Source organism: Magallana gigas, chromosome 10 (assembly GCF_963853765.1).
Source record: "Magallana gigas chromosome 10, xbMagGiga1.1, whole genome shotgun sequence".
NCBI lineage: Eukaryota > Metazoa > Mollusca > Bivalvia > Ostreida > Ostreidae > Magallana > Magallana gigas.
Genome location: NC_088862.1, coordinates 7,566,961 through 7,711,139, shown reverse-complemented (window position 1 = coordinate 7,711,139; position 144,179 = coordinate 7,566,961). Strand labels below are relative to the sequence as shown.

The window sequence follows — 144,179 nt, the reverse complement described above, 5'->3', positions numbered from 1 at the left end:
CAGACAGTTTCAATTGTTGCGATTTTAAATCTACAAAGATAATAAGGCAATTAATATCTTAGGCATATCAATTACATGTAATATCAATTATAACACAAGACTATTTTTCAGGGGGTATAAAAATGGTGGATATAAACAACTTTATTACAGCCCTTAAATGTTCATGGATAAAAAGGTTAACAAAATCATATAAACCTTGGATGGATATTTTTTACACCATCAATGGACATGATTTTTTACAGAAATTATATGATTTTGGAGACACTTTTGTATTGGAATGTCTACATAAAGAAAACAATGCTTTTTGGAAAGATGTTCTCTATTCTTGGTCATGTTATATAAAAACTATTAATAACCACCCAACCATTAAAGACAACCAGTATGGTATAATTCCAATATAAAAGTAGCCAACAAAACAATCTTTTATAAATCCTGGTATAAAAGTGGGGTAAAGGAAGTGCAAGATTTTCTTGATGAGGATTGTAATGTTTTAGCTTTTGATGTATTTAAACGCATATATAACCTCAATGACATATGTATTATGCAATATAATAGCTTTACAACATCAATTTTTAAATATTTGAAACTATTATCTATTGACAGGAGTTCTGTAAAAAGAATTCCTAATCCATGTATGCCAGTTTTTTTGCAACCTGTTTTAATATCAGAAAAATGTACCAAAATTATTTACAACTATTTGAATGAGAAAGATGATGTACCAACTGCTATAAATAAATGGAGGACAGAACTAACTCCATATGGTGTTGATGATATTTCAGTAAATGATGTTTTTAAGATTTGTTTTAAACAACTCATGATTCTTCTGTTCAGTGGTTACAGTTTAGAATTTTACACAGAATTCTTCCAGTTGGGTATTACCTTAAAAAAATAATATCAAGTCTTTAGACAGCTGTGTATTTTTTGTAAGAAAAATGTAGAAACCATAGTCCATGTTTTTTTTTCTTGTGATATTATACATACTCTGTGGAGTGAACTGAGTCTTCATATTTACAGAAAGACTTCTGAAAGGATTGGGTTTAATGTATTAAATATCATGTTCGGTGAAGCTCCATTAACATGTCATAACAAAGTTATTAATTATATTATTCTATCTTTGAAACAATACTTATTTTCTTGTCTGATGTTGAACAAGGTGCCAACACTAATTGGTTTTCTTGGTCTTTTAAAGATAAAATATAATGTTGAAAGATATGCTGCAATTCAAAGTTCTAAAGTGCATAAATTTGAAAAACAGTGGGATAGTTGGAAAGAAATATTTGACGAATAACTTTTCCCTCTGTCTCTTATTTGTTTTATGTTTTGTTTTTTCTTTCTTGTGTATTATGAACTTTACAACATTTTTTTTCCTTTTCCTTACTTTTTTGTTTTTTGTTGTTATTTGTTACTACTTTTTTTTTCAAGCAAGTAACCACTGCTTAGCGCAATTTGAAAAAGTATATTATTTAAAATATGATGGCGAGTGTGTGAGTTGGTGTGTTTGTGTGTGGTTTTTTAGGGTGTAATTGTGTGTATGTTTGTATTTCAAAAAATAAATAAATTATTAAAAAAAAAATATATCTTAGGCATAGTTTTAGTGGCTCACAAAAATATTTGAGCACATTCAATCATCCAAGTTAGATATAGTAAATGAAAAGGAATGATAACTTTATTTCATTCATTTTGTTTTTGAACAAAGCAGATACCAACAAAATCTGGTTTATATAATCTAATATGTTTCATTAGAAAAGGATGAAGCAATCTGACATGAATCATTTGTCACAGATTTTATGGTCCACATGATTCATATAGTGAATACTATAATGTAGTGTCTTTTATTCGTTGAATATTTAGTAGAAGATTGTTTACGATTTTCGGTGAAAATTATTTTTTTAGGATTTACATTGCTTCAATAGGCATTTCTAGCAGGTAACCAATATTCGAGTTAAGAGTAGGGTAGGGTGGGGCCACAATAAGAATTTTTACATAAGAATATATAAAGTAAACACTTAAAAATATTCTTCTTAGAAACCAATCAGCCAGGAAAGCTTACACTTGTGTGAAGACATCCTTAGGTAGTGTAAATTCAAAGATGTGAAAAACATGACTCCCAGGGGTAGGGCGGGCCCACAATGGGGGGGGGGGTCGTATTTTACAAAGGAATATTTAGAGTAAATCTTCAAAAAATCTTCTTCTCATGAACCATTTGGCCAGGAGGCTGAAACTTATGTGGAAGCATCCTCAGGTAGTGTAGATTCAAAGTGGTGAAAAATCATGACTCCCGGGGGAAGGGCGGGGCCACAATGGGGGTCGAATTTTTGCATAGGAGTTTATAGTGAACAGTCTGTTAAAATCTTCTTCTCAGAAACTAATCAACCAGAAAAGCTGATACTTGTGTGAAAGCAGGTTGTGTAGATTCAAGTTTGTTCGAATCATGATCCCCGGGGGTAGGATGGGGTCATAACAGGGGGAGGGCAAATTTTAACGTAGGAATTTATATCAAAAAATCTTAATTTGTTCTAGAAAACCATTTGCCTAGAATAGCTGTAACTTAGGTGAAAGCAACTTCAGATAGTGGGGATTCAAATTCGTTGAAATCAAAATCTTAAGGAGTAGGGTGGGGCTACATTGGGGATCTTGTTGAACAAAGGAAAACATTTTAATTATTCACAAGAACTGAAATCTTATCATGTATGGTTTTACTAATATGCAAACATTTTGACATATTGCCGAATCTTTAAAATTGTTTTGACTTTAGCCCCTGGACGATTTTTGGGCCTCACAAGGGGTTCAGAGTGTGAAGTAGGTTTATATCCCGTTTATAAACAAATGTTTAGGATCTTTTTTAGATCTGCAATGCTCAACATATGATATGACTATAAAATCATCTTGAACTGGATCGTAAACACAAGAATACCAGGGGAGGGGTATGAACATTTATTTATACAGTATTTACATGTTGCCCACATAATATTTATTATGACTCTACTAAGCTGATTTTATCATGCCTATTGTTGCTCAGGTGAGCGGTATGGCCCATGGGCCTCTTGTTTTGTTGTTAAATTAATATTATTTACGCTTTTTCCAGTAAGATATCCAAATATGAAACAGAGGTTTTAGAACATGTGGTATGTTTTATTTTAAGCTCACTGGTATACTTAGTATATTGAGTAAACATAACAGTAAAAGTGCTGTTGTTAATGGATTTAACATCATCAATACATCAAAATGGGGAGTTAAAGGCCACAGCAAGTGTTTTATTATTTTCTTCCACAAGCTTCTGAATTTCATTTATAATGTAGAAACAACTGTCAATGAAAAAAAGTCTGGATTTAAATCAGTTGAGAGAAATTGTTAAGTAAAACGTTGAAAAATTCTACGCTTTGATGTTATTGATTTTAGTAATATTTTGGGACCTTAAATTTTCTGATAATTCTTCAGAGTTTTAAGTATCTGCATTTAATCCACACCGCTTATTTTATTTGTTTGAATGTTTGGTTTTACAGTACTCTTATAGATATTCCTTCACGGCTGTAAGAAATTAAGTAACTAGTAAAGTGGCTTGGTAAAACATTTACTGGAACCTGCTATATATCTTTGTTTTCAAAGATTTCTGTGAAGCTTTGGAATTTAGTATAAACTAGACTTTGACCCGTACGTGCACGGGTTGACATTACAAATTATATCCGACATTTACGAAATAGATACATCGACACATCGTTGTATTGACACTTACATAACCAAGCTTAAAGCCTACAAAAATGGTGTTAATTTCACTACACTCTGCTTAGTAAGATAGTCTAACTGGGCCGTGTCTCGGGACAGGCCTTCATGCCTCCCATATTCCCGTAATGTAGCAACAAATTGCAGAATCGTTCCAAAACGATTTAGGAAATAATTAATGAGGCTGCATTGAAAAAAACAGTAAAAATATTCATAACAATCATTTTGAGGCTGTAAATACCTTTAATCTAAAAATTTAATTCATGTTAATGAAGAATTCAACACTTTTTCTCCAACGTTTTTACTCGCTTCGAATTTACACACCATGTTGACATTCTGAGCTCCCGGGATGCACTGAGTTAAAGTTATCTCCCGTATTCCTTTGATGAACAGAACATGAGACAAATTTTCAACGTATTTGAAATATCGTTTCTGAGTTTATCCATGCAAATGTGATACTGTGGAAACATAAACCAAAGAGCCTACTGTGATTTAGCATGAATGTAATGCGCATGTGCAAGATTGTAAAATCCAAAAAATCCAGATGATTTCCGGATTTTCAATAGGAATTTTCGCTGATTATTAATTAGCGAAGCTTGATTGAGAAAAAATAAAAACAAATTGGTAATCTATAAGTACCATTGCTGTTTAAAATATATAAAACAAAAGACAGTACTCTTCCGATTTCTCGGTATTAAAGGCCAAAAATTCGAGCCTACTATTTTAATATAGTAGTATACATACGGTAAATGTGACGATTGTCAGTTTTTGATGATTTTTTATGTAGATTAGTTCTTCAATATTTGCTTAAAAATCTTTGCCAAAAACTCCGGGTGCACTACTATTTGTATATTCTGTTTTTGGAATTAGAGTATTTTGACTTTTTCTTTAAATTACAAACAAAATGCAATTGAATGCTTTTTAATAAAGTTATACTATACATTTTAAATGAAAACTATGTATCCAATTAGAAAAATGTCATATAACATGAAAAATAATTTTGGAATCATGCAGAGGAAATTTCCCCATTGCAAAGAAAGGAAGCAAATCAATAAAAAAAAAATAATGGATGATAGGTCGCGTCTGACCTAAAACAGATAAATACATGCTTTGATATCGTAAACTTAATCTTCCTTTGTGTTTTTGTCATTTTGACTTTTAAAATTGCGTTGAACCTATATTGACCACTGTGATCACTGTGTAGTCATATGTTTAGATTAATTGTGGCTTTTCTTTGAGAGTACCTCACTACACTTGAACTAAACTTTTCAAAACACTCCGCCACAAGATGGCAATTAAAACGTTTTGTTAAATTGTTTGAATATTATTCTATTTGGTTGAATATCGTCAAAGCTTGTGAGCCGCACATTATGAGTTCGAATCCACCTTAGGCTTTTGTTTACATTTTAAGGAATTGAATTTTTGAAAGTTTAATTTTTATCCAAATTTGCACATTTTATCGCTTATTTGACATGTATACTTCTTACTTATCATGCTATCTTTAATAATCAAGTAATGTTAATGTAAAGGTGACTTACTACCTCTTGAAAAAGTTTCTCCAACCAGGAGAAGAAACTTGATAATTTTTGACAACATGATGCACAAGAAGTACATTAGTCAAATAGGCGGAAAACTATGCAATTGTGAATTTTAAAAAGTATCAATTTCAAAACATTGTTTTATTGTATATGAAAAAAAGCCCTAGGCGGATTGGAACTAAGGAACTGCGGTTCACATCTAAGGGCATCATTTTTAATTATATAAATTCTGACTTTTTCAATCAGGATGACTTTGCATATTTTCTGTGTTTTTTATCTTACTTTTTTTTTTAAGAAATAGTAACACATGCGATGCCAAAAAAGAGATAAAAAATGCTTTACAAATTAAAAAAGCATCTTATTATTTTGATCTATGGCCTTATATGAAATTTAAACCGACAGAATAAGGTCAATAACAGTTGTTATAAATGTTTTAGTGTTATCATCATAAGAATATATTTAGTTTGAAATTATATATAAATAGAGAAAAATCATATATACCGGAATATGTTTCAAAAACCATGTTTAAACATATTTTTCAGATTTTGTTTTTTGCTGAAATATTTTTGGTAGTACTGTAATATTTTAAATTAAGATTTTACATGTTAGTCAACATAATTTTGCATACCTCTGTTGGTTTTATCTAACTTTTTTGTCCCCTACCGGTTTTCACCGGAGGGGACTATAGCTTTCCTCTGCGTCCGTCAGTCCATCCGTCCGTCCGTCCGTCCGTCCGTCTGTCTGTCCGTCTGTCCGTCCGTCCGTCCGTCTGTCTGTCCCACTTCAGTTTTCCACACTTTTTTTCTTTATGCGTTTGAGGAATAGTATGACATTTGCTGAACAGCTTCAAAATGTCAAACTACAGATCAAGTTTACACTTTTGTAGCGTCTTGTTGACATATTTTCGAGAAAATTAATTTTTTATATTCCATTTTTTTAATGTTCCGGTTCGATATTCTGCATAACAGTGCATTGTTTTCACAATTTCCACAAACCGGTAGGGGACGTGTATTGCTTATGCAATACTCTTAGAATGCTTGTTCATTTAGATAATCGTATGGCACACAATACAAAAATATTGAAAATGCTAAAACAGGATAAAAGACACCATATCTCAAAATTTTGATCATTGACCTCATGTGAATTTGATACCAGAAAAGTAAGGTCAATGTACTTAGTTGAATACTATAAATATTTTATTACTATCAACGTTCAGTTTTTTGTTTAATTGAATAAAAAATGGGTAGAAATTTGAAAACTGATCAAGGAAATTTGGACTGGAATATTTATACAAATTGTGATTGAGAACTTGATGCTTTGTATCTTTTTCGTATCACTGCCATTCATAAGCTGTATTTCATTTTTAAAAGAGTGCAGTTAAGAAAATTTCAAACATTGTTCAAAATTTTTAGGGATTTTTTTTAATTTTTCCAAAAAAACCTCAATGGCCATTAACTCAACAAGAGGCCCTGGGGCCACATCGCTCACCTGAGCAACAATTGGTGTTCAAAAGATATTGTGCCATATGGCCCTCGGTAGAATAACAAAAAAATAAATATTGTAAAGTATTCGAATTTTACACTTATTTTTGCATACACGTAATCTTTGACATTATACCTTCATAAAATACTGTTTTTACACAGAATAAGAAAATCCTACGCAAGAACTAAATATTTGGTATATACACTGTTTTATAACTTCTAATTCCCTGTATTTTCGTTCTGCCCCGTCCCCCACTTAATAAAGTGATCAAAATATATGAGAGCATAAAGGTACATTTTCTTCCTCAACAACTTACTAGTTATTGTATGTTTTTAAATATAATAGTTATTGTATTGTATTTTATCAAATAAATCCTACATGTATATATGTGAAGAAGAAAATTGCACCTCAATGCGCTCAATTTCTCAAATTAAAAATATTCAACAATTTAATTTGTCTTCTCCATTATAATTAAATGACTGTTGTTTACCTCGCGTAAACTCATGACTTTTATAACTTTACTCATGATTGATTGATGAAAACACTGGAATGAAAAATGGTGTCACGTGACATGTTAAAGAGCTATAAAAATCAATGTTACCGTATTGACAGGCACATCACTCTAATTTACTATGGCCCACCAATTATTTTCATTTTATTCAAAAATAACAAATGGCTACGAACCAGGATAATTTTCCGCTGTAATATTTTCTTAGGAATAGCGATAATTCTTTTATCCCCACAACAGAAATGTGTCAGAACTATGGAAACTGTTTTAACGATGTCGTTTTTATTTACTCACATTTCACATTATTCATTGTATAAAGAGGGGGCCCTGAGAGTAGTTATATACAGCATAGCATTCTTTATTTTTTTTTGTACAAGTATTTAACATACTCTAATTCATATAGAATTTCCAATAATCAATTAAAATTTCAGCGTCAAACGTAGAATTATAAGCAAGATGAGCTCAAAATTTAACTAGTTTTGAGTCATTTACATTCAGCTGAGGATTTTTAACTTTGTATTACCTATTCAGCATTTAAAATGGAAAAAAATGAAAGGCCTCTGATCTGTGTACAAACATAGTATTGTGAGCAAATCTCTGTATATTGCTTATAATTCGCAGCTTAACACTCAAATATGGCAAGTATATAGAAATTGTAAAGAATTAAACACAAGAAACATGCACTATAACAAATAAAGAACACAATTTATTTTTCAAAATGAATCAAATACATGTATATACCTACATATTTCCGTCAGCGATATTAAACTCTATTTAAACTGAATAAACTCGAGAAAATGCCGAGCATCTCAACAAAACATAATGCATTATTCTACCATTACGCAAAAGATGATACCGAATTACCGATAGCCTGATTGAATTTGTACTTTATTTCTTTCTTAATACATCAGATGTTGCTTAATTTGCGCAGGTAAACAGTTAAATGTTTGATTTACCGAAGTGTCTGTTTGAATTGATGCGTAAAAATCAGGAAATACAAACGACAGTTCCCAGGTTAACGCAAAGCATAAATGAAAACGAAACGAAAATCACAACAAGCTCACACCACCGTCATATGTGAAAACTGTCAACGCATTGAACTATTTAGCCTCAATTTACTTCACAAAATCGGCACCAATGTATTTTGCATGTTTCAAAGATTCCCTTCGTACACGAACTGTTGCACAACAAACAAATTCATTATTGTCAGATCGACCCGTTTATCATATAGTGTCATGGCTGCTTTAAACAAAGAACCTCGTTTTAGAATTATGGAATACGAGTCTTGGTAAAATGGGTAAACAAACCCGGGCCGGGGCAAAAAAAAAAGCCGGGACAGATCGGCAATCGTTAATTCCAATTACGCATTATTTTGCAGCAATATTTACAGCGAATACAAATATACTGATCAGTATATATCTTGAAATTTTAATGAGATTGACAGATTAATAACTGTCAATCTTTTGTTTTGCCCTGGCCCGGACATGCCTACCTGTGGCGGAATTGTTATTCCGGAATTTTTCTACTTTGTTTACCCTCCGTTATTGGTTTTGTTTTATAGAAGGTAGTGCTACAATGCCGCCGAAAATGTTTACGTTATTATTTTTGTCCTCCAAGCCTTTGTGAGCCAAAGAGTAAGTTTAGTTTATATGCATTTTGTTAACAATACTACAGATGCCGTGCGTAAACGTTCTTTTACGTATTTTGCATCATATTTCTTGCATAGATACCTTATCTTTAAAAACCTCGTGTTGCAAGTGTGTATAGGATAGTGTAAAACATGGCTTGGTCATCTATAATTTTGTTATATTTGCCAGATTTATCATTTAGACAGTACAAGTTTCTATGAAAAGCTTTTATCAGTTAAAGTGTGCTTGACAAATGTGCAACTAATGATTTTACAGTGTAAAACTTCCATATTCATGGTTTTTCTAATTTTGGCATAGTGTAAAATGTGGATCTGCTACATGTATTTTTAACTGCTCATTACATTTGTCATCTGTATAATAATGTTGATGCGAGTATGTACTTATGTTATTTGTTGTTGTTTTTTCAGTATTTTCACCCTCTCACGAGGAGGCAACAATAAACTAAAGAACAAGACAGATTGTTCAGTCTTATAACTGCACAGTGCAAATATCTGGCTTTCATCGTCGGTCAAGATGAGCCTGAAACTGGAGACAGAATCGAAGAGAGAGATGACTCGTGTGCGGCCTTTGTCAACATATGGACAAGAACTATATGAGTCAACAGTTAACAGACACCTGTTTAAGATTCGTGAAATCAAACGTGAGATTGATGGATGCATAGATGACATTAAGCTGCTCGACTTAGGATCTATCAGCGGACCAAATGCAGACACTTATGAGAATCTTTTAAAGTCTTGCTATGAAGCATACCGTAAGTGTTCGGAAGATTTCGTTGCATACTTGCAATCAATGCGTACCAATGAAAGTATTAATGAAATGGCAGCCCAACGGTTGATAATGGACTCAGTGACAGCAAAAGTCGGAGCAGCACTCTTCAGATTAGATGAGCTCACTCAAGAAACAGACTTGAAATCTTTGGTGCAACCGAGTGGAAGTTCCACGACACACGCAAACAACCCAAGGTCATCTCGAGTTCCGAGTAGAAAAGGAAGCCCCAAGAGAGCCCCCTCAAAATATTCAAGTCACAACCTTCCATCTCTCGGAGAGGACAGTTTTAGTTCAAGTGGGACATCCCGGAGGTCTAGCTCCTATCTTCAACGGGCTGAAGCAAAGCTTAATGCATCTCGTGTGAAGTTGAAATACATCGCCGAAGAAGTGATGATTCTGAAGGAGAAAGCAGTGTTAGATGCACGACTGAAGCTATCGAAAGCTGCGTGTGAAGTCGAGATGAATGAAAAGAAGATAGAAGTCATGCGGGATGTTTACACACCCAATAAGGAAGACTCAAGGAGTTCTCGGACAAGTCGCTCGCGCACTGAAGAGTACATAAGAACTCTTCCAAATCAATATACTGACAATCAATACATCGTCAATCCCTCACATGATGACCTGGACAATCCATGTCCCAGATATACGGTGTTAAGACCAGATGCAGTGCCATTTACCCCAAATCGTCCATCGCTACATGAAGATCATGGGATTATTCCATCCTATGTGAACCCTCAGAACTCAAATAATGTGAATAACAATCACCCTGTGAACCCACAGAACTCAAATAATGTAAATATAAATTCCGCAGCACGCCAAGAACCTGCCTTATCACCACCCAGTGTGCCAGACCAAATGGCGGAGTTTACCAAGTTCTTGGTAAAAAAGGACCTACTTATGTCAATACTAACTAAGTATGATGACAATCCAATGCTCTATGTATCTTGGAAGTTGAACTTCAAAGGGATAATGAGAGAGCTAGGCACTACTGCAACTGAAGAGCTCGACTTGATTGTCAGATGGCTCGGCCCTGCATCTTCCAAACAAGCAAATAGCATTCGTGTGTGCAATGCCGACAACCCGACCCTGGCTGTGAAGAAGATCTGGGAAAGACTTGAAGAGCGATTCGGGTCACCAGAGATGGTCGAAAGGAGTCTGAAAGAGCGTATTTCATCATTCCCGAGGATTGCTGACAACGATAACAAACGCTAGTTTGACCTGGCTGATTTAGTAAGCGAAATAGCCGCTGTGAAGGAACAACCACAGTACTCTATCCTTTTTGGCTATTTTGACTCCTCTACAGGAATCAACCCTATTGCCTCAAAGTTGCCATGGAACTTGCAAGACAAGTGGGTCACGGAAGCCAGTAGATTCAAACGTCAAAACGGGAGCACTTTTCCTTCATTTTCCGTATTTGTCAAATTCATACATGACACAGCATGAACACGCAATGACCCAAGCTTTCAGTTTGACCGTTCTGAGAAGGTGAACACAAGCTCAAGTGACCGCAGTTCATCAAGGAAACTGCCTACCGTGGTCATCAAGAAAACGGAAACTACTACAGGAGCAACAGGCTCAGAAGGCGCACTACTGTGTCCATTACATGGAACCAGCCATTTGTTAAATCAGTGTTCAGCATTCCGCAAGAAACCACTTGAGGAACGCAAGAAATTCATCCTCACAAACGGCATTTGTTTCAAATGCTGTGGACCCAAGAGACACAGAGCAGCCAACTGCAGAGTAAATGTGCAGTGTGATATCTGTAGAGAAGCATCCCACCCCAGCGCGCTTCATGTGGATGCAAACCCCAATGTAGGGGAGCATTTAGCAGGAAAGACAGTGAAAAGCGCCTGTACCCAGATCTGCGGCAGACCAAGTGGCACCAGTAGATCTTGTGCAAAGATCATACCAGTGAGAGTGTACCTTAAAGAAATTCCAGACAAGTCACGCATTGTGTACGCTCTCGTAGACGATCAGAGTAGTCATTCATTAGCGACAACTCCATTCTTTGACTTCTTTTCACCTGGAAGTATGGAACACCAATATGTACTTTCTTCTTGTGCAGGAAGATTCACTGCTTCGGGAAGGAAGAGTCACAGTTATGTCATTGAGTCATTGGATTCCACATGCAAGTTGGATTTACCTAGCATCATCGAGTGCAATGACATACCAAAGAACAGAGATGAGATTCCATTTCCCGCCATCGCACGCCAGTATTCTCATCTTCAAGAGATTGCTCAATTCATACCTACCGTAATGGAAGACGTTGAAATCGAACTTCTCATCGGCAGAGATGTAGTCACCGCTCATCATGTCTTGGACCAGAGGCTCGGTGAGGGAGACCTTCCAATTGGTCAGAGACTTCCACTCGGATGGGTCATTATTGGGCAAGTGTGTATGACAAATCTACACCACACCAATGTGATAAACGTAAACAAGACATTTGTGCTACAGAATGGGAGACCCTCTCTGTTCAAACCGTGTGACAGTAAATTTCAAATTACTGACAATACATTTGTGAAGACAGAACATGATGAGAAATCAGGACTCTCTATCGAAGATAAAGCATTCCTTCAGTTAATGGAAAACGGCTTTAAGAAGGAAGATGACGGGCACTGGTCAGCTCCGCTTCCGTTTCGTCAATCAAGACCGGTTCTACCTAACAATAAGGCAGAAGCTCTGAAACGTGCAAAAGCATTTGATCTTAGTCTTCAACGTGATCAATTGAAAAGGCAACACGTCCTTGAGTTTATGGAGAAAATCTTCACACACGAGCATGCAGAGAAGGCACCACCGATGCCTCTAGGCCAAGAGTGTTGGTACCTCCCAATGTTTGGGGTATACCACCCCAAGAAGCCGAGTTCCATTCGAGTTGTGTTCGATTCATCAGCCCGATATGGTGGAGTGTCATTGAACAACGTACTTATGAAAGGACCGTACCTCTCAAATAGTCTGCAGGGTATCCTCCTTCGCTTTCGTCAGAACACCGTTGCTATAACTGCAGATGTTGAGCAAATGTTCCACAACTTCAGAGTTGACGAGCCTGACCGTAATTATTTACGTTTCCTGTGGCATCCAGAAAACGACTTTGAAAAGCCCCTAGACGAATTCAGGATGAGGGTCCACGTCTTTGGAAACTCCCCATCACCTACAGTAGCCACATATGGCTTACACCGATCTGTTATTGATGCCGACTCAGACGTCCAGGATTTTGTCTTCCACAATTTCTATGTTGATGACGGACTTGTAAGCTGCGAGTCTGAAGATCAAGCTGTGAGCCTCATGAAAAGAACTCAAAGGGCACTTCATAAGATTGCATCTAACTCGAAGTCAGCTCTCAAACAATTCGACCAGAATGACCTTGCTAAAGACCTAAAGAGCATGGACCTGGGATCCGATGTTTTGCCAACACAGAGGACTCTTGGTGTGGTATGGGACATTGAATCTGACGAGATCAACTTTCAAGTATCCAAGGTGATGAAACCTTACACCCGTAGAGGGGTGCTTTCAATGATAAATAGTCTATTTGACCCTCTAGGCTTTGTCTCGCCTGTTACACTCAGAGGAAAAGTTCTACTACGTGAGATGATGCAGCCTTCTAGTTCAACTAATTGGGATGATCCACTGCCTGAATCACTTCGAGAGCAATGGGAGAATTGGCTGGAATCACTGCATTATTTAAAAGACATTAAAATCCCGAGGATGTACGGTAGATTCTCATTAGTTCAAGCATCCGGCGTCCAAGTACATGTGTTCTGTGATGCCTCCAAAGATGCCATTGCTGCTGTGGCATACATCAAGACTATGAATGAAGGTTCATCCGATATTGGATTTCTCCTAGGAAAAGCCAAAGTAGCACCTAGTCATGGCCATACCATACCACGATTGGAGTTGTGTTCCGCTGTGGTAGCTGTTGAGTTCGCTGAGGTAGCCAAAGAACAACTTAATCTCATAGAAAAAGATTTCCACTTCTACTCCGACAGTCGGGTGGTGCTTGGATATATATCGGCAGAAACTAGAAGATTTCATGTATATGTAGCCAACAGAGTCAGTCGTATCAGAGCGTTCTGTGGACCAGAACAATGGAACCACGTGCCAACAGATGAAAATCCTGCGGACATTGCCACTCGCAAGTTTACAACTTCAGACCTTTCCACAAGTATCTGGCTAAGGGGACCTGACTTTCTACACACCATCAAGCTTGATGATTCGAACGAATACTATCCCCTCATTGATGCTGAAAGTGACCAAGAGTTAAAGAAAGAGGTAGTGACAGTAAAGACAATCGTGAATTATGTGTTAGGTGCAAAGCGTTTTTCTCGTTTTTCAACATGGAAAAGTCTTGTGAGAGCCCTCGTCACATTGAAAACATTGGTTAGAAGGACCAAAACCTCAGCAGTACCTAAGGATCCTACTTTATATGAGTCTGTAGAGAAACTCATCGTAAAAGAAGCTCAGTCTGAAATGTACCATGAAGAAATCCAGGCCATTAGAAATGGACGTGAACCACCTAAAAACAGCCCCCTCCTGCCCTTGAATCCGATACTAGATAGCGATGGTCTTCTACGGGTCGGCGGACGTATCCATCGCAGACAGACCCAGAGTGAGGATAACCACTCGGTGCATCCCATTATAGTTCCAAAGGGTCACCACATTGCAGTCCTTCTGATACGTCATTACCACTCTGTGATACATCACCAAGGCAGGCAGATGACCGAAGGTGCCATTAGGTCTGCAGGCTATTGGGTTATTAACTGCAAGCGAATGGTTTCATCAGAAATCCACCACTGTGTCACCTGTAAGAGGCTCCGCGGGAAATTTGGGTGGGTTCAGATGGCAGACTTTCCTGAAGATCGACTGAAAGAGGCCCCACCTTTCTCCTATGTTGGACTGGATGTATTTGGACCTTGGTCGGTGGTGACAAGACGTACTAGAGGCGGCTCGGCGAACTCCAAGAGATGGGGCGTCTTATTCACTTGTTTGGTATCGCGTGCAATACATGTGGAGCTTGTCGAAGAGGTCAGTTCAGCCTCATTCATCAACTGCTTAAGACGATTCATAGCCCTGCGAGGCCCCGTGCAGCAAATTCGTTCCGATAGAGGAACAAATTTCATTGGCGCTGTCAAGGAGCTCAGCCTTGATGCGGAGTTTGTCGAATCTGGACCAGTTAAGGACTACCTAACTATGAATAAAGTCTTATGGATATTTAACCCTCCCCATGCCTCCCACTTCGGGGGCGTATGGGAACGCATGATTGGATCGGTTCGACGTATTCTGGATGCTCTTCTTTTGGAGAACAAATCATTTGACTTAACACATGAAGTCCTGTCAACCTTAATGGCGGAAGTATGTACCATTGTTAATAGCAGACCACTCGTTCCAGTTTCTTCAGATCCGGAGGCACCAGCTGTTCTTTCACCAACATTAATCCTAACGCAGAAACAACCAGATGTTACGTTCAGTGTACCGGAGTTCGGGACCAAAGATGCCTTGCGTAGTCACTGGAAACTTGTGCAGAGACTGGCAGATCAGTTCTGGTCACGTTGGAGGGCAGAGTACTTGAATGTTTTACAGAAACGCGCTAAGTGGCATAGTGGAGGTCAAGAAGTCAATAAGGGAGATGTTGTTCTGATGAGAGAAGAAGATACTCACCGTTACCAGTGGCCCTTGGGAGTCGTGGACGAAGTGTTCTACAGCAAAGACTCAAAGGTTCGAAAAGTCAAGGTTACCATAGTTCGGAACGGCTCTAAACCATCTTATGTTCGTCCCATTTGTTACCTTGTAAGACTACTCGAAGTGAATTAGGATGTATGTTCATATTGATATCTTGTAGTTCTCAATATGTAAATCTCATAAAAGTAAAATTTGCATGTATGTAACGGGTGCCTCTCATCTACTTGTACCTTTATATGTGTCAGTAAGAATGTTTTTCACAATTAAGTTTATATGTGTAGTGATTTCTGATAGAAATCAGTAGGGGGATGTGGCAGAATTGTTATTCCGGAATTTTTCTACCTTGTTTACCCTCCGTTATTGGTTTTGTTTTATAGAAGGTAGTGCTACAATGCCGCCGAAAATGTTTACGTTATTATTTTTGTCCTCCAATCCTTTGTGAGCCAAAGAGTAAGTTTAGTTTATATGCATTTTGTTAACAATACTACAGATGCCGTGCGTAAACGTTCCTTTACGTATTTTGCATCATATTTCGTGCATAGGTACCTCATCTTTAAAAACCACGTGTTGCAAGTGTGTATAGGATAGTGTAAAACATGGCTTGGTCATCTATAATTTTGTTATATATGCCAGATTTATCATTTAGACAGTACAAGTTTCTATGAAAATCTTTTATCAGTTAAAGTGTGCTTGACAAATGTGCAACTAATGATTTTACAGTGTAAAACTTCCATATTCATGGTTTTTCTAATTTTGGCATAGTGTAAAATGTGGATCTGCTACATGTATTTTTAACTGCTTATTACATTTGTCATCTGTATAATAATGTTAATGCGAGTATGTACTTATGTTATTTGTTGTTATTTTCAGTATTTTCACCCTCTCACGAGGAGGCAACAATAAACTGAAGAACAAGACAGATTTTTCAGTCTTATAACTGCACACTACCCATTTTACCAAGACTCATGGGTGCTATAAATTGCTTGAAACACGCCTTTTCTTTTTTATTATTTTCGTAATAACTCAGATTTGAAACAGAGTTAGCCCATACTTATTGCAATTTATATTTTCCTTTCCATAAGGATTACTTATGCAAAATTACATTGAATTTGACTCAGTAGGTCTTAAGAAGAAGATTTTTTAACATGCATCCCCTTTTTCTACAGTTTCGATGTTTTCTCCGCTTTAAATGAAGATCTATCTTTCATTTTTGCAATTTATATATTTGCCTTTCCACAAGAATGCTTTGAGCCAAATTGAACTTGAATAAGTGGTTTTAGAGAAAAAGTTCAAAATGTGAAAAGTTTACAGACGGACAAACAGACAGACAGACAGACACACAGACAGACGGGCGGACAGACGGACGACGGACAATATGTGATCAGAATAGCTCACTTGACCTCCTTTTTTGAAGTGAAAAATAACACTGCCATGAAAGGTCTACAACACACAATAGATGGTTTTTCATTATCATCAGTGGATTTTTATTTCATTCTGAGTAAACTTGAGCTACACTTATTTCACTCTTCAGAGTTGTTTTACTTCTTAAACTTTCACAATTACAAACTCTAAAATACATGTTAACATTAATGTTAAAAAAATAAGTTTTTTTTTATGTTTTAGAGATGATAAAGGTCACTAAATAAAAAACAGTCATTAATTCGTTTTTTTTTAAATTAAAATATAAAACCACAATCTAGGTTCTATAGCATATCATAGATCAATGAAATTTCATTCTGTTTACATCCACTACAAAGTAAGTTTTTCTTTGCATCTTACGGAAATTGATTATAATTCCAAGCACGATAGAAGCTGACCGGACTGAAGTCAACATGATGCAGTTCTAACCAGCTAATCGACTGATTAAAACCTTCAGAAACCTATAAAAAATCACGGACTGAATAATCATGATGATATTATGCTCATATTCTCTTTGAAGACGATTTGTGAATTTCTTTTATCTGTTGTATAAATGTATATTTTCATTAATTTAGTTAATTTTACTTACTTTTTACGATCTCTCAATTTTTTTTAAAAAATGTAAATATCAGCAATAAAATACTTTCTTTGATAATTTCTGCGGGTGTTTAAAACGTGAGCTATGCATTTATTCTGCAATATCACTACCTTCATACCCAGCACAAAACACAAAATAAAGTATTTCATTGTTTAAATCATCAGTGGATATGTTTTCTATTTTGATTGAAAGTTATATTCAAGTAAACACAGTTATCATACTCAGAGTCTGTATGGGAGTTTTTGCGACAATAGTTTTCATCAATTAGTTCTTAGGATAATTAAAAGTGCAAAAATTGTAAGTTTAAACTTGCCTGCGCCCATAATCGTTAATAAACCCACTACAAAGTCTACACATTTTTTTGATAAAGTTGTTGAGGTTTCGCCCGCGCTGCTCACTGCAATATGATCGCTGAGATTTTCTGCTTCAGATGTTGCAGTTTCATTTGCTGGTTGAACCTGCTGATGACTATAATTTCTAGGATGTGATGGTATTGGAGGTTCTCTTGATTGTTGTTTTATTATTGTTCTTGGTTGTGGTATTGGTGGTTTTCCTAGATGTCCTCTTAGTCTTCGTTTCTGGATTGATACTGGTTTTACTTCAGAGGTTGTTGTTATACTTGGTAGTGGTCTATGTTGCCTATGGTTGGTACTTTGTTTGAGTGCTGACATCCCTTTCATTAAATACAAATTCAAAAACATTTATATTTCCAATCCATTAAATATTAAGTCTATACAGGTAAATAATGATAAAGAGGCTGTGATACGATTTGAATAATTGAGCTTTTGCAATAATATTTATGGAAACTTAATTTTTTTTAAAAATTGTGATAATATACTGTACTGATCAGAAATAAGTAATCTTGAGAATATTCGGGTTATTATTTGAAAACGTTACCATAGAAACCCTTCGCTAAAATGGAGAAAGGTGGACTTTTCCATTTAGAGTCAAATAAATTGAACGGAATAAATCAAACTTTTTTCCATAGATAGATGATAATGATATAAATAGAAAAAAACAACTAATTTTGGCACCTTTAAATTTGAATTCCGTTTTTTTAATTGATAAGGAGATTTCCCATTATGAACAATGACTAATTGTTTCGTGTTTTGTAGCAGTAGTCGTTCAAATCTTCAACATTGAATCATGATTTTTTGAAGTATACACTCTTATAACTGCAGCGGTGTGTGCATACAAATTGAGTAACGCGCGTTAACGCGTTATGAACATTTGTATGCACACACCGCTGCAGTTATGAGAGTGTATACTTCAAAAAATCATGATTTAATGCTTATATTTACATTTTTTTAACTTCTTGCCTTGTCTGCAAATGTGATTCATACCTTAAAATTCCTATCTTATCCTAAGGGTAAGTTAATATTAATGGAAGAGCCACAGTAACAGCCACAAGCGTGAACTTTGATTTTCGCTTGTGACGTTGCAGTTTACAGCGTTCAACGTTTGTGACGTCATAATAAAACTCGTCAATTTGACCTTTGACTACTTGTTGCATTTAGAGGCATTTGAAGATCACAGAATTTAATGGAAAAACACAGTAGACTGTAAATATTATTCATTTAGATGCAGTGAAAACAAAAACATTCGGCCATCCACCAAAATAACTACATTTCACAGTTGTGTAGATGACATAAGATCATATATTTTAGCCAAATGAGTCAAACCTTCACTTGTGAATATGAACTAAATACAGCAAGAGTTGGACTTTTTAATACTGACACAACTTTATATACGATGTGTCCAAACCACCGGTTTCATCTTGTAAAAAGGTGGAAACTATTATAACACTGCAACAGTCTAAACATATTAGGAAAAAGTTTGGGATTCTTATTCCTGTCGTGGCTGGTATATATATATATATATATATATATATATATATATATATATATATATATATATATATATATATATATATATATATATATATATATATATAGGGAGAGAGAGATTTTAAATAACTTTTTTTGAATAATATTATTTGTGCAAATCATATTTAGAATTCAACCAGCTACAGATATTAACAGATGGTGAATCCCTAAACAGGATTGTAATCCCCTCATACGATGGTGTTGATTTAGCTTAGTGCAGTTATCAATTTGTATCTATGTTATTATTTATTATTCAATATTTATTTCTAGTTGACTGGTTTTTGAGAGAGAGAGAGAGATAAGGAGAGATAAGGAGAGAGAAAGAGAAGTATTGTCCTGAATGTAAGGACACTTAAGAGAATATTCTCTTCTATGTTCCAGTAACTAGCCCTGCAGGTTTAAGCATTGACATCAAACTAATGAATCTGATAATTGATGTTATATTATCAAAATATATGTAGAGAGTGAGCCAATATTTATGCAACCAGTTTGATAACAAAACACTAAATATTTGGTTAGTAAAATTATTTGCATGTCACAGATGAGCTTTCAAATTTTGATGGATTCCTACATTTTAGTTACTATGAGCTAATCGAAGGAAGATATCAAAGATCAGTAATAAAACATTTGTTATTAGGATTAAACTGCGGGTGCCATATATTTACAATGTACATCAGCCTAATCGGTCAGTACAGTGTTGGTGTGACGGCGTTATGTCTGGTTGTCAGACATTTAGTGTATCCAAATAGAACAAAATACTATAAAAAATCGCGTTATTTGTGAAATTTCACATCTGTCTTCAGGGTTTATTCTTCTAAAAAATATGCAATACGTAGTCATTAAATTTAGGTTTGTCTATTAAATCATCTACTATGATAATGTGGCCTTTTTAGCAAAACGGGCATAATGCAAAAAGGGGAGCGCACGCGAGAACACCATAATGCATATACTTCGGGGGGGGGGGGGACCACAACCCTAAAAAGACTTAGTGAATGGGCAGAGCCACAATGCAAGATGACAAGTACTTCAAGATAAACACAGGCATTGCTTTGTTAAAATGATTATTATGAAAAAGGGTAAAACGCTAGTTCTGTTTAATCTTTCCATGCTTTCGCTATCCCCCACCCCACCCCCCCCCCCCCACCCCCGGACACTTGCCAAACATGAATGCCAAATGTATCGCCTTTAATTTATATTATTTCTATGTATTTCATAAGTGAGTTCAAAATTCTATGGGAGGTCCGTTTTCAACGTGGGGGTCGTAGATCTACAGGTCTGGAATGGTTTTCTACTGTAGAAAAAGAACCCTACTTGTCATAGAATACTGACCCTGGGTCAGTTTTCTCCGTAGAAAAATAGAGAGAGAGAGAGAGAGAGAGAGAGAGAGAGAGATAATTGCCAGTACATGTTATATAATAACCATGTAAGTGTATCAGTTAATATTAATATTTGTGGTCCTGAATCTAGAGTATAAAGGCTGTTACAGATTGTCAACCAGGATCGAGCAAGGAGTAGTGTTATTGATGGTTGGACTAAAAATGAGCTTCTTTAAGAAAAAGATTGGGCCATGTAGTTTTAAACCATGATGCACATAAAATCCCAATAAAAATGGTTTGAAAAACGAGGACTTAACTGGCAAATATCAGTTGGAACCTAGAGGACAGATGAATATATTCACAGTCATACCATCATTCATGTTTCAGACAATCCTAGTCAAGACACAACAACTTCAAATGCAATTTTGAAAAACTGTGTAGATCCTTTAAAAGCCAAAAATCCAAACCTATTGAAAGCCTATGTTCAATCTGACAATGCAGGTTGCTTTCATACTGTTAAAAGAATCTTTAGAATACCATGTCTGAATGAACAGGTGACTTGAAAATTGTTTAGATTGATTTTGCAGATCCACAAAGTGGCAAAAGCATATGCAATCGAAGGGCCAACAATATAATAGTGTAGCGGATAGTGAGGAAAATATCTCGCCAGGTGAGAGAAGCACCAACTTTTGCATGATTGAACAATTGAACATTACCTGTATAAAACATATCGTTACCATTCAAGTTTGTGTCAAATTCAAAATGGCCGCCTCTTATTTCAAAATGGCGTCTTTTTTATAATGTTGTCAGATATTTTAAGTGTATCTGAGTAACATTTTAATTTCTGTGACATAATTAATAATAATGTGTTGTATAATATAATAAGTGCTTTGATTTTCTTTTCTTTAGATGTTTTACAATACAGATATTACAGATGTAACAGATATTAGAGATGTTTTACAAAACAGTATTGTGAAACATCTGAAGAAAATGAAAGCGCTTATTTTTTAACACGTTCAGTGGTTGGTGAAATATATATAAAACTTAAATAAATGAAAACACAAAAAACGAATAAAACACACACAAACACACACACATACACACACAAACACACACACACACACACACATATATATATATATATATATATATATATATATATATATATATATATATATATATATATATATATATATATATATATATATATATATATATATATATAATTTCCCAATACAACAAAAAATAAATCGGCACAGTTTTTAATAATTTAAAAATAATAAATATCCAGAATAAAATCACAAATTGATCCTATTAACCGCAAACGTTTTCGCCATTCCTGGCTCTTCAGGCAGTTATTTACAACTGACTAATATGTAACGTAGTAACGTCAATCAGCAAAAGTTCATTGTGACGTCATAATAACGTTAAAGTAGCGGGAAGTTAGAGTCACAGAGCAAAAAAGCGCTAACAAAATAATAATCGCAAATATTACAAATGATTAAATCATATCACAGGCATATAATAAATTTTTCGCTGGGTGCGATTAAGTTTTGGTTTAAATAATTTAATAAAGTGGTCTTTCTTGGCTAAGCGCAGTACCGTATCACGGGTAGTTTTTACGTGCTGCTAATTTTTACTAATTTTTACTAGTTATATAAATCCGTAAAAATTAAACGCGTAAGAAGTAAAAAAACACCACACGTAAATTTCTACATCGTACGTATGAGAGTAATGTTCATGACCTTCAGCTCAGTCCCTGACGGCTGTACATGACGTGTACATGTAGGTATATTTATGCGTTTTTGTCAGGTGGTGATAACAATTCAGATCTTTCAGTCAGTCTTGAGTATTTTTTAAAACTACGTATAAATCCACGTTAGTAGCTAGATGTCTATTTTGGTTGGGAGAGAAAAAAAGAGAGAGAAAAAAAAATTTGAAATGGAGTTGTACGTCTTTCTTTTTTTCCCGGTAAATCGAACTGAGACGAGCACATGGTGTACATCATTGATGATACCCAGATAAATAGGAATAAGTAAAGTGTATATCACATATGAATTAAAGGTAAATGTATAAAGTAAGGATGTCAACGAGTACCCGGTTAACCGGGTACTCGATCGAACGTCAGAGTACGCAGCATTGTTAAGGCGTCCCGATGCTAAAATACGGCTGGAAAACGATATTATATGAATCATGGCAAAAATAATTTTACCGGGAGTATTTCTTTAAATCTATGTTACATTTATTGACATCGATGTTAAACATTATATTTGATGCATTTTTGTGACGTCATATGTACTTCGTAATCACGTGACAGGCGAATCCTAATATTGCAAATGATCTAGTTAAAACGCATCGGCGCAGGTGATTAATGACTTTAAATCATACATATTTTTAAGAAAAATCCTTTGTTAAGTCATAAACTTTGAAGTTCTTGCTTGGGAAAGAAATAGATATTTCGTTTATAGAAGATATTGTTGAAACATTCCACAAAATCATCAAAATAATGCACATTTTTACTAATCAAAAGCGATTTGCAAAGAATTGGGGTAAATCCGTAGGTTTCCGCAGCACGATTCACATTGGTACTTATATTCTCTACCAATTTTACGTAAAATTTTCTAAAATTGTGTTGATCTTTCACCTGCGCCAAGCTGGTTTTACATGCATTAAAATTTCTTCATTCAGTTGTTTACACGTAACAGGGAGAGTCTCCAAACCACTAGTTTATAAATAGTCTTTTACTTATAACGAAGCTTTAAAACTGCCGATTATTTGATACTGGTTTTTAATATGAATGAATTCTGTACGTCTAGAATTAACTGCAGCATCTATATAAAGGAAACATGCGGTATTATACTGGTTTGATGTAATTCACTTTTAACGTTAAGATACATTCCCTGAGAACTATCGACAGGAATGCAGATCGTGACGTCAAAGTTAATTATGACGTCATATCGTATGAAGTACAGACAAGTGACTTTCTACATATCGCATCGGGAAGCCTTAACATGCCCGCGTATTGAATACTAAAATCGGTACTCAGATGTATATTTTCTAATATTTCTAAGTTTATTTAATAATGCATTAAAACATTGGTTTTAAAACTTGTACATACAGTTAATAGGATTTTCTACGCCTCTAAATATGCTAATTGACCGTTTTCGCCTGTGGCAGTGTTTATATAGTAATTATCGTGACCAAGCACCTGTTACCTAGCTTTTCTCACCTTTGGCTATCTTCGACCCTTAATTTTTGGCTTACTTTAATGACTTGTTTTCACTGAACATCGTCGTTTATATAGTCTATTATATAAATTCGATAGCACACAGTAGAGAAATTGAACAGACCTAAACTTCAAAGGTCTGGAAATATTTTAAAAGAACTGAAGATTCAAAAAACGTAAAATATCAGCTGTGCGAGTAAACTAGCTTATTCTATACGGGGGGAACGACAAACATGTAAAATCACATTTGTCTTAAACATAAGGAGGAATTTCTACAAAAGTGACCAAGTTTTTACAGTTATTAATGTACTTGTTTATATTTATTTACACTCCTACCAAGTACCCGGGTACTCAATCGGAAAAACGTCCGAGTAACCGAGTACTAAAAATTGACCAATTTGACATCCCTAGCGATAAATATAAGGAATCGTTAACAGAAAAACGATTTTCTGATTTGTATATGTATGTGTCAACTGTAACAAAGTCACGGTGAAATTTCCCCATTTTACCACAGCTGATTTTAATTTTTACGGACAAGTCCAATCCGTAAAAAAATAACGCGTAAGAATTCAAATTACCCTATTTTATGACAAATTCGTAAAAAATTACAGTAGTAAAAATTACCCGTTATACGGTATTTCATTTTCATTTGGAAGTTTATAAAATGGGAAAAGGGTAAATTTTTCCTGGCCGCATTCAGCAAAATGTTCACAGCATGGAGTATTACGAACACTCGGGTCTTAAATCTGTTGCCTGTGGAAACGAACACGCGCGTTTAGTTTCCCCGTCTTTCCCATATAAAATTCTTTGCATGTTGGGCAAATAACACAATGAATAACATTTTCCGATTTACAGTTCATCGACGAATTGGCGCGAATTTCCATCCCGGATTTTAGTAGAATTGTATTTCCTTCTTCTATGTAGGCACATGTCCAACACCTCGGGTCGCCGCATTTTTTCACGGATGGAATTTCCTCCTGCATTGTAAATCGGGCCTTGGTCAATATGTGTTTAAGATTCGGTGCTTGTCGTCGGCTATTGATTATGTCCTCGGATTGTAATAATTTTAATTGCGGAAAAACTACAAGAATTGTGGAAATCAGAAGTCTCAAGGGAAGAAGCAAAATCACAACAAATCCTGGGGACCAAAAAGGTATGGTTTGATGAATACGAAAAAAACTATGGCAATGAAATAACGAAGGCGTCAAATATTTGAAAGCCAAACAACCGTTCCTTTAAGAATAACTCCACCAGAAAGCAGACATACATCGCCCCCTGAAAAACATTTAACAGATCCAGCTCTAGATTTAGATCAAGGACATCTCAGCGACAAGAGTCATATGCAAATGCAGTAAAACATGGTAAACAACCACAACGAGGAAACTACCAACACCGACAACCTCAAAACCCCGGATCTGTCCAAAGGAGAATTAATGATTTGTCAAACAAACAAAGATTAAAAAATGCTAGACCCAGCACGCCTGAACGAAGACAAAATAGTGGACAAAATGGTGGACAAAAGCAGCATCATCATACGGATAACGAAGGGACTAGAAGAGAAAACCAAACACGTAATCCTAATTCCAGTGTGAATTTTTTAGGCCAACGCCGAGCCCAGAGAACACGAAAGAAACAGGTCACGTTCCGTTTCAAAATTTATTGATAAATGAGCCAACGGGTCCTAAAATTATAAATTTATCTGGAAGGGATTTAAATGAGACCGAAATAGGATTATTAAAACATGGCTTGAAATTTACTCCAACTCCTAAAAAGGACAATGTCGACTTAATAGCTGATACGGATGAATTTTGTCGTATATTGCGCCTAAAGGAATTCTTTCAAAACTCAGTAGATGAGGATGAATCATTTCTTCGAAATAAAAAAGGCTTTAGACCCCCTCATAACAGGGACAAATATCTGGAAGAATACATCACGTGTTTTAAATCATCTGCCATCTCAAACAATGGAGAAACAAGAATAAATAATAATTTACCCGTATCTCAACAACATGCTATCAACAACTTACAACGGGATTCAACAATAATTATAAAAGAAGCCGACAAAGGAGGCGCAGTAGTTATTATGGATAAACTCCATTATAGAGAAATGGTGTTAAACGAACTAACTAATTCAAGTTTTTATCGTAAATTATCAACAAACGAGGATCGACACACAATGCTGAGAGTGGAGAAACTTAATAAAAAAAACATGCCGAAAACCTGACTAAAAATGAAATTGATTACTTGACAAACTTTGAGGTAAAATCCAGTAACTTCTACGGATTGCCCAAAATTCACAAATCTAAGGAAATCCAAGACGCGGTAAAAAAAAATTGTGCTGATATATATATTAAAATACCTCAACCAACCAACTTGAAAATTCGTTCTATTGTCGCTGGACCAGCATCAAACACTCAAATACTAAGTGCTGGACATTATACTGAAACCTCTTTGTGAATTATTACCTAGTTATGTCAGAGATGATATGGATTTTCTGAACTATATTCCTGAAAGTGTTGATCCTAAAACAATTCTCGTCAGCGTCGATGTTATTAGTCTTTATACTAACATCCCACATTCATTAGGACTAGAGGCCATAAATTACTGGATAGACAGACGTCCGAACACTCTAAATACTCGGTTCTCAAAAGAATTCATACTTGACACATTAGTTCTGGAGAATAACCACTTTCACTTTGACCAGGAATTCTTTTTACAAACAAAAGGTACCGCTATGGGGACTAAAGTTGTGCCCACATATGCTACGTTAGTAATGGGGTATTTAGAGAATACACTTTTTGAAAGAACATCAGAAGTGTTTGATGCCGAACTTAGTACTTATATAGGATCCAATTGGTAACGCTATCTTGACGACTGTTTCATTTTCTGGACTAAAGGGGAAGACGACTTAGAGAAATTTCATTTTTAACTAAATACTTTAAATGAATCAATACAATTTACGATGGAGAAGAGTGACAAGGAACTTCCATTTTTAGATCTACGTATTATGAACAAGAGGCCCATGGGGCCACATCGCTCACCTGAGCAACAATGGGCGTTCAAAAGATATTGGGCCATATGGTCCCTCGGTAGAATAACAAAAAATAAATATTGTCAAGTATTCGAATTTTACACTTATTTTTGCATACACGTAATGTTTGACATTGTACCTTCATGAGATACTATTTTTTACCAGAATAAGAAAATTCTACGCAAGATATAAAACTAAACATTTGGTAGGTGTACACTGTTAAGTTGTTAACTTCCCATTCCCTATATATATTCGTTCTGCCCCCCCCCCCCCCCTTTGTAAAGCGATCAAAATATATGAGAGCATATAGGTACATTTTTTTCATCAACTACTTACTAGTTATTGTATTTTTAAAAAAAAAAAATAAAATAATTATTGTATTTTATTTAAAAAACACTACATGTATAGATGTGAAGAAGAAAATTTTACCTCAATGTGCTCAATTCCTCAAATTTAAAACATTCAAAAATTTAATTTGTCTTCTCCATTATAATTTAATGACGGTTATTTACCTCGCGTACAAACCAGGATAATTTTCCGCTGTGATATTTTCTTAGGAATAGCGATAATTACTTTATCCCCGCAACAGAAATGTGTCAGAACTATGGAAACTGTTTTAAAGATGTCGTTTTTATTTACTCGTGTTTGAAAAACTATCAAAATTGATGTAAATTTCACATTATTTATTGTATAAAGAGGGGGCCCCAGGGAGTAGGTATATACAGAATATCATTCTTTTATTTTGTTTTTACAAGTATTTAACATACTCTAATTCATATAGAATTTCTAATGTTCAACCAAAATTTCAGCGTCAATCGTAGAATTATAAGCAAGATACAGAGCTCACAGTTCGCCTAAGTTTTAGTCATATTTTGTTCACATGAGTTTATTACATTCAGCTTAAGATTTTTAACTTGGTATTTCCTATTCAGCATTTAAAATGGAAAAAAAGAATGGTCTAAGATTTTCAATTCTTTTATTCACTCAAGACCAGTTCACTGGTATTTGAGGTTCAAAATCAGTTTATACAAATGTACATCAACACAGTCCAGGATCACATGTACAGTAGGAGTAATAATGACGAAAAAAGGTTTAAGATCTATGTACAAACATAGAATTGTGAGCAAATCTCTGTATCTTGCTTATAATTCGAAGCTTAACACTCAAATATGGTTAGTAAATAGAAATTGTAAACAATTAAACACAAGAAACATGCACTATAACAAATAAGGAACACAATTTATTTTTTCGAAATGAATCATATATATACATGTATATACCTACATATTTCCGTCAGCGATATCAAACTCTATTTAAACTGAATAAACTCGGGAAAATGCCGAGCATCTCAACAAAACCTATTGCATTAATCTACCATTACGCAAAAAATACTGCCGAATTACCGATAGAATGAATTGTATTTCAGTACTTTTTTTATACATCAGATTTTGCTTAAGGTAAACAGTTAACTGTTTGATTTACCGAAGTTTCTGTTTGATTTGATACGTAAAAATCACGAAATACAGACGATAGTTCCCAGGTTACAAAGCATAAATAATGAAAACGGAACGAAAATCAGAACAAGCTAACACCAACGTCATGTGTGAAAACTGTCAGCGCATTGAAATATTTAGCCTCAATTTACTTCACAAAATCGGCACCAATATATTTTGCTGTTTCAAAAATTTCTCTTCATACGCAAACTGTTGCACAACAAGCAAATTCATCATAGTCAGATCGACCCTTTTTCTAGTCTCGAGACTACCCTTTTTCGTATAATGTCATGGCTGCTTTAAACAAAGAACCTCGTTTTAGAAGTATGGAATACGAGTCTTGGTAAAATGGGTATGCAAACCCGGGCCGTGGCAAAATAAAAGCCGGGGCAGATCGACAATCGTCAATTCCAAATACGCATTATTTTGCAACAATATTTACAGCGAATACAAATATACTAGTCCATCAAATATCCTGAAATTTTAATGAGATTGGCAGATTAAACTGCCAATCTTTTGTTTTGCCCAGACCAAGTCTTGCCTACCCATTTTACCGGATGCCGAACGCGAAGCTGAAACACGCCTCTCCTTTATTATTATTTTCGTAATTACTCAGATTTGAAACAGAATTAGCACTTAATTTTTGCAATTTATATTTTCCTTCCCATAAGGATAATTTATGCTAAACTACGTTGAATTTGCCTAGGTAGTTCTTGAGAAGAAGATTTTTAAAATGCACCCCCCTCTTTCTACAGTTTCAAGGTTTTCTCCGCTTTGAATAAAGATCGGACTTTTATTTCTGCAATTTATATTCGCCCTCCCATAAGGATGCTTTGTTCCACATTTGGTTGAAATTGGATTAGCGGTTTTAGAGAAGAAGTTCAAAATGTAAAAAGTTTACAGACGGACGGACGGACGGACAGACATACGGACAGACGGACGACGGACAAAATGTGATCAGAATAGCTCACTTGAGCTTTCAGCTCAGGTGAGCTAAAAATGGGTCATGTATAACAACGGATTTATACTGTAAGCCCACGGGCACACACCAATATCTGGATTTTAGATCATGCCACCCTTCCCACACAAAAAGTAATATTCCGTTTAACTTAGCACGGAGAATTTGCACAATTATCACAGACAAAACCTTACGATCTAAACGTCTGGAAGAATTAAAAATATTTCTGCAACGACAGAGATACCCAACAAATTTAATCAACGCTGGAGTAAAAAGAGCGACACAAATTCCATTACATGTTCTACAAAATCCTCGCCGGTCTTCTAATACTCGCAACAACGACGGGAAACTTGCTTTTGTTGTGACCCACAATCCAAGGAACAGAAATATTCTAACAGACGCAAAACGACTTTAGACTATTTTAGAACAGTCAGAAAATATGGAGAAATTATTACAATCCGAGGACATAATCAATAGCCGACGACAAGCACCGAATCTTAAACACATATTGACCAAGGCCCGATTTACAATGCAGGAGGAAATTCCATCCGTGAAAAAATGCGGCGACCCGAGGTGTTGGACATGTGCCTACAAAGAAGAAGGAAATACAATTCTACTAAAATCTGGGATGGAAATTCGCGCCAATTCGTCGATGAACTGTAAATCGGAAAATGTTATTTATTGTGCCAGTTGCCCAACATGCAAAGAATTTTATATTGGACAGACGGGGAAACTAAACGCGCGTGTTCGTGTCCACAAGCAACAGATTTAAGACCCGAGTGTTCGTAATACTCCATGCTGTGAACATTTTGCTGAATGCGGCCAGGAAAAATTTACCCTTTTCCCATTTTATAAACTTCCAAATGAAAATGAAATACTGCGCTTAGCCAAGGAAGACCACTTTATTAAATTATTTAAACCAAAACTTAATCGCACTCAGTGAAAATTTATTATGTGCCTGTGATATAATTGAATCATTTGTAATATTTGCGATTATTATTTTGTTAGCGCCTTTTTGCTCTGTGACTCTAACTTTCCGCTACTTTAACGTTATTATGACGTCACAATGAACTTTTGCTTATTGACCTTACTACGTTACATATTAGTCATTTGTACATAACTGCCTGAAGAGCCAGGAATAGCGAAAACGTTTGCGGTTAATAGGATCAATTTGTGATTTTATTCTGGATATATATATATATATATATATATATATATATATATATATATATATATATATATATATATATACACTTCCGAAGATCCTTACCATTATCTCCTTCGATGTTTTCACCATAAGATGGTGCTGTTTAATCCTTTAAATGATTTTAGTTTAAACTTGATTGTACAATAAACAACATTAAAAGATAAATAAAACAATAATAAAATTTTCCTTTCCGTGTAAAATGGGTGTATATTCTATTCATTACGTAACGTATATTGGGAAGTGCTGTCAAAGAGTGTTTGCAGATACATTTTAATAAACAAATTGAACAATGCACAGGACTCCTTTCCATCATTAATGCCAATGTAAAATTCTTCCTTTATTCTGTTATCATCTGATATTGCTGAAACATTTTGTGAATCACTGTGCGTTGAACCTGATTGTGGATTACAAACATTGAAAGATCATCACTGTGTTTCACAGTATTTATTTCAACCTACTAAAAGAAGGTTTTGTAGTTCTGAAGAATAATATTTTTTCTATGAATGGGTCGACACTAAACTGTGTAACCTTTTTTTCATTTAACAAAGCATATTCGAAATTAAAAAAAGAACAAATGGAGGACAGTATTCTCTTACATTAGATTTATTAACTGAAAATAATGATTTGTAAGGACTTAAATATTGCACTAATAGTACTAGTATATAACACTGTACAAAGATTTGTCAATCTTTCTTTTTATGTTGCGTTTCCCATATTAATTTGAAAAGCAATTTTTTACATAACATTTATTGTCTTGTATCAAACTAGAAAAGGATTTTTGTTTAAAAAATATGATATCCATTGCGAAGGATTGCTAAATAAGCTTAAAGAACATCGTTTATAATCATTTGTATTTAATAATCACCAAAATCAAATATACTTGTCATTATCTCATTACCGTGTATTGCCAAAAATATTCATGCATGGTTTTTGCGTTTGAATAGTCTTCTACTCCAAGAATATTTTAGTGACTTGATATTTTTAAAAAATGTTAATTGTTGGCATTTCAAAACCCCCTTTAAATGATTTTACATTCTATTTTTTTCTTTCGCTTTGTCTTACTTTAAATCCAATACAAATTTAAAAACAAAAGTATTTTTTTAAAAAGAGGCCATGTGCCACATCGCTCACCTGCAGAACAATATGTATGATAAAATCAGCTTAATTGAGTCATTATACAAACTATCTGGACAATGTACAAGAATATACGTAGACCCTGTATAAAAAAATCTTTCTCTCCCCTGGATGTTCTTATGTTTATAATCGTTAGCTTTTTTCTAACAGGATAATTTAATAGTAAAAAGATCCTAAACAATTGTTTATATATGGGATATAAACCTACATCAAACTCTGAACCCCTTGTGAGGCCAAAATATAGTCCAGGGGCCAAAGTCTTAACAATTATAAAGAATGATCTGGCGGATTAGTTTCCTATAACATTTTTAAACATATACTCTATATATATCTATTTAAATCTTCGTGCCCCCCCCCCCTTCCCCACCCCATCCCCGGGGATCAAGATTTTAACTTTGAATCTAAACTACCTGAGGATGCTTCCACACAATTGTAAGTTTCAGCTTTACTGGCTGATTAGTTTTTGTGAAGAAGAGTTTTAAAGATTTACTCTATATATTCATATGTTAAACTTCGACCCCCCATTGTGGCCCCATCCTACCCCCGGGGGTCATGATTTTCACAACTTTGTATCTACACTACCCGAGGATGCCTCCACACACGTTTCAGCTTTACTATATGATATGTTTCTGAGAAGATTTTTAAAGATTTGCTCTATAAATTCCTATGTAGAACCCCCCCCCCCCCTTTTGTCCCCCCACTCTACCCTGGAGGTCATGATTTTCACAACTTTGAATTTACACTACATGACGATGCTTCAACACAAGTTTTAGCTTCCCTGGTTCTTGAGAAGAAGATTTTTAAAAGTTTCTCAAAACAATTCAACAATTTCTTGCTATCTCTTTTTGTAAAAAAATGTGTTTCTTAATTTTCACAACTTTGAATTTCCATTGTCTGTGGGTGCATTGTGCCATGTTTGGTTGTAATTGGCCCAGTAGTTCTTGAGAAGATGTTGAAAATGGGAAAAGTTTACAGGCGGACAGACAGACAACAGACAGAATATATTCAGGTGATTTAAAAATGAAATTTAAAAATTTTATATTCGGGTTTGGGGCAGAAATAAATAGCTAAGGGAACATGTATATAGGTTGCCCGCTTGGACACGTTGGGTTTCTTCTGGCACTCCGGCTTCCTTCCTCATCAAAGACCCCTAACGCTAACATCATTTTCAACAATAAAAATATCTATATGAGTAGAAGTTGTTTCTCAATCGTTAGATATAGTTCCGTTATGGGTTTTTTTTTTCTTGTTTTCATTTAACATAATGTTATACTTGTCTTGGAAAAATGGGAGAGAAATATACTGTGTCAAGTGTAGCAAAAAGGGAATAATGTAAACCATCAATAGTCATCTTATGTCTTGACTATTAACTACACTATTTTTAATAGGATAGCTTAACTTTTTGTACTTAGAATGAATAAATATGGACCAAAAGAATATTTCTTTGGCAGTATCCCCTATTTATATTATGTTGTTCTAAAAGAAAACAACAAATAAAATGAAGCTTTTATCGGTACCTAAAACTGTATTCTTGCAATCATATTGTACCCAATAATCAAATATTCGTAAACCTCATGTATAATTCAACATCAACAGTTTTCAATAAACCTGTAAGCACAAATAAATCAGTTAGATTTCTCCATTCGAACAAAGACAGTAGAACATGAACAAATATATTTTCTAATTTTAAAAAAAACGTATATCCGGCTATCTTCGCGTATTACAGAATTTGCAAAAAAAATGATCGAGTTGTATTAACTTTTTGGTGTCAATCTTTTTTTTACATCTAACATGTCTCTTTTAGTGAATAACAGCAGATGCAATTTCATTGCGAAATAATCTTAAATAAGATCATTTCAAAATTAATGTACGGTAATTTAAACAAGATTTGATTTTTATAATGGAGACCTCCTGATTTCTTTTGGTATTGTATATATCAAGGGTAATTAGACGCCATGCAGTTTTTCTACGATTGTCTGAGTTTAACACTCTATGGCACAGTATGTAATTATTTTAAGTATTTGTCTTAAAGAAAGTTCAGAAAAAACAATCTGAAGTTTGAAATTTAAAGAAAAATCTGAATCTCTACAATGTACAATCGCCTCTTTTGGATATAAGTATTTCTGTTTCTGAGTAACTTCAAAATATGTTTTAAGACAACTACTGAAATAACAATACAATGGTTTCAACACATAATTCTTTGTAGAACTTTTAAACAAATTATTACTTGAAGTAAATTAATGTAATGTCCGATTATGTTTATGATTTTTTTTTTAGAATACATGAAAGCAAATAATTCAACAAAGCAAAATTTTGTAAGTCATCTAAAAATTTGAATCTTCGTTTGTTACAATAAATTTTCCTACTTTACAAACATCCTTTGCCTTGTATATAATGCATATGACCAGGCATGAATATAGTAATCATATCTGATTGACACTTCTATTATGGTTAGCAGCAGGACTGCAGAATATATATTTTATTTAATTAATTGCAATGCTAGTTTACTAAAAGCTGACCAAACCTTGGAACGTACGGCTGCTAGAAAACTCCATATGGCCTTCCTGCTGGCTGTATTCGCTGTATATCCTGCTACCAACCTGAAGATTCGCTACTTAAAATAAAAACTAAATATTCAGTGTAAAGTATTATTTTCAAATGTTTACATATTGCATTTTCATTTATTGTTTAAAATTACTAATCAGCTAAGGTGTGTGTGTGTGTGTGTGTGTGTGTGTGTGTGTGTGTGTGTGTGTGTGTGTGTGTGTGTGTGTGTGTGTGTGTGTGTGTGTGTGTGTAAGCCCAGTGAAGTTGGCCGAATACCAAGTTTACACACCAATCAACTTATCACCTGAAAATCAAATGAACACCCGAACTCAGGTGTTCAGTTGAAATAACGTCATTTTCGTGTTCCTCTCACTAAATTACATCAGAAAAAATAAAAAAAATATGAGTGTTACTTTGGAACCGATTTCCTGATTTTTTTTACACAGTGTGTGTGTATTTTTCTGCTGTATTTTCCATCTTTACACAGAAAAATCCGCGCATGCGTAAACGGAACACCGGATGTTATTGTGCAATGGATATACGCGGTGATTTATAAACGACCTTTAGGATACATTTCTGATGACACTGTGATGTATCAAAGAATTAAGGGTATGTTCACTGAAATATCGTATTTAATGAATGTATGAAATGCATAGTACATGTACTTGAGTTTCAAAACACATAAAACCTCATTACTGATTGACAAGTCGACACCTACTAGTATATATTAAAAAAAAAATTTGATACGCGATATTCATTTTAAAATTGTTCTTCTTATAGTAGCATGCAATTTTTTTTATAGTTAATAGCTGAGAATAGACGGACTAAAATGGACGATAATCGCTATGCATGTATATTAGGCCAATCTTTGATTTAATGTATTGACACTTATAAAGTTCGAATTTTCTCTACACTACTACATGCATGGCGCCTCAAGCTACTACTCTACACCATATCTTTTGGTATTATGATAATAAAGTCTTTGTACAGATAATATTGTATATTTAAAAAATACGTGTATTAAATAAGGACAGAATTCTATTACACGATCAGTAATACAAATGCAAGTTTGTAAGGTCGCGACCTTCTTTAGACGTGAAGCTGAGTCGGGTTAGTTAACGCGTCACTGCGACAAATAAAAGGCAAAATATGGAATCTAAGGCGAAGAGACCTGTATTAACGATCGTCCTGACGTACCGCTCGCCAAAATTTCTTAGGTTATGCTGTAATAACTTAGAGAATAAGAAGGGACCCCTTGTTTGATTATTATAATATATATATATATATTATATTTATCTTGTGTGTTTTTTTTATTATCGGTATATGGCAATTTTTTAAAACACGATAAAAAAATTTAAATAACTACATTAATCAATATAATGGGAATGTGTAAGCAGGAAATACACACCTTTTCATAAAAATACCCCGGCCAGAAAAAAACATATGATGGTAGGGGGTGTTAGCACCATCCATACTTCAGGTGCATGTAATTCAGACTAGTGAGATGAATCATTATGTAACTATGTTTACTAAAATGTCGTATGTCTGTATGTATGAATATAAAAACACATAAAAACCTCATTACCGAATGACATTGGCACATATGATTATATTTTTTATTCACAAAATGCTGGGAGGGGGGGGGGGGTGTAATATTTTACTAAAAATTTTAACATCCACTTTTTAAAGGGGGTGTTGCAAAAAGCTAGGCGGAATGATTCCCTAACGTGGAACCGACCTTTAATCAAAGTACTGAAGTACTGACGGGAGTTGCATGATTTTATCGATTATCATTTATTTTAAAAATCATTTTATCTTGCATGGCAATTAGTTTCTAGTCTGTATTTGAATTACGCACTTTTTTATAATATGGATTTTTAGACTTTTCTGACAAGAATTTCGAGAAACCCCATGCATATGAATCATGTTGTGTAATATTTAAAGATGGATTTTAAACTATGTATTAGTAATTGAAACAATTCTAAAAATAGTATAGATCCAAGCACTATTGATATCGAACTCTCGTCTCGTTCAACCAGACGGTCGGCTGTCTCCGTTAATCTTCGACAAGCAAGAGAGCCTCTTTGCTTGTCGGAGATTTACGGAGACAGCCGAGCGTTTGGTTGAACGAGACTAACTCTGGCGTAGGAATACATGAGACTACAAAAATATCTAATTTGTTCGTATTATATAAAATCTGGCTATATATTCAAAGTGTTTATAGATCAGTTTCCTTGAAAAATAATGCTTCAGCATACATTACATCGAATTTTTCTATTATTTTCAAGAACTACATGTAAGTCTTGTCAGTGGTGGTGATTTGTGCTTAGGTCCAAACACTGTTTCACTTTCAGTTTGTCAGAGTAACTGCATAGGACAGTTGATTAAAATCAACTTCCAAAAATCCGTATCGCTTGGAGAGTCAAATTTCACTGGCGTTGGAAGCAAATTGAAAGTGTGTGTGGGGGGGGGGGGGGGGCTAGACTAATATCCTCAGAAATATTGAGGAAAAAAAACTAATTCCCAAAATCATAAAAATCCTAATCCATGGGGGGGGGGGGGGGGTTATACCGATACTCTTACCTACCAAAATTTTTTTCCCCCAAATTATGGAATTCCTAATCCGTGGGGGGGGGGGGGGGGGGCTAGCATGCATATGACTCCAACTTCTCACTCTTTCAAGGTAAATTTAGGGACAATTATCTTTGCTGCGCAAAAGTAATACACATTTTATGCGAACTTCTATCGGACATGGCGGCCACCATTTAATTTTTATAAATAAAGTTAGGAAGAATTTTAGCTGACCATATATTCTGTATTTTGAATTAACATACCGACATGAATTTAGTATCTAGATAAACGTCTACATAAAAAGATGGAACAGATTTATCAGTACAAAAACATGTACATGTGTGTATTTTTTTTTTTTTTTGGCTTTTAACAACCTGTACATGTGCATGTATCTTTGAAAACGTCATACCCTGTTATTTCATTAAAAAGGGGTTATAAAAACAACTTTCTACATTGATGTGTACATTGTTTTGAAATCCCTTGTTCAGTAGAAAATGTTTATAATTCAAGTCTATAACGGGGACATCACTACTAAGTATTGTTGAAAAAATTAAACATGCATGCAAATTATGACATAAACAAGCGTTTGAAAAACTTTATTCTGTCATAATTAAATTAACCATATACAGATTCTTTTTATTGTAATTAAAAGAAATATGTAGTAAAAAAAATTCCAATATTGTTCCGGTATTCGAACCCAATCAAAGAGGTCTAACTTTTTATTTATTGTTTTGTTGTAGAAACACATATATTATAGATTTTTAGAAATACAATTGTTTTGAATATTTCTACACGTCATGATACGAAAATTTAGCAAAATTAATATTACAAATTTTTCGTTTTTTAACTTTAAATAAATCCTAAATATGTACAAGTAGGCCTAAGCTAGGTAAATCGAGCAGCGGACTGCGGAGTGCAGTGTCGCTGGTGTGGATTTGTTTTATTTTGGGGTTTTTTTTAAATTCGTTTTACATATCACACAGTTATGGAATTTATGTGAGTGTTAATCTAACATTAACAATTCTTATGGCTAAATGAGGTTGGACGAAAACACCCGTAGTGAAAATACCAGACAACGTGCTTTCAGCTTCAACGTTTTAAGTTTTGAACATGTTAAAGAAATAAGGTTTGTTATTCATTAAAAAAAATTGTTCTTCATAAAATGTCATGCAAATGTTTTAATTAATAGACAAGGTAAGACGAGTTAAAGTAAGCGAATGTCATTGTATATAGGCCTAACCTTGATTTACTCAGTTCGAAATTTCTCTACTACGTGTATGGTGCCTCAAGCAACTACTTAACAGCAGAATGCCATATATTTGGCTATGATGATATTGTTTTAAATGAGGACATAAACAGTGATACAGTCGATTACCCAAACCGACTCGTACCAAAACAGTCAAATGATCCATTGCTCCAGTGGTAAACAATGATACTTAGGTTGTAACTGTAAAAGATAACATGTTAACGTTAGGTTTCAATATGATCACAATAATTAAGAAATTATGAGATAAATGAATGTAAAATTTTTGAGATCTCCTATAAGTTTGCCATGGAGGTCACTATATCAACATTTGATAGAAAACTTCTGTTTACATGCAACCTTTTCTTATAAAACGGATTAATTAGGTTGACAAATTTATAAATTCTTCTCACTTTTTGAAGGCAGGCATAATAATATTATAATTTAAGTCATTTTTTAATCAACAATCTGATTACAAGTCTGTTTGGGTACGAGTCAGTTTGGTTACGAGTTGACTGTAATTCCAGGCAGGTGTATCAATGAGCTGAACCAACCCAAGCAATAATTTACATGCCCAAGAAACAGGATACAGAAAGTCATATATACTATAAAAGTATTTTTTATTTATTTGCAGTATGTGTATTATCACTAAATGTATTCTCTCTAGTCATATATAATATATATATTATAATCAATCTGTTTTGCAGTAGACTAGCACTGGTTCAGTCGTCTGTAGAAAGAAAAATCTTACCGTGACCATGCTACGCTCTGGTCACATTAAGAATTTGTCCTATATACTTTCAATGAAGCAGTCGTGAAGCGGATCTGTTTCGTGTCGATTTTAAGTCTGTTAAAATAATCTGCAGGGGTAAAATACATTTTTGAACATAAACCTATTTGAACATGCATTTGTAGATAAGTCTACATAATATCCATTTAATGAGTTGTACCAAGGCATTTTGTTAATATACATGTTCGAATTTGCCTGCCATTTTGCACTCTGAATGTCTCCAATTTTATCGTTAACATAGTGACCGAAAACAGCGAATTTTCAAACATGATGTTAAAAGAAGCAGTATGTGTATTATGTTTGAATTTGCCTGACATTTTTTTGGAAATCGCACTCGGAATGTCTCCAATTTTATCATCAACATGGTGACCGAAAATAGCGAATTTTCAAACAAGATGTTAAAAGTGGCAGTAAACAAGGTGTTAAAAGTGGCAGTGATTTCGTTGTAAAAACAGTTAATATGGTAAAATGGAATTATAAAAGAGCAACATTGTAGGTATTCGAGACATATCATATGAAATTTAAGGCGAGATACAGAGTGTAATATAATTTGTTATTCGCTGGGAAGCAAGTATATGGGACGAATTCTATTGTTAAAGAGACAGTACAGCTGAAAACACGTGTGAATAACTTTAGATTTACCTAGTATTATATTGTTAGGAAATAAGATATATCGTTTATTGTAATAGGTGAAATACGTAAAAATCCCTTTCACATACCTAGTTAACGTAATTATAAGCTTCTGGAAATTTAATGGACGTACAAACTGGAATAATCTTATGTCATTGATTTGCACGTGGACTTTGATTGACAGTAATTAACACATGCTGAACACTACAAGATCTTCGTCCGACTACGGTCATCATGTAAGAGGTTAAAGGGACTCTCTAAACGGAACATAATATCACTTTCTCAATAATTTATTAATGGTTTACCAATTTCGGTTCATTATAAAATGAACATACATAAATTTGTCAAATAACATCTCAAGAGGCCTCATTTACAAAAATGAATTTAGGTTGTAGCAACTTGTTTGATAAAAACGCAAAATTCTTGCTTACAAAACAATAACTGTGGTTATTTTTTACACTTTGAGCAATTATTACCTAGGAGAAGTAGAGGAGACATATTTTTATCAACAAAAATGTCCACAAGCATCTTCGCGAGCCCTGCATGTGTTTTGTTACTGTCAATACTTATTCCTAATAGTATAGAAGGCTGAACCATGTAACATATTGTGATGCAAAAATGTATGGGTTATACGTAGTTATCAATTTTGATGAATTTTTTCAAGTCGTTTTTTTTATAAGATGCGCTGTACTGTCTCTTTAAAGTGGGTTCTTAGGACATCTGTCATTTTAACAATTGAACAGTCTATCTAAGTCGGCTGTAGATAAAACAAATGCATTTAACTTGCAATGGCAAAATGAAAGACAGATGGACATTCAATCATTATGATCAATTGCAGCAAATTTGACTTGGTAACTGTTGATAAAACGATGAGACTAATTTAAGAGCTCAAAAATGTCACCATGTAAGGAAGGTGCTTTCAAATCATCTACAAATGTAATTGAGTAGTGCAATCATTTTATGATTCAAAGAATTAAATGAAAATTAAATATGAAGGTTAATTTATCAAATGGATCAATGTTGAAAAAAAAAAGGCAACAGAAGTAAGAAAAAATATATTATACAAGCGTATATTTTAAAAAAAGATAGGTGAACTAGTGTTGTAGCAATTTTTATACACGCAGAGGGAGGTTTCGTTATCAATTGAATTATTTTGTAAACTTTTCTCACTTGAAACTATGATGTTTCTTAATTAACTTGAATTTTTTTGTATGATATCCTCAAGCCAAGTTGACCAATGAGCATGATGAGAAATTATCTTTCTTAAGTTTATGCTTTGAAGCCCCTGTGACGTAAAATTTTCCCGCTTTAATATTGTGTCAGTGTTTATAACAATCAGGTTTTTCCATCAAAAAAGGAGAAAAAATTATATTTTCATACTGGTGTGGTACTCCATTATTTGTATCAATCGCTTCTAATGTCTTTCCAACATACTATGAAAAGATATCCTGGGTGGGTTTTTTTTTCATGAGCTTGCCGGAAGTATCTATGAAGGAACTGTCCCCTCCTTTAAAATTATGTATCCTCTTCTTTCTCAGAAAAAATATATTTCTGGAATTTATTAATTTATAAAAAGCTGCATTTCATCTTAGTTTTAAAGATTTATTTAATTTTTGCTTGTTACAGCTAAAATGCGAAGAAAAAGGGTAAATCCCTTTGAAGAATCCCAGCTTTGGGTAAAAACAGATCCACCAGGATTTGAAATTGATGTGTTTGAAAACAAAGGTTAGAATTATTCGATTTCTTAGAATGTGATGAAGATATATGCTGATAAAATTTAGACATATATACTGTATGTTTCATCTTGACTTTTACTTACACTAAATAGCAGTTATTTTATGATTTTGTGATTCAGATTATTGCATATTAACTCAGTTGACTATATATCTCTATGACTGAGTATTTTCTAAATGAAGCAAGAAATCAAGATGAATGTGCCCATGGAGTTTCTAGCTGTCAATCTGCTAAAACTATGCTCCATATGTTCTTGTCACGCATGATTGCAAGTGTTCTTAAATACCATGATAAAAAAAATTCTATATATGTACATGTATGTTGAGCTGTAGTAAAATGAATATTATGATAAACATTCATATAGGAAGAGGAGTTAGGAGTACTATTCCCAGACAAAGGGGAGACTTTTTACTAGTGTATTCAGGACAAATTATATCCAAAAAAGAGGGCGAGAGAAGAGAGAGAAAAAAATCATCAGGATACCGATATTTTTACAGAGATTTATGGTAAGATGTGTCAGGTAGACAGGTACTTTAGTTTTTTAAAAAGCTTAAGCCCAAGTGTTGTTTAATAATAATTATTATAATACAATTTAATCTATGATGCAACATTAATATTTATATAATTGTTTTAGCATTGATGCAACAAAAGACGATGGAAGATTATGTAGACTCATCAATCATGGGACTAAAAAAGAGATAAACTGCAAAATGAAACTCTGTGGGGATTGTCTTTGTCTTTTTGCTACAAGGTATTTGAGATAGAGAGAGGGAGAGAGAGGGGGGGGTTGCATATTTTCATGTGTAGATAATTAAATATCATTTCAATTATTTTATAGAGACATCCAGCAAGGAGAAGAACTGTTGTACGATTATGGGTTAAAATCTTACCCATGGAATTCCAATTTGACTTTGGTAAGTTTTTAAGTTTCACATACACAATTTGGCTATTTCATGTCAACATCTTTCAAAGATATATATTTCTAAAATGAACTTCTTGTATAGATGGGCAAAAGTTCTGGTAAGTAAAATAACATTTCAAATAATTGGTTTATCTTGGTTGCATAAAAGTCAATTTCAGGTTGTTAATACACATACTTCTTTTTGTTGCCATTCTTGAACTTTATCAAGATGTGTTTTTTTTTAAAAATTGTTGTTACTTTGTGTACAGTAGTTGATATTTTACCTTTAAGGTTAGAAAAAAATATTGGTAACTTCTTTCAATTGTAATGTAATCAGTATTGGTGAGTTATCAAAGATTTTTAGGCAAATTAAATTAACCCTGTAGTGCTTAAATATGTATCGATTTGTTTGTTTTAAAAGTTTTTAGTTTTCTTTCAATTTCTTGAGTCCAGAAAAAGCACATGGCAATATTCATTGAAAACATCAATTGATACATATATTTGATGGTCAAATCAACTTCTTGAAAAGAATTAGTTGTTCCCAAAGAAGCAATAAAAATTAAAACGTCCATTTAAAGTTTCTTTTCTCACTGGTTCTTATATACAATTTTTTACCATTAAGCCTCACTGCACTTGTTATAAATATAAGTAAAACAGATTCATTTTGTTTGTCTGTCTATAAACTGGAATGTCCCAAGCAAGATCAAATATATCATAACAAACTCTATGCTTAAAGAAAACTATTTTGGTTTTGATCATTGTAAAGATAAAAAGCCCAGGCATTTAGTTTATATTTTTTTTTACAACAAAAAGGTAAAGAGGATATTCAGGTGGAAGACACTTCTCGCATTGACCCACCATTCCTCAATAGCGCTTCCTGTGGAAAAGTTGCTGGTATGTACAATATCAGTTTATCAATAAAACTCTTGTGATACATGTACTTCTGTTAACCATATAAGACATTTTGTCCTTTTTTCTCATCAATAAAGCTGAAGATGATATTCAGATGGAAGACACTTCTCGAATTGACCCACCGTTCCTCAATAGCGCTTCCGGTGGACAAGTTGCTGGTATGTACGATATTAGTTTAGGCCTAGGAAAAAAATAGGTTAGTTTCCGCTTTCAGGCTGAAAAAAATTAGGGTCAGTAGGTCGGCTTTTTTTTTTCTCTCTCTCCATCTGTTCAGTTGTGCATATTAAACCATTTATTTATTAAACTGGGTAAGATAAAAAAAAAACCAAGTTTTTGTTGTCATTGTTTAATTTTGTCTGTGCAAGAAATTACAATATTTACTTTCACCCTGAATCTTACATTTCTCGAGCTCAACTGGAACAACATGTGCTGCCATTTGTAAATAACAAACATCTACACAACACTGATGACATCTAATTAAGTTCTATAAGCGTTTTTACGACTTAGATTTACAGGACACATTAAATTTTTAAATCGGATAAAAACGAAATTTTAACAAAAAACGGATATAAACGGAAATTTACGAAAAAAAATCGAGAAAAAAAATTTGGGTCGGCGGGTTTAAGGTAGGCTCGGTCGGGAAAGCGGAAACAAACTTATTTTTTTGTTAGGCCTTATTTATAAAACTCTTGTGATGCATGTATATCTGTTAACCATATAAGTCATTATGTCTTTTTTTCTCTTCAATAAAGCTGAAGATGATATTCTGATGGAAGACACTTCTCAAATCGACCCACCATTCCTCAAAAGCGCTTTCTGTGGACAAGTTGCTGGTATGTACAATATATTAATTTATTAATAAAACTCTTGTGATACATGTACTTCTGTTAACCATATAAGACATTTTGGTTTTTTTTCTCTTCAATAAAGATGAAGATGATACGTAGTAGGAAGGCACTTCTTGCATTGACCCACCATTCCTCAATAGCTCTTCCCGTGGACAAGTTGCTGGTATGTACAATACTAGTTTATCAATAAAACTCTTGTGATACATGTACTTCTGTTAACCATATAAGACACTTTGTCCTTTTTTCTCTTCAATAAAGGTGAAGATGATATTGAGATGGAAGACACTTCTCGAATTGACCCACCATTCCTCAATAGCGCTTCCTGTGGACAAGTTGCTGGTATGTACATTATCAGTTTATCGATAAAACTCTTGTGATACATGTACTTCTGTTAACCATATAAGACACTTTGTCCTTTTTTCTTTTCAATAAAGGTAAAGAGGATATTCAGGTGGAAGACACCTCTCGCATTGACCCACCATTCCTCAATAGCTCTTCCTGTGGACAAGTTGCTGGTATGTACAATATTAGTTTATTTATAAAACTCTTGTGATACATGCACTTCTGTTAACCATATAAGACATTATGTCCTTTTTTCTCTTCAATAAAGCTGAAGATGATATTGAGATGGAGGACACTTCTCGAATCGACCCATCATTCCTCAATAGCGCTTCCTGTGGACAAGTTGCTGGTATGTACAATACTAGTTTATCAATAAAACTCTTGTGCTACATGTTCTTCTGTAAACCATATTACACATTTTGTCCTTTTTTTCTCGTCAATAAAGATGGAGAGGATACTCAGTTGGAAGACACTTCTCGCATTGACCCACCGTTCCTCAATAGCACTTCCGGTGGACAAGTTGCTGGTATGTACAGTATCAGTTAATCAATAAAACTCTTGTGATACATGTATTTCAATCTGTAAACCATATAAGACACTTTGTCCTTTTTTCTCTTCAATAAAGCTGACGATGATATTCAGATGGAAGACACTTCTCGCATTGACCCACCATTCCTCAATAGCGCTTCCTGTGGACAAGTTGCTGGTATGTACAATATCAGTTTATCAATTAAACTCTTGTGATACATGTACTTCTGTTAACCATATTAGTCATTAAATTTGTCCTTTTTTCTTTTCAATAAAGGTAAAGAGGATATTCAGGTGGAAGACACTTCTTGCAATGACCCACCATTCCTCAATAGCGCTTCCTGTGGACAAGTTGCTGGTATGTACAATATATTAGTTTATTAATAAAACTCTTATGATTCATGTACATCCGTTTAATATTTAAGACATTTTGTTCTTATTTCTCTTCAATAAAGATGAAGAGGATACTCAGGTGGAAGACACTTCTCGAATCGACCCACCATTCCTCAATAGCGCTTCCTGTGGACAAGTTGCTGGTATGTACAATATATTAATTTATTAATAAAACTCTTGTGATGCATGTACTTCGGATAACCATATAAGACATTTTGTCCTTTTTTCTTTTCAATAAAGGTAAAGAGGATATTCAGGTGGAAGACACCTCTTGCATTGACCCACCATTCCTCAATAGCTCTTCCTGTGGACAAGTTGCTGGTATGTACAATATTAGTTTATTTATAAAACTCTTGTGATACATGTACTTCTGTTAACCATATAAGACATTTTGTCCTTTTTTCACGTTAATATGGTGAAGAGGATTGGTGGAAGACCTATTACATGTAATATGTTATATGAATCAACTGAAATTAAAGGTAAATCACCCCACCATTGATTATAAAGTACTAAATTTTAATTCAAGGCCCTTGTTCTTGCGTAGCAGAAGAAGACAATGGAACTACTGGTAGTCAGCTTGATGACATTCATATAATAGTGTCGGGCAAGTCCACTCTGGCAGAAAAGGTAAATTTCTTAAAAAATCATTTAATAAAAGTTTTTTTGAAATTTTGCAGTAGATTAGGATATGTTTTATGCATTTGAAGATTTTCTGAAAATGTCAGTTGATCTATTTACCTTAAAGTCTCAAGTATGATATGCACCAACATATAATACGCACCCCAAAGTTGGGTTCAAATGCTGAAATGACTGCATGCTTCTCCCGTGTATAATATGCACCCCCCAAAAATGAAGAAATTTTCGAAAAGTCATTGTAATTCATGTGTTAATAATCAAAATGCTTAAAAGTAATAATGTTTGCAGATCTAAACCAGACAACAACAAAATAAATTATTAATTTGCATAATCAATTGAGTTTCACACCTTTTCACATGCCAGATACTCATGAGTAGTTTGTATAAACACTCTGAGCCGTCAAATTGCTTTGAAATTTACCAATAGTACTGGGCAGACAGAATTTAGTCGCGTATTACCGCACGTGGCTTGGGTACCTGTAAAGTGTCATGTTTGATTACTGCAGTTCTTTTTAAAAGTTTATGTAATAGGAAGTTTGAACAATGTGCATAATAAGAAAAGGTTTTGCACAATTCTTGTGGATAATTTGATAATTGTATTTAAAGAAGTCATAAAAGAATGAATTGTCTTATGTATGCCTTATTAGATTTAGTCAAATCCATAAGTTGAGGAAAAGACCCCAAAATGAAAACATGTCTGCTAATTCAAAGTCTGTTGGTGGATCATGCAGTTTTTCCAGCTTACTAATAATTTAAGCTATAGCTACAGTTGGCTATTATGATAGACCACATAAAGCTATACATGCTATAATTTTTGTCAGTTTTGGATGACAGTGAAAATGCATGTGTTTGTTTACTTATAAAAGTTCCCTATATTCTGAAAATTACAATGGTGAATTCCATCTTGTTACAAAGATAAAGAATTTAATTGTTTATTTTCTGGCAGAAAAGCAATGCCATTTCATGAATATTGGTGAAGGAAGAGTGAAACCGGCCTCATTTCGCACATCCGCATGAAATTAGGTGGCCATTATTGTTTGCTTAATAACATATCCATCTGGATTTTGTATATGCTTAACAGTGGTTAATTTGAAATATATTCGTGTAGTAAGTGTACGTATTATGTTTGTCATTCACGATCCCCTTACATTTGCATGTTTAATTTAAATAGGATAACACGCTTGCAAACTAAAAATTGTCCTAAGGGGAAAACACATAGGCCAACATCATTGTTTAAAGGAAGTATATACATGCTTTGTTTTCTTTTGTTTGTACTCGTATATAGGACAAATTTATGTTTCAAAGGAAATAATTGCTATGGTTCCACGAAGAAAATTAACTCCTCGAGCTAAATTCCTACTATACAATAATTAAAGAGTTTTTCAAATATTTCAAATATAAAACACACTTAAACATATTTACAGGTTCATGTTCACTATCAGGTTCAAATTTAATGACTTAAACAAGATTGCTGTTGTACTTAATGATCATTGAAGTTTCAAAGGTTCTACTTTTAACTGCATCCTGTGAGGTTTGAAAAACCTCCCACAGCTATTTATTAAATAAACTTCAACAAGTTTATCTTTTAAAAAAGATTGGTGAGCTAGCGCTGTAGCAATCATAAAACACAGATGTAGATTTCTAAAACATTGGTTTAAATTTCTAAATCGATTAATTAACGATAGAAAGGCACACTGGTGTACTGGAATTGTGCTGGAGGGGGTGGGCTACACATCGGCAATGGCATAGCTCATTGGCTGTGCCTTAATCATTATGTATCTACTGTAATTTCAATTTCGAGGTGAAAATTTTCAGATACCATTGGTACTCCTGTTTTGTAGCAATCGTATCTTCTCGGGCCTTTCTGGCAAGCTTGGAAAACATATCTGAAGTTGTCTTCCGAGCTTGAATGAATTTAAGATAAGGCTAGCTAGTACATGTTATTTATTATAATATTGAAAATAACTTTGCATTATAAGACCGAAGCTACTGTTACTTTTTGACATTAACGATGAAACACAAAACTTCACTTGACGATGATAAAACGAAATTCAAATGGTACAGTTTATCTACAGTAGTACAGTATTCCCAGAATCCCCTACTTTGGAGTCGAGCATGCGTATTCCAGTGAAAAGGACTAACGTAGTTGCTTGCGCTCGAGAGCGCTAGCAACAAGAGCAATGGAAGCTAAGACTGAAAGATACTCTACTTGACAGTCTTTCTCTTTATAGTTATAGGATATATGAAGTGTTCATGCAGAAAATGAACAAATACTTGAATCTTGTATTTTCTATTGGTCCAAACTCTGTACTAAATTTACAACACCAATATATTGAGAGAGAAAGAGAGATATTTCTTTCAACATTACCATTTAATTTAATAATGAATATTTAGAATTAATCAGGATTTCTAGTTTAAATACATATGCATGTACTTACATGTATCATTTGTAGATATCAGGCAAACATGTAATTAATGAATTTCCAATTATGCATGCACACATTTTACACACATTCAACTGAACACTTCACATACACACTATCAAAAGAACACATAGATCACAAAACTAAGTGTGTATTCAATATGGAAACATGCATGCATACATACATTTTCCCATAGAAACAAGTAACATTGATATGCTACAGTAGCTTTACATTTTAGACTGTAAAGTATAAAACGACAGTAACTTATTGAGAGAGAGAGAGAGAGAGAGAGAGAGAGAGAGAGAGAGAGAGAGAGAGAGAGAGAGAGAGAGAGGAGAGAGAGAGATTGGATTTAATGTTGGAAGTGATTTTCAAGCTTCCAGAGATTATGGTTGAACAATGCATTCATTTTTGCTTTTAAAGGTGCATTTCTGTCTTTTATACTCTTAAACACAGCCAGCAGAATGGGATGGGGGTTTTTAGCACTTTTTAAAACAATAGATTGTTTTGATACTTAGATTATCCTGAGGACATTTTTGTTGTTGACACACATTTTTCATAGTTAAAAATAAATAAGCATAGTGATGGAAAGAAATGCCTTTCAATATCAGCATTACACTAGATTTGGGAAAGTAATGCATGATAATACTATATCTTGTAACTAAATGTTAAAATTTTGGCATTACACATTACTAGCATTACTTCAAAAACATGCAATGCATTGCATTACCATTAGATTTAGCATTACTCCAAGCCTTATTGTAAGTTATGTGTAATGTAATGTATAAATTATTTAGCTTGTCATTTAGCTCACCTACATGTACATGTATTCCAGAGACAATTGTTGCTCTGTGAGCTATGTGGCCCCTGGGCCTCTCAATTTATTTTTTTTAAACCAAGATTAGTATGCACATTTCAAAAAAAAAAAAGAAGGAAAGAAAGTAAAATTGTTTAATGACATTGTGCTCTCCTTTTGCAGAGAGAAATTTGCAAGTTTTTCCGATTTTTCAAGGAAGTGGCAAAACGTCATATGAAATTCAGCAAGACCATTACTCATGTTGTCATGATAACAGGTATCACTGAGGGTTCTAAATCAAAATTGGAGCAATTAATCATTTTTATGTAACAGAAAATATTTTATTTTCCTTTTTTACGAAAAAATAATATTCTGTTTCCCTATTTATGGAAAAGTTTTTTGTATCTTTCCATATTTCTTTTTCAGATAGCAAAAACTTTATCTGTGATCGAACAATGAAATATATTCAAGGCATTGCACATGGATGTTGGGTATTGAGTAGTGAATGGTTGTACAAGTCGTTAGAAGCAGGATTTTTGCTGCCTGAGGTATGATAAAAAATAATCAACACTCATTCTCTGATTTTATATATCTGGCACCCCTTTGAAGTTAAATATTTTGATTTCAGATTTTTCTTTATACTAATTTTAGGAGAAATATGTGATTCGAGGAGATACAGTTTCTGGAGAAGAAGCTATTGGACCAAGGAATCCAATGTCAGCATCAGAGGCAGCAACAGGAGTTTTGCAGGCAATGTCCATATATCTACATGGATTTAATGAAAGATCAAAAATATCCAGGGGTAGGTAATACTACGATATAAGATTTTATTTGTTTATTAAGATGAAATCGGGGGAAGCTTACTTATGCTTTACCACTGGCATCAGCGTTCGAGCTTGGTTATAGGTGTTTGGAGCAGGTCCAACATCAAAGTTATTACAAATGCATATGTGGATAATTATATGCTTTCAGCAAATGAATGCTTATGATGAATCAAGTTTGATTTTCATTAATTCTTAAACTCATTAGAATTGCAAAGGTCATAACAAATTACATTTTTTGGTTGTCCATTGCACTTTGCTATAAACATGTTTTACTGAGTACGATGTTAGAGTAACTTACCCCTAGATAAATGTATTGATACTAGAATAGGTAATTTGTTAATGACCAGATATTGCTGACCCTCTGTCATTTAGCTTCATGATATTATCTGGGACTAAAATAGCAAGGTTGAGAGACATGTGACTCACTAAGTTGGCACTTACTTTCGCAAATAATCTGTTGTTTGACATTTGTTGCAAAGTAATTCATCCCAAGTACTTGATGGCTCTATACATGAAGTACATTGATGCTGATCACAGAATGCATATTAAACACTCATGTATTTCAAATATTGGGCCATTTAACCAATTATACAGAGTTCAAGTATCATACAATTGTTCATAATCAAGAAGTATTCAGTTAATTGATTTGAAAAAAAAATAGCTCTAGGTATATAAAGCCACCTCAAGATATACAAATTGACTTTACAACATTTATGCAGCTATTGTTCTTTTACAGAGGAAGTTGAGGACCTCATTTACTGTAGTGGAGGACAATTATTGAATTCATTAAGCCCAAACTTGTCAAATGCTGTCATGTTAACATCGGAGGAAACAATGGAGGATGTTTCTGAGCTAGATTTTAAGTACTTTTGCTGTAAGTAGTACACCTTTTAAAATACAAGATTTGGTACAGCTACATATTTTCCTTGTCAATCATTGTGATATTCGTTACAGATTTGGGTCTGTAGTTCACTAATCATTTCCTTTAAATTCAGGTTGTAAACAAATCTATGGTATTTCAACGACAACATTGTCTTGGCTGATGGATTGTATAGCTGAGCAGAAGCTTCACTCCCCATCAGACTATTTAGGTATGTTGTATATAAGTTCACCTTAATGACATTGAATTAGGAAAATCTTTGACCACATCATAAACATATGAGCATAGTAAATACAAGAACTTATTTGTTTTGTAAAGTATGATATTGTATTGTATAATATGATATTGTATTGTATCCTATGATTCAGTATTGTCTTGTATCATATAATGCACTATTGTATGAAATATTTCGTAAGATATGATACAAGATATATACAATGTGAGTTCTCTGATTATCCAGATGAGAGAGATTATCAAAATAAACAAAACAACAAACTGTTGATTTTTATACATTGATTGTAAACAGTAAAATACTAGTTGTACTGTAGAAGCAAATAAATTTGTTGGGTTAAAATTTTGTTATTTTTTTGAACCAAATAGAATTTTGTTGGCATTTATTTCGTCATATCATAGTCTCTCAAGTACTGTAAATTCTTTTTATTTCATACGTGTGGTGTATATTACCCATGTGATAAACCTCTGCTATTTCAAACGGGTGATGCTTTATAAAATACTTCCGGTCCGAACTATTTTTGACACAGCCCCTCGCTTCAACGCTTCAGAGACCCATCTTGAAGTTAGAAGATTTTGCTAATACTTTCAAAATAACTATATCTACTACAAAAATTGATATAAAACGGATTTTGTCAAAAATTTACAGCACAGACGTCGGAACCGGGGAGGGGGGAGCTTAGCACCCTCCCCCCACTTCTTTGCAAAGTTATACATAACCGTAACCAAAAGACCCTTTTTTCTTGTTTGTCAAGATTTTATTTATAAGTTTAGCCCCTTTCCAACTTTCAATTTGCTTTGTGTAGTTTATAAAACTGCAAATTATGTTAACTATCAAGGAGTTCATCCTAACGACGCAAAGAAGGTTGTGTTCATATACAAGAACTTACCGAAATAATGTTTACTAGACTTTTATTCCACCAGCAGTAAGCATCCTTATTCACTATTTCTATTGGGCTATCATTAGGCTAGGCCTAGTGTTTGTTTTATAAAACATCAACAACTGTTCCTCATTCGAGTCAATTCAAACTAACGAGCATTCCCAACTTTGTGTATGTCAACAAACTTGATTATTCAATTCTTCTGATCAGTATTTCTATTTAATCAAGAAAATAAGCTCTAAGAAAAATTATTTAGAGCTAAAAAATTATTTCAAGGTTTATTTCAGTGAAACTTTACATCAAAACAGTTAAATTTATATAAGAAATGACATACTAAATTGTATTGCTCAAGGTCACAATAACCGCATAACACAACATTGCATCATCGTCTTTCATCTTTGAAAAATCAATTCGGGTTATATAAGGGTCTGTCCTAAAACCTAAAGTAAACCCAGAGTGGACACAGAGAGTAAAATCCGATCAGAAGTATACCCCTGAAGCTGAAGCTAACTGTGTATTCAGAATAAACATGGGGCAGGAATTAAAGGTAGTACGATAAATGACCATTCTGCTTCACACTTCAGTGCACGCAGTTGACCCCAAGAGCAATTCCCAATACCCAAAGCAGAGCCAGTGTAACCCCGGGATTTAGTTGGGGTTTACTATGGTGTTAGGTTGGGTCTGATCGGTACTGTACCAACGATAATAACAAAATTAAATCCCCAACGAATATTTCTGCATCTACAGTATTTATATTATTTAGTTAACGGTGATTAAAATAAGTTAGACATCTGAAAATACCATCAAGCAGTATAATTATTGAGACAGAATATCTGATGAGACATAAGCAGGAAAATAAATTGAAAATAAAATGAATGGATTTGATTTTGTAGCTGCAGGTGATGTTGAAAAAAGGGCTAATGAAGACACACCAAATAATGAAAACTCTGCCTGGATTCCCAAGAAAGATGATGGTGACATTGGAGAGGATAGTGAAGAAATGCAGTGTTATGAAGAGGATGGTGCCTATGCTTATGATGACAGTGATGAGAATATGGAAGACCCAGGCTGGATTCCAGGGAAAAGCGATGAAGATGATGATGGAAAAAACAATGAAGATAATGATATAACAGAAACTGAAGATTTAGTTGGAGCATTTGTTGTTGGAATGCGTGAAAAGAACAAACAGGACATTGCACAGGATTGGATCCCTGGAACCAGTGAAGAAGATGATGACAATGATGATGATTTTGAAAATGAAGTCGTCGTTCCCAACATTGGTGTTACATGTAACAACAAAATTTTGCTTCAGATGGCTAGACAAACAACAAAAGGGCGTAGTGCAAAACAAAATATTTGTTATTATTGCGAGAAACCATATAGTAGAATTTCTAGACATTTGATTCAAGTGCATAACAAAGAAATGGAAATAGCTAAAATTCTATCATTTCCAAAAAAGAGCAAGGAAAGGAAAACATTGTGGAAAGAGATTGTTAATAAAGGAAACTACAAGCACAACTATGATGTTATGAAGAATGGTAATGGAGAGAAAGTACCAAAATACAGGCCAAGAAATACAACAAACAATCCAGAACCTGAGAATTGTTTTTCATCTTATGCACCCTGCGAATTCTGTTTAGGTTCCTACAAGAAAACAGACCCATGGAAATACCAAAAAAACTGTGAACTGAAGAGTAGTGAAAAAAGAAGTAAAGCAAACCCAATTCAGATGGGAAAACTTCTCCTACCAATTGTCGGAACTAGCAAAGGATTCTATGAGAACATTTTCATCAAAATGAGAGATGATGCTGTAAAACTTGAAATCCAAAAGGACCCTCTAGTTCTGCAGTTTGCAGAAAGGCTATATGAGAAAAATGGAGCCAATCTCCATCAACACCAGTACATTTCCCAAAGACTGAGAGAATTGAGGAGGCTGCTTATTCAGTTGAAGTCAGATCAAACAGAAATAACATCAATAAGGACTGCAATTAATCCAATCAATTGGGACACCCTTATTCATGGTATAAAAACTTTAGCTGGCCTTGATGAAAAAAAAATACCTACAAGACTCCCTCACTTCCTTTAAAGCTAGGTCATAGCTTAAGTAAATGTGCCAAGATCTTAAAGACAAAAGCCATAATAGAAGAGAATGATGCTGACAGAAAAATTGCGGACAATTTTCTGACTTTATATCAGAGTGACTGGGAAGAAAGAATATCTGCCCATGCCTTAGCAACTCTGCATGATGAAAAATTTAACAAGCCACTACTAGTTCCTTTGGCAGAGGATGTAGTTCTTTTAAATAGCTACCTCTGTACAAGTGCTGCATCCCTGAAAGAAAGTTTGAAGAATGGAGTCGATGAAACCAAATACTCGGAGCTCGCGGAAGTCTGTTTGGCTCAGATCATATTATTTAACAGAAAGAGAAGCGGTGAGGCTGCTCGTATAACAATCAACCAGTACAACGAAGGACTGACCAACAAACCCTTGAACAAGGAGATTGAAAAATCTTTGTCCAAATTCGAAAATGAGCTATGTAAAGAGCCACACAAGAATTGAAATCAAGGGAAAAAGAGGATCAAAAGTACCAATTCTTCTCACAAGCACTTTGAAAGATTTAGTGACAATTCTACTGAAAGCTAGAAAGGCTTTGAAAATAGACTCTGAGTTCATTTTCATTAAACCTAGAAATTCAAAACCGATTAGAGGATCAGACTGTTTAAGAAAATGTTCAGTAAACTGTGGTGCTAAATGTCCCAAGCTCTTGACTTCCACCAAATTGAGAAAACACCTGGCAACAATGTGTCAGGTGTTGGAACTCAGCGAATCCAACCAAGATATTCTTGCAAAATTCATGGGACACGACATAAGAATCCATAGAGAATTTTATCGTTTACCAGACTCTACACTTGAGTTGGCCAAAGTTGCCAAAGTTCTACACTTAATCAACACTGGTGAGATTGCCAAGTACAAAAACAAGGATTTCGATGAGATCGAGTTTGATAATGCAGGTAATAATTTCATGTGTTCACAAATACAGATATACCAGGGATGTCAATTTTACTCAGAGAGCTTACCCGATTAATTTGGGTCTTTGGTCGAGCAATAGTCAAGTAATTTTTGATTTTTTAAAATGTAAACTTGAACAAACATAAATTTATTTCTGTAATGAACTAAATTGATTACATCAGAAGAAATACACATGTAAATCTCTTGAATACATGCATGCACATTATCCATTTAATTTGCCAACTCAGGATATATAATCGCCACTATTTACTAGTAAATTACATCAAAATGACAGCGTTAGAAAATAAAATGGTAACACAGACTAATCAAATGCACTTGTATTTTCATTTTCCTGCTCTACACTTTGAAAATTGAACACAACCTTGCTTTATGACATTGGTTTCAGATGTTTGGCATCATGATTTTACTTATAAACAAGTAATCGACTAAGAAAAATTTAGTCCATCATCTGTATGTCTAAGTGATAGTCGAGTACAGGACTACTTGTGACATCACTAATATATACACCTCTGTTAGTAATAAAACAATTAGTGTAATGAGAGACAAAAACAGTTCTCTACTAGTGACAAAAATTTATCAATATACATATTGTCAAAATTTGTAGCTGAAGTTGATATCCAAGAAGATGACGAGTACAAGTCTGATGATGATGATGATGATGATGATGATGATGTTGAAATGGAGGATGAAGAGTTGGATGAAGATGTTTATGAATTCTCTGACCCTTGTATATCATTAAAAAAGAGAAAAGGCACTCAAAAGAAAGGTAAATTTTGAGAAATATCAATTTTTTATCTTCATTTATCAATTGTCTTAATTACACATAACTTTACATGGTTTTGGAGAACCATTTCCAAAATATTAGACCGTTTTGTTGATATGCATCTATTACATAACATTATGACTGTCAGACTGGTTTGTTTGCTGGTGGCCAGATAGCTCAGTTTGGCTGAGCGCCTAACTAGAGATTCAGGGGTCCCTGGTTCAAAGCCTGGTCTGGTCTGTTATATTTTCATTTACATTTGATGCCGTGACCAACCCCTGGAACTGACAGGTGAACTCTTACCAGAGAAATAACCTAGGTTTATCTTCTAGAGTGAAGATCAATTTATAGGGGATGGAATGTGACAGTCAGTCCTGTTCAAATGTAACAGAAAAAGAGATGACAGACCAGACTAGAATTTGAATGCCTGTGGATAGATGTTTCAGTTGAATAGATTCAGGTGTCATGGGTTTGAATCCTGGTCTGGACCGTCATATTTCTTCTTTTTCTGTTACAACACATTACAGACAGACAGATGGACAGACATATTAAATATGAAATTTTGTCTTTGAAATACTCATACTTTGATTTCATATTTAAGGTACTAGCAGCAATGGAGGACGGCATCATTGGTTAAGTAGTGAGAAGAATGCCATTGAGCGCCAGTTTTCTGAATATTTCAAATCTGGACAAACACCTGGTCGATTAGCCTGTTTAAATGCAATTGCCAAAGAACCAATACTTTCAAAACATGACTGGTCCAAGATAAAGCATGCTGTTAGAAATATGATAACATCACAAAAAAGGAAACAATACAAGACTTGAACTGAAGGCCTAAATGTTTTCATTAATTTTACATCATTTAAATTGCAACATTTATTTGCTTTGCTTGAATGTATATATGAGTTTCTTCTTGTTATGATTTAGTGTACTTATCTGCATATGTACATTTATGTAATATGATCAAAATGAATACAGTACAATTGAAAATGAAAATGCTTTGTCAAACTTCTAATTGCAATCCAGTGTAACAATTATTATGAAATTGAACTTTGGCATTTATCAATTGATTTTAGATTCAAAGCACATAAATCTTATTATTTCAATTAATTGTATTTTGTATAGTTTATTGAATTCAATATTGCATGCAGAATCATACTTGAACTCAAGTATATAAGATAGTTTTGGTCTTGGTGATTATGCCACTAAAAAGTATGACTTTCTTTTCTTGTTCAGGGCTTGTACGTACCGTACATGCATTTTTGGGGGTTTTTTTCTTCAAATAAACACGTCTATTGAAATTAAAATTTGTATACATGTATCTTAAAATAGATCATAGCAAACTAAATATTTTATAAAGATTCTTGATAAATAAATATATATTTATATATATATAATTATATATATATATATATATATATATATATATATATATATATATATATATATATATATATATATATATATATATATATATATATATCAAGAATCTTTATATATAGATATCATAGATATATATATATATATATCTATGAAATTGATAAAAAGATTTATATGATTGAATTATTTACATGTAAGTGATCTTGCACATGTCTTTAGTCTTTTCCTTTTTAACAAAGAAACTGTATTTTACCCTTTGCTGCTTTACAAAGCTATGGCATACATGTACAAGTTATCAATGTAGTGAAAGAGACTGCACATAATGTGTCTCTTTTTTAGGAATCAATACGTGTACTACACTTATACATGTACATGTTTATAAAGTTAGCCGAAATATGTAATGTATTCAGTTTTACAATCTGAAGTGCCTATTTTCATTATAGGTATAAAATGTGTATATTATAAAATTTTATGATATATAAGTTGTTACAATTATGTAATGACATTAATGTTACGAAAAATTCAAAATAGTCTAATCATTGATTTTTATGTCATTTAGTCATTTTTACAATATTTGTATAATTGTCTGTGCAAGGAATTTCAAGTTGTACAATAAGTAATGAATTCTTATACGTTTAATAAATATTCATTTTTGTAATCTTTGTTGGAACTTATTGTAAAGGATATCTCTCTCTCTCTCTCTCTCTCTCTCTCTCTCTCTCTCACAGACTGATGGATTGACTGACTTTCAATAATCTAAAGAAGTGCATTGAATATCATAAATGAGCAGCTAATGATAAAAGAAACATGCAGCCAGGGGACACGTGCATGAAAACCAACATGTAAACCATGTAAATGTACTTACAACATACAAGTATAAATATTATACATGTTATACAATTTGCATGCGAATACATGTATATTCTTTGTAAACACATTCATCATTATTACAGGCATGCATTGGAAGCTAAGCTGGTCATAAATAGCGGTATTGCTGCCTTATATAAATATTATATCATGGTCAAAATAGATATCGTCATACAGTAATTATAGTTCATTTTACGGGAAGAATGTACATAGTTTTGTGATTGAGGTGTTATATTGATAGTGGGTATGTAAAATGTTGAGTAGAATATGTGTAAAAGACATCAATGTTTAATTTGAATAATAAAGAGGTATAGCGCCTTCTCCCATTATTTCGCCTACACCTGTGTTTGACGGAAAGTACCTGTTACTAAAAATAGCTTCAGGTACCTAGCTGTCGTCGCAATATGATTTTCGAAACCTAGATACTGGTTTTATAATGGTAACTGTAACAACTGATTTATCACAAAGTCGGGAAACTCTGTGTATAATGTTTATTGATATTTTGAACCGTGATAAGTTAAAAAAAATCAATGGATCAAAGTGTAAATTGAGTACATGCATACTGTTTATATTGGGTATGCTTATACTCGGACTGAACTAAACAGTCAAGATAATTCTTAAAAAATCAGAAGATAAGATACATCGTTCTTAATCTCTCTATTATTTTCATGTAAAAAAAATAATTTGCTACTTGGTGGATTCGATCCAGCGACCACAAAATCAAAAAGACCTACTAGGCAACGCATCTAACAATTACGGAAAATGTATTTTCATTATCTATGGCTATACATGTATACATGTTTGTATTAGAAATTTGTCTAAGAAGATGGGTGGATAAGGCGTGTAAAATGCCCATACGTGGTCGGACAGGCTACTGAAAAATTAAAGTATCAGTAAATCTGATGGGTTTTTTAAAAATCATTTGAAACAATATATATTTAACGAATCATTGATTTTTAACCTGTAGGTATGTTCAATACTTGGAATATGTTGACTCAAACAGGCGTACACGTATCAAAACCTGCAAATACTGTCATTTTTTAGAACTTCAAGGCATTTTCTTTCATAGAGTGGGTCTGTGCTCCATATTTTTCTCATAATCTAATTAAGGTCTATTGGAAAACAAACCAATTTCAATCAACAAAAACGTGGAGAGATGACCCACTATACATTAAAAATATCATTTTGTATCCTAACAATTGAACGTCTTGAAAAAATAATACAAGTCCGGTAGTTCGTGGCCTAAGTCACACATAATATTTCTAAAGCCGCCTTTGTTGTGTCTGAAATGGCTCAGTCAGTCCCTGGAATAAGCTAACCTTATATATCTAGGGTTTTAATGTTACGGGTTCGATACCACCAAAATTTCCGACAATATTTTTTTTTCTTATTTTTTGTTAAATATATTAAAAACTGACTATAGTTGGAAATTTTGCTTTTGCAAAGTTGTATTATAATATATTTGAATAGATTTTATTGGGGGAAAATAAATTCAAAATTGTATTTCACTACTAAACCGAATGGGCATTTGCGCCATCTTATTCCCCATCTTCTTTCAGTACGAAGACCACGTTAAACCGAAACTAATTCAATGTAAACGTGCACTACAATACCTGTAAAACAATTTTAATCGGATTTCTTTGGTTTAGAGTGGTTTAAATAATCAAATATCCAATCTTTTATCGTATACTACACTTAAAGCACTTAACATGGAAAGGAATACCTTAGTTTAAGAAAATGTCTATTCCTCTTAACCTGTTACAGTGAAATAAAATAAATCCAACGTATGATGAATGTGATAATAAATAATCAGCTCTTGTACAATCCAGGTTAATATAGACATACTCTATAACTATGCCCCATCAGAGGGTCCCATAATTTGTCTAATTGCCTAATTGGCGAGTAGCCGTTCGGGGAACACACCGGCATGTAACGACAGGTGCTTGAGGACAGACCCCCCCCCCCTTATAATCCCCCACCCCAAGTATCTAGACCCACGGGACTTAATTCATAATTTTTTTTTATTTCAAATTATCATTTTATGACGTATTTATAATCTAATGTATACATTCATTGCACTAAATTACGTAAAACTAACATTTAAAGTCCTAATATAAAAAAAAACACGTGATTTTACAACATAGGGATGGTTTTAGGAAATTTTAAAGTAAGTGATGTCCTAAAGTTAGGACAAAATTATGTCGGTTCCTAAACTTAGGAGAGCTTCGAGAAACAGACTTGAGACTACACTGTAAGACGTATCCGAAGACATACATGCACTTTGTACACCTTCGTGAACATGCCTGCTTGTGTTTAAATAGCACTTGATAGTAAACATTGGAAATGCACAACAAACATAACACCTTCCTGGATTTAATACACAAGCTGTCAGCCCGTAAAAAGCATTCCTGCTTGCTTTTGTAAAGGTACCAGACTGTCACCCACTCGTGTGAACACAGTTACACAGAACTCACAACACATGTGTGATATTATATTTATGCATAAAAAATTAGGAATTTTTTTTCGTAAGTAAATGAAATGGTAAGCGCGGTGGCCGCTCACTGCTAGGAGAATGGGTTCCAGAGGTCGTTAGTTCAAGCCCCGGCCGGGGCAGAGGTGGAGCTCCAATAAGGTGAATTTCTCTGTGCTTTATGTATATCTTTATCTTTCACTATGGGCAGGTATATGTCAAATTGAGAGTTATTGCAATGTTTGTGCTTATTATATGTATATATCTATGCAATGTGTTTCGTCCCGATCCTATCAAATTGTCAAATTTATCAACTAACTGTTAATTACTAGTATTTCAAAATTTCGCTCGTGTTTCCACTCAGCTCGCCCTTCTGCGTGATCCAACCGCTCATCAAATTTTGTCCAGCGTTCAGACACCGTTTGCTTGTCTAACGTTGCTCACAGATGATGATCATATGGGAAAATGCAATGTTTCAAGGGGTCTGTATACCGTGTGGACAAACAATCAGACAATCATCAAATTTCTGAGATCGTGAATCGATTTGTAATGAAAATGTTATTTCGTGAATGTAATTTTGAGGAATTGAATTGGGACTATGTGAATGGTGTTTAGTTGAACGTGTGTAAAAGAAGGCTCATTTGTAAGTGTTACTTTGTTTTCGTAATTTGTGAAGTCAAATTGATATACCTTGTCATAGGTATGACCAATTTATTTATTAAATCTAAAGCCCATATTTTTGCTAAAATCCGGAAATGAAAGAAACAAATCAGAAGGTTTTAACATACCGGTATATCATTGTTAAAATACAAGCTGGGGAAAACTTCCGAAATTATCAGACCATGCAAATGATAACTGTAATCTTACATTCTTTGGTTTCTATTCATAGACACCGGTATCTCTGTTGTCGTGAGTTAGTAAGATTATAGAATGAATTAATTTTAAACAATTTTGAGCAATGCTATGATACGTGTCTAATAGTTGATGAACAGTGGAATGACTGGGTAAAAATTCGGTAAAAAGTCATTTGTACAACTATTTTTATCCAAACAATCTATTTTATCAATATCAAACCGAATTTTTACCCAGTCATTCCACTGTTCATCAACTATTAGACACGTATCATAGCATTGCTCAAAATATTGATGAAGGTAAATTTTCATGCATGATTTTTTGTGATCTGTCAATAGCATTTGAAAGAGTATGGCGTAGCGGCCTATTATTCAAGTTACCAAACTATGGATTATCTGGTGATCTTCTTACGTGTTTTTCTAGTATCACAGAAAGTGATTTATAAGGCGCTTTCATGAAGTAAATCAGAATAATCTGTTGATGTACCCCAAGGATCAGTGTTAGGACCACTTTATTTTTAATAGATATCAATGATGTGGCTGTTTATATGTTTTCAATGTGTAGACCATTTGCTGACGACAATTCGCTGTATTTAAAAAATCATTTGTACCCAATGCTGTTAACAAGTGGAATTTAATAAGGTGGCTCACTACACCGTGAAATATTTTCTCAAATCAGCAGAAAATTACATGATTATGATAAATATCATAATGGATAAGAAGTATTTAAGTCAAATAGGCAAATAATGTGCAATTTTGGATAAAAAATAAACTGAATGCAAAAGCTCCAGGCGGGTTTGAACTCATGATCTGCGGTTCAGAAACCCAATACTTTAACCACTGACCTACAACGATATACAACCCAATCGAACGATATAAACACTTAAACAAAACATTTAAAGTGTAGCTGTAGTGAGGTACCACTTTTGCCTATAGGGCGAAGATGCGAGAGTGCGAAGGCGAAGGTGCGACGGTGAATGAGCGAAAGTGCGAAAATGCGACGGCGAAGCGCGAAGATGCGATGGCAAAAGTACGAAGGTGCGAAGGCAAAGGAGCGATACTACTATCGCGCCTTCGCAACTTCGCATTCTTGTCTTCTTCGCACTTTCGCCTTTGCTTTTTTTTATTGCACTCAGAAAGTCTCGGTCCATTGCATAGAATTTGATGCATATTTTAATGTGTACACGTGACATATATGTTTACCAGTGCTGGCAATGCTTAATCATTATAAACTCCACATAAATGTAATGTCCGCCATAATGTATACATATGCACTTCCAGACCCCTGTCACCAGCTGTCTGTTTACCGTGGATCAAACACAGTTACATTCTAATTTCATTCCTTGCTCATGTATGGATCTAGAGGGGAAGAGGGGTCCCCCGGTAAATTCAATATTAAAAACTACACAGTAAAGGGGGAGGGGGTCCGGATCCCATCCCCCCCGGATAATTCAATTTTATTAATTAAATATAATAAAATTCCAAAATAAGCATCGGAAGTCTCACCTGGACCAATTCAATTATCCCTCGACCCCCCCCCCCTCGAAAAAGTTATGGATCTGCGCAGGTTGTTGAAAATAAATTCTAAAAAAAGTTCGTCTATGTCTCAGATTGTCATTTTATACAGCTAAAATTGTCTTTCAACGATAGAGAGCTTCACATTTATAAAAAGAAGAAGGCGAAAGCGCGAAGATGCGAAGGCGATAGTGCAAACTTCTTTGCCTTCGCAACTTCGCACTTTCGTCGTCGCATCTTCGCGCTTTGCCGTCACATCCTCGCACTTTCGCTCCTTCGCCGTTGCACCGTCGCAACTTCGCACTCTCGCATCTTCGCCCTAAAGCCGAAAGTGCGAAGGTCGAAGTGGCCCCATCGGAACACCATACAGAATAGCCAACTCCATAAGTGTTCCGTATACGGTATGCATAATGTTACGAAAACTGTTAAGTATTTTTCTTTTGTACCAATCATCTACTCAAGAATTGCTTCATCTTTGTTTAGGCAACAACCATTATTTGATAAAATTAGCGAAAAATTCTAAATTTTATGTTTTAAAGATATTAAATATTGGATGATGCATCTATCAAATAACAAAGAACATGCATGACAAGAACAAACAATTTGTCATTGATCTATTGGAGAGGATAACACATTCCCATATGTAATTTTAGACAGCGATATTTATCTGTTTAAGGTGGATCTCTACACCAAAAAAGTGTAGGAGATTTTTGTTGCATGCATTTGTTACCAATACTAGGCACAGTATTCAACAATAATAGACCTCAAAATACAATACACTATTTTCTAGAGAATTTTTAAAATATCAGTCTGGTTCCAGATAACCCCTTATTTATCAAATTTTTAAACATTTCTGTTTTAAAATTCTTATGAAAGTGAAATGTTATTAAGTTTAGAAATGAAAAACAAAAAAATCATGAATGAAGTTTGTATGATTTTTATTGGAATCCACATAAATCTGAAACTAAAATATAAAAAAATTCTTTTAAGGCAAACTGCTGGACAAAATCCCACAAAAACCTGAAAATATAAACAATATTCGTTGGTGAATGGGATGAAGAAAAGAAATTGAATGAAATTGAAAAAGTAAAGGAAATACTTAATTATTGCAAAAATCTTGGTATAAAAGATCCTGTTTAAGAGTTGTCTTTCTTTATTTTACATGGTCTCAAATATCTTGGGATCAATTTTTTAATTAATAAAAATCTCGAAGAAAAATTAAAAAAGGAACAAGTATATGCTAAATAGGTAGATATAAGATAAGTTGTGCTTATGATAATGTTTGCAGCTGAAAAATTATATTATTGATGAATGCATTATATATATTTAACTCTTCAGAACAAAATATTAGTAGTTTAAAATTATAGTATAAATTGCCTTTTACTTTTTTATATACAATAGCAATTATAAACAACAACCATATGCATATTAATACATACATTAGATGTCGATAGTGATACACATGCATGTGTGGAAATGAAAAACATGCTCCTTTTCAGAATTCTGTCTTTCCCTCATTTGGCTTGCAAATCCGGGCTTCCACTGCTATTGCTACCTAGTTGTATCTATTTTAATCAAAATACATTAGTTTAATGTCAAAGTTTCAGTGAAAGTCTTTTACTGCAAATGTTTTTTTTTAATTTGGGAAGTTAATTAGGATCAATTCAAGAGATCGTAAGTACTACGGTACTTTCGTTTTATATTCATCATACATATAAAGTTTAAATGAAAATTTGACATCTGCTTACCTATATCGATAATCCGCCACATATGTATGATCGTCTGTTGCAGATGACATGACAAAAATGTATTGCCAATAGCAGCAGAGCAGGGAAACGGTATATTATTTAGATTTCACGTTTTCCGTACAAAACAGCTGATAATCAATGTTAGTTAAAAGCTTTAAACAGAAAGAAAATTGACATATTTTCTAAGCGTTTTGGTGATTCATTCCTATCTCATCTCCTTAGTTAGAAGAGTTCAATTAATCGGTGTATAGCTATTTTGTACCACGACATAATGTTATCAATCCGGAACACAATGGCGTTTCGAACGGAAGTCAGACATGTTGTGACGATGTAGCCTTCCACCTTAAATGGTTACATGAATTTGCATATACACTGTAAAAATAATATTTCTCCGGACTTTTTGTGAGTTGTGTGGAGCTTTAGCAGTGGATTATTGAGCTATATAAGTTTTAAAATTCATGCAATTTTAATAATTTCATTGATGGTGAATAGATTTGACGTTGAAGTGTTCCAGTTGTGAGTGTGTATTTGAGGTGTTGTATTAGGACTGTGTGTGAATGGTGATCAGTTGAACGTGTGTATAGCAGGTGTTCATTTGGAGGTGTAAATTTAATTTGTCATTTTAAAATTAATTGGAAACTTTGCTTAATATTGATATGACTTGAGTATGCTTAAATTGGTACACGATTCACAGTCTGATATGAACAAAAAATAGATAATCTTGATTATATCCAGAGGCATTTTAATTAGACTTGCATATAAATATATAAATGGTGTTTAGTTGAGCGTGTGTAAAAGTGGTGCTCATTTGTAGTGCTCATTTGAAAGTGTATCTTTTAAAAATCACATTTTACCCAAGATAAAGTCAAAATAGGAACATTGAATTTGCCTTATATCAATACTAGTATGCCTCACGCACGGTGCTGCATCCATCGGGGAGCCCCCCCCCCCCCCCCCCCCCCCCTTCACTTTTTGTGACTATGCAAGAAATTGTAATGAAAGTAAAAAAAAGTTAAAGTGAAATTGTGAAATTGTGAAATTGTAGTTATAGGTAAAATATGCTCCCCCCCCCCCCGGATTAGGATTTTGATAATTTTTTTTGGAAAGTTTGTTGTTATTTTCTTTTTCTTTCAATATTTTTGGGGTGAGTCTCCCCTCTCCCTCCACTTTCAAAAACGATGCTACGTGCCTGTGCCTTGAGTATATGCTTTTATAACTTAAACGTCTGCTAAGGGTTTTCAACCATTGATAAACCTGGACAGGACCGAAGTTTTAATGAAAGCATATTGTTTTTGAATTCTGTGAACAAAACTCAATATTTTATCAACTCTTGTTTAGTTTCAACCTAGAGATGGATCCGGAATAACTCCGAACAAATGCTTCATCTTGCATTCACTGTGCGTTAGAGGCTCACTTTGCGCTTATTAGTTCACGGTGTTCATTCGCTTACCGTTCACTTACCAAGCGCTCATCAAATTCTGTTCAGGGTTCAAACAGTGTGCTTACAGAAATTAAAAGTTCGTTCATTGCTGCTCACAGCTCAATTGGGCTAGTAGAATGTTTCAGGGACTGAACATGTACATGTACACGGAACGGCCATCGCTGTTTAGTTTGGTCCTTCGTTCAGCGTTCACCCATTAATTGTTGCTCACTGAAAGTTTTGAGTTTTTTATTGTATATTGTTCACAACTTAATTTGGAAGGTAGAATATTTTAGGGACTTTAAAGGCATACGGAATGGCCATCAATGTTTTATTCAACACAGTTTATTTTTCCGTATTAAATTGATACAGTTGTTTTATTTTATCAGTGATATTCAAACTGAGATAATGATTATATGCAAATGGTGTTAAAAGATATACTAGTATACAATAGTCAATGCAAGTAAATTCTATCGTGTAGCAAATTCCCTCACAAAACAAAAACCGAATGTTTAAGTACAGCTGTAGCTAATGAAATATTTTTTTCTAATGCTACATGTATGTAGGGAGCATAAACGAGTACACATACATGTACATCTAGTCGGCTCTTGATGTTGATAATTGAAAACTTAGTTGTCCAAGTACTTGGGTGTCAAGTAGCGCAGTGGACATTGCACTCGCTTATCACCGCTGCAACAGTGTGATCGACAGGTGGTTGTATGTGAAAGGGTACATGTATATGGTGGTTTCCCGCTTGGACGCGTGGGTCTCCGGCTTGCTCCCATGTCAATGACCTACTCGAACTAAGATAGGTGACAACAAAAGATACTTATTCATGTTGTTGAAATTGTTTATCAATCGTTGTAAAATAAATAAAGTTTATTTTTAAGCAATACTCCGAAATACATGTGATTAAGAGATTTTCGACGAATTTTAATTGGTGTTCAGTTGATTGGGTGTATATGAATTTGTGGAGTTGTATTGAAAGTGTGTATATGAGATGTTCACTTGAACGTGTGTTTAAGAGGTGTTCAATTGGATGTGTAACTCTAATATTAGCAGGTTCTAAGTCAAGGTAAAATAAAAGTAAAAATAGAGGAAATTGCAACCGATTACAAAAATCCAGAAACAAAAATGAGTTCAATGGTGTTTTTCGTTTTTTATTTGAGTGAGTATAAATGGTAGTGTCCATTTGGAGGGTGGGGAATACAGGTGTTGGATTGGCACCGCTTACACGTATGTGTGTGTGTGTGTGTGTGTGTGTGTGTGTGTGTGTGTGTGTGTGTGTGCATTAAGGTGATAGTGATCACTTGTTGTTATTAAAAGATTAAAGTACATTTGAATCAAAATACATGTAACCGGTTTTGAATTATTCAAAATTGTCGAAATTTCATCAAAAAGTGTTCTGTAATTTTTTAAAAGGTACAAATAATATAATTAATTTAAACCAATGAATTATCAATTAGCTGTTAACGGTTTTACTCATTGCGCTACGCTCCCATGTAACATATTTGAGAAAAAATAAATCATTCTTGATTCTTTTTTCTTTATTTTGATAGGAAATGCGTCACAACATTGCAATTGAGGTGTTCAATACCACCTTAAAACATCAAACTAACTACTGCTTTAGTAATCGGTTTGCACTGCATTGTTAAGAAGGAGAAAAAGACATATTTTGCTTCCAACACTTTGCAAATATATTTTAGTGAAAGCATTGAAAATTTATTTTTTAGCCAATTTCAAATAGTAAACTTTTTTACCCAATACTTACCATTTAACAAGCCTTCGCAAAATTCATCGTAGGTTTCTTCATCATCTGATTGTGTTGAAATATAAATAAAATAAAGTATGTATATACAGAACTGAATGAAAACAACAATACTAGGCATTTTTAAAGTAACGGATCTAAAATATATATACTAATACTAAGCCATTAAACTTAATGTATAAAGAACTTTTAATTTGGCTAACGACACGAACGATTAATATTGTCCAATTCTTGGGTCAACCAGTCCTTTCTTCAGGACAGAAATTCAGAATTTGAGAAAAGTATGGAAACTTATAAATGTTTGATTGTTATAGGGACTACATGTATACGTAGATAAACAGTTGCACTGTTCAACACTTATAATTCGATGAATGCAAGAAAAAATTAAACACAAGGTCGAGTATAACTACCTTGAATACCTGGGTCTGTGTAGTATCCTATGAAAAATGACTTTCTTATAGTTAACTTGAATCAAAATACATATTAATTGGTCGAATTGTTACACTGTAATTAATTAACACTTTAAACATAAAGAGAACCGTACCAGCAGCAGCTATTTACAACCGGTAATTCAGTGGAAATTTGTGGTCCGTCTAAATAGGGGTGCAGATAGTTCTAAAGTTTTTTTCATTTATAGTTCTTTACTGAGGAATACTTCGTTATATTTCATAGACGCTAAAATGTTAATAAAACATTAACTTCCCTACGTATTAAAAAATCTAGATCATAAGTTATGTAAAAGAGTTTTAATGAACCAACAATCCAATTTTTTTTATCTTTGATATCTTAAATAAAAAGAAAAATAATTTTGAAAAAGCAATACACTTTAGGCAGACTATTGACGAACAATAATTAAGTAACAAGTCACTAGCAACACAATACAGTTGAAAAGCGTTGAATTACAAATGAGCAGCATTAAATGCTGTTTGAGGTTTTTTTTAATTTGTTTTTTTTTAATTTGTTTTTTATTTTATTTTGTTTTTATACTAATTTTTTTGTAAATTGATAAGAATATACAAGAATGAAATGTGTATTTATCTTCTAAGATTTTTTTAATGCGTAAAGTTGTTGACATCTTGTAGTAAAGGTGTTGTGCAGCTCACAATTATAATGTTTACAGAAAGATTGATTCTTTACAAAAGATTGGTAAAACATGTGATAAAAGAATTTCTCATGATTTGCGAAGGTATATGATTTTTATCTAACTCGTAGTGTGTTGTGTTTTCTATCCCCTCACAAAGGCTCGGGGATAGAAAACACACAACTTGTTGGATAAAAATCATATACTATCGAAAATCACTAAGTATCAATATATCAACCTTATATATTTCGTAATTAGAAATTTTAAGGAGCCAAGATACCAAATCTTTTATCTTTTAATATCCCCAAGAGAAGAGTTATATTGAAAAAACATTATAGATGAGAGTTGGCCCAGAAAAATGTTTTTCTTGATATGTCATTATAAACATTTTATTAAACGGCCTCAATAAGTAGATAAAGCATTAACCTTTTATATATTTTCCAAATACATGTATCTAGAGACCGATTAAAAATTTCTTAAAATTGTAGAATAAAATCTGTTAAAAACTAGAAGAGCTTTAACTTGACATCATAAAAAAGGCTCGCCCTTCATATTTATACGTGTTAAAAGACGTGTTAAAAATATTTCATCTATGGCTCTGTACTGAGGGATATTTTGTTATATGTTACAGAACCAAATTTGCATACAAAACATTAACTTCATTATGTGTCAAAAATTTTCATCATAGATAACGAAATTAGGGGAGTTAATGGGCAAACAGACCAAATCTTTGATCTTTGATATATCAAAAAGGAGAACTCTTTTGAAAAAAAAAACAATATAGAAGAGAAGATGCTCATAAATGTGTCTTCTTAGTATTTCACTATAACAATTACATTGCATGGCTTTACTAAGTAGATAAAGAATCGGCCCCTAAGTTTTCTTTCCATAAAAAAATTTAAACACTTGTTTAACAATATTTGTTTAAAAGAAGGAAAGATTTTATTTAAAATCACGAAATATTGACTGAACCTTCAAATTAACGACCCAGATTGATCAAAAGTATTTTATAATAGTTCTTTTGTTTTCAAAATACTGTAAAATCCTGAACTTTTGCGAGTACTTAATTGCGCGATTCCGCTGTTTTGTATCAAATTGCAAGGAACAATTTTTTACAATAATTTCCAATAGTTCACACCTGTCTCAAAAAAGCAGCGAGGGTTGCACTCGTGATTATTACACGATATTAATTCATACCGTTTGATTAGGAATATACAGTACTTTTTAATATGTTACGGAACAAAAATTTTCATCTCACAGCTATTGACCTATACAACATTTTCCTCATGTGATACGTAATGAAGAGTTTAAAGGGGCTAAAAGTCAAAACTTCTGATCATCTATATTTCACAAAGGAGAACTTTTCCAAAAAAAATTGAACAGAAGATTTTTGGATGTGTAATTAACAATGTGATAAAAATTTCAAAAAACGGCCCATAAAATGAGATAAATAGTCAGCCGCTAAAAACATTTTTTTCCAGGTATTTCAAGACGGTAATTTATTTTTAAGCACTCGTTAACGAGACCGAGTACAGTTCAAGTATGCACGCTTTTGCGCAGCGTTTCATTTGCATTGTGACGTCATCATTTTGCTTGGTTAACGCCATGATGTTATGGTTTCAACTGCAATTATTCAGCGAAATTTGTCGAAAATAGCTCGTTAGAGGCGTAAAATTGATATCATATTGTAAAAAATAAAAATAAATGTATTCACGTATAAGCTATATTTAATTTGGGCACGGGTCGAAAACGTGAAGAGGGTTCAGCAAGCCTAGCCCTGTCACGTTTTCTTACCCCGCCTAGATATAGCTTAATACATGAATTTTAAGACAGTAACCATGTATTTTGTATTAATGACCCTTAATATGTGATGCTGTATATTTATTTAATACTTAATATGTCTGAATGTTTTAATAATACTATAACGTTCACCATTTCCGCCTTTGTCAAATAAAAAATAGCCATTATCTGACAAATCTGGGAAATTTGGCATACAAAACAACAATTTAGATTAGACCACAGGAACAAACCAGATGGTGAAAGGTTGTTTTTTTTACCATTTGATGCCTTTAAGCTATAACTTTCATATGTAGAACAGAAAAAGAAATCCCTAGGGTAGAAGTTTAAAAGATAAGTAAAAAATGCTTAAAAAGGATACAGTTCAAGCAAAATCCCATAGGGTCCTATATTGAAAATTAATCAACTTTAAGATGACCCCCTAATCATTTAATATTTATTCGTTTGATGAAATATCGGCGCTTCTGATTGGTCAAAAAATTTATTTGATACCTACATCAATAAAATGTTCGCCGGATCTTGTCTCAACAGTTCTGATTTCGTTACGCGCATTGATGAAGTTTTCCGGTCATTTTTTCCTTGATACGTCGATCAATAGAAAAAATATTATCTTCAATTCTTAAAACAAACAATGTGGTAAATGTTTGTTTTTTTTCATCTTAAGGTGTAATATCCCTCTGCTATTAATTTCAACATATATTTTTTTGAAAAATTCATATTAGTTTTTATCAAAGTCAGTATAAAAGGATTCAAATGACATAAATTTAAAGTGATGAAGCGCTGCTAGATTTCTCAAAAATTGATAATATTTATAATCATGATAGGGAGAAAACTTGACATAGTGATTAGAAAAAGCAAAATTTTACCATCGCAGCACAAAATTAAAAATATTAAATGTATATGAAAATAATATATAGTTGTATACATTATCAATTCATATTGGAAAATATAATGAAGCGCTGCTTTTAAGTTCAGAATTGCACATTGTTGTATAGGTTTTAACAAAAACTGCTTCAATCAGCAAGAGTTATCTTTCTCTATCATATACTATTGGAATGTTTTACGTACATGTTTTACATACAGTACAATGATGAGTTGTCACATGTACAGTTTCTGATTTTTCAGTAAAGCTTTTTTGTTTTTAAATTTGGATATGATAATAGTAGATGGATCCATATGTTTTAGAAATGCTAAAAATGTAAACCAGAGCACTTTATTATAACACAACATAAGGGATCAAATGAATGATCCTCCAATAATTTGTATGACCTCAATATAAGGATATATTGTCTTGAATAAAATTTGGCATTGTTTATTTTTTTTCCCATGTCTGCTCTCTCAGAATAGAAAACCCTTATAGAATGTTTAAAATTTGAAACGTTATAACTTATAAGTTTCAAACGATGATGCAAGAAACAAAGTCTAGATTTGCAATTTTGTGGTCACATTTTTCCAATTTATAATTCATCCACCTCTGTTAATTAATCCATCAGAGGGGGTGTTAGTTATGCGTGTAAATATTGCCTCATAAATGTTTAATCGATATGTTTCACTTCTTGTAAAGGACTATATATGGTATGGGCCTAAAATGGCCCCCTAAAAGGAATATCATTATTTCACTGTAATTCTTTGTTTTCTTTGTACAGATATATATCTGATGTTTTTACTTAATGTTCATTTTGATTCAAGTGCCCACAATTTAGAAATACGGCATTGTAAAGACAACCTTTTCCCGCCATTTTTGCTTTTTAGCATAAAAGAGCTTGTTTTCAATCAGTTTTTCTTTCAGGAAACATAGAGCGCATGCTAGAACCAACAAAATATTTTTATCAGAGATGTATCTAGCCAAGTCTATTAAGTGACGAAAAATTTGTCCTGGTTCAAGCATGCGCTCTATATTTCCCATTCGTAAAAAGATGAGAAAATGTCAATTTTCGTCTGATTTTGATTAAAGTCTAGAAATAGCGTCACTTCTGACGTCATATAATGCAAGTGAGTGCAAATAAATCAAACAAATATGTGAAAAATATATTTTATATCAACTCTTCTAAATTATACCATAACATTTTATTGTACCGGAAACACTTTAAAAATGGTGAATTATGGGGGCCAAATTTAACTCTTATCATATATAGTTCTTTTATTAAAAGTTTTTGTTTCTTTTTCTATATTTGAATTCAAATAAATGTTCCCTTTCAACATCTATTGGGGCTCCCTTGTTGCGACTTGACTTGATAATTGCAAGTTTACAGAAACAAAGTGAGTTATCTCTCTTATCAGAGGGACATCCACCTTAAAATAATAATTATTTCAGTAGACGCCAAAAGTTACATTTAAAAATCTAGGGCAGAACAAATTAGACCCGGCCTCGTTAAATAGGAGAAAAAAGTGGTCTAAAGTCATTTTCCTTATTCGTATTTTTTTACCGAGGAATATTTTGTAATATTATGCAGAGGCAAAGTTGTTTATCTAGCAGTTATTTACCTAAACAATATGATTTGTTTTTATCTCTTACGAAATTGGGGGTTTAAGGAGCTAGAAGTCCTAATATTTTATATTCATATTTAAAAAATATTAAGCATTTTTATCTAAGGAAACATAAAAGACAAGATGATATAATATATAGTATGCAAGCACACACACTCACAGATATGCCGTCATGAGAAAAGGGTCCTTATCTTTTGACGTCACAATTCTCAGAAAACGACGTCTAAGTAGCGGCATTGTAACCGCAGTTTTTCGTTTTGCTCTTTCTATGTTTTTCTGCGTCTGTGTTGAGCTTTCTGAATAACTAGACTCCGCTGGCCTTGTTTTAATACCGGGATTAATATTTTTTCAATCAACTATTACATGTTAATTTAAAACGAAAAATGAATAAATGAAATATACACATGTAACGTCAATATCTGCACATTTCGAACGTGTAATATTGCACACAAGTTGATGCTTTGATATAAAGATGCTGCTTTTGCATCAGCTATGAAACTTCAAAACCACATTTTTTATACCAGTGTGTGATGAAAATATATATCCTCTAATTGGAATATCACTGTTTTTATAAATCATCGTTGGAAACCAAAGGTCCGTCTCGCATACGCTTACTTATGGCATATGACTGCCGTCCTAATCTTTTGAAGTCACAATGCTCAGAAAACAACGTCAAAGTAGCGGCATTGTAAAGTTAACGCGTTTTTTTTATTTTCTGATTCTATTTATTTTTCTGCGTCAGTGTTGTGTTTTTTTTTAATAACTAAAGTCTGGCCTTGTGTTCATACCGCGATTAATATTTTGTCAGTCAAATATTACATGTTAATTTAAAAAATAAACAGTTCACTAATGAAATATACACAATTAACGTCAATTTGAACACATTTCGAACGCGTAATATTCCACACAAGTTGATGCTATCCACAACAAGGGATAGCAAATATTATATTTAGAAATAATAGAGAGAGTAGTGTGTTCAAAACTGGTGGCGGACATTAGCCCATACATTTTCCAAAAAACAATGCTGACCTTTTTAGCGACGTGCATGCATTTAATACAATTTCTCTGCAATTTGAAGGCGGCGGACACATGGTAATGACTTTTGGGGGAATAAACGGAATTTTTGTAAAGACGGACATAACGTGATGATTTTTTCGAAAAAAAGTGGCGTACGTTTCGTGATGGCAAACATAACGTGACGGCAAACATAACGTGACGATTTTTTCAAAAAGGTGGCGGATATTCCGTGATGGCGGACATAACGTGACGATTTTTTCAAAAAAGTGGCGGACATTTCGTGATGGCAGACATAACGTGACGATTTTTTCAAAAAAGTGGCGGACATATCGTGACGGCGGCCATAACGTGACGGCGAACATAACGTGACTCAACAATAATGCTTATGTATAATTAATCATTTTAACGATTATGGTTTCTAAAAATCGCATCACATAAATACAACGGTACGCCTGAACTTACAAAGCGATTGAATAGAAGTGCAGATTCAGCACGTGGGTGGCGTTTGTATTTTGTTGGTCTGAAGTATTTGATACACTTAATTATAGGTGTGTACGAGTATATTTAAACAATAAACAGAGAGTAGCGATCAATACCGAAAAAATTAACGTAATCCGCGTTCTGTAATGTGGCTATCTTTATGGCTCGCGTGTATCACCGAAGAAAGAATTTTATTGTTAAATATTTACATCTTCTTTTGATAAATTAATGAGCTGAATTGATCGTTTAAAGTAAGTAAAAGCACTAAATTATTCCTAATGTACACCAGTACGTTAGATGAAAGCTGTAGCCAAAGCGTCTTATACGGGAATTTGGGTTTGGCAACATCATGATTAGTTCGTGCAATCCTTGATTTTTCTTAGGTTGCTGGAGATTTTTACCGATCGATAAACTGCATAGTTAGAACTGGACCGAATAGATTTCAGTCCTGTCTGTTTCTACACAGAAATAGAGGGAATCAAACTACGTGGATGCCATTTTTTGTCAAAATCGCTCAAACAACTGTCTACATTTTTGTTGTAACTTTTCAGTGAGACAGTCAAAGCCGATTTTTTTTTCACCGGTAATTTTATAAGAATTAAGTGCCGATAACGTATAAAAGAGAAGAGAAATCAGGAAAAAAATCTAACACCATATCACTTCCGAGTTTCAATAACAGCTACTGATTTTAAACTTGCGTCAGAACTATAAAGATACTTAAGGTCGGTAGCAGGTTAAAATCTTGCGCCCTCTGCGCAGGGTATTGCGCATTACTGTTGTAAAACACAAATTTAAAGTAAAATGTTTAATGATACAGGTTATCATGTAACGTTTTTATTTCAGAAAAATTACTTATCAAAAAATTATTTTAAGTGAAATGAATCGTAAGAATAATATCAGAAGTATTTTAATTTTTTCGCTGCTTCTTCAAAATCGACGTTATTGTCGTCTGAGTCAATGTCTTAGGATGACGTCAGTTGAGACTCTGATGTAACAATTGACAAAAATTAACGTCGTGCATTTTCTATTACAGTGTCAATAATTAAAAATCAAAACTAATATGTTTTACGGTGCCACCGTTCTGGCGAGCGCAGCAAGAATTACAAATACCTTGCATCATTGTCAACCTAGTGTTATTTAGGTATCAACGAACGTTAAAGAATTTTTGAGAGAGTATTGCTCTACAATAGGTATGCTTAAGGTATTAATTTTAATGGTTATGATACATACAGCGCAACCCCCTACCCCGAGAGAGAGAGAGAGAGAGAGAGAGAGAGAGAGAGAGAGAGAGAGAGAGAGAGAGAGAGAGAGAGAGAGAGAGAGAGAGAGAGAGAGAGCCTGGTCCCTGTTTGTAGGTGTGTAATTTCCCACTTTTAAATTTAATGGCCTGACTATATGCAATATCTACATAAATTTTTTAACTGTTTATTTTTTTTTTCATTTTATTTTTTTCAAAATCTTTTTATTTAGTTCAAAATGTCCCATTGTTTATTTCCTCCCTTCTCATATACTTATATATACCTGCCTACTGTTCATGCATGTACAAAATTTTAGCTTAAAAATGGATCGATATGACAGTAAAGTAAATAAAAAACAAAATTAATCATATGTCAATGAGGCAGGTATCGCAGTCTTTACTGAAATAGCTAGTACACTCATTACAGATGTTTGATCCGCCTCTAAATTTATCGCGGGAAATATAGCGCGAGTGCACTGTGACGTCATCCATGACTTTGTTCGTCTTTGTTTACATTTCTCGACTCAATACGAAGGTATGGAAGCATGTAACAAATCTTTTGAGTCTCGCCAAAGCTTATGCGGCACTCAAAACGTGTCTTCAAACTTTAAGTCACCGTAAATTACGAGATAAAAGTCGGCCATTTTTGGCATAGCACCACGGGTGAAAACATTAGAGAGCATTATGGGACGTAGACAAAAAATTTTGTTTGATGAACTGTAGGTTTAGCTCGTTCTTTTTCCCGCGCACACTGGTTCTTAGAGCTCGCTTCGCTCGCTATAATTTGCAAAATAAAAACATATACGCGACCCTTCTACGGTCTGTGTGAACGGAAATGAATTTTTTCTTCTAATACAAATAAAATTAAATATGATTCGTAAACATCCTTTTGTTTTATACAATTCTATAATGTAAAATGTGGCACGGCACGTTTATAGGTTCAAACTATGAGGACGGATAGCCTAAAAACCATCCGGTCAATTTCGTTTTAATTTATCAAAAAGTTTACTTATACGTTAACCTTTCATCGCTGAAAATTTAAAGAAAATCGTATGTTTGTAATTCTTTGAATATGAAATTGAAAATGAAAACCCTCATTTTCCCGTATAATCCTATATAAAATGTCGGTGATGAATCGGACATACGACCAAACTTTGAGCGCGACAAACAGATAAACTATCCGGTCAATTTACTTTATATTTTGCACATAGTTTACTCAAAAGTTGACATTACACTGTAAAAAAAATTGAAGGAAATCGTATGTTTGATACATTCTCCCCCGAGACTCCTTAAGAAGTTATATCAGTAAATATGCGATAAATTTCCGTACAAAAGGTTGATCAAAAATAATAAATATTTCTATTTTTGAAAATAAACTTATGTATGTTATTTAACAATGCTCCAAAATTGTAGAAACATAGGCATCGAATTTGACCATCTTTATCTATGTTTGTTATAAAATGAAATGTACATGTTTGCTTGATTGCTTCTCGGCAGCTTAAATAACTTTGATGTATTTAAAGGTTGGGGAGATGTTTGATATTTGTTTTCTTTAAATATCTTCTATCTTATGTTCGGGGGAAGGGGGCGGGGATTCATCGGAAGTGTATCTGGATTAGCTGTAGAACTTTATCTGGACATTCAAAATGTTTTGTTCTCTTTTGTTAAAATTGTAAGAAATCTAGAATTGTTGAAAATCATTTATTAATTCTATTTCAAACAAAGACGATGAAAGGAAGTATAGAAAAAATTAAAACAAACAAAATTTGACGTCCGTGACGTCGTGACGTTTTCGACGAGCTACGTCAAAATCGTATTAACATCTCTTACTTAAATTGTCATATAAATTTTGTTGAAAGAGTTGACTAATCGGAATTGACAAAAAAGTGAGTTTGTGAAATTTTGACATTAAGGGCCCTTTTCTCGTGACGGCAGTCATATGTTTGAATACGACTGATCGTTGATTTACGATAATGATTTATTTAAGAATAAGGAATCATTCTTTGAGCATTATGAGGTGATATTTTCGGTCGGGGCGTGGTCAAATCCAATAAAGCCCGAAGGGCTTTAAGATAGATTTGACCACGCTCCGACCAAAATTATCACTTCATAATATTCAAAGAATGATTTCTTTTTACTCATATTTAATTTATTTTCCATTTGTACACTTTAAAACAACATTTTTTTAAAAACCACTATTTTTGTTTATGTTGCCCGTGTTATGTATTAATATGCGGCGAAGCCAATACCGTATTTCGGTTATGCTATAAGACACGTCCATTTTGTGTCACTTATGCTTTATGAAGTTATTGGGTTTTAGGGTTCAAAATTGATTCGTAATGTTCTCAAAGACAGTTGAAAATGTAGATATAAAGTATTCTGAGTAAAATTGTACAACTTTAGTTTGCATTCGTTTGCAATATATGTAGGATTTATTAAAGTGAAAAACAAAAACTACACTGCATACTCGTTGTTGATAAGAGAGGTTGAAGGCTGACACATACCGAATCGATGCAGAGCAGTATTTTTCAAATCCAACAGTTATCTGCGCAGTAATTACTGTGAAACAATAGAAGTCAAATATTTCAGAAGATTTTTTTTAATAGTTCACCTCACGGGAGACGATTCTATACCACTTCTTAAATAAGTCAGAAGAAACACGAGAGAAGTGGCTATATCTCAATTACAGTGCTACGACCAACATTCACAATAAATTCTTGCATATTTTTATTACTAAAGAATTTGCGATCAAATTTTAAAAATTACTTAGCGAATTAAAACGAATGTAGCTAACGGATTCGAAAAGTTTGAGATTTTTTTCACAGCTTAAAAATCAACTCTAATATATCACATTTGATTTCATGAAAAAAATCTTATTCTTAATGAAATTTTCATGTAAAGTGCCTTTAATAAAACAACATAAAAGTATATCTGTGTGTACGAATGAAAAACTTGTGTATTATTTGAGCGCAACATATTTTATTTTGCTTGTGCAATTTAACAACCCAAATCTATGTGCTGTGTGTACTTTTTGAGCTATTGTACGTAAAATTAAAAATAATCAATCAAAACATGCCTGAAAAAATCTCACCACATTTTCATTGATTTCTAGCATTTTTATATGATTGTTAATATTCATCTCAAATCAGTAACGTACATTATTCAAATTTCCTTAAACTAACGTTTCTAAATGCAGACATTATACTACAGACTATACTTTTGATATTAAATGCAAGTCGATAAAATTGCCGTTTGATAAATAAACAATTCATGTTTATCGATAAATATGATTAAAACAATAGATGTGCGACACTTACAATTAATAAATGCATGGACGAACAATTCATTTTCATAGATGGTGGTTTCTCATCTTTTCTTTTTTATACAAGAAACAAATTTCGATGATACTGAAGTCAATGTTTATGTGTTTATGCATGTTACAATGTACAGCCCTAAAAAATCCAAGAATCGCGATATTTCTTAAAACTTCGGAATACCGTACGCAACTGGATGCACTCTATAACCGACTTTTATTTAATTTTTCACCTTATTTTAAATTGATAATCACTTGGTTGATATTTGTATTCAATGAAAGAGAGAGAGAAAAAAAATTAATTTATTCATCGTGTAATATCGATAATAAGAAAATTAAATTAAGTGAACATGTTAAAATGTTACTACTCACTGAATACAAGCTATGTCTATCGGCACTGAACTATCGACTAATGTAAAAAAAAAAAGTGAAAAATAAAGGCAGAAGATTTATTGAAAGTTACATGCAATTCTTGCATTTTGAAGAAAAAAATTGTAAATTATGCTTATATATAATTAATTATTTCAACCATTATGGTTTATAAAAATCGCATCAGAAGAATACAACGGTACGCATGAACTTACAAAGCCATTGAATAGAATTGAAGATTCGGTACGTTGGGGGGATGTCTCTCGTATTTGATACACTTAATAATTGGATGTGTACGAGCATGTTTTACCATTAATCATAAACAAAAAGTAGCGATCAATGCAGAAAAAAAACATAACCCGCGTTCTGTAAAGTTGCTATCGTTATAGCCCGCAAGTATCACCGAAGAAAGCATTTTATTGTTTATACATGTATTTACATCTTTCTTGTAATAAATAAATAAACTGAATTGATCGTAATAAGTAAGTAAAAGTCTCTAAATTATTATATTGTTTATGTACACCAGTACGTTAGTTAAAAGATGTAGCCAAAGCTACTTATATGTAAATTTGAGTTTGGCATCATTATGATAACTTTGTGCAATCCGTGATATTTCTTAGGTTGCTATATGTTTCGACCGATCAATGAACAGCATGGTTTGAAATTGACCGGGGACATTTCAGTCCTATCAGTTTCTATACAGCTGTGAATTACAATCAATTTTCGTTTAAGAAATAGAGGGAATCTTACTTAGCGAATGTAAATTTAAATATATTCATTAAAGGTTGGGGAGAAGTTGATACTTGTTTTCTTTAAATACCCTTTATCTATATTTTTATCTCATTTTAGGGGGGGGGGGGTAGGGTTGCATATGGATTTTTCAGAAGTGTATCTGGATTAGATGCATAACTTTAACTATATATCTGGATATTCAAAACAAAAAATTACGTTCGTGACGTCGTGACGTTTTCGACCAACTACATCAAAGTCGTGTTAACATGTCTCACTAAAATTGTCGTAAATTGCTTGAATCACACAAGATCTGAGATATGCATGTCTTTGTATATTTGTATTCAGAAAGAGTTGACTAGTCGGAATTGACAAAAAAGTAAATTTGTGAAACTTTGACTTTAATGGCCCTTTTCTCGTGACGGCAGTCATATATCGTCAGCTGGTAAGAATAAGGTGACATGGGGTTGGATGTGCTTTCCCAGTTTTCTCAAAAAAGATTAGAAATCTCTGAACATTTTAACACAATGTATTTTAAATCAAAGGCCTCGAATTTAATATTTTAAAAAAGTGGCTGGTCCCTCACATTAAAAACCATGAGGAAACGAAAATATTTCATCCATAGCCATTTCATTTTCTTATTTGGTATAAAATAAAGGGATTGAAAAGTTTCAATGTTCGATTCTTTTTCTTAGAAGTTTTATTTTAAAAAATAATCATTTATTTACCTTTAGTGATTTTGACCTTTGATGGGTAAGAATTTATCTACATAATGACCGACATTTTGATCTCATATGCTCAGGTGTCTTAACATGTGAAAGTTACCAACACCAAGAGTTTAGAAACTTTATACCATTTAAGTAATCACATGAATATAAATTTCAACTAGAACTTTTTTTGTCTTCAACAAAAAGTAAGGGCTTTTCAACAGCCCCATTTTCCCCCTTTTTTTAATGTAAAAAAAAAATTCATCTCGTATCTATTTCCAAAATTTCTGAACGCCTTGGTATAACCAGTTGCTTAGATAGGAACTTATGAGTACTGCAATATCATAAGAAAGATAACTCCAGAACTTTACAAGTACCTACACTTCTTATTTTCAGAATATTATTTTCAAAAAATCATTTATAGTAAGTATTCATTTCGGGGACAAAAAATTTGCCTACAGTTTTTATGCTATACATTCTTAGAGCCAACCGAGATAACTCTTTCCAAAAAAAGTTTGAAATTTAATCATGTTGTGATCTTTAGGCCTTTCAAACCCCTATAAGGAGTCAAAAAGTAGCCCCTCGGACCACAATTTTTAGATTTATCTTTTTGTTTTTAACAATAAACTGAAAAGATTTTTAAAATCGGACAAAAAATATAAAAGTTACAGCTAAAGGGCTGTTTAAAACGTTGGCCCCTGCAGACCCCTTATTTTTTCGAATTGTCTACCCAAAACTTTTTCCGGTCTGCGCACTGTGCGTGTCATTATATAGATGAAATGTTGTAACATTTAACTGAAAACTTTTTGAGAAAACGAATGACGCGTGATTTTTGTTTAACATTGAAACTCCCATAGACGATTTTCATTGACCTATTAAACCGGAAGTAGTCAACATATTTTAATGAAACTCGGAATGTATATTAATTTCTTCTACCTTAATAATGTCCAGGAATCAAATGGAATTTTAAAAGTCATTTGAATGTTTTTGTTTTTTCATCCCCCCTTTTCTAAATTTGTGGGCTTTATATTTCAAAAACAGTAAGATATAGATACTTGTCAACGCTTACAATTTTGTAAGGCTAGACAAGGTACATCTAATTCTAAAATCTGAACGTTCAAGCATAATAAATAAACAAAATATTGCGTTTTCTTTAATTTTAAGAATTGCCCCTGCAGGTTCCGGAAGTACCGGAACCGGAAGTCCAAAACCTTACATTCCATAGATTGAAAGGTTTGCAGTATAACTGTTGCATCATTAAATCAATATATCTGACAACTTTTAAAAAATTGCTGTCAGAAAACTGTCTAGTATAATAATAAAAAAAGACGAAAACAATAGGTCTTTTCGACCGAAAGTCGAAAAGCCCTAATAATATTTGACAAATAAGACAGTTTATTAAGATTTCCATACCTGGTAAGGGCTGCATTTTTCGTGGCTGTTTTTCTTTAAGACATTCTCTTGGTAGTGGTTGTGGTGGTCGTTCGTCTATCAGTCGTGATTTTGATGGTAAGAGTTGCATTTTTCGTGGCTGTTTTTCTTTAAGACATTCTCTTGGTAGTGGTTGTGGTGGCCTTTCGTTTAGCAGTCGTGATTTTGATGGCACCTCTTTAGTTAGATAAGAAAATCAGAACCATGTAAATAACCTAATGTATTAAACAGTAAAAATAAAAAAAAAAGAAGTTTTGTACTTTATATGAAATTAAAATTTGCAAAACTGCTTCAACAGAGCTCTAACAAGAAATTTAATATAATTTGTTATTGTTTTTTTCATTGCTGAAAATGAAACAAACTTATTGCATTGATATGCGTTACTAAACGATGCATAAAGCACAAAGCCATTAATAACATCAGCTATGTTAATTCAAAGCTATATTTAAACAAGAGGCCCAATAGGCCACATCGCTCACCTGAGCAACACTGGCTTTATATTGTCGTTCAAAGGATATTGTGCCATGTGGCCCCTCGGTAGATTAACCAAAAATGAATATCCGAGTTTTACACTTACTTTAGCTTATACTTAATCTTTGACATATTTTCATCATGAAATACCATTTTTACCGAAAATAAAATTATATGCAATTTAAATAGCAAAATTTTCAGTTGGTGTTCACTGTTAACTTCCAGTTCCCTTTATTTTAGCCCCCCTCCCCCAATCACATTATAAAAAAATTTAAATACATGAGAACATAAACGTATATTTTCTCTCTCCACTACTTACTAGTTATTGTATTTTATTTTTTAAAATCCTGTATGTGAAAGAAGAAAAGTGTACCTCAATTCACCAGAATAAATGCAGTCAATTCCTCAAATTAAAAACATTGAAAAATTTAACTGGCCTTAACAAAACACGTTTCATGATAATCAACCATAACGTAGAGATCGTACCGAATTACCAATAGAATGTATAGTATTTATAATATAATATGTTATTAGTGCATCAGATTTTGCTCATTTTGCGCAGGTAAACAATAAACTGTCAGATTTACCGACGTCTATTTTTGATTCGATACGTAAAAATCTAAAATACAGGCTATATTTCCATAAAGCATTAACGAAATTCAAAACAACGTAAAAACACGGTCACGAGTGAAAATATCAACGCATTGAAAGATTTAACTTCAATTCACTTAACGAAATCGGCACAAATATATTAAGCATGTTTCAAGTATCCCGTTGTACGTAAACTGATGCAAAACAGGCAAATTTATCTTTGTCAGTTTGACCCATTTCTGATGCGTCAACATTCAAACATGGCTGCTTTATACAAAGAACTTAGTTTTCGATATGGAATACCGAACCCGAAGTCATAAACTGATTGACCGCGATTATCTCTTTATTCATATTTTCGTAATTTACTCAAATTTGAAACAGAATTCGCCGATGATATTTTGCAATTTATATTTTCCTTTCCAAAAGGATTATTTCTGCAAAATTACATTGAATTTGACTCTGTAGTTCCTGAGAAGAAGATTTTTTAAAATGCATCCCCCTTTTTCCACAGTTTCAATGTTTTCTCCGCTTTGAATAAAGATCGGTCTTTTATTTCTGCAATTTATATTTTCCTTCTCATAAGAATGCGTTGTGCCAAATTTGGTTGAAATTGGCCCAGCGGTTTTAGAGTAGAAGTTCAAAATGTAAAAAGTTTACAGACGGACAGACGGACGGACGTCGGACAAAATGTGATCAGAATAGCTCACTTGAGCTTTCAGCTCAAGTGAGCTAAAAAGTCCATAAAATATCTATTATTTTCATAGTTTCATGGCATGGTCCTAACAAACCTTTAACTTACAGGACTGTTTGTCATACAATATGTAGATATACCTTTATTGTATAGTTCACAAGTAAATACGGCTAAAATAAATACTGCACGCATTATGCAATAATAATGCATAAACATTTGAAGGGTTTATCACAATTTTGGTCAAAGATAAATTTTTCGATTTTAATGTTTACAATGCTCAAGTATGGCATTCTTAATAGGCAACCAAAATTTGAATGTCATTCGATGAGTTATAAGCATTACACAGAATTACAGAGCTTACAATTCTTTATTATGTAAACAAAACTCTGTTTAGCTATGTAAACAAATTAGGACACGTGCCTTGTTTTCATAACAAGGTATTGCATTTTGTTAATAAGTCTACGACTGACTCTTAACTTTCATTTAATCATATGTAATGCATTCCTTAACCATTATACATGTACATGTAAATAAAAAAAACGAAAAATAGAATGTGACCAAAATCGTGACCATGCCACTTAAAACAGTAGTGGTCTTTTTAAACAATAAACTTCTTTCTTTGGTGATACAAGCAGGATATAAAGGAAGCGACATTGCAGACAAAATACATAACCCACGTTACGGGTTTTGTTAAATATCTGCTGTAATCGCTACCTTAATAGCCTGCATGTATAACAAAAGACAGCATTTTATTGTGAATATCTACATCTTTCTTTAAAAGTGTCTAAATTACTGTGTATAAACAGTAGTACGTAAGATAAAAGAAAAGCTAAATCATCTTATATGGTAACTTGAGTCTGACACTTTTATTATTTTGTGTCGTATGTAATTTGTTTTTAGGTTGCAACCTATTGATAAACTGGTGAGAACAATATCCTCTAGGTTTCAGTTTGTCAGTTCTACAGAGCTTTGAATCACAATCGATTTTCTTAATAAGGAGAGGCGAAATTACTCGGTAGATGAAAATATAACTGAAAGAGAAATTATGTTCATACTAAAGCATTTCTGCGAGTGAGACCGAGAAAAATACAATACGTTGAAAACATATATAAACATAATGTATTGAACCGATCTAATAAAGTTTATTGTAGTGTACATGTGTATATGAAATTAGAAAATGCAAAGTAATTTTAAGGAGAAATGCAAAAAGGAATGTTGTTGAAAGAATTCTGTTCAAATAATGAGATTTATTTTCCAGAATTACTTACTTCTTTAAACCGACAAAAGAAACATATATCACTTTTGTTATTCTATTAAGTTTTTTAAACACTCATTACAACCAATGTTCAGTAATCATGTTCTCTATCTTACTTTAAGATACACTTGAGCACTTTAATTTTCATTGCCTACGTATTTACCAACTGTAAAAATTGTGACAATCGGACTAATACTAAGACCCAAAGAGGGCTTTTAAAGTTTAACAGAAATATATAAGGAAATATTTTATTATCTCAAAAACTAAAAGCTACAAATTATGAAAAAATGCAATCATCCTCAGATAATGTAGATTCTAAATTGCTACGCAGTACAGTTAAGGCGGCCAATAAAAATATCGGCAAATTTTTGTGATGAAAACACGTATAGTTTAGATCAACTGGCATGTCCTTTTAAAAATCAATAACAGTTAGTCAAATGCAATATATTTCTAAAATATATATATAACAGTACAATATTTTATGTTCATAGTGGTCACGTGATATGACAGTCGCATTGTACAAGCAAACGTTTCTGTGGTTTTGAGGTCATTTAAAAAATTCAATATTGCAATGGCATAATCATGTCAAAATTCACAACTGAATTATAAAACAACTTGATGTTATATCGTTGATTTTGAAAAACGTTGAGAACTTTATAAGATAAGAATATTTGTTAGTAGAAATTGTAATTTATAACGCATGTGTTGAATAATTTTGAAAGTCACAGCATTAATTTCATTAAAAAATAATTCATTAGTAAGGATCGTAGAAGTTTTTAAGTTACGTTGCATATATCAAATTCACATGTAAAAGTTTGTCATGATCGGGTAAGTGTATGCCCTTGCAATTAAGTGATTTATTTAGGTACTCCACTTTAAGATATACGAGATTTTATACAAAACCGAGGTTGCTTCTTTATACGATGCATACTTTTAACAAAATGAAAATAAGACTTTTTAGGTAGCATTCTACTCTAAATAATGTTAAACCAAAAAATCCATATATAATTTTCCGTTAATCTATGACATTTTTTTTTCTTCGCTATAAAACTACATGATAGCCTTCAATGACCTAATGCGTCATTTTGAAGCATATGACGTCATGTTTTGTAGTACAGGGAGAACGACGTTTCGCTTATTTTTCAGTGTGTACGATATAACGGACATCAAATTTGTAAGTAAACGCATTTGTTGTTTTCAATTAAAAGATTAGTTTAATTTAGTTTTGCTAATAAATAGATTAATAAGTACTTTCGAGGTTTCTAATGAACTGTGATGTCATAATGCATATTTCCTGCACTTTTTGTCTGAACAGTTTATTGACAGCCTTAACTGTGCTGCGTATTGGTGTGACCCCAGTCTAATACTACTTTATAGTAGTTTAAAAAATGAAATAGAATGATTCAACGAACAGTTGTTCAGGTGAACAATACTACCCAGAGGCCCCCATTTTTTTAATTCATTAGAAGCGTGTTAAATTAGGCTCTTCTCAATCGTTCCAAGAATGTATATGAATAGATTACCCGTTTCACTAATCTATATTACCCAACTGTTCTAGTCTCTTAGTGGCACTACACTTTTCCCAAGATATCTATGCAGCACATTTTCTTTAGTAATTCTCTGTTCATAAAAACCTTTCAAAATGTTTTCAACGATTTTTTTTTCAATTCAATGAAGGAGTACCGTGATTTTTGTCCCTGTAACTTATCTTAAAGTTTTAACGAACAACTTAAAATGAGTAAACGCAGGTGACCTATTGCTATCCATTTTCGTCCGTCTCGTGCGTCGTCCGTCGTGCGTTAACAATTTCACATTTTAAACTTCTTCTTAAAAACTACACGACTGATTGTTATCATTTTTGGTGTGAGGGATCTCTTTGGTAAGAAGAATCTAAATTGTATAGATTACGGCTCTACCACTCCGGGACGCCACATGTGGGCCAAATATGTAAAAAAAAATCCAATTTTCAAAAATCTTCTTCTCTACTCCGACACATTTGAGGAAACAACTGGTTGCAAAGTTATGATGTCCATGAAGCCCTCTACCAAAATTGAGAACTTCATGACCCCTGGGTCAGGATTTAGGCTCTAGGGTGGGGCTAATATGGCGATATAGTTAAAATGTATTAAATCTTAGACAAGAGGCCAATTGGCCTTAAAGGTCATCTGAGTAGCATATAACCCATACAAAAACTTGTCGAGAAGTCTCATATATACACTTAATTAATTAGGTTTCATTATGGAGTAGAAAAATTTTTAATTTGTAATGACGGCCACCTCCCTGCCTGAAATCTTTCAAAAAGAACTGTGAAACCTATACGAAATCATGAAATCAGTTTTCCTTTCAGGTGTGTGGGAGCTAAGAAGATAATTGTTTTACATTATATGTAATAAATCTGCTGTCTGTGATCGAATTAAAGAGTATGCGTCGTTTCACTTGGTTTTATTCATATGATGTATCATGACGATTCTCAAAATCTGATGTCTGTAGACACTAGTAAACAGTCATTACGTTTTTAATATACAAATAAACAAGTAATAACAATAACGACGTGATAGTCAATACAACACGCGCAACGTTGTGTCAAAAATGTAACGCGACCATTATTTAATGTTTAAACATATAAATAAGAATAAACATTTATTACACTCCCCACCATGGAATTACCAATTCCAAAAAAGTATACTTAGTCTACATACCACAAAAATAATAAACACTTTTTACATAATGACTACGATCAAAAAAATTAAAGAGTCAGAAGTCAACTACAGCTGAAAATATCAAACTATTATGTTAACCTGAACATTCTAGTAAACACAGCTTATTTAGTAATTGGTTTCACTAGCTCTGAGTTTTGTGTTTTTATTAGGCAGCTTCGAGTGAGGCCATCTCTACTCACATTTACTTACACGGCCACTGTCCTCTAGGAACGCTTTATTGAGCTATCAAACCTATGTCACCTATTTGTGACATATTTGTTTTGATAGCCCAAGAAAACGTTCCTAGAGGACAGTGACCTATACATCCATTCTGGCCCTGTCCTAGAGTCAAAACTCATATTTCAGGGGACATGAAAATTATAATTTCAGTATAGGACTTTCTTGTAAACATAATTGTAAGTCAGTTTTTTTTATACAGATGTGAGAGAATAGATAAGAAAATGTTTATATCATATGCATAAACACTTTATTGTCATAATGCCCCCCTAATGTCCTGAACCCCTGACCCAGGGGCCATGAGTTTCACAATTTAGGTAGAGGAGTTGGTGGATATCATAACCATGTATTCAGTTTTTTGCTTTAGGAAGTTAATAAAATTGCAAATTACGTTAACTATCAAGGAGTTCATCCTAACGACGCGATGAAAACAGAGCGCTGTGGTTGTGTTTATATACAAGAACTTACCGAAATAATGTTTCATAAGACTTTTATTCCACCACCAGTAAGCATTCACTATTTTCAATTTCGAATCATAAGGCTAGCCTAGTGTTTGTTTTATTAAACATCAACAACTGTTCCTCGTTCGAGTCAATTCAAACTAACGAGCTTTCGCAACTTTGTGTATGTCATGTGTCAACAAACTTGATAATTCAAGTCTTCTGATCAGCATTTCCATTTAATCAAATGAGCTCTAAGAAAAATTATTTAGAGCTAAAAATAATTTTAAGGTTTATTTCAGTGAAACTTTACATTAAAACAGTTAGATTTATCTCAGGAATGACGTACTAAATTGTATTGCGCAAGGTCACAATAGCCGCATAACACAACGTTACATCGTCGTTTTTATCTTTGAAAAAAAAAAACCAATTCAGGTCACATAAGGGACTGTCTCAAAAGCTTCATAATATAAATCAAATTGTATGAGATAAATACAACATCTATAATTGTGTGATTTTATATTTGCTTTATCCAACTCGGTGAAATGGTTATATTCGCTCGGCAAGCCTCGCGAATATATACACCATTTCAACTCGTTGGATAAAGCAAATATAAAATCACACAATATAGACATCCTATATATATATATATATATATATATATATATATATATATATATATATATATATATATATATCTTAAAAACTAAATGCCTGGTTTAATGGCCATAAGGCCTTCTACCAAAATTGTGAAATTCATGACCCAGGGTCAGGGGTTCAGGCTCTACGGTGGGGCAAAATGGCCATATAGGAAAAATGTATTAAATGTAAAAAAAAATCTTCTTCTCAACTCCCATATACATTTGTTATTAACGAAATACATGATTATAATGTCCATGAGGACTTCTACCAATATTATGAAATTCATGACCCCTCGGTCGGGGGTTCAGGCTTATGGTGGAGCCAATATGGCCATATAATAAAAATGTATTAAATCCTAGAGAATCTTCTTCTATACTCCAATATATATTTGTTAAAACTTAATGCCTGCTTATAATGTCCATGAAGCCCTCTACGAAAATTGTGAACATCATAACCCCTGGGTCAGGGGTTCAGGCTCTAGGGTGGAGCCAATATGGCCATATAGTAAACATGTTTTATATCTTTAACAATCTTCCTTTCTATTCCCACACATGTGGGCAAAAAAAATGAATACATGGTTATGATGTCCACTAACTCCTCTACCTAAATTGTGAAATTCATGACCCCTGGGTCAAGGATTCAGGACATGGGTGGGGGGGCAATATTATTACTTATTAGGTTAGTTACTGACTCGCCTCGCCATCTATGAGATTGATCAACCCAATATATTTCCGTAGTGAGTCAGTTACTAACCTAATAAGTGACATATTTATTCACAAATAGCGATGATCATGGCACAGCCATGTACAAGATGCCTAACATCTCGTCCAATTTAACTCATTTAAACTCTACAAAATTTTCAATCTCACCTTTAAAATACTCTTTTGAAGTCTTTGCTTCACCCATGTTTACCTACAATGTTTTGTTGCTGTTTAATTTTAAATGTTTTCTCCCTTTTCTCTGCAGAGATTTGAGCAAATTTCGACGCTGCCATTTTGTTCTGCTTCAGACAAAGCAATGTGACGTTAATATTCTAAGGGCAACTACTCTAACTTTAAAGAATTTCAAAGGGCAACTACTCCAAATACTTTAAGAACTTACGGCATGCGGTTTATGTATTAAATACTATGAACAGTCGAAATGAGTAAGCGAAGCGTTGACCAATGACGGCCATATTGCCTAATATTACATTTATTTTGTAATTCTCACAGAACAAATATAGAGATATATGAGGCAATCACGTGCTTTGTTTAAACCAATGAAAATGTGACATTTCAGTCCAAGGGAAAACAAAGCAATATAGTGTTAATGCATAAAATGTTTACAAATTATATTCTCTATTCTCACAAATCTGTATAATAATGTTCACCAAAAAGTCCTCTACTGATATTTTAATTTCCATGACCCCTGGAGTATGGGTTTTGACTCTAAGGCAGGGCCAAAATGGATACATATGGTGTTTGAAAATTATCTTCTTTACTCCCACACATCTTAAAAGGAAAACTGATTTCATGATTTGTAGACCAGATCTTTAAGTTTTTTGCAAAAATTATAGGTTTCACAGTTCTTTTTGAAAGATTTCAGGCTTTGAGGTGGTCGTCATTAAAGATTTTTAATTTTTCTACTCCAGTATGAAACCTTATTAATTAAATGCATATATGAGAATGCTTGACAAGGGTTATATTCTACTCAGGTGACCTTTAAGGCCAATTGGCCTCTTGTTGTTTCCTTTTCTTATTCTTCAAAAGTGAAATAAAAAACAAACTGCATTGTTGGATGTCTTTTGGAGCGGATTATGAGGTGATAATGTCAGTTGGGCCATGATCAAATCTATCATAAAGCCCATCGGGCTTTATTGGATTTGATCACGCCCGACCAAAATTATCACCTCATAATACTCAAAGAATGATTCCTTATTCCTTATTTATTGTATTTTTTCAAATCATTCGATGGGTATTTAGTGAATCTCTCTCCAAATTGGGTTCTTTTGGCCAATTTTCAATATAGTTTGTATAACTCTCTTTGATAAGAATTTCAGATAAAAGACTGTTTTGAAAAATAATCTGGAAGGGGGTGGGATGTCCCAATTAAACTTATAGTCGTAGAATACAATAATCTGCACATTAATGTTTACAAATAAATGTCTGAGGTTTACAATTTGTTGTGGTATAAAAAAGTATAAAATTAAAACATGTTATGCATTATTATCAATTTGCATGCATATTCGACACCAAAGTTGTCAAATTAGAAGTATCTGTCCGATGGTTAACTCGCCCTACACTATCCACCATAATGTCAATTAGTCAACCCGTTTCCGGGCACCCTGTTCTGGAAAGTTTTTTCAATTAATACTAAAATCGCATTAATTGTTCCATTTTGTTTATTAAATTTTTGTATTAATAGAAGTCCGATCCAAGGTATATCCCCGCGATGCATGATGAACTCGTCCTACACTTTTCGTTAGTTAGTCAATCTGTATTCTTGGTTACCCTGTTCTGGAGAGTTCTCAATCGAATGTGTATCAAAACTAAAATGGCCCCCTAAAAACGAATTGACTCATTTTATTTATTCAACATTTGTCAAATCTTAACTTCTATGTGATCTCTAAATACTAATAGGCTCACGGTAAATATATTCACTCTTTACCTAACCATTCCATATTATTTCATTGCAAGTGTATAACTTGATGCAAACTATCGCTCACTTGGATCCGCCAAACCGTGTCCACTCCCTAATTCTCATTTTTGCTTTTTCGGGCTTGTTTATCGAAAATGAAAGTAGGTTTTAAATTAATTTCACAATAATAACTAATCAGTTAAAATTCAATTATACCTTACGGAAATCATCATGCATGTGTTGAAATACCAAAGGTGTAAGCAATTACTCTGGCGTAGGCATTTTTTAGTTTATTTACAAAATGCCTTAATTTATAAGTATAGATACATTGCCACGAATATAAAGTCGATTTCGTATGAAAAAATTTTTTTAATTCGATATTGCCGTGTGACAATTTGCTATTGCAGATGAAGTTAAGATTGTTGTGGATGACTAACAGCAATTACCCTAGATAAAAATAATGTTTATTAGTAATATTTTTACTGATCATTCATTATCATGATCATTCAATCATATTTATCATCCCCACAAATATTCGATAAAGATCCTCCACTTCTGTCCCATGCACTTGACGTTAAATTTCACTATTTAACACCAGAACATTTAAAACATAATAACAATGCATGACTTTATCTCCAACGACTGTTATTGTTCAGAAAAAATATCAAATCAATACATTTTTACTATGTGGCCATATTGACTCCACCCTAGGACCTGAACCACTGACCCAGGGACCATGGATTTCATAATATAGGTAGAGGGTTTCATAGATATCACATTCATGCATTTTTATATGGGAGTAGAGAAGAATTTTTCACATTTTGAATTAGATTTTTCATATATTTTCCCTATATGGCCATATTGGCCCCGCCCTAAGGCTTGTACCCCTGACACGGGGGGAGGGGGCGTGAAATCAACAACTTTGGTAAAGGTCCTCGTTGCTATCATACCCATGCATTAAGTTTTTCACAACAAATATGGGAGTAAAGAAGATGATTTTTTACATTCTCACTAAATGGTTAAAATTGGCCTCACCTGAACATGAATTTAAAAAAAAAAATTGTAGAGGATTTCATGAACATAATAGTTATGCATTTAGTTTTTCCCAACATGTTTGTCAGTAGAGAAAAAACTTTTGTAAGATTAAATACAGTTTTACTATAGCCATATTATTCATACACTGAGGCTTAAACCCCTGACCCTAGAATTTTGAATTTCACAATTGAAGTTAAGCCTTCAGGAACATCATAACCATGTTTTTAGTTAAGATTTAGTTATGAAGAAGATTTTTAACGTTGGGCTTGATTGTATATTTGGATCCGTCCATGGAAATTCGAGGAAAGTAGAGCCATGAATATCACAATTTACATCCTTATTACCATAGAGATTTATCAAAAAATGGTAGCAATTGATTATCGTTTTAAGGAAGTTTAAATTTTTTAAATTTGTGAACACAGGTCGCACGACAACGGATGAAGACCAATTGCAATAGGTCACCTTAGTGACTCAAATGACATAATAATTATTACTAGCTTGTGAATCATATTCGTAAAAAAAAACCTCACTGACAGCAAACACATGTAATTATTATGTGAATTAATCTGAAAACATCCTCATACTATCTGTGGTTTTATAAGATAACATCTAATGTTCCTATAATATATTTAAAATGTAATCATGTGAAGAAATTCTCGAACATACTAAAATAAAAATCTCACGATTGAAAAGCTTCTTTTGGTTTCATCAATATATATTCCTTAAATTGGTAAACTTAAGCAATGCTTTAAGGGGTTCTGGAAAATTAATCTTTTGATATGTCGGTCAAAACATTAACTCATCAAATTTACTTTCCAACATTTGATAAAACTTTTTAGAATTTAGCATTTAAATTTCCTTTCATCAAACTGTTTAAATAACGTAATGCATGTGGCAGAATGTACGAAAGCAAACACTTATGTATTGTAGGCATCCCCAGCTAATGCAGAGTTACTGAGCTGAGTTATATGAATTAACCACGAGATTAAACATTTAAACAAGTTTAGGCAAACTTCTTTATTGGAGGATTTATTTTAAACTAATTAGAGGATAGATGCTTCTCCCCCCCCCCCCCAGGTGATTTAAAAAAAAATGGCATTAACCCTGTTTATACAAGGACAGTTAACTGTGGCATAAAATGTATTAATCAGACAACAAAAAATTCAATTTATCTATATCTCATTAATTATAATTATTGATGATATTTAATAAATATTCAGGTTTAAATAATTGTAAGGCTTGTTTTAACGAGAAAAATGTCTTCTCTCGCATTTCTTAAATCTTCAGCATTTGATAATTATAAATGGTATCATAATTTGATGATTCAAATTTTAAAATGTATTGTTTATTGAGGGATCAGTTTGTCATAATAATAATAAACTATGTACTAATTTAGCAAATAAGATTTACAAAGTTCCTAACATATGCAAGCATTTACTTTGTAAATGTACCATGCAGATCAAGATACCCATTATGCATGTCTAAATGTGAATTTATTCAATTACATGTATGTTTAAGAGAGGACTAAACGTCACTATTTTGTGATTGTGATTCAATAAAACAGTTGTATAAAGTTTCCATCATTTTAAAAACTGAGCACCGGGAGTACAAACTTTTAAAGAATATTGTGAAAAGAATATACATTTTATTTTTTTTTTATCGACTTCAATTTTCATATGGTCTGGTGCTTGCATTTTACATTAAATATATGCAAGAAGCTTTTGAAATATACATACGCTATCCTCCAAAAACAGAGGTTGCCTAGACTTGTTGAAAAGGATGTATTAATAAAAAAAATAAAATGATTTAGAATAACTTTGGCTTCTTGTGCAACATGTTTTTTTTTTTTAATACTTGTTAGTTAGTTGGACAGGTTGCATGGATATAATTTGATGTGAGGGGACACGATTTGAAGAAAAATTGTTAAAGCGTTCGTATTGTATATTGTATATAAGTTTGTATATAAGACCTCAGCAATTCTTGTGGATACTAGCAATCTAATACTTCAATGAACTGAAGAACGTAAAAAACTATTTACAAAGTAGCTTCTTTGTGTATATATCATAGTTATTATCATTAAAGATAGGCTTAATAAACAGGACAGTGGCACGTTCTATCAACAATCTTTATGATTAAAGCCTCATGACCAATTTTACTCTAAGATCTCAGCCACGGGACTTATCAAGTAAAAATTGTTTAGCAGTTGTACTGGAATATACATTTTATGTGATAAAGGTAATATGGGCACCTGGCGGACTTGATATATGGAAAAAGCACAGTATAATCAAAATAATTTTACCGGTTGATAATTTTCACATTTTACAACAATTGAACAAAATAAGATTTTAAAACTTTTTTTAAAAGTGAAAACAATATATAAACCCGAAAGGGACTCTAACTCAAGATTTGCAGATTCAAAACTACGGTGTTACATGCAGATACCACTTTGGTAAAGAAACATATAAAATGTATTATCCTCAACTCTATTGTTAGTTAAGAAAGATGCCCCATACCAACTTAACATGTCGAACCGACTGCTTCTTTAGTAATCGGAAAGTACCATGTTTTAACTGTTTTATTTGTAATATTTTAAAACACAAGCGGGCGAATGGAAAGGAAGGATAAGAATTCTTACCATCTTCAAACGAGTAAATTTTCTGGTTGATATCTCTATCAGACAATCTTGTTAAAGCATTCGGTTGACAACTTTCGTGTAAACTTCCTTTCTTGGGTCCTGAAGAAGGGACTGTTGTCCCGAAAATTTTACATTATTGAATGTTTGTATCGTCAGCCATTTTAGTGCTTTATATATGTGTGTGTGTGTGTGTGTGTGTGTGTGTGGTTTTTATAAAGAGCAAATTCAGAAAATGAGATAAGTAAGGGTCTTGTTTGAATGATAAAACTTACAAATGTTTAATTGGTTGGGACTACACCCAGTTCAAGCATATCATTTACAACATACACCATAGCATAGCATAGCATTTAAATCTAATTGCATATTTTTGGAATCTAATACAAAAGCATTCGAATCTCATTCCAAAGCATACAAGTTCATGGCTCTCATTCGTCATAGCTTTAGTAATTGGTAAGTACCATGTCTTCACTGTACTATCTGTAATATTTATAACACATAAGTGCGTGCATGAGGAGGAAGAAGAGAAGTGAGGACTTTTTTTCACTTTCAACAATTTGCAGGTATATTCTAGTAAACAATATTTATATTTTATTAACAAGCCCGTTTCAAATAAATTATCTTTCCTTTAAAAATTAAGGTAAAAAAAACCGTACCAACTTCACGCTCGTAAATTTCGTCATCGCTTTCTTCATCAGCCGATCGTATTAAAGCATTCGGTGGACTACTTTGGTCTGAACATCCTGATATAACAAACCATGAATATGATTATACATACATGTGTATATATATATATATATATATATATATATATATATATATATATATATATATATATATATATATATATATATATATAAAGAGAGACAGACAGACAGAGAGGATCTCGCATTGTTTGAGATGGTATTTGATTTTTATCCAACGAGTTGTGTGTTTTTTATCCCCGAGCTTGATAATAATCATTTACTATCGCAACTTATGAAAGATTCCTTTTTATCACTTGTTTTACCACGTCTTTTGTTAAACCTTAATCTTTCTAACAAACAATATATATATATAACACATACTTAGAATTAAATACATCTTTTTGCATATGTGATACCCGTAGATGACTTTACAAAACACGTATCGGCCTCCGCGGCTGATACAGGTTATCAGCCCTAGGGTTGATACGGATCCGTATCACACCCCTAGCGGAACTCCACTGCCTTTTTTGTTTCGTTTTTTTTTAAATAAAACATTTGTTAAATCGATAGTTTTAATGCAATTCAAAATTTTAAATGCTCATAAATGATTTGGAACAGTTCATTTTAAAAGCTGAGTGATTTCCGCTTATATTGAAACATGTTTGCTAAAACAATAAGATCTCATTTTTTATTTAACACATGTTCAGACGTCTTTCAAATAATATTTAACAATTTTTTTTTCAAATTTATTTTTTTTGGTTTCATTACTAAGAATGTAATAAATATAATAATAGAAAGACTTTTTCCATACCACAGCCTCTATAAGCCCTCCACCAATAACATCCATCGGGCCTTCGGCCCTCGGGTTGATATTTGAGTCTCGGGCTGATACTAACTGTAATATGAAGAAGGGTATGTACTATTCTCTCTCTCTCTCTCTCTCTCTCTCTCTCTCTCTCTCTCTCTCACCAACGTCAAAACCTTGACGCTACATTTGAATTTTGAACAGATTAATATCATTTTTTAAAAGTAAAACGGACTCAATTTGTACAACAAATTACAGAAAATTAAATTATAAGGAATGAACTCAATATTTACCAAATTATACTCGTATAACTTGGGAAGACATTGAGTTATATATATATATAAAGTAAAATAAGAAAACACAAAAAAGTTCAATATAACTTAATCCTTCGAGTATAAATTCTTTTGTAAAGCGATCTTGTAGAATTTCAGGATGCTTGTTGATCCAATAGCTCACCGCTTTTAATCCAAGCTCTGTTGGTATATTAGAATATAAACTGACCACGTCAAATGACACAAGTTTTGCGGTATGTTGAACACTTTCAGGCTATTGGTTTATAAAATTCACATCATCCTAAATAAAACTGGGAACTTTTTCACAGTAGGGTTTTAGTAAAATATCAATCAAATGACTTAAGGTGGCTCTATACACCACTTTTTGATGACGCAGTACGCAAAAAAGTAAATCTGGAAACATGCATTTCCGGTACTGGCTGATTTAAACTGAGGTGAATTGTATGGGAACCGCTATTTTGAAAAATTTGTTAAATGGATAGATTTAATTTGATAATTGGAAAATTCATTACTTACAAGTGATGTGGTATGTGACACCTTCACGTTGTGTGGTATTATTTATAGAAATAAACAATAAAATCAAGTATAAATTTTTAAAAAGTTTCTTTAGCATTATCGATATGTTACACCGTAGCGCAGTGGGTAAGTGGGTTCACTACACACCAGTAGGTCATGAGTTCGATTCCCGTTGAGAACAATAATTTTTTTTAACTTTCCAAAAATTTCTAAAACGTATTTTTTGGTTGAATACCGTGAAAGAAAATTCTAAACAGGTGAAAATATTTCAATTATAATATACTTTAATGCACATTAATATCGACACCTAACGGGGATGATAGGGTTGCTTTGAATTTCTCTCAGGTTGGGATACATAAATCCTATTAGCCTAGTCAATGTTCCCCTTTATTTAATTGACTTAGTTTTGCACTAAAGCAAATATATTCACTTATACAGGGCAAAGTCTATAATGAAATATGCATGTATTTATCATTCCAACATTATATTTAGGAAATTTTCTTCAACTCAGAAATGAAAAGTCCCCAAGGTGTTTGGGCCTTGGGACTTAGGAACGATAACCCTTACATGAGGAACTTTCATACCAAATAAAATTCAAAATATTTTTTGTGTTTATTTGCAATTGTTTTCATTCAATTTTTTATTTCACATTTATTAAAATACATTTTCTTATAACATCAAGCAACTTTTTCAGATGATTTGTCAACAGAGTAAGAAAATATGAAAAAATATGTTTTGGGGAAATACTAGACAAAATTGCAATAATAACATTTTTGAATGTTAAGAAGTGTTATATTTTTTTTTATATGTCCAAAGGAAATATCCATCATATGACAAAATAATTTCTCTCAATTTGTTGATAGCTGTCTTTTTAAAAAATATTTTACAAAAACACGAAAAAAATATTAAAAAATTCTTTTAAAATACCTATAGTATCCCTATCTTCATTTTAATATTTGATAAGTATATGTTTTGTGGTCTTCTATTGAAAATTGGAATAAACTGTGGGTGTATAGAGCCACCTTAATCTTTGAATGGATGAATTAGGTCCTCCTACAATAGGTCTAAAAGAGAGGTCTTCTGGATTTAGGGAGCAAATATATTCTCCAGTCTGGGTTTTACAGCATTTTTTGTTTGTAATGATTTATGCACTTTTGGTAATCCGTAGAATTGACTTTCTCGGGCATGACGATTCTACACAAAATCTAAATGAGGAACAAGAACATGATCTCGTCAGAAAAAAGTCAGATTTTTAATCCAAAACAGGGTAGAAATCAAAATTTAGATACAGCGTGTAATACTCTTGATAATTTCCAACTTTCTAACGTTCCAAGACAAACAAAGTCAAATCTATCGGAAAAAAACCCACAAACCTTCAAAGATTAATGTGATGATGACAGCATTGTTATTAAAGAGGCCGACAAAGGAGGCGGAGTTGTTGTAATGAATAAGGCATATTATGAAGTTAAAATATTAGATATGCTTAATGACCCAGAATATTATAAACACGTTGAAGAAAACCAGGAGAAAAAAACTCTGTCAAAAATAAAACAGTTTGTGAATGAAAATTTATCAAATATCACTACAAAGGAAAGAGACTATCTTATTAACTTCGATGCCCGAGAAAGTCAATTCTACGGATTACCAAAAGTGCAAAACCAAAAATGGTTAACTCGCTCTACACTTTCCGCCATGATGTCAATTAGTCAACCCGTTTCCGGGCACCTCGCTCTGGAAAGTTCTTTCCATTAATACTAAAAACGCATTCATTGTTCCATTTAATTAATTAACTTTTTTGTATAAATAGAAGTCCAATTAAAGCTATCTGCCCACGATGCATGATGAATTTGTCCTACACCTTTTATTATTAGTTTATATGTGTTCTTGGTTGCCCCGTTCTGGAGAGTTCTCAAGCAAATGTGTATCAAAACTAAAATCGCCCCCATAAAGAAACGAATTGATTCATTTTATTTATTCAGCATTTGTCAAATCTAAACATCTAAGTATTCTCTAAATAGGCTCACGGTAAATATATTCACTCTTTAGTTAATCATTCATTATTATTCATTGCAAGTATACAATTTGATGCAAACTATCGCTCACTTGGATCTGCCAAAGCGTATCCACCATCATACTCTCATTTTTGCTATTTCGGGCTTGTTTATCGAAAATGAAAGAAGGTTTTTGATGAATTTTATAATAATAACTTATCAGTTAAAATTCAATTATACCTTACGGGCGTCATCACACATGCGCTAAAATACCAAAGGTGTAAGCAGGTACACTGATGCAGGCATTTTGTAGTTTATTCGCAAAATGCTTTAATTTATAAGTTTAGATGTGTGATCGGGAGTGATAATAAAATTAAATATATTTTCAATTCTCTGAGCAAGACGTCGAGAACCTTTTTTATTAGCAATGTGTAGAAGTGTTATTGTTTTCAAAGATTTTATTTTAAAAAATTACTTCTACATCTTGTGGGATACAGGTATTAATTCATTGTTTCTGGGTGTCGAGAGTTCCCGAGCTTTATACACATGATTTAAAGATCGAACCACAAATTGTCCTACCTTGTTCCAAAAACCTTTATACAAATCTGTTGTTAATCCATCACTACCTGGACTCTTAGTATTTGCCAATTTTTTTTTTACAACTGCTGTAGATTCACTAGAGGATATATCACCTTTTTAGGAGTCTCTTTGTGAGTTATTAACTGTTCCAATGTTTGTTCAAATTGTTAGATTTTAGTCAATGGTTTCATTATTTTTATTATATAAATTTTTATAAATACTTTCAATTTCATTCAGAAATCCTTTTGATTTCTAATTTCTATCAAGTCCTCTTCCTCTATTATTAGTTATGGTATTATTTTGTTCGTATAAAGTCGATTTTCTATGTTCAGAAAATAACTTGTACGTTCTTCTCCTTCATCTGTCCATTTTGCTCTAGATCTCACTACACTATAAACCAATGAAGTTTTTTATTCCCTTTTCTTTCATTCATTAGATCTATAGTTTTTTCATAATTTTTTTTTAATCTATTCATTTCTGGGGTTTTTTTTTTATCATTATTTGTTTTAAAGTTTGAATAAGATATGGCATTATTTAATTTACATAGACCTTTTCCGTGAGTGTAGCTTCCAAGTTTGAGAGTTAGGAAAAACTGGAAATTGATCAGACTTGTTGCTTAATAGAATATTACTCTCTTGAACCATATTCAGCGAAGAGTTTGAATCCATTAAAAAATCTTAACGTGCCTTTTATATTGAATATAATGATTGAATATATCATAATTTATTTGAGAACATAAGCATGCAAAGTGTGTTTTGAAGCATTTGTAACAGACCTATATGATAGAATTGCTCAAGAAACGTACACACGCGTATAAAAAAGATGCCGAAAGAACCTAAAATATGTACCTTTACATCTTTGGTTTAAAACATATTTTGATCAAAACATCTTATAAATTAGGTGCTTAATTTCTTGGCACATAAGAGTTCTGCTACTAACTTATGACTTCGCGATCACTGCGATGATAATACAGTGGAAACGTATCGCGGAAAAGAATTAAACACCATCACGAGTTCGCAGAAAAAATTGGGATCCACGTCTGCCGGACTGTATGAACAACTTGCATCCTATAAAACGGGGATTGATTTTTATCTGACCTTGACCTCAATATCAACTTCCCAAGTTGATGTTGATGCATTTATAAAAATTGTTTTTGAATAGAATTGCTTTAAGTCACTATTTAAACAGATTTTTAAACATCGAAGGGGCAATTCCTGAAGTTCTGTAAAGATATTAGTAAAAGTGGTAGGGAGAATGTCCGTTCATCTTGTACATATAAGGACCAAAATTGTAAAAATCTTGCCTCGTACAATTTGAATAACAATGTTCTTTTATTACTTAGATCTGCGAAGCTATAGAGATTTTTTTGAATTAAAAAATCTCTCAAAATGTGGTAAAAGATCATCAAGGCGTCCACTCATTTCTTGAAAAAAGATTTTTCAACATTTGTCCAAAAATACAAATGTCATACTTAGACATGTCTCAAATCCACATAAAATTCTTAAAATTTTTTGCTTAAAACTATCAGTTGGTACAAGATACATTTGTCTGTATCTGTGAAGGTACATTACAATTATATTTTATTTAAAAATATGTATATTTTTAATTAAGACTATTACTTACCAATTTCGAATGTTATTTACTTTAATTTCTAAAAATAAATTTGAATTGGCATACCTTTTTTACTTTGAATATAAAACGTCAACGTGTCCTAATAGACACAAAAGTTCTAAATATAGACTGAATTTGAATTTTTTCTAAAAAAAAAAAATCCTATGCCGACTGATAAGAACAGGGTACCGTATTTTGAGACAAAGCTTCAACTTAAATGTATAAGGTTCATCATTTATCTCGACAAATAGTTGTAAATTTGACCTTTTATCACATTTTGCGAGAGTTTTAAATCATCTATGTATGCCTCAACTGCGCAGTTCTACAGCTGTTTTCAGTAATCAAAAAAGGGCACTGTTGTGTACATGTGTACGTAATTTGCTTGAAAATAAGAACATATCTATTGCTTTTTTATCTTCTAACACGGTTAGAGTTTTTGGCATAAACAAGTCAGTTCTAAAAATGTTTACATTTTTAGTCCACAGAGGTACAAGATGACCGGAAATCCTCATTTAGACAATATGCCTGACAGTTTTACAGAATAACTTATAATATGCGAAAACAAAAGGGAGAATGATTCAAGGAAACCTATAGAATTACAATGCATATATATTGTTTTATATCAGGGATGAAAGATACATTTTCAAACTGAATGATAATTAAATAGCTTTAAACTTTGTATACTTTAAGTTGGAATTTTAGAAAATTAATTTAAATGACACTACTATGCTTCCGTTAAGATTGAACAAAAACATTTCCCAATTCTCTCTCTGGATCAAATCTATGAAAGACGTCTGTTGTCATTGTCCTACATTATATTTATTCCAGATAAGGAAAAGAGAACCAAATGTTGCACATCAATAACAATCTGGCAAAGCTTTCTTAATTGGTTTTGTCAAAAACATATTTACCATCATACATAACATTACTTTCGGAATATTCCTCATATGTTTCTTGGTCTTGTTGACATACTCTATAGCTGTGTCTTGTACTCGAAGGAATACTTGGGGTATATTCTTCTGTAGCCATCCTGCTTTCTATTAAAAAAATATTTTTTAAGCTAGCTGGCACTAATTATTGCTTAATTAGCTATAACAATTTATTAAACGCCTAAAAAAATATCTAAAAAAGATTTAGTCAATTTACCAACTTAATATCAAAATAATGGACGAACACCTATAGAGCAAAGTTTCAGCCCAAAAAAGAAGTTTTTTAAAAGTTTCAATAATGTAAAGTAGACGCTATTGAATCTGAGTGAGAGTAACGTTACAGTAGGCTCATGTTTAATTTCATTCAAATAACTCACCGTCTTTATTATTACGTCTAAATGTGTTTCGTTTGATGGGATATGCTTTAAGAATCTTTTTTACAATTCCAACAACTAACACAAAGACTGCAATAGATAATAGACTCGAAAGAATGATGACCAACACAGAGTAATCTTCAAAGTTGGTTTTGGTTAGGTTATCCGTTGATTTGGTTGTATTGTTCAATTCAAAATGTTTTTCAATAAGTCTGAAATAAAATGTCAGAAAAATTATATCATCAAGTGGTCTCTTTTTGTAATGTCGAGCTGCCTTATGTGCAGCATCACGAAGATGACTAAGGGAGAGATTTTATTAAGTCAACTATTCTTTAACCATTTCATACAGACACACTTAATGGGTTTTGAAATGATGTAAATCAATCAAACATACATGTCTAATACATTTTGTATCTAAATAAAAATATTGCAAAAGACGATACCAGATGTGTTCAATATGATCTAACATATGTTTAAAAAATAAATTTTGGTAAATTCCTATTTAGTCAAATGTAGTATAGATGTCTCAATAAAAAAGCATTCCTTATAAAGATACATAGATAACTGATCCTATGATAAGCGCCTCGAATATACAAATATCATGTAGCCAGGTTTGTAGACGATGAAATACTTTTTGTTTGTTTTTGTTTTTTCACAACTTTATAAAATAATCCGGTGAACCCTGTCACTGTTTTTTTAGCTATATATTTTAATTCAAATTTAAGAGAGGGTTAGCGTCTATCTTTATTGTAATTCGTATCGCCATACATATCCTACATACATGTAGGGGTGAGAACACTATATGCTTCACTGCATTTATATCAGGTTCGGGGCGAATTACATTGTAAAGTAATGCATTACATTACCGTTACTTTATGAATTTGGGCATTAAATTATCATTACCATTTCTTAATTTTCTTGAAGTCATACATTTCATTACCATTACATGAGAAAAGTAATGCATTACCATTACCATTACTTTGTGAAAAGTCAATGAGTAATTTAATTAAAAGATGAATAAAAATTTTCGAAAACGTTTCAGATATAACACTTTATTAAACATATTTTCAGGTTCATGGTCATAATCACGTTCAAAATTAATGATTTATACAAGATTGTTGTTGCACCTCATGATCATCAAAGTTTCAAATGTTTCATATTTTAACTGCATCATGTCGGGTTTGATGCAGTGAAAATCTAAAATTGGGGTGTTAAGCACCTCTTAAAACAATAGATTGTTTTGATACTTACATTATCCTTGGGTCATTGTGTGTTATTGACACACTCTTCACAGTAAACAAAAATTATTAAAAGCACAACTAATTGGAGCATTTTTTTTTTCAAATGATATAAGATTCTTAATAACAACACTCTTAAAATGTTACGATTGTGTTGTAATAGCTAGTTATATTGACAATTTTAGAATGGTTTTTAATTTAAATTTAATCATACACCTAAAATATTTTTATCTCAAGTATTCCTTTTTCTTTTTTAAAACAATTTTTATCAAATACAATATCAGTTATTCAATTCATCACATTTTTATGAAAATGAAGATGCATAAAAAAGCATAGTTATGCAAAGTAATGCCATGTAATGTCAGCATTTCACTATATTTTGGAGAGTAATGCATTACATGTACATTACCATTACTTTTAATGCTAAATTTGTGGCATTACACATTACTACCATTACTTTGAAAACATGTAATGCCTTGCAATGCATTACCATTACATTTAGCATAACTCCAAGCCTGATTTATATGTATATAAACGCGTTTTTATTAAAATATGACACCATTGCATTGGTAAGGAATATGCAATGAGAAAGACGTACAAAACAAACTTATATCTAGGCACACATATGAAGTACCAGGGTTTACATTGTAGTGCAGGCGTTAATCATTTTATATAAACGACATCGTGTTCGATATGAACGCGAACTAAGGCAATACTTGCTATTTGTGCAAGATAATTCAGACACTTATGCAATTTTTAAATGCCCCTTTTTATTTACTTTTGACTATACTTTATTTTTTTTAAATTATTTTCACATTTATTACTACAAAGTATACATAAAGTTCAGGCTTTTAAAAAATCGTCAAAAAGAATGCCTTGATCGGAAAGCAACCGACTATTAATTTCTCGACCGGTGTTATATAGTGCTACCAACCCCCCCCCCCCCCCCGGGGGGGGGGGGATGACTACACATATATATAGCAGCCCCCCTCTCCCAACAAAATGACTATATAGCAGTTGACAATATTAGCTATATCACCTGACAATATATTGGTTTTCCCCTCTTTTAAAACCAGATTACTTCCATCGGGAAACCTACTATATAGTATTAAAGTAGCATGCAATAGACGTATTGCAACATTAAAGAGAAAGGCGAGAGACTGACATTTTGGAATCTTCTGAGTTGTTTAGTGTTGAGTTTCCCAGCTGCTTAACTGTTTTGTTCCTTTCGGTTGTTTTGTTTTCCGTCAGTCTAAAAAAGATATGTAATATTTTGAATTGAATATGTTTGAATTCAATAGGTTATTAGCTTTTTGAGAAGAATGTAGAGGGTGGAAGTTACCACCAATATGTAAAAATCAACCTATTGTGTCCACCTCGAAATAGTATTAACCTTTTGAAAATTTAGAACATGTATTTACATTTTTTTCGAATTGAATTATTGTTAAGCAATGTCTGGGTGAATGGGTGAATTCAAGACGGGCGAAACTATTCAATTGAAAGAGTAGGGGACCAAAAAAGCAAGGGCGATAATAACCTTATATACGGTAATTCATCAACGATCAAGTTTTTAATCATGTAACTAATTTGTCTAATTGTGTTTTCATTTTTTTTCCTTTTCATCTTCAATTCAATATTTAAAAAGTTATTTAAAGTATGGCGATTTAACAAGTTAAAACAGAAAAGATAGATAGATAGATAAATAGATAGATAGATAGATAGATAGATAGATAGATAGATAGATAGATAGATAGATAGATAGATAGATAGATAGATAGATACTTACACCACTGAAATTTCTGATATGTTCTGTGTGAGGTCTCCCGATTGTTCAAATGTATTGCTCAATTCCGTATAAATATTCTGTCTAAAAATGGTTTTTCTTTTCATTTCTTTGTGATGCATGAAGGAATACTTTAACTACTTTTTAAATGACAGACAATGATGGGATCACATTACATATATTTGCTGGCACTTTTTTGAAAAATGAATTATAAAAAGAATTACCTTTTGAGGTAAGTAAAGGATGTTTCATATACATTTACGTCCAGCACGCTAATCCCAATATTTAAAAACTGACACGCAACATACATGCAAGAAGCATTAAAAAGAGAATAAGTGACTAACTCAGTAATATTTTCTGAGCTATTCATGGTCAATTCGTTTGATCGTTCGTCAGATATGTTCTTCTCACGTTTGCCAATTTGTCCAGCAGCATTGTATTCCTCCAGTCTAAAATATCAATAAGTCAAATTTTAATTGGCATAATTTAGAAGAAAAAAATCGAAAGTTCGTTGGTCATTCAAAAGTTCGATGGTTTGACAGGCCAAAGCCCATTGGTTTGCGTGACAGGCCAGAAATCATTGGTGTGACCGCCAAAGTCCGATAGTTCTAATAAGACTCGCAAAGTAAAAAATGCTTTTCCGTTGTATGGTCCGTCTTGATAAGCCAAAGTGAGTAGGTCTTTAAATAAAATACATGAAAATGAGTATGAATTGAGAATAAATAGTGATATTTTTTACTGTCCCACTTCCTGTTTCATGCATGTATTTATTTTTTTTAGTTTTTAGTGTCAAGGTTTGAAACTCTTTTCTTAATGGAGGTGTTTTTGTTCAAATCTCTTAACATACCGTAGTATAGCACAAGCTTATCTTTTAAAAAGATTGATGAGCTAGCGCTATAGCCATCATAAAACACAGAAGCGGATTTCAAAAACATTGCTTTTAATTTCTGAATCGAGTAATTAACAATAGGAAGGCAGAGTGGTGTACTGGAATTGTGCTGGACTGGGTTTCAATTTAGAATTGTGATTCTAGAGTGGGTTTTACACCGGCAAAGGCGTAGTTCATTGACTGTGCCTTCAGTATTATGTACTACATGTACTCTAATTTCGAAAAACCATTGGTACTGCGCTGCAGCAATCGTATCTTCTCGGGCCTTTCGCCAAACTCGGAAAACATATCGGAGGTTGTTTTCTGGGCTTGAAGAAAATTTAAGATAAAGCTAGTTATTTATTCTAATATTTAAAATAACTTTGCATCATAAGACCTAAGCTACTGTTATTTTTTACATTTACAATAAAACACAAATCTTCATGAAAAGATTACAGGCACATAGCATCAGGGAGGGGGCAGGGGGGGGGGGGGGGGGCTGGCCCCCCACTTTTGATCGCTTGATCGCAGCAACAATTTTTTTAAAATTTACATATAAAAAAGTGAATTATCATAGAGTTGCCCCCCCCCCCCCCACTTTTTTGGGAGTGTGTAAAAAATTGATATGAAAATACGGAAATGAGGAGCGAAATGGAAGTTATAAACTACGCCAGCAGCATATATATATATATATATATATATATATATATATATATATATATATATATATATATATATATATATATATATATATATATATATATATAATCTCTTAAATAACAACTAATAAACATGTGAAAAAGTTTCTGTACAATTTAACTCGGAACACCTCTGATGTAATCGGAGTCGCTATGTTTAGTTTAAAGTCTAATAACTCTAATTTGTTTACCATCAAGACAATCTGAATCGCTGACAAGAAAGTTATCCTTTTTATAATAAAAAAAATACTAAACGTATAAATGTAAATTACTAAAACACAAATGAAAGTTTGTTATCCACCTCGACAACAACTTTTTTCCATCGCTTCGCCGCAGGATAAAGTTGTTGTTTCGAGTTATTATAAACTTGGTATTGACATCCTCTTATTGTATATATAATATGAAACCTCGTCTCATAGCTATTAGCTAAATTTTACATCAATATAATTTATAAAACAACCTTTGTTTTCTAAAAGCACTATAAACAACAGGAACATACTTTCAAAATTTTAACAAATTGTTTCTCTCCTGAAGCACTGAAGCGAAACAATTTTTTTTAAGCACAATAGTTCATTAGAGTTTTTTGTTTTTGGTTCTAATAGTTTATCATAACATTACTTGTTTAACAATATATTACTATTTTTTCAATTTTATTAGAACTTGTTCTTCACATAAGTCATGTTTCTCAAATTGGAAAGATGAAACAAAATACAGTACACTACTTCTCAAGTTAGGCATTATTATCATTATTAATTATTTAACGCAATTTGTCTTAAATCTAGGAAATTCGTTAGCACAAACACAATTCTGTAATTAATTGTAATAATTTCTAATTAAAAATAATATGATCCACAATCGTTGTCTTTCACAAGTGAGGCAAAATAAGACGGAAGCATATATTAGCGATAAAAAATGCATACTGTTGAACATATGTTAAAACAATAACTTATATCAACATTAAAAATCTTATGTTAAGATCTATTGTGAAAGGGACTTTTGTTTCAACGCAAGTATTGAATAAGTTTATGGATATATTGCTTAAATATAAAAAAAAAAAAATGTTTGAGATGAGCTTGATATCTTGAGACATTGTTAAGGAAAAGATTAGCCATGATTAAAACCCGAAAACCTAATGGAAAATATCCAGAATTTAATATATCATTCCAGGCCAAAATGGACTTCCTAAATCAGCTATATTACATGCCCAAAAGGGCATAATGTCGCGACGCATTTTAATAGACTGTATCTGGAGCTGAACATTATATATTACAGTCGAAAAAGAACATTTCATAACTTTAAAAGACTGCGAATCCAAATGTATAGCAATAGAACTAATTCTATATAAAAAGTTTTAAATTTTATTGTCTGATAATGATCATTGTGCATTTTATCCTTATTTTTTCCTTATTAACAATGAAGCTGTTGGTTGATACAAATCCAACCTTACAAACATAAATACCACGCCACAGTTTTTTGGCAAAATTTGTACCGGTACATTATCCATCCTATTTACATGCCTCATTTTAATGCAAAACTGTTTCAAAAATTTTTTTTTTCATATTTCTTTTAAAATAAGCTTTAAGAGGCTTGCCTCATTCCTGCTCTTTTGTGCAAAAGTATGTTGTAAATTATGAATTTCCATTTTCACTTACTAATGATGTATTACTTTCGTCGCTTTGTGACGACACAAATGTGTAACAAAGACGTTACATGACGTTAAAGCTAACTTAGATTTTAAATAAACCAATATAATCATCAGATGTGTTTACGACTTACAAGCTATTCAGATTACTTAAAATAGGTACATGTACTTGTTCCCGAGATCAAACAGATAAAGGTGACTGTGTGGACTGGTTCAATATCATTACTAGTTTGTTTTGATTTCATGTACAATCGATGCATAACATGCAGGTTTAATAAACCCAAACATTCGGGGATCCAAACCAAAAGTTCTCTTTCTTAACATTCCCATGATGCTTTTGGGGGTTTTTTTTGTATGCCCCAAAAGAAGTTATTTTTACCTATTTAAGATAATTGGTTTGTATAGAATATTTTTGGAGTTTTGATTATGTAATATCTCATACTTCAATGCATCAGAAATAAACCTCGGAAGATTTACATGCTAGAAGAGGATCACTAGTGACGATTTCTCATATATTACACTTGAAACAAACCTTTTAAATTCTATAAAAACAAGTCTTTAAATTCTTTAAATGGGGGTAATTTTGGTAATTAAGAAATTAATATAATTATTTTTCTATTAATCGACGTATCAAAGAAAAAATTAACCAAAAGCCTGTTTCATCAAAAGTTTTCCGGTCAATTATATTAATTTCGTATCATTTTATAAAACATTTTCAAATCATAAAATGTGAAGCGTCATTGATCACAAATGTAAATAATGTAAATAAATCGGCGCGTATTGATACAAAACAATAACAGCAACAATATTCAAAATGGATGCGCCTTCAGCTGCTGCAGAGCTGTTGAGCTGAATTTAATGGAATATACACAAGTAGAGAGTAAAAATCTGAACCGGCTGCATTGAAAACGAAAGGAAAATATATACATGCAAGGCCTCTTGATATAATTCACTGTGCAGAAAGATTAGTTAAAGAGGTTTGCTCCTCTCTTTTGGGGTAACTATTTTATACAACCTCTTGTCTAAAACTTCTACATCATATATTAATTCTATTTGTATATTTATATTTAAAATGTTAGATAATCTATACTAAATAAAATTGCTAAAAGAAAATTATATATTCAAAGAGATTAGTAAGAGACTATATCTTATGGCGGAAGGTTTTCAAAAAGAAAATGACCAATTTTCATAATTCAATAGTTATAGAGTACTGTAACATTAGCCTCCTAATTTTCAGCGCAGACTAAACCTTCTTGGGAGTTTGTAAATTACGATACATTCATGCTGCTCTAAAAACATATTGAACAATATTTTGATATTGCTATCGATATATTTTGGCATATTTAGTTTATATTTCATGGAAGTCTAGAAAGAATTAACTCCAATTTTAACTTAAAAATAAAAAAAATATTTATTGAGTGATAAATGAATTGCACCATCCTGTTTCTTCTTAATTGAATTTGACCAAGAGGCTCCAAATACAAATAAAATAGCATCCCTAATGTATTGTATCATATGAAACGATATTGTAGAATATTATATGAATTGTTTTAAATGAATTTTTACCTTTTTTTGTGGAATAGGAAAATTGTTTTGACTGCAAACAGAGTAACAGAGCCAAAAATTGGTCCTAATTCACATGTAAAATGATTATAATAGTAAAGATATAAAATAAATAAATAAATGCCAAAGACAGAATGGTCACGTTTTAAATTTCTAGATAAAAAAATTCATTTATAAGAATTGAAATTGCTATTTTTTCATATGTTTAAACTCGATGGATAAAAATCTAAAGAATAACAAAAAGTAACTTTAAGCACTTATCAAACAATAACATTTTTTTTTTAAATTTGAGGAGGCAGTACAAACTTTTGGAAAATTTGCAATTTATTCAACTTTAACCGATCCCGATTGATGAAAACAAATTTCGGTCAGAATTATCTTCGTATTGAAATTCTACGAGATAATCTAGTTTAATACGAGCAATTGGTATACATTAGAAGATTAGTTAAAAAACATAAACAGTCATTTTACAGCAAAAGAACCATAAAATGTTTGCAAAATTGTGATGAATTCCAACTTAATAACATTTCGGTCGGGATCAGTTTAATTACAATCCGGATCAGTTTGAATGTAAAATTTTCCATAACTTTTTTTTATCAATTTGCAATATTTGATTTCAAGTTTTCGTTGAAATATGATTGTTTAGCGATTGTTTAATGCGAGAGCAACAGTTGGCTTGTAGTTTGTATCCATGGATTAAAAATTTCTACGATTCTTTGTTTTCATTTTTATCATTTTTTTTTCAAAAATGTTTTAAAGTTTATTTGGCCGTATATGATATTATTTATAGATAGTTGTATTGTACATCAATTGATACAAAATGTGTGGATCCTGTTCGCAGCCAAAACGATGTTTCTGCTTTTTATCACAAAAAAACAACTAAAAAATCTGATAAAAAATTTGATAAGCGATATCGATTTCATTTTTGTACAATCTATTTTCAGAAATGATTCTTTCTCAATCCATCAAATAATGCACTGATGCACTGAGCCACCTCAACGAATTTTTGATGGTTGCTAATTGTTTGATATAAGGAATGAGGAATCATTCTTTGATTATTATGAGGTGATAATTTTGGTCGGGGCGTGATCAAATCCAATAAAGCCCGAGGGGCTTTATGATAGATTTGATCACACCCCGACCGAAATTATCACCTCATAATATTCAAAAAATGATTCCTTATTACTTATATTTATGTAATTTTGGGCCTTCGTACGATTAAATATTTCATCATAAATAAACAAACCCCGCTGGCGCCTAAATTTGGCGTCATTTGTAATATGAGTTATATAGTACAAAATCGATACGTAGTGTTATCACAGGCAAAGACACTGGATAATGTTAATATATATCTTTATGAAAATCATTTCGTCATTAATGGATTTTAAAATATTTTCCCCTCTTTGAGATATAGGTGATCAAAGTTTTGAACTTTTGACCCCAAATAACCGTAATTAAGTAAAACATGAGATAATCATTATATATTTTATACAGAACTATAAAATAAACATGTTTGCCTTTATAACCTATATCAAAATAGAAAGACTTTAAAAACCTTTGAGTCCCTGATTTGAGGATCCAGGCCCTTTTTGGCATTACATGTTTCACCAATAATTTTTTTCAAAAAAAAAGAAAGAAAAAAAACAAGAAAAATTACGACATTTTTAAACTAAATTGCTTGGTCCAGGCGAGCTTTCCATTTACGTCATATAAATATTATTGTCATTATACAATATGAACTCAAAATTTATTATAATTTATAAGGAGTTTCCTGGACAAACCAACTCATTCAAACGCTAAAACGTTAATAAACCGAAAAAAGAAATAACGTCATCAATTTGAAAAATATATACACATGTATATCAGATCTAAAAAATTGAGTAAAATTGGCCATGCCGTTTCCGAAAACTTGCGCGGACAAAATCATGTAAGAAAAATAGAGAAATATATATAAAAAAAAAAAAGGGTCTTTAGTTGGAAAAAGATCGAGAAAACACTACTATCAATTTTTTCTCTAAAGAATGACAAAGACTTTTCAGGTTAGAGGTAAACAAAAGTGTCTAAGAACAGAGTTACAACCTCCTTTATTTGATTGTTATAAGATATTTTTTTAAGTTTATACAACCTTTTAAAAATATTTGGCTCGTTTTGTCGCATTTCTATTTATACAGATATCATATAATTTTATCCATTAATGAGATATCAAGAACAGGTTGACTATTGCAGCAAATACAAAGTCGTAAACAAAACTTTTTTGTTCACTCCTTTTTCTTTACATTGGATATAAGCAATCTAGTATGGGTCCTTAAATCTTGAAAAAGAGCTGCATATGCAGACAAAAAGACTTGTTTCTGATAAGCAGATACCGATAAGATTTAACCATATATCAGTAAAATGAATGAAACCAAGGTTAAAACCGATTGAATAATCGATTTAAACCCTTTTCATGTATATGTAACAGAAAAAATAGGCATGCAAACGATAGGTATACAATAGGTACACACTTGTCGTTGACTATTTATGATAGAAGTTTTTTGCGTTAGTGGATGGACTTCTACAATAAATAAAACAATCAATAAGAACTAGTACTAGTTTAAACAAGCTTTCTACAAGTTATGATTTTACATGGCCCTACATTGATTTCTCGCTTAGCTAAGAAGAGTATATAGAACAAAAATTTTACAGCCTTAGACGAAACATTTATCATTTTTAAAATTTTCTCAGTAAAGCAATTAAAATATTAAGATAGGTATACGAACCGTGATTTAATGCACTGGGTATCCGAATCAAAACATCCCAGAGTCGTGTTAATCTCCAGGCACTTTGGATCTTCAAATATTGATAATTAATTATTTTTGTTTTGTACACACCACATATTCATAATTAAACATGTGCATTGACTATGACCGTAAACAATGTCTACAATGCTGTTTGGCAGTGTTGGTATGAAAAACGTTGAACATCATGTTTACATGTATATTTTACTAAAACCATATTACTCACATTTGTAGATTTCTTTGCTCAAATAAAAACTGTCAGGGCACCCGGAAGAAAAACTGTTGTTGCAAGGGATATGATTAAGAATTCCAGAACCAGCTAATTCCAGGCAATTTCCTAAACATCAACAATTTGATTTGATTAGTAAAAGCTATTCAATAACAGTACTAAAGAACCATTTGAGCTTAAATTTAGACAAAAAGAATATAGATAATTTTTACCTTTATGTGAAAATAAAGAATAATCGCAATGGGTGTTCCTTGCTTTCTTTTTTAAACTAGTTTGGCTGAGGAGTTACATGAACATGTCTTATAGTTAACATTGGATTTCCATAAAAATGTTTGACTTACCTTTTTCAAAAAGTATATAACTTCCTCTCGGATAACAAAATTCGACCAGTGATGTTAAATTCCTATTAGGCACACAATGATATCCGTGACTTTTGTTACAGTTCAGTCGAACTGACGACATACTCCATGCTTCCATGTCCAATGGGCATTTCTTAACACGATTTACTTCAAATGCATAGTCAGAAAACTGGAATAATAATTATGTTTTTAGATTTCAAATCTAACAATCATTTTTTTAAACTAATATGTCAATTCCCGTTATCACAAAATGAAACTGAATGACTGGGTACTAATTAGTAATGTCAGAATGTCGACAAAAAAAATCCTGCAGATTTTGCTGATGTTTTGAATTGATACTTTAATAGTTTTTAACGCAAAAAAATCAAAAAAATTTTTAAGTTAACTCAGAAATTAGTATTTACTCAATTTTACTCAAACGAATAAATAAACAATAACACGCACTCAGAATTATTAGAAAAAAAATCAATAGTATTTTCTGGATCACAAACAAGTTTATAAAAATCAAATTTATATATATATATATATATATATATATATATATATATATATATATATATATATATATATATATATATATATATGGAAACAAAATCAATCTAGATCTAAAGTTATAATAAAACATTACAAAATGAACATTTGGGGGGGGGGGGGATTTACTGATACAATATATTAAACAGTTTTTGCTTAGAAATAATAATGTCTTGATCGAGGAGAAGTTTAAGGTCTTAATCGTATTTATAATGATGATAATAATTTATTATTTGACCGTTCAGTAGAATCTAGTCCCACGCGGTTATGTAAAGGCTTCCAACGGCAATGTTTAGATAGTCACTTGTTTGTACTTCATACAATATGACGGCAAAATTAATTTTGACGCCACGATCTGCATTCCATTCGATAGTTCCCAGGAAATGTGTCGTAACGTTAAAAGTAAATTATAATGAAACAGTCATAAAACTTCTTGTTTTCTTTACCTAAATGCTGCCCTTAATGCTAGACAATAAAATCTATTCATATTGATAATCAGTGGCAAATAATCGACAGATTTAAAGCTTCGCTTGGAGCAAAATACTATTTAATAATATTGGTTTAGAGACTCTCCCTGCTACGTGTAAACAACTGAAAGAAGAAATTTTAATGCATGCAAAAACAGCTCGGCGAAGGTGAAAAGATCAATACAATTCAAGAATATTTTAAATTAAATTGGTAGAGAATATAAGTACCAATCATGCTTGGGAAACCAATGGATTTACCACAATTTTAAGTAAAATTGTGCTTTATTTTAATGATTTAGGGAAGTGTTTTACAATATCTTTAATTAACGAAATAAATATTTCAAGCCCAAGCGCAAGACCTTCAAAGTTTATTACATAACAAAGGATTTCCTTTAAAATATTTATGATTTAAAGTCATTAATCACCTGCGCTCATGCGATTTAATTAGATAGTTTGTAATGTAAGGATACACATGTCATGTGACATTGAAGTACATATGACGTCACAAAAAGGCATCAAAAATAATGTTCAACATTGTTGTCAACATATGTTTAAAAAACTTCAAGAAATAATCCCGGTTAAAGCATTTTTTCGTTGATTAAAAAAAAAATTAGTTGTATCCAGTCGTATTTTAGCTCCTGACACCTTAACATTGCTGCGCAACTAATAATTTTGCACCCTGTGCGAAATGCGTCATGGAAGCTGATTGGTATAAACATCTGAGACAGTAATGATGGCAAAGTCAAGTGCTTGTTGGGACTTGTAACTACTACCGAATAAGAACTTTTTTTAAGTTTTGTAAAAATGAAAAAAAAGTCGCATACGGAGCCAGATCTGGTGTGACAAGACGATAACCTCCGACGCCTTCAAAAAATGCTGCAGAAGCTTAAATGTATATGAAGAAGCAATGTCATAAAGTTGACAAATATGTAAGCCAATAAGAGAAATAAAACGTTTTCTCCCAAAAGTTTATTTTGTACAGGTCCAGATTGTATGGCGGATCGTATAGTAGCTCTTCTCTAAAGAGAACCGTCAAGTATCTTTTATATAATAACATATATAACACTAATTTATATACAAAACAAACAAATTAATAATCAAGTTAACAAATTCCATAATACATTTTGCCAGTAAGTTGTACAATAAATTGTGATAAAATCCTGATGACTCTTCATTAAGAGTGTCGTCGATCATTTTTATACGGTAACATACATGACACTCATTTACATAGAAAACAAACATTTAATATTCAATTCACAAGTGAACAGTTTCTATAATTAATTATGCTAATAACTTTTATAATAAATTATGATAAAATCCTGGAATTTCACAAAGGAATTTATAATATAATATGAATTTCTACAGTCTTTAATTTAACGTCACAGTCTTTTTTAAAAGTAATGATATGTTAGCATCAATTTTAGCATTGCTCAATTATTGTTCCTGTATCGGCTTCCCTAAATAGATGCATATTTTGGTTTTGTAAAATCTGTCCTTAATCCGATTAACTGGTTGTTTACTACTTATCAGATTAAAGGTCAATGTATTTAGTCGGTTTATAATTATGATATTAAAATAATTGTCTCAAATCCTATAGGTTTACAAAAATACCTTTAACCTGAGACAGGAATTCATTTATGATACTATTTTTTGAGGTTTCATAACATAACACCGGTAACAATTTTGCCCTTTCTTACTTGACTTTGGACGGCTATACCATCACATACATACAAGAAGAATATCCAACTAGATACGACCTCGTTACGAGTAACGAGTAGGTCTTCCGTCCGATTTTTTTTTTTTAGATAAAATGATACCATGAGATATCGATACAATTTCAAAATTACCCCCCCCCCCCCCCCAAAAAAAAAAAATTTGAAGATAAAGAATAAAAACCCTAATTACGTCAGACATGGGCCTGACGATGACTCTTTCAAACCGATAATGTAGAGATCAACAACTTTGATTTTTATAATGCATAACAAAATATTTATCGTTTTCAAGTTATTCGTAATAGAATTTACGAGTCTCTTGGTCCCTAATTAAAGGGGCCAGCCCCTTTTTCTTGATTTTATTGGATAGAACTTTTGATTCGCTACTACTTTTGTTCTATATGTCTTGTCAAAATATCAACTGATAAAAAGATACTGATCAAAACATATGGAAATTTTGATTCGAAATCTGTACCCCATTTTTGTGCCTAAGCGAGCTCCAAGGAATAGCGCCACTGGTGCAAAACAACTAAATAGTGCATCACTTCAAACCATGCTCTACCTATCCTAAAAATTTCAAAGTCATATCTCTTATAGTTTCTGAGATCAACTCTGCACAAAATTGGTCGTAAAAAATTACAAAATCGACCGTAAATCCGGACCGGAAGTGACGACGACAAAAAATTCAAAAACATATAAAATTCAGATAATTTCCCATCATCTGTGAAAAAATTGTTCAGATCGGTTGAGTAGTTTTCGAGAAATCGCGTGCACAAAATTTGGAAAAAAAAATAATAATAAACAGTACGAAAACAATAAGGTCTTCCGTTGGAAACGGAAGACCTTAATAAAGAGCCATCCTTGTGCTTATAGTTCTTTGGCAATTGTGGTCTTTTTATCGTGATGAGTAAGTCATATTTTGTTTCGAATTCCTCTTACTGGTTCGAAATAGTAAATCTATGTTACGTCAGCAGAATCAGTACTTATAAAATGTCTTAGATTTACTTTAGAAAACATTGTTTAACAATTGCTTATCGGTTTGTATTCGAACCATTTTTTGGTAATCTGCCAATATGAGCAGAACTATTTCGTACCTTTAAATCATGCTTGAAAATGAAATACACTTACGATAGCGATATGTCAACACTTTTGGAAAAACATAATCGTGAATCTGTCATGATTTTCAATTATTTCCTTGACTTTTGGGCCACTTCCCTCGCGTGTTACAGTAACAGGTCAGCCCGAATTTGCTAAAAATCGTTCACTGACTCTAGCCGGTCGAAGTTTATTCCTACGCTTACAAACTGTCATTTAAGATAACTTACACGCCCATAAACGTCCCCCAATTCATTAAAGGCTACGTTCATGAACGATCGAGTTTTGTACAAACCTTTGTTTAAGTTGTAATTTCTTTACTATTCTCAACCCGTTTCACAACCGTTTTTGCGACAGTGGTCAATGACTGGCTCTGTTTAAATGACTTTAAGTATAAAGTTTATGAGGAGCTAAGGGCTCATGTAAATACAGTTTTTAAGACATTAAATTGATTTATTCAAAAGAATTAACGACGAAATCGTGTGTTATCGCACCTAGCTACAATACACATTATGTATCGAACAGCCTTCGTAAATAAATATTGAATTTACTTACACAATTTTAAAACCAACAACAAATATACAGTTTTACTGACTTAATTCCTGTTGGGTTTTTTTTTTTGGGGGGGGGGGGTGTATTTGTTATTGTGTAAAAGCGTTACATTTGATATCAGTTTTAGAAATGGGACAATTGTCATTAATACTTATAAATGAAAAATTTGTAAATTCTTGTTTAAATTTTTATACAAAAATGCATAAGATATATATTTTTATAAACATCTAGGTATGGAACCGATAATATCTGATTAAATGTAAACTTACCGACAAAATACATGATGAAAAAACCAATATCATTACTAAGCAGATAACATCATGGAATGGCATCTATAAAAGAGAGACGTTTGGCAAATTTTATACAATGTATATTAAACGGTTAAATTTCAAGCACGTTAACAATTAGACACATATCATTTTGTAAAAAAAAAATGATGTAGACATTCTATTCAATAATTTTCATGAATTCTCACTGATTTTATTTAATTCTGACATGTAGAGTCAAGATCTTGTTCAATACCGATTTTTTGATCGATTGAAGGAATTTAAAATATATTTATCCATCAAAGATGGACAAATATCAAAAGTTGCCACTTATTTCCTTCATATGTTTTACAAAATGATAGTTTTGTGGAAGGTTCTTAAGACGAAAATGACAAAAACAAACAATTAAATGATATTCAATACACTCCTTTATTCATTACACACATTCTAAACATTTGATAGGTTTGAAAAATATTTTACAGGTTCTTAATGCAACAACATTGAGGAGTGGGATACCTTATACCTTGAAACATGATTTCCATTGTGTTTGTGAAGCATTTTAAGCACCGGGACCCCAATCAAACAAACCTATGGTAATGAAGCATCATTAAAAGAATTAAACTCCGGAACTTTATAGACCTGTGAGCACCTTTTATTTACTAGATTATCACATTTATACCGCATTCATGTAGGTTTCCAAATGACTGAAATACTCCTTAACTCTATCATTGACGGACATAGTTTATATGCCGACAAAGATTATGTACATGTATGTGCAATTATGGCAAATAATGGGGTAATGAGGGAGCCTGCTGTTTAGACCACACATTATATTAGTTATATGGTATTTTATCCTGTGCAAGTGTAAATCTAACAATTCTCATCGCAAAAAATCTAAACATTTGGTACGGTGACAGAGTATTTATGTATATTATGTTTTTGGAGATAGTATACTTTTCGTAAATGTTACAATGTAAGTGTAGTTTCATTCAGACGAAATTTGAGAAGACCCTTTATTTTACATGCATTTTGTTCATTAGTACTGTATATAAGTACTATTTATCTTTCAAATTTATATCTTTAATTTTCTTTATCTATATGATAATATAAGATTTGCTAACTATAGAAATTTTTTTAGCAAAACATATTGTTGACAATGTTTATTTTAGAAATTTAAATTCTATAAATAATGCTTGGATTAGAGAAAAGTAGACAAAGTAGACCCAGATAATGTTTTATGTAGGTATTAAAAACAATTTTGCGAAAAAAAAACCCTCATATCTTGTTAAACTTATAAATATTAAGACAGCTCGATGGTTGTGGCCAATATTGGACTTTGAATCTGAGTCTCTTTCTGAGGAAAAGTTTTATATAAGGATAAAGGGAAACATTTAGATGTTAACGTTAGAATATGTTGATTTATTTTTACACATTATAATCGGATATAGTTAAAGAAATTATTTTGAAATATCTAAGGTAGAACTTCTGGGTATTTTTTAACCACCCAGCCCCCTTTAATTGCAATTCATGGAAGTAGGTACTCAACGGAAGTTGGGGCAATATACCCTGTGTTATAATTATAGTTTGGGACAAACTTAAGGTAAGGTTTGCGGCTTGCACCAAAGTTACATACCATTTTGTTCACTATACTAAAGTCTTTTTTTCATGAAATTCAAATGAATTTTGCCCGTCCCGTTTTATAACTACAAAAGGTCAAAGTTCACGATTTCCAATTTTCATTTTGATGAAATGTAAACATTTTCGTGAAAATATGTACATTTTATATGTGACTATTATGGGGGTTATTTATGCTTAAAATGTTCGAAAATGATATCACTATTAATATCATGATTCTCTTTTATTGATTTCTGATGAACTATCTAAATATAGAATAAAATGCAACAAAAGTCTTAATTTTGGACTACTATTATGTAAACGAAAACATCTTATTTGAAACCTTTCCAAGTCCACCGATTTCAGGAAAAACGTATCTTAGAATATGTGTAATCTGATGTTTCTAAAACACTATTCAAAACCATATGATGCGGATTTCGTTTTCGTGGAAATTGATAAAATGCTTGTGTCCTATTATTTTTTCATTGAAACTAAAAAAACCAGCGAAATAAAAAAAAACTGAAATCAATTATGACGTCATATAAATTATGACGTCATAACTGAAATAAAGGGAAGTTGGTGTTACGTCACAATGAAAATGTGTGAGTTATCTCCCTGTAACCGCGAACCTTACCTTAATGGCAAAGACAAGTGTTTGAGTTCATTGTTTAGAGTTTTTTGTATTAAAAAGAAACTTAAAAAATATAAATTTTCATTGTTACATTGTTACGGGAAAAACTAAAATATTAGATTTTACCTCCAAGACAAAAGTCTTAAATAAAAGTATCAAAATTCTTTAAATTCAGAAAAATGTATATCATCGTAAAAAAAAAGATCTTTAAACCTTCTAAACTTTCCTGAACAAAAGTAAGCTCTTCATTTGGAAACGAAAGTCTTTTAAGATATATGAAAATGTTAGAGAATTGAATAAGCCAATAAGCAGCAGTTATCTATAATAGAATAACGAAATGATGTTTTGGAATAAAGTTTTCACTTATGATTGGGCTGTTTGGATATATTTTTTGTAAAAGATTTATAAAATACACATCAGTTTCAATATACATGTAATTTGCTAGTTATAGTAATCTGTTGTTTGATTTTAAATATACAAACTATTCCAACTATTACATACAGGGCATATTATTTGTGCAATCTAATTAAGAATTTTGAACAAACATGAGTTCAAGGTAAAGAGATGCATGTCAGAATCCATTTACCTCATGTATATAGTTTTTGTACTTATTGTGTTTCTTATTTTGGGATGAAATGGCATTAACCTAGACAAAGTCGAAAAACCTAGATAGAGTGTCGTGCTTTAACAATTTTACATTTTTAAAATCTTTTTAAAAATTTCTAGGAGATATTTTACGGTCTACAATAGCTTCACATTTTCAAAAAGTAATTTCCTTGCTTAAAGCTAATTGAATCAACGTACTAATGAGTGTTATATGGTTAATGCTGTCTATATCAGGGTCACTCAGAGACATTATGTCCACAATTAAAGTATTGAAAATCATAACAGGCTGGGTATGTTTCATTACTCATGAACATGTTATAACCACCTTTAACCAGCACTAAAATTCGTATGCCAAATTAATGAATCATAAATAAGTAAATAAATCATGAACTTGGTTTAAGGTAGTACTGACATAGAAATAAAAGCGTTTAGCAATATTTTTGTCATAATTGTCAAAGAAGCAGTTTTCGTATGTTGGAACCTATCACCTTAAGGTAGCTCGCTGGTTTACTGCTTGTGAGAAAACATACCCTGAAAGGACTATGTACGGTATTGTGCATTTTTGCCCCCAAAATTAAAGTTTAATAACGAGGTTTAAAAATAAGATGGAAGATAGTTAACATCATATTAAAAATAAGGGTGTAAAATGTTATCACCACAGTGACGTCATAATGTAAAAATGACGTCATTAAGATTGCCTTATTTTGATAAATTGATGTTTTGCTGCAAAATGTGGGTGTTTTTCGATGGTTTTTCGACTGGGAAACATCGAGCACAGGCTTGCTCAAGTACCATTTTTTAGTATAATGTGTATAATTATCTGATGAAAAACATATGTTAAAATCATACTTGAGCAGACCTGTGCTATATATTTCCGAATCCAAAATATAAAGCAAAAATGAGAATATTTTCATTTGTTTGCAAATCTGCGGGAATTAAGTTTTTTTGGGTGACGTCATAGATACACAGCTAATGAGCAATGATAACTAAAATCAAGATTAAGGAGATACGCATCCACTGTACAATGATTTTTAAAGATTTGATTTTTATACGATACTATTTAAAAATTAGCTAAAATCGGGGGCAGATATTTGAGTGAGTTTTATTTCTAAAATTTATTTGATAAGATACGTCTGTGTGGTAATAATGTTATTATGATTCAAACACAGTGTCGCTGATAAAACCACGCAACGCTATGTAAATGAAATATATAGTAAAAATGCACATCTTAGTCAAAAACTGCATTTCAAAAACTATATGCTCCAAACTTTTAAACGATCTAGACGAACTGAATTTTACTCAACACAATAACAGAAGAGATATTTTTGAATCAAAATTTTGAACTAAAAAATAATCAAAATGTGTATCAGCCAATTTTTCGCAAATAACTTTGAAGATTTACAAGATTTTACAAAAACCTATATTTCCATCACGACGTTAGTCCGACGCCATCAATTTCTTACGTCCGAGAACCAAAAATGAAAATGACAAGACTAGCTGATTAACACATATTAGAACATGCAAATCTAATTAACATTATTATGAATGTTTTTGAATTCATAAATGCAATTAATGTAAGGTTGTAAAGAGAAGAAACATGGCTACTTTTCTTTTTATGAAACTCAATAAGTCAATCATTCTATGCAAAAATAATTACCATACAACTATTGACATATTAATAAGTTTGTAATCGTTACTATACGATAACTAGCTAATAAAGCCAAAATAATTTTAATAGTAGATCGGTATTTGAAAATATAGAATTTATAATTGTAAAACGAGCGAAGTTCATGCATACGGTTCAAGGTATTTACAATGTACTTGTCTAAACATGAATTTAGATGAAAGAGTTCCAACGCACACTCAAACCCTATGGAACTAAAGTCACATGTCTAATTTTTTAGCACTTGATAACTATGGATGTTTGTATCATAAACTGCCATTTAGCTTTTTGAAATATTTCAGTTTATGTTTCTAAAGATCATTTGTTATATTTTTTAAAGAAATGTATGAGTTTGCTATGACGGTCAACTCTTTGCATCGAATCCTATTGTGACATAAGCAAACCTGCGAGCTACGTTAAGGGGGGACAGGACAGTTATCCCGCGATTAAAGGCCCTGTCACACCAAGTTGCGTCCCCACGACGTGTTCACAGCGTTGGAAAATTCATGGAATCGCAGTAGGATCGCAAGGAAAATTCAGAAAAAAATGTACACTTTTATTTGAAAATTTAGTGAGTGGTGATGTCACGGCGTCCTGACGGCGACCGAGGCGTTCTTAAACCCCTGTCACACCGGAGCTGCGTTCTCAGGGCGATCCCGCTGCGTCCTTAAATAATGTAAATTGCCAAGGTAAACGCAGTAGAGTCTCCTACAGTGCCGTAACAACGCAACGGCATCTTCGTCCGTCGCGGTGGGATTTGTAGGGTGAAAATAAAGTTTTCAAATTTTGACATTTGTGTATGGTGTCATATCTCTGCCCCTTGTGTGCAAGTTATTTGTTTGTCAAATATGTCGACATGCAAATTTTTTTTATGTTGACATGTTTGTAGATTTGAGAGATGCAGTAATCTTATCAAACCCTTTGCCTTGCAGAAATATTAGAAATATTCTTACGAATGGCTGAACATTAATCAGTTTTAAAAACTCATGTTTAATGGCATGATGTAAATGTAGTTTTTAAAAAAAGATAACCATAAAAACATGGAAGAGTCTTTAAAACACTAGCTAGAATAACCAACTTTGTTATTGCATGTTTCTGCTGGACACTTTGCCGAATTAATTTTTTCTGGAATATGAGCACTTATAGTGTTCATAGGTTTTAAACTGGAAAGTAAGCCACGTTTGACATGGTTTTTTTTCTCCAAAAACCATAAACAATAGATTTAAAAGAGCTTAACAAAAATGGGCAGTTATTTAGAGAATGCTTATGAGTGTATTCAAAAGGGGCAAATGGAAAGAATACACTCTATCCAAAAATCGTACTTATAAATTGATTGGTTTTGGTCACTGAATTACTTTTGAAAATTTATTCTGATATTTTTGGGGGTTTTAATAAATGTCATGAAATTTTTTATACCATAGACAACATAATTAATATTTTCAGTAATATCAATTCGTTAACATTCTGAAGTATTCTATTTTTTATTTTTTATTGACCAAAGGAGCCATGTGGCTCATTAGGTTTATAATACACATAATTAATAGGATGGTAGAGAGAGAGAGAGAGAGAGAGAGAGAGAGAGAGAGAGAGAGAGAGAGAGTTAACATTGTACAGTATCCTTTTGAAAATGTATATCTCTCTCCATTTATCTTTGAGGGGTTTCCTCAATACAAAGATAGCATACGGAATAAAAATGTAAAATTATTTAGCAAGGAACCAAAAAAAAAATATCCACTGTATTTTCAAGTTACAAATATCAGCAATGTGTGTCTGTATGTGTGTATATAAAATGTAAGCAAAGGAAGTATTATTTCGTTATTTACAAAGTACAGAAATTTCAGTGGTAAATTCAGTTTAACAGAGAGAGAGAGAGAGAGAGAGAGAGAGAGAGAGAGAGAGATCCCCAATTAACAACAAGCTGTATCGTTTATACCTTCCCATCTCCAGTTTGGGATAGCCTTATTACACCTGCCGTGTATACACGAGAGCTATTGTTGGCGTGTTTATACTTGCAACAATACACAAGGGATGTTATTATCAATATGAAAGAATTCTTACCTTACCTTTAATCAATATTTGGTATGCAATTACAAAGTGTAATTATGAATAAAAATATTTGTAAAAATATTAAGGCATCTAGACTATTCTTCGGCTATTTCAATTTTCAAATTTTCGCTGGCTGTATTTATAACAATACATGTATTAGCTGATCTGTACATTAGTGTGGAATTTTTCATTCCTTTCCACCTATAGATTGGACCAGTATTATTAATATACCTGTGTTCCCCCTATATTATAAAAATCAGAATCCGTAAAGGGCGGGGTAGCGTAGTGCACCCATAACTTCATTTCTTTTCTTTTGATTCAAATTTTTACAAGTTTCCTAAAAAGTAGGGGAGGGGGGGGGGGGGGGTAGGCCAACGCCATGATAATTCAGTTTTCTGTAAATTTAAGAAAACTGTTTGCTGCGATAAAAAGTGGGAGGCCAGCACCCAATATCCCCCCCCCCCCCAAATTTCAGTACAACCCTCGCTTATATAATAGCCTTATTTTTGTACAATAATACATGTAGATCCTGTATAAATAAAATCCATTTTTCCCCTGAATATTCTTATGTTTATAACCATTAGTCCCTTTTCTAACAGGGTGATTTTATAGTCATATCATATGTTGAGTATTGCAGTTCTCAAAAAGATCCTTAACAATAGTTTATATATATGGGATACAAACCTAGATCAAACTCTGAACCTTCTTGTGAGGCCAAAGAATTGTCCTGGGGCAAAAGTCTTAACAATTATAAAGAATCATCTGGCTGATTAGTTTCTGAGAAGAAGATTTTTAAAGATTTACTCTATATATTCCTTTGTTAAACTTTGACCCCCCCCCCCCCCCCCATTGTGGCCCCACCCTACCCCTGGGGATCATGATTTTCACAACTTTGAATGTACACTACCTGAGGATGCTTCCACACAAGTTTCAGCCTTCCTGGCTGATTAGTTTCTGAGAAGAGATTTTTAAAGATTTACTCTGTATATTCCTATGTTAAACTTTGTGAGCTATAAATATAACCATTAAAAAAAAAGGATGGTACAAGTACAATCTTTAGTTATCAATCAAATCTAGATCATACTTTTTTTTAAAATTTCGTACATACTTTTATTCCCTTTTCTTGTCTAGATTCAATGTACATTGGTAATATTGAGAGTTGATCCCTTCTTTTGTTTGTTTGTTTGTATTTTTGTTGCATTAGAATGAGCGTTTATTATTAACGTTGTACTCCACATCTTAAGCACAACTTTAACCCATTATTTTTATTCATGTTTTACACATTAATTATATACCACCATCATAGCGTTACATGTATTAAAATAATGAATTCTGATTGAATGAAATATGACGTGTGTACCTGAACATACATATACATAATTGAAAATGCATTAATTCTGTAACACAGCATATCGTCAGAAATTTTTAAGATATATTTGTCATGTTGTGAATTTTGAATTTACCGGGTGACAGTAAATACAAAATTCACAACATGACAACTGTTGTGAATTTTGTATTTACTGCCCCCCGGTAAATTCAAAATTCACAACATGACATATTTATGGACAAACACGACGTTCCTCAGTTTAAGATAATTTTTCTTGATATAAAATTTCTTCTTTACTTGCAATTCAGAGTGCATAACTAGGCTATTTTTGGAGTTAGATATTTTGATTTTGTCGTTTAATAGCATGCAAAATGCAATTGAATGCTTATAGATAATGTCATTGACATTTTCAACATAAACTATACACCGTATTGTTATAGAAAACTATCAAATAACTTGAATATGCAAATTTGGAATTACAGAAATGTAAATTTTCACATTGCGGAGATAGAAAAAGTTGAAAATAACAATGATAGGTCGTGTCTGACCTTACATTACCGATAAACTTTAATTAGATTTTATACCTTTTGAATAACATTTATTATCCTAATATAGTTCATTGTGGTATCATTGTGGTTCATTGCGGTTCATTGTGGATAAAAGACGCGCCGAAAAGAAGTATTTCTTGTACAGAGGTGCAAACATTAGTTTAATTTCATTTGTGTATCAGAGTTAGACCCTAATTTTCAATCTACGGAAATTTGTTATTGCAACTCTTTTGCAGCATTAATTAGATTTTGTCAGTGTAACTATATATGACTTGATAGTCAATATTTCCTGTAGGAGAAATGTAAGGTGAACCTGTAGATTAACAGATGCACGATTCAAATGATATTTTTTAAAAATATCTTAAGTCACACAAGACGTTACTCAATTTTAGGTTCTTTTCCATGAAAGATTAATCTTTATTAAATCGGACGCGAAACATCTCGGTGCGAACATGTGTTCGGAGAGAAACCCTCCGGTCGTTACCAATAAAGTTATATAAGGATTAAGCATTTTTTAAACAAAGGCCTTGAACTTGCACAACTGACCCTAGGTTAATTTCATGACATATCCTCGGGTCGTAAGCAATCTTTATATGAAATAAAAAACTTGTTATGTTTCTCCATCAGAAGTATATGAAGCAGATACAAAGTAGAGCTTTTTCTTCCAAAGAACATGGACTTACAAAAATGACCGTGCGTCAAGGTCATGGTTCACCCTGAGGTCAAAAGCAATTTTTATTTTAAGTAAGAACTTTCATTGTTTCTCCATAAAAAAAAAAGATATGGATCGGGAACGATTTTGCACGTTTCCCGCCAGTGACCCTGCCCTAATGAACTTTTGGCAATTTCATGACACACACTCAGGTATAAACAATGTTTGTGTGAAGTAAGAACTTTCAGTGTTTCTTCATAAGTATTAAGATATTAACCAGACACTGTACAGACAGACGGATTGACAAGATGATTCCTATAACCCTCCCTCCCCTCCCCCAATAAACTTTGTTTAGGGGTGGGGGTCAGGTGGGGTTAAAATATATGCTTTTAAATGATGCCTAGGTATTATTAAGTTAATCTTATTTGGTGTCTGGTTGGGACTTAATTGTTCATTAAGTACATGTATATTCTTGTATCAATGAGATTTGTTTCTGTACAATTTGAAAAATTAAAATTCATTGGTGAATGAATCATTGCACATAGCTCATTTCAAGTTTATTGTGGTTCGTGAGGGTATCAATGAAATTTGGTTGGAATTTCAATGGGTTCACTGGGTAATCAATCGGAGAAAAAAAAACGGCGTGTAATTGATCTTTCATTCATTTGTGTAACAAATTGTTACATAAAATTCAATAAGTGTATCAATTATATACATACTTAGTATCATTGTGGTATTTAAAGTTCATTGGGGTATCATTGGGGTTCATTGGGGTATCATTGGGGTATCATTGGGGTTTATTGGGGTATCATTGGGGTTCATTGGGGTTCATTGGGGTATCATTGGGGTTCATTGGGGTAAAAAGACGCACCCGCCTTGAACATTTAAGAACGCCATGCGACGGCGCGCACTTTGAACATGCACAAAGTACGCGCCGTGGCTCGGCGTTCTGATAAACACGCCGTAAAAGCGTAGAGAGGTCGCCGTGACAGCGCCGTAAGATCTCCAACAGCGCCACGAGAGCTCCGTGGGCGCGCTCAAGGAACGCAGCTAATCGCAGTGTAGACGCAGTTATAAGTCAATTGCGCTTGCACGGAGACCTCACGGAGTCCTTTGGGATCTTACTGCGTCTCTATCGCGCTCTCACTGCGCATCCACAGCGTTTTAACAAGTTGTTTTCCATTTGGCTGCGTTCACACAGCGACCCGAAAGAGCTGTTGCTGCGTTCATCGCGCTCTCGTGACGTTTTAATGCGTTTATACCGCGCTCCCACGGCGTTTCTTAGTGCGTTGTCATCAAGACCACGAAAACTCGAAAAATGGCTGTTGTACAATAGCAAGCGATGTTATAATTATCAAACTGGATGTAGATGACTATGTGATAAGTAGGATTTGCTAATATTCCAAGACCAATCAATGGAAGTAGATGGAATTCATGCCATTTGGTTATGATGTTTTCACATATCTTTTCTATGTTTTCTAATAACTGATAACGGATTTTTTTTGTAGACCTGACCACTAAGAGTTTAATCCTAGTCCTTCACAAATTGTTTACAAGTAACTATGTTTCAATTACAATGTACCTTTTCATAAAATCAAAATAAATTTTTAATCATTTTAATCATCGTTCAACTCGACGCTCGGCTGTCTCCGTAAATCTCCGACAAGCAGAGAGTCTCTCTTGCTTGTCGGAGATTTACGGTATCAGCCGAGAGTTTGGTTGAACGAGACTAGAGTTCAATATTGCTTGGATCCATACAATTTTCGAGAAATATTTCTATTACTGATACATAGTTTGATTGAATTGATTTTATCTTTAAATATTATGTAACATGATTCATATGGGGGTTTCTCGACATTCTTGTCGAAAAAGTCCAAAACTTCATATTACAAAAATGTGCGTAATTCAAATAAAAATTAGAAGCTACATGTATTTGCCATGCAGAATAACATATCATTGATTTTAAAATAAATAAACATCGACTAAATCAACTCCCGTCAGTTCTTCAGTACTTTGATTTTGTTATTACAGTATCAATTTTTTTTCCACACAAACCATTTATCTTAGAAAGTTATGAACTTTCTCCTAATTACACCAGCAGAATCAGTCTCCTTTCAAAGTTAGAAATATTCAAAGTAAATAAAAATAATTTCTTTTTGGGCAAACAAAAAAAAAAAAAACCAAAATGCATCACAGGAATGTTTGGAAAAAGAAACCGTTTGGTTTCGTCCCCCGAATGATTGGGGTTTTTCAACCCGCATGCTATGCATCGATTGTAAAGAAAGTAAAATTTTCAATTTTGTCCTGGATTTCATTTAATGGCTGAAAAATGACTTTTTTTTGCAAATAAAAATGGTTTTAAAAACGTCATTTTTTTTTGCAGTAGCCAAAGATCTTCTAAAATATGATTGGGGTGTCATATTGAAGTGTGATCAGGTTCCAGATTTTTTTTTATTAAGGGGATCAGTGGGCAACAAAAAAGTATGGTTCCCAGAACTCCTCTTACAACTTTTGGAGTAGCTACGTCATCTCTTGGGATATAATTGGGGCTGTCCTATATATGTGCAATAAGGTTTTAAAATTTAAATTTCATCCTGGGAGTAAAATAGTAGCAGAAAATTGACGTTTATCACACAAAAAAAACCCACATAGATCCAAGAACTGCTCTTATGATTTAATGGATAGACACATCATATCTTGGGATATAATAGGGACTGTTCTATAGAAGTGCAGTAAGGTTTTAAAAATTTAAGTTTTATCCAGGGAGTCCAATAGTAGCAGAAAATTGACGTTTATCACTCCAAAAAAGCATAGATCCTATAGAACTCCTTTTATGATATAATGGATAGATACATCATTTCTTGGGATATGATAGGGACTGTTCTATGGATGTGCATTACGGTTTTGAAAAATTAAATTTAACCCTGAGGCCCATTACCTACATACCGTTTGATGCCCATTAAGGATCAATAATATATATGGTTAAGGGGTGGGGATCTCAACCGTTTTCGAGATATTCATGCACTTCCTGTTCGAGGGGGTCACTATAAAAATATCTCCCTTGCAAGGTAAAAAAAGCGTCATGAAAATAATATATGTTGTTGTGAACATCTTAATGTAAATGTGTTAAAAAAAGCAAAAAAAAATCACTGACAAATAATTTTTCACTGCAACGTCTTGTCCCCCCCCCCCCCACCTCTCTCTCTCTCTCTCTCTCTCTCTCTTTCTCTCTCTCTCTCTCTCTCTCTCTCTCTCTCTCTCTCTCTCTCTCTCTCTCTCTCTCTCTCTCTCTCTCTCTCTCTCTCTCTCTCTCTCTCTCTCTCTTCCCTGTCCTAAACCATCAAACATGTATTGTTGATTGACTGTACAAGTACATTGTATATATAATAAATGAATTTTTTTTTTTGGGGGGGGGGGGGGAACAACAACAATGCATTGGAGGATGGGAGAAGGGGAGTTATGGATAATACCTCACAAAATTGTATCAATATGATTAGTTTAAATTTCTTGGAATTTTTGTTAAAACATTTGTAACTTTTTTGCGACCCCCCCCCCCCCCAAAAAAAAAATTAGGGTTCAGTTCGTTCCGTTCAAAATTCATCTTTTAATATTTGAATTAAAATAAATGTCGCCTTTCAGCATAAAATGGGGCCCAATACGTACTGCCTCCCTTGTTGCCTTAATAATTATGAGTAATAAGAAACAAAGTGAGAATATTTTATACATAAGTTATCTTTCTTATCAAAGGGACACTCCACCTGAAAATTCCCTTTCCCCAGCACGAAAATCTATATATATCAGTCTTTGTTTGACAATTCATTCACCAATGAATATTGCTTATTTTATTCCAACAATTATTCTTTCATGATTGTTGTTCGTTAATTATCACACAATTTAATTCCTCAATGTATATAAATTTGTTTTTCATTTGTTTTCTTTTTTAATTACGGAATGGCTTTGCAACAGTAGCACCCGTCCACCAGCACAGATTTCTAAACACACACGAGCAGACCTGACAATTTGTTGCCGATGAAATTATAAAACCGCGATATATAAAGTTAACCAAGCTGAGCATACATTTCGTAAATGAAATATCGTCTTTAGATAATAAAGCTATATAATATGTTTTCACGAATTATTCATGGTAAAGAATCAAGTGTAGCTCAGCAGATTTCGAAACAAGTTAAATCCCGCATTTGCGACGAGAGAAGAGACGCAACTGTAAACAATCAATTTGTGGCAATGTAAGTGTGTTTGTGTGTGTGTTTGCTACGGATATGAAAAACTATTTACAGCGATTTCTTTACAAGTTCGGTGTTTATAACTTCAAAATCAACTGAACAGAGTGAAAATTCCAGTAATTTCAAAGTCAGATACTTTGTCGGGATACTGGGTAACCACTTTATATTCTTGTTTATAGCGGGGTCATTTTCACGGGGGTCATTTTTCTTTACGTTAAACATGAAGAAAAATGATCCCTGGGTCTTTTGTAGACGAAAAAAATCCAATTATTCTACAGCAAGGTGGTCATTATTCTACGTTGAAAAATGACCCCCGGTCATTATTCTACGGGGGTAAATTTTCTTCATTACACCGGCAGCAAAATGTCTGATATTGTACATATGTAACACTCAATGACTAGTACATGTATTTAAGCATTGAATCATTATTTTTTGAAAGATGTGGTCTCATAACTGCAACGGTGCGTGCATACATATTGAATAACGCGCGCTAGCGCGTTATGAAAATTTGTTTGCACACACCGTTGCAGTTATGAGACCACATCTTTTAAGAAATAATGATTCAATGCTTATATTTACATTTTTTTTAACATGTGTTCTCTTTCCACAAATATGATTTACATGTATTCTAAAAAATCTCGGGCTTATTGAACGTGTAATGCGCAATTAACGGAAGAGCCTTTGGAACAGCCGAATTATGGTGTCAAAAATAGTGCACAGCGTTTTAAATTCTAATAACACAATTTTATTTTTCATTCTGTAATTTGATGAATCTATTTTTTGGTATACTAAGAAATTAACCAATTGAATTCATAAAAATCTTTTAAAAAATATTAACATCCATGAAATATTAATCAGCCCAAGTATAATATCAGGTCGTGATCCGGTTTGAGTCGAGAGGAGAGTCAGTCATGTTCTGAAGGAAGACTGAATGTATTCATACGCACCAGATTTGGTGATTGGGTCTTCTGTGTTATGCGTAAATATCACTCAAATCGATCATTGCAATTTAATAGGGGGAAAGAAAGTGAATGTAAATATGCATTTATGTGTAGAAGACAATCCAGGAAAAGTGTTGCTTGATTACACCCCCCCACCCCCCCCCCCCACCCCCACCCCTGTACATACCAAAGCATATGGTATTTGAAAGAAAAAAAATTGGTGTGCAAATATATATTTTTTTATTTCAATCAATGTTGCACTCTTTGTTCGAATCAATTTCGATGTCTTAAATATGTGTCTCTTCTACAACCACTACAACCTCGCTTGCGAATCCCAAACATTTGCGTGCATTTGAGTCAATACTGGTGCGCTGTCCTAGCTATATTCCTTGTCTGCGCGTGTTCTAAATTGTATATACATGTATCAGGCACTTTAGACTGAGTTCCAGAATTATCCGATATCTTGATAAGCAAATACTATCAATTATAAAAAGTCTTCAAAGTTATAACCTATCATAGCAAAATTAATATGAATTCTTTTAAAGCTCTAAATTTTAATTCAAATTCTTTATTTATCATTAAGGGTACTCAAAGAAGTAACAAGATTGTATGATAAACATTCATAATGTACAATTAACACATCCAAACGATAGTATGATTGAAAGGTTACAGATATAAACATTAGCATTCATGTACACCTATATGCTTGATACATGTATGTATATTTATATATACATGTACATGTATTTAACGCTCATATGTAGACATGTCAAAATACATACAAAATTAAATGGTTTATCTCATGATGAAAAATTTATCATTGACTCAGAAATACAAACTGATCATAAGGCAAATATTAATGTCTATTAAATGCATTTTATGCGAAGGAAATTCTTATGTCTCGGCAACTACCAGGTTTAAGTTCACACTCGTACAAATTCCGTTTTTAAGCCTTATTTTTTCATAGGTAATTAGTAAATAGTAATTTTCAACTTGGAAAGAAATATATTAGTTACAGATTTATGATAATCTTAAAACAAAAGAAATTTTCTCCCGATTCAGCGGTATTAAAGCACAATCAAATATTGGTTTAAATATTTGTTTATCTTTGTTAAAGGGATTTAAGAACATATAATATAACATTGATTCGTTATCGATCAAATACAAATCAAAAACGTATGCATGCATACAAATGTTATTACTTATAATACTTAAAATTATCAACCAGAGAGATAATGCCTAATGCTGACTTTAAATATCTAATTTAGAAAAGGGTTAAGATGACTGTTCTGATAATTGTATAATATGAATGTCCTTAAACATGTCCGTTGGTTTCACCAGGTACCACAATTTGAATAAAAGTCACTTCCTATTATAGTTTTCTCATTATACATGTAACTTTTTCCATAATATCTGCTATTCAAATAGCTATCTACACATATGTCTGTTAGAAGTCGAGCAAACCCAATTTCTTTTAATGGCCAACTGGACAGCCAGCCCCTTAAGAATATTCCCAGCATAACTGTATTATGCGAAATGTCCTATTTTTGCCAGGCTAACTAAGCATGTTAAATGTCGTGTAAACCCAATTCCTTTTGAGAGTCAACTGGACTGTCACATAGCCCCCTCCTCGCCAAAAATGAAGGAGGTTAGCCAGCCCCTTCAAAGAAATCCCATAATAACTGGATTATACGAAATGTCCTATTTTCGCCAGGCTAGCTAAGCCTCTAACTGGTCTTGTAATCCCCATTCCTTTCGAGGGTCGACTGGACCCTCATGGGGCCCTATCATAAACAAATATGAAGGCCCACTTATAGGATACAGGGTGTAAGCTAGCCACATGAAAGAAATCACATTATAACTGTATTATACAAAATGTCCTATATTTGCCATGGTAGCTAAGCCTCTTACTGGTCGTGTAAACCCAATTCCTTTTGAGGGTCGACTAGGCCGCCCCGGGGCCGCATCCTCACTAAATAGGAAGGCCCATATATGATATACAGGGTGTAAGCCAGCCCCTTGAAAGAAATTCCTTTATAACTGTATTATATGAAATTACCTATTTTCGCCAGGCTATCTAAGCCTCTTACTGGTCCTTAGACTGCTTGATTCTGGTCGTGTAAAACCAATTCCTTTTGAGTGTGGACTGGACTCTCCCGGGGCCCCATCCACACCAAATATGAAGGCCCAAATATGGGATATAGGGTGTAAGACAGCCCCTTGAAAGAAATCTCATTATAAGTGTATTATACGAATGTCCTATTTTCGCCAGGCTAGCTAAGCTTCTTACAGGTCGTGTAAATTATGTCAATGTTCAGGTCTGGTCAGCAAGAAACATTTTTGACTATATAACTCTTTCTTTCAATTAAAAAGGGAATTTTATATGGAATTTTGAATTAACGTTTAAAAGCATTTTTACGATAATTTGAATATCGAACCGACCACAGAATTCTATTTGCGATTCGAATAGGAAATAGCGAAAAGCAAATAGCTAATAGAACTCCAACTTCTGAATGCCTTTGTAACAGGATGTTTTAAGAGTCATAAAACATAAAAAGCATTACAGTTCTCAAGAATAATTTGGGGTTGAACTGTTTGCATGTGAATTTTAAGTTAATCAATAATCTTAACAGTTCATGTCATACAAAGTATAATGGTCTATATGATTATTATAAACAAAATTAAATTATGCCCCCTCCCCTCGGCGGTTATTTAGATATCAAGGAACGTCGAAGAATTTGAGAGAGAGAGAGAGAGAGAGAGAGAGAGAGAGAGAGAGCGGTCCCTGTTTGTAGGTGTGTACTTTCCCACTTTCACTTTCAGTTTGAGTATATGCAATATCTGCATTTTTTTTATCTGTTTAGTTTTTCTCTTTATTCTCTTTTATTTAGTTCAAAACGTCTATTGTTTATTTCCTCCCTACTCATATAGTTACTGTACATGCATGCATAATTAGCTTAAAATTGGATCGATATGACAGTAAAGTTGGCTCTTAAAAACAAATCATATGTCAATGAGGCAGTATATATATATATATATATATATATATATATATATATATATATATATATATATATATATATATATATATATATATATATATGCTGAAATAGCTAGTACACGCATTACAGATGTTTGATCCACCTCTGGATTTATCGCGGGAAATATAGCGCGAGAGCACTGTGCCGTCATCCATGAACTTTTTTGTCTTTGTTTACGTATCTCAACTAAATAGGAAGGTATTGAAGTATGTAACAAATCTCTTGGGTCTCGCCAAAGCTTGTGCGGTACTCAAAACGTGTCTTTAAACCTCAAGACACCATGGTTTCAGATATCAAGAAACGTCGAAGAATTCTTGAGAGAGAGAGAGAGAGAGAGCGGTCCCTGTTTGTTGGTGTGTACTTTCCCACTTTCACTTTCAGTTTGAGTATATGCAATATCTGCATTTTTTTTTATCTGTTTAGTTTTTCTCTTTATTCTCTTTTATTTAGTTCAAAACGTCTATTGTTTATTTCCTCCCTACTCATATAGTTACTGTACTGTTTTCATCGTTTTCTTTTTCCAAAGCGTCATGTTACTACGGCGGCCATTTTGAATTTGGATGATCACTAATGGCACATCACTGTACATGTTATGATTTATAAATAGCATAACGTAATGGTTCTTCCAGTTACGTGTGTCTCATTTATAAACAGTATTCGTAAACTTTATCTTTAAATATACATCAAAGAGCAATGTGTTGTTTCGCAAAGGGCAAACATCTTCAGTTTATTTTCTAAAACAAATATGATTATTATTAATAATTAAATTGTAAGGTACTCTTTAACCATTCTTACCTTATTTGAAATTTTAAAGACAACCGTCTTCTTGGATGATTTTGACACTCTACCCCTGAAATCTGTCCTTTCAAATGAGGTCATGCAAAACTCTTATCGGAGACGGTTGGCCTCTCTTATTGGGGAGTTAGGGGCGTCAAAAGTTTGTTGTCAATAACTTGTAAAGGAATACAAATTTCTAATGCGTTATTGAAGCAAAGTTGTAAAGAAATTAATTCCGAATCCGAACCTGCACTAACTGATACATGCGTAAAGAATTCCCAAATGTTTTTATTCATATATAACTTTTCATTTCATAAACATGAAACTCTTTGACTTTATTCTTGTTGTCTGTTTCAAAACTGTGCCCCTCTCTATATTTAGATGCATTACGAGACTCAGGTAACCGATCGATAGCAGAGTCGCGCGCTGTACTCAGGCCGCTGTAACGACGAAAAGTGACCCCCGTAGAATATTGACCCGGGGGTCAAATTTCTACGGAGAAAACTGACCCAGGGTCAGTATTCTATGACAAGTAGGGTCCTTTTTCTACAGTAGAAAACCATTCAAGACCTGTAGATCTACGACTCCCCACACGTTGAAAACTGACCCCCATAAAATTTTGACCCCACTTATAAACTACATAGAAATACTAGTAATAAAAATTAAAGGCGATACATTTAGCACTCATGTTAAGTGTCGGGGGGGGGGGGGGGCAGCGAAAGCATGTGAAAGATTAGACAGAACTGCCGTTTTACCCTTTTACATAATATAACATCATCATTTTGAATAAAGCGATGTCTGTGTTAATCTTGAAGTTCTTGCTTGCTTTGTGGCCTTGCCCCATCACTAAACCTTTTGAGGGTTGTATACCCCCGAGGTATATGCATTATGATGTGCTCGACCGCGCTCCCTATTTGCATTACGCTCGTTTTTCTAAATAGGCCTCATTATTATAGTAGATGATTTTATAGACAAACCTAAATTTAATAACTACGTATTGCATATTTTTAGAAGAAAAAAAAACAGAAGACAGTTGTGAAATTTCGACAAATAACGCGGATTTTTTTAGTGTTTGACAACCAAACATAACACCGTCACACCAACAGACTTATCTTACAGGTACACAGAAGACAGCGACTCGCGTGTAAATTTGGAATTTGGATTTATCACAATTGCGCTAACGTTACACAAAATGTTTGATGACTTTTTTTATATGCTCAGTAAAGTTGTTTAGTACAGGCATGTAACATCGTTTTTTAAAGGAAATAGGACAGACTAATCCGAAATCAGGACAAGCGAAAAGAAGAAAAAAATGGTTCCAATGCATGGTTTTCTACAATACACGGCCGTCATATAAAGCAAAATGTGTATTACTGCCATGGCAAATGTGCACTGACAATTCAAACGAACACGGGATTGCTTCCGATAGAACATTTTCTTTTAAAGCAAAACAAAATACTGATTTACGATGCAGATAATATTATCATCGTGATGATTTTAAAAAGTGAACTTAATATTTGTAAACGATTATATTTAAATCCAAAGCCGCTTATTTTAAGTTAAAGATTATACAAGCAATAGCTTTCCAAAAAGCTTGCCTGACTACCCAAATTTATTTAATGGAAGCATGCATGTATCAGTTAGGCTATCTATAAGAAATGAATTTTAATTTTCGCTGCGGATCATAATTATTAAACTGAACGTGCAGATAAATTTAAGAAGCAATTTCAATCTTTTTCTTCGATCGAGTGCATGTACATGTACATGTATGTATATCACTGGAAATTAAATCATTTCATTATTTTAAATTATTTTAGGAATGTTCATGTATTGAAAGTGTGTGTGAGTGGGGGTGGGTAGCTTCATTCAAAAGCGGGGGAGGGGGGTGGTTACATTACCTTTAATATAATTAAATTTTCAAAGAACTACGTGTTGATACATTTAACAAAATTCTTGTACACTGAGATTAGTACTCTTAAATACGCAGAAAGTAAAGGTGTGTTAATTGTGCTCAAGCGTTGTTGGATTTTTTTCATTGTGATTTTGTGTGTTGTGCCATGGCGAGACGACTTTCCGTTCGTGAGGACACACATTATGTTGTGAAATATCTGTGTGACTGTAATATTCAGATCAGGAGCCGTGTGTTTTTTAAGACTGAGTCTCCGATCTTAGTTGGCAAGGAGTACGACGTTCAGTAGTACGAAAGATGTCGATCGTGCCATTCCGGATCTGAGGCCGATATGCGATCTAAGAAGGAACTGGAAGAACCAACCCCACCAAGTTCTCCTGTGTCTCCTAGGTCCCCTTCCCCATCGCCATTGCCAAAACCAAAACGGAGGAAGATAGAGAAGTCCACGGTAAGTTGGTAGTGTGTAAAGTTTAGAGATTTCAAACTAAACATAAATAGGATTAAGAATGTTTTCCTACGGAATAAGAAGTTTGAGATCTGTATATCTTTTCGTTTTCTTAGAAAAATTCCATATTACACATAAAAAATGTGTTCAGAAATGTTCAGTTTTGATAACGGTATAACTGTTGTGATAGCCGTCATTACACACATTCTGCGACATTTTTTTTCTCTATTTTCTTTTAATAAATAAAAAAACCGATATAAACTTCATTAACATATTGACTTTATTGATAACATACATGCGAACTTTGTTTTCAATTAATTGTGAAATCATGACATTCATAAATACATTCATAAAAATCTGTCGTACACACCATGTGCTCTGGCCCAACTTGGACTCGCCCACTAATCGGCAAGCAAAAATTATGAATGAGACATATTATGTCCTTCTTTACCATTCACGCAACAGCTGAGATCTCAGATAAATCCATCGGCATAGATCCATAGGAAGGGTGTCAACTAAGAACTACATATATTATACCTTGGATTGAATGTTTTAGAAGAAATCTATCGAATTAACATACACACTTAATTGACTAGCAATTGTTTGATGTATATTTAGTACGACACGCGAATGAAACCCTTTTCCAGATGAATTAAATCGCCCAATTGATCGAAAATCGGGTCACACCCCACTCCGGCGAATTACTTCTACGTAGCTCCTCCAGTAAATATTCGAATTATATGAATATATATTTCTTTTAATTAATCCAAACTGATGATTCTTTCTTAATGATGATAATCCAACACCAACTTTTATATACTTACATTGTACCGTAATAGACAATGGGTATCATCTTGTTGCGATGACCCCCCCCCCCCCTTTTTTTTGACCGTTCAAATATGGCAATCTATTTTTAAATCAGGATTACACACGTGCATGGTGAAAAGCCCTGTTGCAACCACTATTGAAATAAAACCACTATTGAAATAATTCATTTCAATAGTGGTTGAGAATGCATTTCATTAGAAAAATCACTTTGCAAATTTCCATAAAACATGATATATCTATAGAAAGAGAAAAGTAAAGAACAGATATGAACACAATTTTATATGTTTATCTGCGAGGATTGGTTATTTCTGCACAACAGTGAACATCCTAAAATTAGTACATTTATATCATATATCGATTACTATTACCGTGAAATATGCAAGTCTTTAGTACCTTAATTGTGTATTTGAATTAGTTGTTAGATAAAAACAAATGTATATGCATGTTTATCTGCAAGAATTGGTTATTTACATGTACTTCTACACAGCAGTGAAACTTGTAACATAATTGTGTATTTGATATTATTCGTTAGATTTCCTGCATTTCAAAATAGTTTGCAAATATGATTTACAACTTCTTTCTTTCCAAATGCGTTACAATAGTGATTACATAGTTATATTATTTTATAAAGTAATTCATTCCCATCAACTAAAAAAAATTTAATAGTAGTTGAACTTTAATGGTGTCTGTAAAATAGTTTTTATCATGAAATACATCCTCAACCTCTATTAAAATCATTACTTCAATAGTGGTTGTATTTCAATAGTGGTTGCAAAGTGATTTTTCTAATGAAATAAGTCCCCAACCACTATTGAAATAATTTATTTCAATAGTTGTTTTATTTCAATAGTGGTTGCAAGGTGATTTTTCTAATGAAATACATTCCCAACCACTATTGAAATAATTTATTTTAATAGTGGTTTTATTTCAATAGTGGTTGCAACAAAGCCCTTTTACTTGAAAACTCTTGCTCGTTGTTGCTTATTACATCCCATATAATGTTTTCATCAATTATGAATATAAATGTTGACACATTAAAGATGCATTGTCATGACGTCAGACATAAATTACTTGTGGGTGGAATGAAAACAGTTTCACATGTTATATGACATAAAGATAACATAAAGATAACAATATTCAAGGGCTTTCCGTCATTTTCAATCAATGATAAAAAGGACTCTCAAAATAAGAAAATAGACGCAAAGTAAACTGCATTGAATTTCACGGTATATGTTCACATTGTATGATGTGTCTCAAAAGTTCCTATTTTGGACTCGTCCACTATACTTCGAAAAAATTAATGAATGAGACATTCTGGCGCGGAGTCAATTTCCAATTTCCATTAACAGTTCAATTCTTTATTCGCTCAAGACCAGTTCACTGGTATTTGAGGTTCAAAATCAGTATATACAAATGTACACGAATACAGTCAAGGATCACATGTACATTAGAAGTACTAGTAATAATGACAAAAAAAAAAGTTAAAATCACAATACAATAGGTTGTTAAAGTTGGTTTCTGGAAGAACAGACTTTGAAAATTTTCTTAATAAATATTGACAAGTTTTTTAGTTTTTCTACATTAAAAATATTCATGAGCTCGTTAAATTTTATAATATTTGGGTTTTCATAATATCTCTTGGGTAAAAACTGTATAAGAAAAAATGTCTCTAATGTTGAAAAAAGCCGAAATTTCCGGGAAAACTACAAACATGTATAGGTTTGACTTTTGTTATGTACGTCTAATGTCCGGTTTGACCAAAAGTTAATACACACGCGATTAGGGTAAGTGTCAGAGTTGACAATGGGTGGTAGATTTTTGTAATAAAATGTACTTCATTTTTCACCCAGTGAATAGGCCATATTTGGTAGAAAGTGGTTTTAGTTCAAAGTCAACGCCTTACAACAACATGTGGAGGAACATCACCTAGATCGGCGCTCTGTGTGTTGGGAACCAGTAGATGATCTAAAAGGTATGTATGAATAACTACCGGTATATATACCCTAGTTAACACAGAATTTTGCCTGTCCTGCTTCAAATGTTTGAACTGAATTTATTGAATAAATCAAAAGGATAAGACACAAGTTTTAAACAGGTTAGATAGTCTTCTCCTAATGTTTGAAAACATTAACAGGTTATAGTATCTTATTACTTGATATATTTTTTTCATTTATGAAAAATAAAGATGTATAAATTATCATAATTTTTTGTATTGAGTGTTCATAATAACATTTTTTAATCCAAATCAAATGCTAATCTTTAATTTTATGTACAGTGGATTAGCCTAGCTAGCATATATTTTTCTCTGCATGTATTTATTTGACCTTAATTACTTTGATATATTTTTTATTAGGCTTTCCGTATCTTGATGAAGAGCAGCTTCGAAATCTCACTTGTGGGATATACCAGCTTCGACTCTCACCCAGTTATGCACAGGATCTCAAGCGGATTTGGAGTTCGAAACTGGGGAGACTTTGTTGACGATGCAAACAACGTTCCAACTCCAGTTGATGAAAGTGAGTCCTCTGAGGGAGAACTTAGCGGGACGGAAGAATGACATTTAACTGTAAACATTGTTAGATGAAATATTAATTGTATATCAACTGCTTATCCCCAGATCCTAAAATCCATGCAATAATAAAAATAATATTCAAAACAGTTTCCATGCAGATCAATAGAATTTTAAAGATAATTCATTAATTTATATAACTTTTCATTATTTTCTAACTGTAGTTATTAATGCACTACACACCCAAATGATATTTTTTCAAAAGTTTTGATTGCTAATTTTTTCTATTATTCATAATGAAATTATTTGTATGTGCACAAGTTTAGATTGCTTATTTTTTCTATTATCCATAATTAAATCATTTGTATGTGCACAAACCTATACAGTATCTTTAAAAAAGAACTGAAGGACCTCTGATCATGCATGCATGTAACAACATGTTTGATAAATGCTGTTAAAATTGCTGTGAATATTTGAAACTTATTTGAGTGTAATGCATTTTGTATGAATAAGTTTATGTTGTCATGGAAACTTATTTGTGTGTGTATTTTCATCTCTTGAACTACATTTATTTATTGACCATATTTCATTTGTTGATATAATACTTTTGGAATATAGATTAAAAGAATAACATTCACAATCTTCAACTTCAGCTGCTATTAACATTGAAAAAATTTGTAACTTTTTGTTGTCATGGAAACTATTCTTTTTTTTTTTTTAACAAATTAAGATATATACATAAATGATGTACATGTAATGTAGTGATGTAAAAAAATTTTAAAAACAATACTCTGTTTGAAAATATTTCATATTTAACTTGATTTTGATAAAGGCGAAAAAAAAATACTCAATCAATCTTGCTTTTCCAGAAGGTGAAGATTTTGTACTATCTGGTTGCCATAGAAACTCTTTTTATACATGCACACAAATGTGTTATATTTTTTTCTCAGAATGTTATTGTTATTGTTGATTAAGTTACCAAATTGTTACAGTATTAAAATATTTATCAGTTTTATATTTGATTACAAGTGTTGTGTCAATCATTGTGTCAATTATGCTTAATTTTGCACTAAGTTGGCCCATCTGACACCTAAAATCTAAGCCCACTGTACAGACCCCTAGTGACCCAAAACCCATTATACTTTCTCAATTATGAAAGTAGACTACCTTAACAACATTTATAGAAAATTTCATTAAAATCTGAGAATGGGCCATTTTTGGGTGTTCGTGGCTCAAGTCCTTTAATCGTTCAAAGTTTTGAATTGTTAACAACAATATATCACATCGAATGTTTTAGAACGATTTATAAATACAAAACACAGTCATTTTTAATCGGTTGACGCTTAAGCATATG

At 32.9% G+C, this 144,179-nt stretch overlaps 5 protein-coding genes and 1 long non-coding RNA gene across 20 annotated transcripts in view; 3 read left to right on the top strand and 3 right to left on the bottom strand.

Annotated features, from left to right (window-relative positions):
- The window catches only part of LOC136272233 (uncharacterized), a 7,213-nt gene extending 7,187 nt beyond the window's left edge, over window positions 1-26 (bottom strand). Inside the window, exon 1 of the mRNA XM_066073480.1 lies at window positions 1-26. This exon is cut by the window's left edge and continues 63 nt beyond it. The gene's annotated coding sequence lies outside the window, so the exon portion shown is untranslated.
- A 10,970-nt stretch (window positions 27-10,996) lies between these two features.
- Window positions 10,997-15,834, top strand: LOC136272259 (uncharacterized). Its single transcript, XM_066073542.1, has 3 exons — window positions 10,997-11,014; window positions 11,133-15,374; window positions 15,716-15,834. Exons 1-3 carry the CDS (start codon window positions 10,997-10,999, stop codon window positions 15,815-15,817), a joined length of 4,362 nt encoding a protein of 1,453 aa, XP_065929614.1. The 3' UTR covers window positions 15,818-15,834.
- Window positions 15,835-33,792: 17,958 nt separating this feature from the next.
- LOC136272537 (uncharacterized) lies at window positions 33,793-137,225 on the bottom strand. Its single transcript, XM_066074290.1, has 15 exons — window positions 137,153-137,225; window positions 119,051-119,113; window positions 114,407-114,593; window positions 114,063-114,173; window positions 113,819-113,888; window positions 106,633-106,737; window positions 106,292-106,372; window positions 105,671-105,757; window positions 103,271-103,479; window positions 102,876-103,001; window positions 96,140-96,226; window positions 95,487-95,597; window positions 82,157-82,351; window positions 67,530-67,574; window positions 33,793-34,219 (listed from the first exon to the last, which is right to left on the bottom strand). Exons 2-15 carry the CDS (start codon window positions 119,111-119,113, stop codon window positions 34,113-34,115), a joined length of 1,584 nt encoding a protein of 527 aa, XP_065930362.1. The 5' UTR covers window positions 137,153-137,225; the 3' UTR covers window positions 33,793-34,112.
- On the top strand, window positions 37,547-53,820 carry LOC117680373 (uncharacterized). Of its 15 annotated transcripts, none has more exons than XM_066073200.1 (24): window positions 37,551-37,849; window positions 41,013-41,111; window positions 41,485-41,626; window positions 41,755-41,871; window positions 41,959-42,034; window positions 42,835-42,915; window positions 43,011-43,091; window positions 43,686-43,766; window positions 43,864-43,944; window positions 44,040-44,120; window positions 44,216-44,296; window positions 44,392-44,472; window positions 44,569-44,649; window positions 44,749-44,829; window positions 44,929-45,009; window positions 45,107-45,187; window positions 45,285-45,365; window positions 45,571-45,671; window positions 49,082-49,175; window positions 49,325-49,446; window positions 49,550-49,700; window positions 50,459-50,596; window positions 50,718-50,813; window positions 52,608-53,820. In XM_066073200.1, exons 10-24 carry the CDS (start codon window positions 44,057-44,059, stop codon window positions 53,798-53,800), a joined length of 2,526 nt encoding a protein of 841 aa, XP_065929272.1. In that variant the 5' UTR covers window positions 37,551-37,849; window positions 41,013-41,111; window positions 41,485-41,626; window positions 41,755-41,871; window positions 41,959-42,034; window positions 42,835-42,915; window positions 43,011-43,091; window positions 43,686-43,766; window positions 43,864-43,944; window positions 44,040-44,056; the 3' UTR covers window positions 53,801-53,820. The 15 variants fall into 15 exon arrangements, with proteins under 15 accessions (XP_065929278.1, XP_065929277.1, XP_065929276.1 ...); XM_066073203.1 differs by having other exon boundaries at window positions 37,552-37,849; window positions 45,592-45,671; XM_066073202.1 differs by having other exon boundaries at window positions 37,553-37,849; window positions 45,589-45,671.
- Window positions 54,241-56,857, top strand: LOC136272137 (uncharacterized). Its single transcript, XM_066073215.1, has 3 exons — window positions 54,241-54,725; window positions 55,349-55,510; window positions 56,109-56,857. Exons 1-3 carry the CDS (start codon window positions 54,242-54,244, stop codon window positions 56,330-56,332), a joined length of 870 nt encoding a protein of 289 aa, XP_065929287.1. The 5' UTR covers window position 54,241; the 3' UTR covers window positions 56,333-56,857.
- On the bottom strand, window positions 63,249-64,709 carry LOC136272523 (uncharacterized). Its single transcript, XR_010710528.1, has 3 exons — window positions 64,339-64,709; window positions 64,030-64,155; window positions 63,249-63,610 (listed from the first exon to the last, which is right to left on the bottom strand). It is a non-coding gene; the product is annotated as an uncharacterized lncRNA (long non-coding RNA).
- Window positions 137,226-144,179: the final 6,954 nt, after the last annotated feature.

What these genes read in the sequence shown, in the direction of transcription:
- LOC136272259 (XM_066073542.1), top strand. An exon ending in TCTACAGCAAAGACTCAAAG is followed by an intron (nt 15,375 to 15,715) that starts GTTCGAAAAGTC and finishes TTTGTTTTATAG; the next exon opens with AAGGTAGTGCTACAATGCCG.
- LOC117680373 (XM_066073201.1), top strand. Translation starts at nt 44,057, where the DNA reads ATGGAAGACACTTCTCGAATTGACCCACCATTCCTCAATAGCGCTTCC. An exon ending in TTCCTGTGGACAAGTTGCTG is followed by an intron (nt 44,121 to 44,215) that starts GTATGTACATTA and finishes TTTTCAATAAAG; the next exon opens with GTAAAGAGGATATTCAGGTG. An exon ending in TTCCTGTGGACAAGTTGCTG is followed by an intron (nt 45,366 to 45,570) that starts GTATGTACAATA and finishes TTTTAATTCAAG; the next exon opens with GCCCTTGTTCTTGCGTAGCA.
- LOC136272137 (XM_066073215.1), top strand. Translation starts at nt 54,242, where the DNA reads ATGAGCTATGTAAAGAGCCACACAAGAATTGAAATCAAGGGAAAAAGA. An exon ending in GATCGAGTTTGATAATGCAG is followed by an intron (nt 54,726 to 55,348) that starts GTAATAATTTCA and finishes CAAAATTTGTAG; the next exon opens with CTGAAGTTGATATCCAAGAA. An exon ending in AAAAGGCACTCAAAAGAAAG is followed by an intron (nt 55,511 to 56,108) that starts GTAAATTTTGAG and finishes TTCATATTTAAG; the next exon opens with GTACTAGCAGCAATGGAGGA.
- LOC136272537 (XM_066074290.1), bottom strand. Translation starts at nt 119,113, where the DNA reads ATGCCATTCCATGATGTTATCTGCTTAGTAATGATATTGGTTTTTTCA. An exon ending in TAGACGTAATAATAAAGACG is followed by an intron (nt 103,002 to 103,270) that starts GTGAGTTATTTG and finishes TTTTTTTAATAG; the next exon opens with AAAGCAGGATGGCTACAGAA. An exon ending in AATTTACGAGCGTGAAGTTG is followed by an intron (nt 95,598 to 96,139) that starts GTACGGTTTTTT and finishes TCGGGACAACAG; the next exon opens with TCCCTTCTTCAGGACCCAAG.